This window comes from Mirounga leonina, unplaced genomic scaffold (genome assembly GCF_011800145.1).
Source record: "Mirounga leonina isolate KUSES-001 unplaced genomic scaffold, KU_Mleo_1.0 Mir_170, whole genome shotgun sequence".
Lineage (NCBI taxonomy): Eukaryota > Metazoa > Chordata > Mammalia > Carnivora > Phocidae > Mirounga > Mirounga leonina.
This window is the reverse complement of record NW_023270433.1, coordinates 37,302,146-37,446,324: the sequence shown is the minus strand read 5'-3', so window position 1 is coordinate 37,446,324 and position 144,179 is coordinate 37,302,146. Positions and strand designations below refer to the sequence as shown.

The window sequence follows — 144,179 nt, the reverse complement described above, 5'->3', positions numbered from 1 at the left end:
GTCCTGGGATCAAGTCCCGCATCGGGGCTTCCTGCTCCTTGGGAGCCTGCTTCTCCCTCTGCCTCTCTCTCTCTCTCTCTGTCTCTCATGAATAAATAAATAAAATCTTAAAAAAAAAGCCTAACTGCCTTATTTGGGGGTAAAAAAAATATTTTTAATTGAATAGACTTCCTCCCCAATAACTGATAGAATATTGACCAAATAAAATAGTCTCTATAGCAGATTTAAATCATACCAAAAACTGTGAATTTGTGTTTTCAGTATTCATCCTTTTGTTTCTTAGGTATTTTCTTGAGAAGCTGGGTAAAGATGCATCAAGGGGTGTTAATCAGATGCCATTAAACCATTATAATGGAAAGTTAGAAGGAAGTGTAGTAGGGGCTCTACTAAGTAATCTACCATCATGTGGCCTAGAAATCCAGATATTTTCTAAGTTAAATTTGTGCTACTTTTAATCAGTATTGGGAAAAGTCTGGCTTAATAGTAAAGGAATGTGCTTAGAATCCAACAAACTTGGGTTCTAATCCTGGCTCCATTTTATACTATTTAAAAGCTCTAGGCAAGTTTATTTTACAGCTCTGTGTCTCAGTTTCTTTGTAGATAATGCAGAGAAAATAAAACTGACATTATAGCATTCGAGATTAGGGGTAGTGCATTTAAAGGGCCTTGTACAATAGTTGGCACAAGATGGATCCCTAATAAATATTAGTTATTAATGCCATCAATAATACTGAATAGTCTGTGTTTCCTTATTATTCTAGTCTAAGAGCTCACCTAGAAGAAAGTAAGAGGATATCAACTATGCCGAGTGGAGAGAAAAGATTATAAATGATTCTCCTAGTGTATAGCGTTTCTGCCAAGGAAATCAAGTTCTTGCCTCTGGCTTGAGTAGCATCCAAGGAGCCCACTGGCTGCAGTACAATAATGGGTGCATGTCCCTGCCTGGTACTGAACACACACTCGGAAGCCAGCCTACTAGATCCCACTCTGAGAACCAAGAGCAACTGCATAAATGTCCCTGGGGCCCCAGGGACCATGGGACTCCCTGGCCACCACTGACCCAGGCTCCCCATCATGATCCAGCAAGCCACATCTGAGTGTAAGAAACAGAACAGTGACATCAGTTTGTGCAACCAACAAAGGGAACAAGCCAATCAGCAGACACTCATTGAACAAGTATCCTTAATAATAATAGCTACCATTGATTTGCCAGACACTCCTCCTGGTACTTTACAGGCCCATTCTTATTTAAGTATCAAATAACCCTGTGAGATAGGTATTGATATCATCATTTTACAGAGGAGGAAACAAGCCTCAGAGAAATTCATTGTAACTTGCCCAACATCCCATAGCTGGTAAGAGTCAGAGATAGGATTCCAATCCAGATCTGCATGGCTACAAAACTCAGTGTCATCCTACCATACCATGCTGACTCTCTAAGAGCCCAGAGTTCTTCATGGGCTTCAGAACCTGACTCACAGACTCTAATCTGGAAGGAACCTTAAAGATTACACCAGTTATTAAGCTGTTGCCTCTCAGCTCCAAGCCCACCCTTCCACATTTGGCTTTGTGATGCTAGGGCGAGACCCTGCACACCCCATTTCCCCATTGCCAGCTGCTTCCTGTGAGGCTTTTCCAGTGGAGGTTGGGGGAACAGTGTGCTAGAGTAAGACCTAAAAAAGGGAGAGGTGGCCTGCTACTTCCTGCCTGCTTCCCATTAGGTCAGCAGGGCCCCAGCAGTGTTTCTTCTTTACCCTGACCTCAGCAGCTTGTTCCTATAGCACAGAGATTCTGTTTGCAATTTTCTCAGCACCAGCCACATTGTACCATCCTCCCCTCCCTTTCCCAGAGATACCAGCACCTACTGGTTCCGAGAAGCATGTATAACAGTCTTAGCTTCTTCCCTCTGTTCCCCCAGTCCTAAGTGTGATAGCTGCCTTCTGCAGTTACTACCTCTGTGTTCCCTGTCTGCCTTTCCAGTTCTCTACTATCTGGTTAAGAACTGTTTATAGTAATTTCTCTGTTAAAATAACTGGCATGGTTTCTATCTCCTGACTGGACCCTGACTGACATAAAGAATCATCTACTCTAATGCTTTTTGAATAAGGAAACTAGGCCCAAAGAATTGAGGTGACTTGCCTAAGTTTGCCCAGCTAGTTAGTACTAGAATTCATAATAATGTTGCTGCCATTTATACACTTAGAAAATACTACACCCCAATGAAGTACTTAGACCATCAGCCTTATAAAACAAATGTGAAAACTGAAGTTCAGAAGTTTTGTGATTTCGCTCATGTCATTCACCTAATGAGCAACAGAGGCACAATTTGAACTGAATTAGCCTCAGTGCCCAATCAGGGCTCTTCACCACTATTCTGTGCTTGGCATCTTTTCTCCCCTTACTAAGAGATGCAGACATGTAAATGTCTCTGCATCTTCAAGGACTGGCGGAGCTTCTAGCTGTGACCACTCACTCTACTCCTAGAACTGCTCACTTGACGTCAGTAATCTTTTCTTAGCCCTCCTGGCACAGAATAAAAATCTAAATATCATTCCATCTACTAACACTTCTTAACCAAGTCCCCAAACCAAAAGGGAAGAAAACAGCGTTTATATCATATCACTTGTCTCCCAAGCTATCCAGGAATCTTCAGGATGACTGAAGCCCCTCTCATAGCCAATCACAATGACTCCAAGTCCTGGCTGACTCACAGACAAAACCAGAGGAGGATTAGTTGGCAATAAGGAAGGAGGTAAGATCGCAGTTATGAAACCTATAAATACCTTTCATAACCCTGCTGCAGACCGGGCTGCAAAATGAGGGAGCTCTGATATGCTATTTACCAGTTATCAAAAAAGTTGTACTTCAGAAATATCAGTAAGTCTCTCTCTATTATCTCCTGACAGGTGGAGCCCAATTAGGAGCTTCCAAGGAGCTGGGTTTGGAGTCTAGCCACTCCCTGGACTGGGAGTTCTGCTGATCACAGCTAGACTACAGTCAGTTAATCACAAAAGTAGATGGCGTGGTTTCCGTGCCAGGGGTGCTGCCAGCTTGCCCAGCTTGCTGTCTACTAATGATTCAACCTAGATGACCAGCAACTCTTGTTAGGCTCAATACCCTTGTTTGTAGGAAGCATCCTCAGAAAAATTCATCTTCATTCAAGCCCAGAATGGAGGTTAAGGCAGGAGGCCTCAGAGCATGCAGGAAGCGTTGCTACCATACCAGGGTTGAAACTACCCACAAATACAGGAGTAGAAAACATAATGAGGACAAGCCATGGGCCTTTCCATGTGTCCTGAGCTTTGGCAGTCAGTTCCATGAAGCCCTTGAAAGTTGTGCTGCTTTATATTCAATATCCATTTATGGAGCACTAACTAGAAACCAGGTACTGACAGGATTGTTTTGTTTAATTCAACAAACATCTGCTGAGCACCTACAACGTACAAGGGCCTTACCAAAGAGGAAAGACTCATGCCTAAAGGCAGCCTTCTGGGCTGTGTGTTACCTCTACTCTGTTCAGTATCCTTGTTTTCACAGATTTCTCAATGCCTACAGCAGGAGCAGTCTGGTTTACTAGGAAGAGCAATAGACCAGGAGCCAGAAGGTTTAAGTCTAGGCTCTGATGCGTACCCCCTATAAAATTTAGGCAAATCACTTAACTACCCCTCAGTTTTCTCATGTGCCAAAAGGAATCTGACAGGTTAAGATGCAGTGAAATGAATCTATTATTGAAATTTGAGGGCAGAATGGAAAAAAATGTATTTTAGTCCTATTTAGTTTAACCATTATAGCAGACAAATGAAATTCCCTGATTAAAAAAGACATGAGGTCTACACAGCAAAGGAAACCATCAACAAAATGAAGAGGCAAAACTACTGAATGGGAAAAAATATTTGCAAGTCATATATCTGATAAGAGATAAATATCCAAAACATATAAGACACTCATACAACTGAATAGCAAAAGCACAAACAATCCACTTAAAATTGGGCAGAAGATCTAAATAGACATTTTTCCAAAGACGTACAGATGGCCAATAGGTAGATGAAAAGATGATCACTAATCATCAGGGAAATACAAATCAAAACCACAATGAGATACGACCTCATACCAGTCAGAACAGCTAGTATCAAAAGGCCAAGAAATAAGTGTTGGCAAGGATGTGGAGAAAAAGGAACCCTTGAGAACTGTTGGTGGAAACGTAAATTGGTGCAAATGTAAACTGGTGTGGCCGCTATGGAAATAGTATGGATGTTCCTCAAAAAATTAAAAAGAGAACTACCCTATGATCTGGCAATTCCATTTCTCAGTATTTATCCAAAGAAAATGAAAAACACTAACTCAAAAAAATATTGGCACCTCCGTGTTCATTGCAGTATTATTTACAATAGCCCAGATATGGAAACAATCTAAGTGTCCATTAGTGGATGAATGGATAAAGAAAATTTGGTATACACACATACACACACACACACACACACACGAATATTATTTGGCCATAAAAAAGAAGGAAATTTTACCATTTGCAACAATGTGAATGAACCTCAAGGACATTATGCTAAGTGAAATAAATCAGACAGGGAAAGATATAGTATTGTATTGTATTGTACTATATATTGTATAGTATAGTATTTAAGTGTATAAAATATAGTATTGTATGATCTTACTTATATGTGGTATCTAAAAAAACAAAAAACAAAAAAACACAAGCTCATAGATATAGAGAACAGATTAGTGGTTGCCAGAGACAGTAAGTAGGGGATAGGAGAAAGGAATGAAGGGGTCAAAAGACACAAACTTCCAATTATAAAATAAGTAAGTCACAGGGATGTAATATACAGCATGGTGACTATAGTTAATAATAGTGTATTGCATATTTGAAAGTTGCTAAGAGAGTAGGTTTTAAAAGAAAAAAAAATTTTGTAACTAGCCAGGTGATGAATGCTAAACTTGCAGTGATCATTTTGTAATATACAGAAATATCAAATCATTGTGTTGTACACCTGAAATTAATATGTTATATGTCAATTACATGATAGATAGATAAAAAAGAAAAGTAAAACAAACACCAGAAATGAAAAAGAGGACATAACTCCAGAGAAAGTAGATATTAAAAATCATCAGAAATATATAACTTTATGCCAATATATTTTAAAATGACACTTCTATAAAAATATTACTTACCAAAACTGATTTAAGGGAAAAAAAATTTAAACCTAAATAAACCAATAACCATTAACAAAAAAATAGGGGAAAACTGAAAGATAAAATCACCCCCAGGAAAATGTGGCCACACATAGATTTATTTTCAAGGCTGCTGTAGCTTATTTTTTTTTTTTTTTTTTTTTGGTGTCCACTTCATTGAGTGGCCAGCCCCAACATGCAGAATAGCCCTCACCCTCACCCCTCCAGAATCATGAATCTCAGCACTGGAAGGGCCCTCTGCCCATCTCATCCAGTCTCTTGCTCCCACAGGACTCAGTCACCAACATCCTGGTTGAAGCCTTCCAGTCTTTGCTTGAATTAATACATGCAAGGGTGACCACTCATTGTTTATCAATGTGCCACTCCATTTCTGCTCAGCTCTATAAATAGAAAACATGGTACCCAAAACCTTTCCCTATATTTACCTCTCAGTGGTCCTAGTTCAGCCCCTCTGAGGCTACCTGACTTACCTAACCCCTGTTCTCCAGGGTGCTCTTTTTTTTTTAAGATTTATTTATCTATTTAGAGAGAGAGCATTTGAGCATGAATGGGAGAAGGGGCAGAGGGAGAGAATCTTCAAGCAGACTCCCCACTGCACAGGGAGCCGGTCTCAGGGGTTGATCTCATGACACATGAGATCATGACCTGAGCTGAAACCAAGAGTCAGAGGCTTAACCAACGGAGGCACCCAGGCGCCCCTCTAGGGCACTCTTGGACACCCTCATTCTCCTCCTTCACAAGAACTCCTATAAACTGCTTTGAGGTTTAACAAAGCACTTTCCTTACATATCATTAGCAAAATGACATTCCAAAGGGGTGGGGGGAGGAGGGAACCAACACCTTCACATTGCTTGGGCCCTATTAATAGAAATGAGTTCTTTATCCTGTTTATTCAGAAGTTGACATTAGGCATAAAAAATAGGCATGACCTTTTCAGCCAGACTCTAGGCAGAAGACACTAAAAATACATCTATGTCCTCAGGCACATGGTCAGAGCCACTATGAATAACCCTCCATGCTCCCTGGAAATTCAGGCAGGCACCAAGAAGGGGCCTGCAGGGCAATGTGTATGTGGGAACACAGGGGGAGGCCTTTGTCCTCTAAGAGATGAGGCACAGCCCAGAGCAATGGAGACCTTGTCCTTTTCTGAACTATGAGATGGTCCAGAGGAGGAGAAGGAGTGCATTAGGAAAATGGGGGGATTTGGCCATATTATAATCAAACTTCCCTCAGTCTTTGAGAATTATGAGCAAGAACTTGGACTCAAATTAGCTTATGATTAAACTCAGTGTGATAGTACTATTGATTAAAATGAAATATCTGGCTATACTAAGTCCAAGTCACTGTGTGGTAGAAGGAGTTAATCCCATATAAGTATTATCACTTATTAATAACAATAGTAATTACATTTATTGAGCCAGTCACTGTTCTTTAGCTATATTATCTCATTTAATCTATACAACAACCCTATAAAGAGATACCATTACTATCCTCATTTTACAGTTGAGTAGACTAAAGCTAATAGCAAGTAAGTAATTTGACTAAGGTCACACAACTAGTAAATAATTTACTCTGGGTCCATGAGACTTGGATTCCAAGCTCTTAACCAAGAGACAAGAACAGGGGAGCCTGGGTAGTTAAGTTGGTTAAGTGACCAACTCTTGATCTCAGCTCAGGTCTCTATCTCAGGGTCATGAGTTCAAGCCCCGGGTTGGGCTCCACACTGGGCATGGAGCCTACTTTAAAACAAAAAAAAAAAAAAAAGAGAGAGAGAGAGAGAGAGACAAAAACAGAGAAAGAATGAAGCCACCTTCCATAGCCAGTCAGTTATAGAGCCATTCACACCAGACCAGGGTCTCTAGATACCAATCGCTCCTACCTGTAGACTTCTCCTGGAGAAGCAAGCAGGGCAGGCCTCTGACTGATGTGGACTCCCTCGGTTCTCTGGGCTGGGGACTCTGCCACCTGCAATCTAGGCTTTACCTCAGCTGTCTGGTCACATCATCCCTGAATCCCCAGGCTCCCCTGCCCCTGCTGCCACTGGTGTCTGCTTACCTGTGCCTGCTTGACTGAGCACAGGCACTTGTTCCCCAAGCCTGTGCTGAGCCCCTGGACCCTTAAATCCAGCAGGTCTACCAGGGAAAACATGACCCATCTATTCTTGTCAGTCACCTCCTTCCGCCTGCTTGGAAGGTCTTCCACAGCTGACTGCTTCTCCTCACCTGCACTACACTTGCAGGACTCTGGACGCAGTTCTACAGGTTGCACTCCCATGCCTATTTAAAATCTTCAGAGGCAATAAAGCACAGTGGTTATGGCCCACCACACTTCAATTCAGTCTCAGGTCTGCCATATAGGAGATGGGTGACCTTACGCAAGTTTCTTTCTTTTTTTTTTAAGATTTTATTTATTTATTTGACAGAGAGAAAGAGAGCACAAGTAGGGGGAGCAGCAGAGGGAGAGGGAGAAGCAGACTCCCCGCTGAGCAGGGAGCCCGACATGGGACTTGATTCCACGACCCTGAGATCATGACCTGAGCTGAAGGCAGATACTTAACCGACTGAGCCACCCAGGCGCCCTGTTACACAAGTTTCTTAAACTTAGCCTCAATTTTCCTTCTTTTTTTTTCTTTTTTCTTTTTTTTTTTTTAATTGAAGTATAACTGACGTATTAGTGTCAGGTATACAATGTAATGGTTCAATATTTGCATTAGCCTCAATTTTCTTATCCATAAGAGTGGATTTTGAGGATTCAGTGAGGTAGGATACAAAGTGCCTTGAATGTACTTAGTGCTCAGTAAATGTAAGTTCCTGTCTCCAAATTTAAACTTTACTGCCTAACCCAATCCTAACTCAAATATTCCTTGGGTGCCTCCTACCCAGATGCTACCCAAGATGTAGCTCTGAGTCCCTGGTTTGTTTTCAGATCAGAGGGCTTCTCTGAAAACTGATAACTCATCAAATCACACTGAAGCATAAGTATGACTTGCTTTCACAAAGCACTAGAAAGGGAAAGTATCTTCAAGAACAACCCCCTCCCTTTCCCCAGATCACACACCTGGTTAGTAATAGAGCCAGGACTAGAAGCTGGGTTCAAATAATTTCTGTCACTGCCTAAAATGAATTAAAAAGAGATACAGTTTCTTGGCATAGAGATTCCATTTATATGGTTATTTATAATAACTTTGATCCTAGGGATCCCGAAAATTGGGCCATCGAAAAATCCTTTTCTTTCACTTTTGTTGTATTACATTTTCCCGCACAATTAGATTTTGGATAGGTCTGAGGCTCAAATTAATTTGAATTCCCTGCTTTCCTAAGAGCCAACAGTGGAATTTGGTGCCCCAAGAATGGGCTGGGTAGCAGACAGAGCTAGTTAGGAATTCTATTTTGTAGAACATCATCTCTAGGTAACTGGAAAGTTACCAAAGGCTACTTAGACTCACTGTCCCTCAGAGTTAACATTATTTGGCCATTCCTAATTATGATGATTCCCAAACATCATCAGTCACATGCTACCATCACAATTTTTTTAATATCTGGGGCCACTATTATCTACTTCATGTGTTTCTGTAAAAAAGCTTATTTATTTTCTTCAGCTATGTCTAAACAATATCTATGCAATCACAAGCTGATATTCTGGTTAATATTTTTCTAATATGCATTAAAATACGCAACTGTTGGTTTGTTTGTTTTTTTTAATTTCCCATCAGTAATACATAAACCACTACTGGCACATACTGCCTCATGAGATGCACAAATACCTTCCTCAACAGAATAAACATTTGATTAACCAAGGTCCCCTTCACTAGATGGATGATGGCTATTAAGGAGGGCACTTGGGTTGAGCACTGGGGGTTATATGTAAGTGGTGAATCACTAAATTCTACTCCTGAAAACAATATTACACTATATGTTAACTAACTAGAATTTAAATAAAAATTAGGGGAAAAAAACACACCAAAACACCAACATCCCCTTCAATAACTCCAGTGAGGGGACTCACCACTTTCCAAATGTCACCTAAAGATTTAGTTCCCAGCTAAACAGACAGCTCTGGAAGGACACCAGGCAGTACCGAAGTGACCAGTGGTATATTTTGAAATTTTTACTTTTTTTTTTTTTTTTTTCAGAAAGAACCTCTTGAAAGAGAATAAGGCTTTCAGGTCAGAGGTGGTTAGAATTTTAACTCTACCTGAAGTTCCTGAGCAAGTGACAACTTCTGAGCCTCAGTTTCTTCATTCTGCAAGGGGACAATGATACCCATGACACCCCTCTGCTAGGGTTGACCATGGGTTAAAATGCATACATGAAGCATCTAGCACAGCACCTGGCACAAAGTAATCACCTACTAAATATGAGTGCCCTTCCATTTCCACAAGAATATAGATTAAATAACCTGGAAACACTAATGACTTTCCTTGGTAAAAACTGACCCAGTTTATCTCCTAGAGGCACTCCAATCACCCTGTTTTTGCATACGAATTTGGGACAGTATTTTTCTTCCTATTTGGCTGGGAGCCTGTTTATCTTTCTAAACCATAACTAGGGGACATGATCATTCTGAATGTAAAGACAGAATTTCTGACTGAAATGGCAGAGCCCTCACTGTTGGTTTTCTAGGTACAACAGGTTTTCCATAATCCCAAGGGGAAATCTAGTTTGCCTTTGGGGATGTGGGGGGTAGGCCCACTAGGGGTGGGGGGGAGGGGCTCTAACCTGGAGGCACCAACCCTGAATCTGTCTGCTTAAGTCCATAGAATTTCAGCAGAAAAGCATCAACCATCACTGTCAAAGAGCTGGGGCCTTTGAACTAAAGTTACACAGCCCAGAAAAGGTAGGAAAAGTAGAGCTGGAGCGCAGACAGTCCTAATGAGGTGGGTTGGTGGTCAAAACCTCACTTGCATTCATTTCACTCATTATTATTTGACATTAAGGAAATTTTCTGCTGAGCAGAGTAACCTTGACATGTGATTTCCTGTGCTCTCTGGGTATACGCAGAGCATTATAAGAAATAATGATTCCCGGGACGCCTGGGTGGCTCAGTTGGTTAAGCGACTGCCTTCGGCTCAGGTCATGATCTTGGAGTCCCGGGATCGAGTCCCGCATCCGGCTCCCTGCTGGGCAGGGAGTCTGCTTCTCCCTCTGACCCTCCTCCCTCTCATGCTCTCTGTCTCTCATTCTCTCTCTCTCAAATAAATAAATAAAATCTTAAAAAAAAAAAAAAAAAGAAAGAAATAATGATTCCCAAAGAGCCCATCTAATCTGACAATTTTCATCAGCCTCCAAAAGGAAATTTTATCTTTTGTCCATTTCTCCTGGGTTAGTGTTTTTGTTTTTTGTTTTTTTTTTTTAGTGTGTTCCTATAAAAAGAGAGAGAGAACAAGATCTATAACCTTCAACAATGTCCTTGCAAAAGTTAGACGTGTGACATAAATACGATCTTTCACTCATCTTAACCACGACTCAGCATTTCTCAGCAGGTGATTTAAATATTCACTGGCCCAACTCTCCTCTTCGTCTAAATCATGGTAATCTCCAGGCAACCCCTGTGAGTTTAGCCTAAGAACCACAGGCACTAGACTATCAGGACCAAATGGCATGAATCTAGGTAGCCAGTTCCTAATTACTCTAGTCTCAACCAATTTTGAGTCTACATTTGTGAACGTGGGTTATGAGGGACATGGGAATAAAATTCTGATCCTGGCTGTTTACAAACTTTGTGCGATATGAGTGAAATCTACTATCCAACTTTTACCTGAAAACATCTTTTAAAACCACTTTTCAAAAAAAAGATACTGAAAAAACTAAAAAAGAAAAAAAGATTGAAATATGATTGAAATGTTTTATAGTAAAAATTAATCAAAACAGTAAAATTCAGGGATGCCTGGGTGGCTTGGTCAGCTGAGCACCTGACTCTTGATCTCAGCTCAGGTCTTGATCCAGTAGTGAGTTGAACCCCTGCGTTGGGCTCCATATTAAAAAAAAAAAAAACAAACAGTAAAATTCAGCACAAAATCATACTTAATTATTCATCATTAGCAACAGCAAGACTACCAATAAGATGATGGTACTCATTAGCATAGCCAATCACAATGGGTTTAATAAAGATTTAAATTAAAAAGCCATATAAATTTCAGGGCACCTGCATGGCTTAGTCGGTTAAGCGTCTGCCTTTGGCTCAGGTCATGATCCTGGGGTCCTGGAATCCAGCCCCAAGTAGGGCTCCCTGCTCAGTGGGGAGCCTACTTCTCTCTCTCTCTCCCTCTGCCCCTCCCCCTGCTTGTGTGTGCACACTCTCTCTCTCTAATAAATAAATAAATTTTTTTTCTAAAACAGCCATATAAATAAGAACAAAGAGGGGCACCTGGGTGGCTCAGTTGGTTAGGCGACTGCCTTCGGCTCAGGTCATGATCCTGGAGTCCCTGGATCGAGTCCCGCATCGGGCTCCCTGCTCGGCAGGGAGCCTGCTTCTCCCTCTGACCCTCCCCCCTCTCATGCGCTCTCTGTCTCTCTCATTCTCTCTGTCTCAAATAAATAAATAAAATCTTTAAAAATAAATAAATAAATAAATAAATAAGAACAAAGATTTGAGAGCTCAACACAATTTCTTAAATGTCACATGACTTTCTTTCAGATTTATCTTTAATATTGATAGACTGTACATTTCAGCTTCAAAATAAGGAAAAAGATTCTGTTTTCTAGCCCTTCAAAAGCTATTGTTATTCTTCCTCCCTACTCTGCCCCTATTTCTCTATAATCATTCTTTAGCAATCTTCTGAATTCCTTTCCATTCCATTAAAGGCTCCAAGGAACTATTTCTCTCTCACATCCCCCCACACACACTCTGCCTCCATATCAACAAGCTTTATCTATCCATCCCAGGGAGGAAAACATTTGCATCAACAATCCAAAACAATAGAACATGCCAAACCATTGACTTTTAGTATTAGAATATACTATATAGGTTTTGGGGTAACTGAGCCTTCCTAATAATAGTTTCAAAAATAATGTTTAAATGCACTTTATCAATTTTTTCACACCACGTGACAGGAGGAGGAGCCCACATATTAGAGCATGAGATGGTAAGAATTTGAGATTTTAAATTTGCTACAATGGATACACGTAAAGTTGATTTGACAGAGGACCAAAAAAAAAAGCATGAGTAGCCCCAGGGTCTTCCCCAAACCACTCCTCAGTTCCATATAAGGAGGAAGTTACCTTAACTTCCAGATCCATTCCTAGAACTTCATTGCACAAAACCAAGCTAACAGAGGAAGAAAGAAAATTAAAATGTCCAAAAGTCTATGTTGATCTACATAACGAAGAGCTGAGCAAAGAAGGGAGAAGGAAGAGATAAACGACTTTATGTAGGTTCAGCTGGTAAAGCCCCGGGGCAGTAGCTTGTACTGGGGGAGAAGAGAGACTTGGAGCAGCTACATGTTGGGAAGATACTTTGAGAAGGAAAAAGTAGGATTTTTAAGAAGCCCTGCATTTTCAGGAAAGACAGCAAGAATGCTTTAGTTTATTTATAATTATTATTTGCTGGTCTGTTATTCATTGAATGAGATTCCATGCTGCACTGGACCCTGAGATGATTATCCCCTTATCTACATAATATCAAGTGTCAACAAAGATTCAAATTACCAGATTAGTTGGCAACCATGGATATGGATGTGTGTGTATATGTGTGTATTGTTCTTTTAACAAAGCTTGCTCCTCTCCTATTAGATATACTCTGCCTTTTGTAAAATAAGAATAAAAAATACAGAACTCTACATAGTGTGACAAGATAGACTCACTAAAGTTTACTTCTTGAGTCAAGTCGTTGCTTTGGCCAGACCAGGACGTGTGGCCCGCAGCGCCCGCTCTTTGAGCCCCGTCGCTCCCGCCCGCCCGCAGGATGGCCCACAAGCAGGTCTACTACTCGGACAAGTACTTCAATGAGCACGACGAGTACTGGCATGTCATGTTACCCTGAGAACTTTCCAAACAACTCCCGAAAACCCATCTGATGTCTGAAGAGGAGTGGAGGAGACTTGGTGTCCAACAGAGTCTAGGCTGGGTTCATTACATGATTCATGACCCAGAACCACATATTCTTCTCTTTAGACGACCTCTTCCAAAAGAGCAACAAAAATGAGGTCTATCTGGGGATCGTCAATTAAATCTTTTTCAAATTTAATGTATATGTGTATATAAGGTAGTATTCAGTGAATACTTGAAAAATGTACAAATTGTTGATCCATACCTGTGCATGAGCTGTATTCTTCACAGCAACAGAGCTCAGTTAAATGCAACTGCAAATAGGTTACTATAAGGTGTTTAAGATGAAATTTCTTCTAGTGGGTTTTTCTCTTAATATAAGTGCCTGTTTGACTTTACCTGTTACTTTTGTTAAATAAAGTTAGTATGTTGCATTAAAAAAAAAAAAGTTTACTTCTTGAAGCAGATATAGGATTGAGACCTTTTATCTACAATGCCCTCAATGCAGAACGTACTGCATGCCCTGTTCCCTTCACTGAGGCTGAGAGGCAAAGAAGTCCCAGCTGCCAATTCTGCCATCTCCAGCTGCACAGTCCCAGATTACTTTAACTATTATTAATTACCAGCACATCAAACTCATTATCCCATACCAGTGCATCTTAATAGCATGGCTAAGAACCGTAGATATAAACCTATTTGCATTAGGCAACCAAAGAATCCATTTGAAAACCAGAAATTTCTATAGAGACTGACTCCATTGGCCAAAGAAACAATCCCCAAAAAGCAGGGCCAGACAGTGCTAATCAAGCTCAGTGCTGACCTTTCCAAACTCCAAGGCTAGTCTTGCACACCTCTCCAGCCTAAGGGGAATTTAAGGCCCAATACTGTCTTCTCTAAAGTATGGTAGAAAGAGCACTAGACTCACAGAGAACTGGATTCAATCCAAGCTCTGTCATCCTCTTAAGAGGCAACACAGGGTAGGAGGTTGTACAAAGAGATGAACTAGACAGACTGGGTTCAAACCCCAGCTGCCTCACTTACTCTTTTTGTGACCTTGGGCAAAGCACTTCACCCTTTTGTGCCTCATTTTCCTCACCTATAAAAAAAGGATAATAATATTCACTTATCAGGGTTTGCTGTGAGAATTAAGTAAGACACATGTAGAAGCTCAATAAAGGTTAGTTGCTGCTGTGTGGCCTTGGGCAAGTCACTTAACATATCTGGATTTCGGTTTCCTCATTTGTAAAGTAATGGGGATGGATTACATAATTTCAAAGACTCTTGACAATACAGAACTCTAAGAAGATGTCAGATCCCAACAAGGAATAATAGACATAAGGAACAAATAACAAAAGAAAATTTGGCATGAGATGTTGGTTGATTCTTTTCCTTTTTTTTTTAAAGATTTTATTTATTTATTCAGCAGAGAGAGAGACAGCGAGAGAGGGAACACAAGCAGGGGGAGTGGGAGAGGGAGAAGCAGGCTTCCCGCTGAGCAGGGAGCCCGATGTGGGACTCGATCCCAGGACCCTGGGATGACCTGAGCTGAAGGCAGACGCTTAACCGACTGAGCCACCCAGGCATCCCGAGATATTGGTTGATTCTTATCAGAATGGTCAAGGAAGAGGCAGTGAGAGACCAAGCTGACTGGAAGGGTAATCATCACCCAGGTGTTTAAAGGAAGTGGACGTTTCCCATAGTCAGCTGGGCACTTGGAGCAGCTCTCTCTCTCCTCACTGAGGCCATCGTCCCCACAGACTGAACCAATGGAAAGAAAGCAAGCTAAACAAAAAACATTTTAAGACTGAAAGAAGTTAATTCTCTAAAAAACAATTTTTAAATGGAACAAAAAACAAACCAGTCTAAGGTGAGGTTCTAATGCTGGTTCCATCACTAGCTTGGTTTCTAATTTTACTTTGGCTAACCAGGAAACTCACAGTCAATTTACTGTTAATTTCTACTAACTCTATAAAAGTTATATATTGCCACCATAACTCCACTCTCCCTTTCACTTGGTCATTACACTTTATTTTCCATGATCACAGCGTTGGTTGTATTTTAGATTTGCCTATTTCGTTGTACCTATTCTTAAAATCCACTTGAAATCCTTTATGAAACAAGGCAGGGTAGTAAATAAGTAGAAATCATTTTGCAAGTCACTCAATTACTTTATACATCATCTTTCCATGTATAAAATAAGTATTTGGGACTCAATGTCCAATATTCCCTTTAGCTCTAATCCTGTTAATTCTAATCTTTTCATTTCTAAAGCTCAAAGTCCATATTAGGTTGCCTTTATAGAGCTTTGACTTACTGTATATAAGTAGCACTGGGTTCTCCAATGTGTTTTAAGTTTCCTTATGCTTTTATGCTAAGATTATTGTCAGTAGCAATAATGATTTTTAAAGACTCATTTTGTAGATTCCCTTCCATCCTACTAGGCTTTCCATTAGTATCCTAGAATTGGATTTATAATTCTAACTAACATTTGAACAGGGCTTAACATTTATATAGAATTTATCACCTTGATTGAAAGTTTGAAATTATCTCACTTTGATCTTCAGCAAACCTTTGTGATAAGTGAAGCAGGAATACATCTCCACTTTATAGATGAGGACAATACCAGATGAAATAAATAGTACCCCTTTTTACAGATGAGGAAACAAAAATACAAAGATACTAAGTGACTTGCTCAAATTACACAATGACTTGCACAGGGACTTGAACCCTAATCCTCTGACTCTGAACCCTGACCGTCTCCAACCATCTAGCATTAAGTCTTTACCTTCGATGGCCTCAGAAGCCACCAAAGGGAAAAGCTGTGGGGATCAACTTGCAAATCCCAGGAGCTAGTAATGATGACAAACTTGCTTCCGGGAGGGCTGAGCCTGTGACTGTCGGCTTCAATCCCAGGCTTTCTGGGACTCCTGGGGAGCTGGAATTACTGAGGAAACATTTTGATGGTTACCTGCTGAAGCCATAGCCAATTCTAGAATTTGCTACTCTGCTTGGGAAAAGAAAGTCTGAACCTTATTTGGATTCCTGGGGGGGGGCTCCTTGGGTCTTGTTGCCTGAGACAGGAAATAAAGCAAATTCCTAAGAGGGGTGGAGCAGGGGACTTGGGGCCCTGCATCAAGAAGTCATGAGTAGAAAGAGCTGCTCCCAAAGGTACTCAGAGGCTTGGTATCCTAGGTGAGGATGAATCTGTCTCATGAAATCCCCCTGTCCATCTAGCACTTCAAGAGTCTGTCCAGTACTGTCTCCTAGTCAGTCTTCCACGTTCACTGCTCCATCTCTGTGCCTCTCTGTGCAGACCCTTCAGACTGATACTGGATCCAGCTTGATTCTTGCCCCTGGCTTCCCCTGAAACCATCTGCAGATGTCCCTTGTCTGTTCCCAAAGCCAGTCCCAGCTCCAGAACCCAGCCAGGGCTGTAGAGCCACACCTCTGTTGGCTGGGCAAAGACTGAATGCTCCAGTGCAGAGCCCTCTAGAGCTTCTACACAGAGACTCAGCAAGGACCCTTGAGGAAGGGGACAAGTTTGGCCATGGAGTGATCAACGCTTCTAGTAATTCAATAGTAAAACTGACCCTTGAATAACACAGGTTTGAACCACACAGGTCCACTTACATGCAGATTTTTTTTATACATACAGTATTATAAATGTATTTTCTCTTATAATTTTTTTAATAACATTTTTTCTCTAGTTTAATTTATTGTAAGAATATAGTATATAATACATACAACATACAAAATACGTGTTAATTAACTGTTTATGTTATCAGTAAGGCTTTCAATCAACAGTAGACTATTAGTATTTTGGGGGGCAAGTTAAAAATTACACCCAGGTTTTCAACTGTGTAGAGGGTTGGTACCCCTAACCACTACACTGTTCAAGGTCAACTATACCTAGAACTATGCTAGGTACTGGCGGTATAGCAGAGAACAAGGCCTACCTGGGCCCCATCCTCACAGAGCTCAGAGCTACCCTCTGACCTGCTGATATTCTGCTTCCTTACCCACTTCTGGCAGCAGTTTTAGCTTCCAGAGCAGCTTGCATCGTACCAATTCTGATATAGGCAAAAAAAAAGAGGGTTATACACTCATGGACCTACACCACTGGAATAGCAATACCACACCATACCATACCACTGGAATGAGTATAACCAAGGTTCATTCTAACCCTTCTACCTGATTCCCATTCTAGTTCATGCATTGCTTCCCTGGGATATCCATGATCTATGGGTTTCTCCTGTATATATTCATCAATGACTTCAAGTTGCTTCTCTTATACAAAGGAAGAAAATATGATAGACAATAAATACCCTAGGGCTATTCAGTGTAGTACATGTTGAACCTGATCTTTCCACTGGAATAAGTGGAAGTAATTTAGCTCATTGGAGTATTTATGACAGCAAGAAAAAACGTAACTCAAGAAATCGTATTTATTTTCCATTAATCTTAAAACATCTCTCACCAGATTAAAACACTCAAAACCAAGACTCATAGTCACCTTCAGGCCATATAATTGATTAGAAAGAGGTATTCTTGAATCATAATGTTGGTTCCCTGAAGGGTAAAACAAGGAGACAGACTACTCACTTATTTTTTTAATATTTTATTTATTTGAGAGGGAGAGAGTGTGTGCAAGTTGGGGGAACAGCAGAGGGAGAGGGACAAACAGACTCTGTGCTGAGCCTGGAACCTGACACGGGGCTCGACCTCACGACCCTGAGATCAAGACCTGAGCTGAAATCAAGAGTCAGGCGCTTAACCAGCTGAGCCACCCAGGCACCCCCAAACTACTTACTTATTAACAGATCCCAAGATAAGGCTTCTCTCATCTATGACCATGGGTACTGGTTTCTCTGAATTCTGCAAAGCTTCTAATGTCTAACTTAAATTCCTCCAAATACCATTTAATCCTTACTCTCTCTTTCTTTTTTATAAAGATGTTCCCCCATATATTTTTTTTTAAGTAGACTCCATGCTCAGCGTGGAGCCCAATGCGGAGCTTGAACTCATGACCCTGAAATCAAGACCTGAGCTGAGATCAAAAGTCGGACATTTAACCAACTGAGCCACCCAGGTGCCCCTAATCCTTACTCTCTTATGCTACCCTCAGTGATACTAGATTTTGGAGATCAAATGGACATCATCTAGATAATACACCTTAATAATCAAGAGTTTGATTTAGCATTTTTAAATTCTAAAATTATTTTTAATTGGTTATTTCATGGTTTTTATATTTACTACAATCAAATGTATCTCACTTTGTAGAATAAGCACATCCCAGAAGTCTCATTTTTAAAGTGCATCTTTCCCCTGACATTCATATAAAACCAGTCCCAAGACAAAAGAAAATCACCTTTAATGATGCAGAGATCTTTTTTTTAAAAAGATTTTATTTATTTATTTGAAACAGAGAATGAGAGAGAGAAAGAGAGCACATGAGAGGGGGGAGGGTCAAAGGGAGAAGCAGACTCCCCGCCGAGCAGAGAGCCCGATGCGGGACTCAATCCAGGGACTCCAGGATCATGACCCGAGCCAAAGGCAGTCGCTTAACCAACTGAGCCACCCAGGCGCCCCAGAGATCTTTTTTCTAATCACACATTTAAAGGAGAATTTTTTATGAAACAATAATAATACACACGTGAAGACTAAAGTTTCTTTTGTTTGGCAGAATCACTTCTAGAGTTAAAGGGAAAACAGCAATTATAGCTTAAGAACAGAACATCCTAGACTAAAAATTCATTCATTCAGTTTTTATCAAATCTCCTTGCCATCATTTTACAAAAGAATAACAGGAAACTCTCCTTGGGTACTCAGACCTTGTTTCCTAGCAATTGATAGAGGCTGCAGGCTCTTAGGAATAAGCAATTGAGCTAAGACTGAGGAGAGTACAGACTGCGATTCCAAATACCACGGGAAGTGGATCAATAGGCAATTATTAAAAAGTAGGCCTCCCTCTTATGTGTACATAGTGTCATATAGCCAATGTAAAATTAGGCTCTGGACATCATTTAATAATTCCTTTAATCAACCAGAATCCATATATATCCATAAAGGTCGAGAAGAGGAGGCAGAACAGGTTAAGAACAAAGTAACTGTCTAGTAAAAGGAAGCAAAAATGTAGAGTGTTGTGAGTCAGGTTGTAGAGTATACAGGAGTTCAGCACCTGATCCAAAGACACCAGTTACAATGTGTGTGTGTACACACGCAAACAACAATGTAACAACATCATGACTTTGCTAGTGGTTGGTACAGATTAAATCAGAAGAAAAGATAAGTAGAAAAAACAAAATACGTATCAAATATTCAGCATATTTGCAATTACATAAAAGTAAAGGAAATTCACCAAACTTTAACTATGGCTATTTCTGTGATTGTGGATGGTTTGTCTTTGCACTTTTCTGTATTTTCCTAATTTCTATAGTAAGCATGCATCTTTGACTTCCATATATAATGAGGAAATGTTTTGTTTAAAAAAAGAAAGAAAAAGTTTGAGATAAAGGAAAAGCAAGCAAAGGGAAATTCTCCTGGGAGGACTAATAAAAGGAAAACTTGATCAAGAAGCTAGAAATGGAGATAGAAGAGAAAACATTAAAATCCACCTGAGAGGCTGCACCTAAAGTGAGGTCGGGTTTGGCTTAAAGGCAGCTCTAGAAGTGACACAAAACAGGGGCTGTTAAAGCAATGGACTAGTTAGTAAGGTTCTATAGCTATAATTTACCCACCTGTATAGCCCCAAATTGCCTCACACTGTAATAAAATATAGAGTTTGGAGCTAAATTACCAACTGAATGTGCAACTCAAGAACCACTTTGGAAGAGGACATTGAGAAATAGAAGAGAAAGACAGCCATCTCAACAGGTGCCCTCTAGAGGGGACATCCCCCAATGCCAATGGGGAAAAGGCCATGGCAAATGCATCTCGGGAACAGACTGGTGGGCACCCCAAGTCAGTTACTGAAACATATGGCCCAGAGCAATAGCTCCCAACCCCCAGAGACACAGCAGGAGCAATGCATTCCCAAAGGCAGACCTAGGTGAGGGGTAGAAAAGACTGCAGAGTACTCAGTGTGAAACTGTCATCCAAGTCTGCTTTTCCCAGTGACTGCAACACAATCCAGGATTTGACAACCTGAGAGTAAATCTCTAGGGGATGTACATAAAGTACATGATGAGAGGGAAGTAGTTCATGCCGGTTCTCAGCCTTTCTCTTCCCTCCATGCTTAGCAGAATTCTGTCTTGACCCTCTTCACCCCACCCCCTAGACAGGATTGGTTCTGCTTGGCTAAATAAGCTCTCTTGGACCTTGTAATGCAGAGGAAAAGAGCTGGTGAGGATGACAAGAGGCAGAGGGGCGAGAATTGCTACAGTGGATGCAGGGTTTTTGGAGGAAGGCTGAGGTGAGGGAGATGGGGGAACTGCTTCAATGTAAGAGAAATGGATGGATGAGAAAAGGAGATGTCAAAGATATATTACTATGGTCTCCTTATCTCCCCTTACAGAGTTGAAGAAAGTCAAGAGCTGAGACCTTTGGAATTTATTTTTAAATGCTGGATGGTATTATTTTAACCACAACAGTGTTCTGAGACCGTCCCATGAGAGTGCAGGCTTAAAAAAGACTACACATTGGGCGCCTGGGTGGCTCAGTTGGTTAAGCGACTGCCTTCGGCTCAGGTCATGATCCTGGAGTCCCTGGATCGAGTCCCGCATCGGGCTCCCTGCTCGGCAGGGAGCCTGCTTCTCCCTCTGACCTTGCCCCCTCTCATGTGCTCTCTCTCTCTCATTCTCTCTGTCTCAAATAAATAAATAAAATCTTTAAAAAAAAAAAAAAGACTACACATTGATGAGGCACACCTCATTCCCACAGGAACCTTGGGGCTCAGGGGTGAAGCTAACTAGAATCCAATAAAACCACAGCAAACATTTACTTCCTAATGTTCTTGTGTGTGTTGGCTAAAATAAGGGTCTTTAACCCTTAGTGTTTCCCCCTGGGGTTTTTTTCCTAACAGAATTGTCCCTGAAGCTTCTAACTCCTGAAAGCTGCTCAAATTTCTCTGACAGTACAGAAGGTATAAAAGCACATCATGTTAGAAGTGACAGGGGAAAAAAATGATAATATCTTCCTTAAGTTTGAGTTGCACAGAAATGTCTACTCTGGGTATGTTTTAAAGGATGAATGACCAAATCTGAAATATTCTTTGTATCTAGAGCATGATGTTTGACAATTTCATACCTTGGTTCTCTCTAATGAAAGCAAGGCTCCCTTTAATGAAATTAATTATATTTGGCATAAGAAGAAATAATGAACCATTCTGTGCACACCACAATGGTACTACTAATCTTATATGCACAGTCATAGGCATATATATAAGATGCACAACAGGACCTGCTGGGGATCATGAGAACTTAATAGTAAACCCTGAGCCTTGGTAAACACTTAAGAGCTACGTGGTGACAAATGACCTCCATGATATGGTGCAGAAATATTCACTGCCATGGCACAATCTAGGACGAAGATAGTAAGAATGTGGTGTGTGTGCTACCACCCCATATCCAGTGACCATGGCAGACATCATTAATCAATCAATAGAATCTGTCCTGCTGAACTAGGCATGGTCCCAGAAACCTTTTCATTGCAGTTCTCCAGGCAGTCACTCCCAATGGATCAGAGCGGGCACGTGAGATGAAATCTATTTGCCATTCCTAGTCTATGGGATGGTTAGGGCCAAAATGTCTATGTGGGCATGAGCGTGCAAAGATCCCACCCCAGGGGCACACAAGGGTATTGGAATTGGTGGTGCAGAGATAAAGTGACAGCAGAACTGGCCTTCTGCAAAGGGCAACAGGTAACAGAAAAGGCCCCCTGCCTAATCCCCAAACCTCTCCTATTTCACCTCTTGGTTTTTAGGTAACGAAGGTATTTTCAGGAAAGAGTAAGTTTTTGAGCTATTGTCTTTTATAAACACCTTGGCTCAAATTAATTTTTCACATCAACAAATCAGAAACCCAGAAAGACTCTGAAGGATGAGGGTTCAAGCTGGATCAGGTTTGAAGAGGCATATGATTAGGGATTAAAGAAGGTGCAAAGGGCTAGGTACAAAACACTACTTCCTACCCACAGCTCTCGGGAGGGTCAGCCCTATAGCCAGTAAACTGAGCATCAGATCCTCAAATAAGGAACAAAATCCCATAGTAAATAACTAAGGGAAAACATTTGATTAGGGCTTTATCTTTAATAAATGAAATTAAAATTTAAGAAAATAAGTTTATCTCTACTTTTTTAATTAGATTCTAATGGGCACAACTATGTACTAAGTTTTAAGAACTCAAATACTTGAGTTTGAACAACTAAAATATTTGTTAGGAGACATAACTTTTTTAACAAAAAGAGTATAATAGCATTATGTAATATGCTTCACTTCATGATTAATTTGTGTTGTAAGATCATAGAGAGGGTAACTTCTCAAAATACTCAAGGACATATTAATTTACCATTATCAATACCTACCTTTGCTATTCAAATCATTTGCTTTGAGGATCTATGATGTCATAACCCTTATTGGTTTTCTCTTCAATTGTTAACTTACCTGACTATCCCAAACCTCATTTATATGTGATCTGAGCAACATCATTTTCTTCAACCTCGTGAAATCCTTAAATGTTTGTAAGAGTGACAATTTCACTTCACAATCTATTTACATTGAGTTTGCATTTTCACTGTCAAAGTTTACAATATTCATCAGTAAAGATGAATGGAAAAATATGTTGTGAGGTGAGATGAGTCAGGCGGGTATTAAGCAGGATACTTGCGAGGAGACAAATATAACAATATTGAATATTTTCATGTGATAATAAATTGTTGCTGCTCCATGAAATCATGTAATTGTTATGACTGAAATCCTAAACACTCAGCTATTCTGGATGCCTGTAATTATGCCACCTTCCTCCCTGGGCCACAGATGATTGGATCAGAGATAGACAGTGACCCAACTAAACCAATCATCTCTTTCCTGGGATTGAGACTCAGTTACATGTATAGAATAGTGACCTCTCAACTTTTTTTATTATACATCCCTAACAGTAAAAAGATTTAACTACACTTTCCATAGATATCTTTTTATTTATAAATTGTATTGATAATTATATTTATTTGTAAATTACATGAATATAACTTTTAAATCTTTCATTTTATATATGAATGTAAATATTAAAATATTTTAAATTAATGACAATTTTTAAAACTTTTTATTCATTAAAAGTATTAATAAAATATTTAAATTTTTTGAATGATATTCATTTATTATTCATTGTTTAAAGAGACTTTTTCAACTCTATGACCTAAAAATTCATGTTGGATGCTATGTTCACATACAAAAGTTGGTTTTAATGGCTGCATAGCTGAAAACCTAACTCATACAGACAATAGGTCCAGGTGGAAAAAAAGATATTTTCAACATTATGATTTTTTAATCCCAACCACCAATTATGGAAAGGTCTTTGTTGAAATTGGGCTCATAAATTCCCAGCATTTCTGAGGTCAATCAGTTCTTATAAACTAATCATACCCACTGACTTTCTCTTCTGGAAACTTTCATACCAGTTAGAAAACTCTGGTTTTTGAAGTACAGCACTACCAAGGTTTTGTGGTTGAGATACATTGTTTTCAACCACAAAATCATATAATGACAGAAACATTTCTAAACATCCATTCTCAAAATGTTTCTCCATAGCAAGTGTTCTTTTGAAAAGCAGTTATGTTCTCTCGTTGATAAAAGTATCACCCTTGCCTTGAAGAAGCAGAATAAACTTTTTAGAAGTAGCTATTACTGTCACAGAAAAGGTCAGTGAATTTGGAATAGTTATTGAAAAATAAAAATGTATAATACACATCTTTAAAAAGGACCATTCTTTTGTCACAAGATGACCAGAAAACATCTTGTGATACAAAAGATTTTCACAGCTATATCCTTTCTTTTTACAAAGTTTGGGATGATTCTACTATTAAAGCCCTTGTTTTTCTCAAGTTAACCACTTAAATGACCTCCTGTGGCACTTTATACCCTTCTGGCTTCAACTCTTTCCTACACGAAATTGAATATGAATAACAGTGAATGAATTTCACATGTGGTGCTAATGCTCTAGTCTCACCCAGAATTATTTTTTATTCTAATCAAAGAAACTGTTCTGTTAGTGGTTACACATAGGTATAAAACATTATTTAATTAAAGAACTCATTTCCCATGTGACTATGGCTGACAGTTGTAAGTCCTGTGCACTGTGTTCAAACACAGATACCTCATACCTTGGATGTCCAAGTAGACAGTGTGTGTGAATATTTGTCCATCATCAGGAATCCAAAGGCCACATATCCGACCTTTCCCCTTCACCAAAAGAAAGAAGCTGTTTTATTAACAATAGATACAGACAAGAAAGCATCAATTATAATGACAAGAAAGTGCCCAGAAAAAAGCAAGTGAGAAATGGGGATGGGGTTATTTAAACCCTTTCTCCTGATCAGAGCTACTTTGCAGCAAATGCAGAGCGTAATCACTCTAAAGAGCCCTGAAAATGGGTTATTTTAGCTCCCTATTCAGGATCTAATGCACCTGAATGAAATGTACCTTTAAAAAAAAAAAAATCTCTTTTCTGTGTCTTTTATTCTCAAGGAATATCACAGTAATGAGCTGGATACCCAAAGTACAGTTATTATTTCTAAATGCTCAAATGGCTTGGCCTACATATGCTCTCAAAATATTTGAGTCACTGGAGAAAATTAAAAAAACATACTAGTGGATTAGAAGGGATTTCCAAAGAAATCATATTTTCACCTCAAATCAAAACCTCTTAGCCTGCCATGACTACAAGCTTTTGTTCTTATTCTCACCATATGTGCAATATTTTGGATGTTTCTCACTGATACAAAGATCTGTAATTTAATTCCAAACAACTGAATACAAATGACATTTACCAAATTAAAAGTAAGCACAATCTCCATGGCACTCTTCATACAAATACCTTTCAGTCTTAAAATTTAACAAGCTCCTCTGATTGCAAATGGAATTTTAAACGAGAACCTAGCATGACATCTCTAGTGGGTGGGTCTTTCCTTGCCGTCACTGAGTGAGTGGAGTCTTTGGTAAAGGTTATCAATCCTATATATATTTATTAGCAGTATTGCTTTCTGTTCCTTAGGATCTTTACTTCTCAAGCCTATTTGGAGGTGAGAGTATTCAAGTCAGCAGACACGTGTTGAGCTCCTGCACTGTACAAAGACTCGGTCTCAGTTCTGTGAGGGCTTCAAAGAAGAGGTCCCTACCTTCAAGAGCTTCCTCAGGGAAGACGAGGTAAGTTCATTGTTTAAAAAAATGCTGGGAAGGGGCTCCTGGGTAGCTCAGTTGGTTATGCGACTGCCTTTGGCTCAGGTCGTGATCCTGGAGTCCCGGGATCGAGTCCCACATCAGGCTCCCTGCTCAGCGGGGAGTCTGCTTCTCCCTCTGACCTTCCTCCCTCTCATGCTGTCTGTCTCTCATTCTCTCTCGCAAATAAATAAATAAATAATCTTAAAAAAAATGCTGGGAAACTCAATGATGTAAGAGTTACTAAGTATTCAAAGGGCTCAGTTCCAAAACTCTAAATTATTAAATTGTAACATTTAATTAGCTGAATAATCCAGGCTAATAGCTAAATCCTCACTTCTCCTTAGATCAAAACTAGTTTTTATAGGTTTCCAGTACAGAAGTAAAACGTATAAAGCGGCAGAAAAGACAAAAGGGATAAGTGTACATAAGTGTAACTGGGCTTTTAACCCCTGAATAAATATTATCTAACTCTGCTTGGCATTGTGAAAAGGCACAAAGTGGAGGAGGAGAAGGCTTCAAAGGGGCTGGATTTTTTAATGACAGGACCTCAAAGATAGCACTGAGTTTGAGTCGTCAGGATCCAGTCTGGTTATGGATCAGTCAGATCCAGATACTGGACCTAAGATGAGTGACCTCTCAGTGACAAGTTCACACTAAATGGACTGGACCAATTCCTAAACCCCAAAAGCCAACCCCTCAATCTTCATTCAAAACATGACTTATTCTAAAACAAATTTAAGGTTACTTAGAAATATGTAAACATGCTACAAGAGAAAATAAGTCCAAAATAAAAAGATAAAGCAAAGAGCAAATAAAAGTAGGAAAGCGGGGCGCCTGGGTGGCTCAGTTGTTAAGCGTCTGCCTTCGGCTCAGGTCATGATCTCAGGGTCCTGGGACTGAGCCCCACATCAGGCTCCCTGCTCTGCGGGAAGCCTGCTTCTCCCTCTCCCACTCCCCTTGCTTGTGTTCCCTCTCTCGCTGTGTCTCTCTCTGTCGAATAAATAAATATAATCTTTAAAAAAAAAAAAAAGTAGGAAAGCAAAATGGCATTGGGAGTGAAGTCAGCCCACAAAGTAGAGCAGTATATTCTTCTTTGAGTAGCCTCCTCATTGCTGGAATAAAGAGGCAAACACAGTGAGTTACATGATGCACTGCCACCATCCTGGGTATAAAGAAAACGAAGAAGTCAAACAACAATCAGAAGATTATCCAGAACAAAGGAAATATGATGGGTAGGAAGAAACATTCCCCATAACTAGGAAAACTTGAGATCTTGTTCCCCAAGCAACACCCACAGCCCAGTGACACAGTTACTGAGTCCACATACTCAGGGTCTCCTCCCCGGTTAGTGCAACAGAGCTGCTTCTCTGTGTCTGCTTTCCTGAGCTCACACTCTCCTTCACTGGTATATGAAGTGTCACTGAGGATATGAGGTAAAATTCCATCAACTCCTCATGTTAGTCTTAGACACACTGCGATCCCATCTTTATCTTGAATTTCACCAGACTAACCCTGCAAACTTATCAAGCAAAATACACTAACAACGAACTGGATAGATGATTCCCCCAAAAGGCAGTGGCAATACTCCCAAGCCCATGGAGATCTTGACATAAGTTAAAATGAGAAGAGTGGCCTCTATACAAATTCTCTATAGCAGATCTTATCGACAACAGTAGGACATTCTCAAAGCTTCTGCAGAAAAATGAGCCTGCCCTTTCACATAATAATTCAGACAATGGGAATGTGTTCTAAGGGAGACACGCAAAACAGGGAGGAAAAAAAAAGTATGTTCAAACATATCCATTGTCAAAGACATCCATGTTGTTTATAATTATTTTTTAAAAATTTGAAACAACCTAAATGTCCAAGAATTGGGAAACTGATAAGCAAACTATTGTGTCAGCTCAATGCTATATTACATATCACTAAAATGATGTTTAAGAAAATTCTGTTGTACCATTGACAAAGGCTCATGATACAATATTAAGATTCTTTAAAGGAGTATAGAAACTTGTGTATACATTAGAATTACAACTTTTGGAGAAAAATTCCTATGCAGTGAATAAAAAGGTTGAAAGGAAATCAATCAAATACTAGCAATTGCCTTAGAATGGTGAGGCCATAGGTGATTTTTTTCTCTTATATCTTTTCCAAATTTTCTTTTATTGTGATTATATTAGTCTTATTATGAAATATATGTAAACAAACTTAAACATCCAAACTACCTTAAAACTTATGAAACATATTAAACAGGTCTTTATATTGTTAGCAATAATAGACAATTAGATAGACAGTAATAGAGATCAGGAGAAGCCTCTGTTTATGGAAGAATCTCTCCCTGAGAATCACTTGAAACAAAGAAGAGGGGTAAGGAGACCAACAGCAGGGCAAGAAGTCTTGCAACAGTGGGTGGGGGCAAAAACAGATACATATTGAGTGTTCTAGTAAACCTTATTTTTCCCTGAAAGTTAGTAAGACTGAGGTACAGTTATAGACTCTGTTATTTAAAGTCACTGCTTTTAGACTAGACAATAGTAGATACTGATCATTTCCAAATCTCTCTCCAAAGTCATTTCTCAACATAATCTCCACTAAACCCTCCATGGTATCAAAGTGGGCCAGAAGTCCCTCCTACCCACCCCCACCTCCCACCAAAGACTTATTTTGAGGGAGATAAGAGATCTTCATATATAAAATAAAAGATAATAAATCTATTATCCTGTTTGACCAAACCTGATTCAACTCGTGACCTTTAAATGTCATACCTGTCACTAAAGAGGAAAAAAAAAAAGTTCTATCTGTTGCATTTCTGCCTGCCCCCCAAAGGCATCTATTTTACATATAGTCTTGAGACTTGACACTATTCACAGAAATTTAAATAGCTCTTCCATTCATTTTCTAGGGCTGTCATAACAGATACCACAGACTGGTGGCTTAAACAACAGAAATTTATTTCTTCACAGTTCTAGAAGTTCAAGATCAATATGTCAGCCAGGTTAGTTTTATTTTGAAGCCTCCTTCCTTTGCTTGCAGATGGCCATCTTTTTCTGGTGTTTTCACATGATCTTCTTTCATGCATGTCCTAATCTCTTCTTATAAGAACACCAGTCATGGGCACCTGGGTGGCTCAGATGGTTAAGCGTCTGCCTTCGGCTCAGGTCATGATCTCAGAGTCCTGGGATCGAGTCCCGCATCGGGCTCCCTGCTCAGCGGGGAGCCTGCTTCTCCCTCTGCCTCTCTCTGTCTCTTATGAATAAATAAAATCTTTAAAAAAAAAAAAAAGAACACCAGTCATATCTGGATTAGGGCCCACCCATATGACTTCATTTTCCCCTAAGTACATCTTTTTTTTTTTTTTAAGATTTTATTTACTTATTTGACAGAGAGAGACAGCGAGAGAGGGAACACAAGCAGGGGGAGTGGGAGAGGGAGAAGCAGGCCTCCCGCTGAGCAGGGAGCCCGATGTGGGTCTCGATCCCAGGACCCTGGGATCATGACCCGAGCCGAAGGCAGACGCTTAACGACTGAGCCACCCAGGCGCCCAACACTTCTAGATACCTATTGTGTGCACAGGCCCCTTCTCTGCTAAGGGCTATTGGAAACAAAGATGAGACTACCCAGTGGATTTGTTCCCACCATCAAATAGCCTCTAGGCTGCTCAGAAATAATAGCAGAAGTAAAAAGGCTACCTTCACTACATACACACGTAGGTGTCTACTGGATTCATAGTTATCATAGATGAGACAAAATGATAAGGAAAATAGCCCAAATTTTCAACAAGTAGGAGGACTTGACAGCCTGGCCACAAGCATGTCTCCAGAAGAAATTCCCATTAGCTTTTATGCTTTTCCCCTTAAGAGAACAAGTTGCAACACCCTCTCCCAAGTCTCACAGCCTTACCTTTTTAAATACTAATCCTTTCTTTTGACTGCAAAAACTTTTCACTAATAGATAGCTATCACATCTGAAGCAAATAATTAAAATATGGACTTAAAAGATATTTTTGCCTGCAAACCACTCATTTTCAAAAGCATCATCAAAAAGACGTTTGAGGGCACCTGGGTGGCTCAGTTGGTTAAGCGACTGCCTTCGGCTCAGGTCATGATCCTGGAGTCCCGGGATCGAGTCCCGCATCGGGCTCCCTGCTTGGCAGGGAGTCTGCTTCTCCCTCTGACCCTCCTCCCTCTCATGTGCTCTCTCTCATTCTCTCTCTCTCAAATAAATATATAAAATCTTTAAAAAAAAAAAAAAAGACGTTTGAATTTGTCACTGCTAGGAGGATCGACCTTAATAATCTCAGAGCAAGTTTTCTTCCCCTCCTGCCAATCCAGCATGTCTCCCTCCCCATCCTCAAAAAAATAATTTTCAGAAATAAATTTATGTGTAAATCAAAGTATGCATATAGCTTGTCATTTCAATTAATAAAGTGACAAACGTTTGTTAAATGCTTCCTCTGTGCCTAGCCAGGTTCTAAGCGCTTGGAGACACAAAAGAACCACAAGGAATCTCTCTGGATCCATTTAAAACGTATTGTCACATTAAAAATGCCTCAAAGGTTCCAAAGAAAAAAAGAGACAGAACCTCTTCAGGAACTTTTTTTCCTTTGTAGCTCATGTTAAATACTAAAGAAGAGTTTTTGAAACTTAGATTCTTTAAGGGGAAAATAAAAGGTTGGCCTGCGGTTTGAAAGAGAGGTTGTAACAGCCACTATGAGGCATTCTTTAGGGAAAATAGTGCTCTCAGTGTTTATGAGTTATTCATTAGAGAGTCAGGGTCTGGCTGACACTGTGGGTGCTAAGGCAAAACTTTTATCCTGGCTGGAAGGTAAGAGCTATAAAGCCAGGTAAGGGCTGCCATGTGTTTCTGGAGGGCAATTCTAAATCACAAAAACATAGAGAAAGAGAGAACAGGAGACATCAGAGACAGAGAAGGCTTTGCTGTTTTGTCCACAAAAGGAAATGACATCTATCAGATGCAGAGCTGCTCAAGGTCTCATTAGTGGAGGTAGGAGGCAAGGAGACCACCACATTTTGAGAAAACAATCACAGAATCAGAACAGCTACCATAATTTTTAAACTCAAAGGCTAGAATGGTAGAGCCTCAAGTCTGTCTCAAATAAAATATTCAGTTAGATTAAGACCCAACTTTATTAAGCAGACGAGGCTGAAAGATACATGATTAATTGAAATAGATTATAGGCATCCCTGACTTTGCACTGTTCCAACATGTACAAATTTCAGTTATCATGCTTTAGTTAAATTAACACCAGTCATTCAACAAAACAGTTACCACCATTCAAATTTCAGTTACCACCATATATTAATTGTGAGTCATCACATAAAGTGCAAACTTTGCTGCTAACCGTCAGCCCACAAATCACTCCACAGCAGATGGGCAGCATGATCAGTGACCAGTGACATCACTTCTTTCAAAGTTTGTCAGTAATTGAGCACCGAGCATTTGTTATTCATCGCTTGCACAGACAGAAAAGAGTATAGTTGTGTTGCCTCCTTGCCCCCCATTGATAAATCCATGTAATATTTTACAACAAGGATTAAAGTGCAACAAAGAGACAAAAAGTGATAATGCTGGAAGTGAAATTGGATGCGACTAGATTTGAAAAATGGTAACAGAAAAGCAAAGACAGGATGAGATCTAGGCTTTCATGAAGCTATGGTATAAACTATGTTGATAAAATGTAATGAATATAAAAAACAAGGTAGAGGTGCCTGGGTGGCTCAGTTGGTTAAGTAGCCAACTCTTGATTTTGGCTCAGGTCATGATCTCAGGGTTATAAGATTGAGCCCTAAGTCAGGCTCTGTGTTGGGCATGGAGCCTGCTTAAGATTCTCTCTCTCCCTCTCCCTCTGTCCCTGCTCCCTCCCTCTAAAAAAAAGAAATAAAAATTGAAAATTTTTTGAAAAAAAGGTAAAGTTGCTCTAACACATTTTAGTTCAAATTGTGGTAGAAACAGAAAGCCAATTATGGTTGAATGGAGTACACCTACTTTGGACTGAAGGCTGCAATAAAAGATAATCCAGGGCGCCTGGGTGGCTCAGTTGGTTAAGCGACTGCCTTCGGCTCAGGTCATGATCCTGGAGTCCCGGGATCGAGTCCCGCATCGGACTCCCTGCTCGGCGGGGAGTCTGCTTCTCCCTCTGACCCTCTTCCCTCTCGTGCTCTCTGTCTCTCATTCTCTCTCTCTCAAATAAATAAATAAAATCTTAAAAAAAAAAAAAAAAGATTTAAAAAAAAAAGATAATCCAAATTAGTTCAATTCAAACCAAAGTATTAACATTAGCTGCCATATGGAAAGAAAAATGTAATTACAGCGAGACTGGAAAAAAACCTTTTATTGCTAGTAAAGATTAGTTCCATGGTTTCAGATGTTGGCATAAATTGATTAATGTTAAACTATATGATTAAGTAGCTAGCACAAACAAGGATGCTGCTGTGAAATGTGAACCCAGATTGCAAGGATTAGTTAAGGCAGGTAGTTATGATGCTCTCAAACATGAAAGGGGCTATGACAAAAGCATGAGGACATACCAGAAGAAGTGCCACTGACCAACAACAACAACAACAACAAGTTAAAAGAACTCTCAAAGGTATTTCAAAACATTGGAAACACAAAGAATAAAATATTGAAAGCTGATCCAAACTTAGAAAGGATTATGACCATTTGCCAAGGCATAATATATTGATATAAGCTATAGCATGGTATACCTTGAAATATTATACTAAGTGAAAGAAGCCGGTCACAGAAGACTACATATTATATGATTCCATTAATATGAAATGTCTAGAATAAACAGATCTACAGACACAGAAAGTAATGACTGCCTACAGATTGGGAGGGCAGGGTATGGAATTGGAGGGTGATAGCTACAGGGTACGAAGTTTAAGCCAACTGTTTAAATATATCAGAGACAGAGACCTGTCAAAATAGCCAGTATCTAAAGGGCCAAGATTTCAAAGAGAATAGTGAGTCCAGTATTCTTTGTTTCTTTTCCCCTCAAGGAAATGATGATTCTTAGCGTGGTAGGGGTTGTAGTGGGTCAGGGGGGTGGGAATGCTGAAAAGCCAGGCAGAGAACAGATGCTAGAGGCAGAGAAGCCAGTAATCTCAAGGAGATGGAGAGAAAACACAGGAGTTGGGGCCTACAGAAGCAGCCTGGCCTTCAGTAGACGAGACCCTGAGGAGGGGAGGCCTAGGAAAGAGAGCCTGATATCAAGGGATTTCCCTTCAAGACTAATAAAACTGATGATCCTTTATTTAGCAAGACTAATCAAGAAAAATGAGAAAAAGCACAGATTACCAATAACAAAAATCAAAATGAAGACTGACTCACTACAAGACCTGCAGATATCAAAGAGATACTAATGGAATATTAGAACAACTTTATACCAATAAATTGGAAAGTTTAGATGAAATGGACAGGGGCGCCTGGGTGGCTCAGTTGGTTAAGTGTCTGCCTTCAGCTCAGGTCATGATCCCAGGGTCCTGGGATCCAGCCCCGCATCAGGCTCCCTGCTCAGCGGGGAGTCTGCTTTTCCCTCTGCCACCCCTCCCACTCTCTCTCTCAAATATATAAATAAAATCTTAAAAAAAAAAAGATGAAATGGACAAACCCCTAGGAAAATAAGGCTTACCACAACTGATACAGGAAGAAACTGAATAAAATAAAACCCCAATAAGGCTGTAGCTATTAAAGACACCAAATCTATCATTTTAAAATCTTTCCACAAAAGAACCTCCAGATAGTTAGTTTCACTGATGAATTCTTCCATTTAAGGAAAAACAAACACCACTACTAAGAAAACCTATCTCAGAAAAGATAATCTATAAATAAGGGAATGTATCAAATTTTCCAGTAAACAAGGTCAATATACAACAAAAATACCAAAAATAAACTATTAGAAAATGACACTTGAAAAACGACACAATAGTAACTCTCATCTCTCCCTTCTCCAGTGGAACTGATTTTTTTTTTTTTAATAATCATCTAATGCTGAATTTAACACTTTAAAAGAAGTCATAAAAGAAAGTCTATACTTAAATGGCTGGACTCCTGTTTACCAGTAAACATGAATACATGCATGTCTTCATTTTAGACAGGCCTTCAGAACATCTCTCCTGGCATTCAGCTCCAAGAAAACCCAACATATCCCAGATGTCACCATAGTTCCAGGTATGTCTGCCTGATTTCTGGGAGAGAAGACAGGAAGTTAAATCATGATACGATCCATGAGCTCATCCTCAGCTTATTTTCAAGGGGAACCCTTGTTTTCAAGGGACACTCATTCAGTAAGGAGACTGTCCTTGGGCCCAGCTGAAGCACCTGCCAAAAAATGTAGACAAAAGGGTAAAGGCCAGAGGCCAAGAAGCCTGGCTGGGAAGCCTCCAAATCTGGTGGAAAGCCTGTTTTTAAAACTGTTAACACTTCCCTTCCACCACTGATGACTGGAAAAGTGATTATGACAAATATAACAAAGGGTTATTAATGTCCTTAATATATAAGGAACACACAATTATCAATCCAAAATACCTTTAAGACCTAAAATACAAATGGACTACAACCCTTAACAGAATTTACAGAAAAAAAATATTAACACAAATGTCCAATAACCATCTCAAGAGAGTTGGGCTGGGGTAGAAATCAAAATTAAAATTGAGTTTCCTGTCTTTGCCAAAATTACTAGCAGAGATTTTTTTTTTAACAATCTTTTTTTTTTTTTTTTTAAGTAAGATGGGCACTGTCATACCTACTGGTGGGTGTACTAATATATCTTCAAACTCTGTAGAAACTTAACAGATAGGAGAGAGATAATTCTATAACAAGGCTAATTATAACCTAAATGCTATAAACAAACAAATGCTGTGGGGATGGGGGGTTAAGATGTCTTAGCCCACCTCATGTCTAAATAAGTTAAAATAGCTTTTACTTGAAATAAGTACTTTCCTCCAGCTATAACAAATAGAAAGACTATTTTCCTTTATGCTGTTGACCAACCTGGCCTTTCTATCATGATTCAAGAATGACCTTAACAGAGAGCTAAATCTGGAAAACTACAGTTAATCCTTGAACAATATATATGGATTTTTTTCAATAAATATGGTACAGTACTATAAATGTATTTTCTCTTCCTTATGACTTTCTTAATAACAAATTTCTTTTCTCTAGCTTACTTTATTGTAAGATTTCAGTATATAATACATCAAACATACAAAACATGTATTAACAGACTATGTTATCAATAAGACTTCTAATCAGGGCGCCTGGGTAGCTCAGTCAGTTAAGTGCCTGCCTTCTGCTCGGGTCATGATCCCGGGGTCCTGGGATTGAGCCCCGCATCGGGCTCCTGCTTGGCGGGAAGACTGCTTCTCCCTCTCCCACTCCCTCTGCTTGTGTTCCCTCTCTCGCTGTGTCTCTCTCTGTCAAATAAATAAATAAAATCTTTAAAAAAAAAAAAAGGCTTCTAATCAACAGTAGGCAATTAGTAGTTACGTTTTGGGGCAGTCAAAATTTATAGGTAGATTTTCAACTCCACAGGTTGTTGGTACCACAACCCCTGCACTGTTCTAGGGCCAACTGTATCTTCAGAGTTTTAGCAAACATATTTCAACAGTCAGACTGACAACATAGTCCCAATATGTCCCTCTAACACAAACACACACACACTCTCTCTCACTCACTCACACACATTCACACACATGCACACATACTTCCTGCAACTTTGCCTTTATTTTCAGAACTTTTCATAACATACCGCCTGTGAATCCTCTAACTTTTCAGCTACTTTCTCTGCCAGTTTTCCTCTGTCTGTCCTTTAAACACACCAAAAGTGGGCACCCGGGTGGCTCAGTCAGTTAAGTGTCTGCCTTCTGCTCAGGTCATGATCCCAGGGTTCCTGGATGAAGCCCGGCCAGAGCATCCAGAAGCTTCCTGCTGAGCAAGGAGTCTGCTTCTCCCTCTGCCCCACCCCCTGGCTCATGCTCTCTCCCTCTCTCTGTCAAATAATAAAATAATAAAATAAAATTAAATAAATAAAATTAAATTAAATAAATAAAATAAAATAAACACACCAAAAGGTTTGCATGCTTGGCTTTCTTCTCTATAAGGTTTGTATCTTCTTTTTTTTAAAGATTTTTTATTTATTCACTTATTTGACAGAGAGAGGCACAGTGAGACAGAGATTCTTGTAAGTAGTCCCAGATTCTACTATTGCTTTAAGAACTATCTCTACGCTAACTTCCAAATACATTATCTCCAAACCTGCATGAACTTTCCTCACCAATACTAGATCAATATTTCTTGTATTAACTTCAAATATAACCTCTAAAATGGAATTTTCCTTCCTTACTCGGACTCACCTACTTTTTGTCCTATATTTATTCACCCATTCCTTCAGCAATAGTTACCAAGTGCCAGCCATTATTTTTTTTTTAAGATTTTATTTATTTATTTGACAGAGAGAGACACAGCGAGAGAGGGAACACAAGCAGGGGGAGTGGGAGAGGGAGAAGCAGACTTCCCGCGGAGCAGGGAGCCCGATGCGGGGCTCGATCCCCGGACCCTGGGATCATGACCTGAGCCAAAGGCAGACACTTAACGACTGAGCCACCCAGGCGCCCCAAGTGCCAGCCATTATTAACCATTCATTCTTCCAAACTAGATACTTGAGAGCCAACCTTCATTCTTCTCAGCCCTTCTCCTGGTTGGGTCAACTGTGTATCCTAACTCAGAGAGGTCTCTTAGATTTAGTTCTTCATCCCCACTAACACTTTAGCCCCATTCATCTCAATCTCTCACTGGGATGCCTGCTGCTGCAACTTCCTATACATTTTCCCTGCTAGTGAAGTCAGTCTATTTTCCACACAGTTGGCAGAATTATCTTCCTAAAAATAAATCAGGTCATGTCACTCCCTCTTCTGAAAAGTCTTCATAGCACATAGTGGTGGTAGGGTCTGTGAACCAACTGCACCTGAATCAGCTGGGGAACTCATTAAGCTGTCCCTTCCTGAGCCCCAGACCTACTGCATCCATCTCCTTAGAGAGAAGGCCTAGGAATCCCCACTTAACAAGCTCCCCAGGTGATTCTTGTGCCCACTCAAGGTGGAGACACGCTGGCCTGCAGGAGAGAACCCAAACTCCTTAGGCAGAAATACAAGGTCCTTCAGAAGCCTCTGGGCCCAACTGGTCTCAAATACTGTGCACCCTACACATCAGTCACACTGAACTTCTCACTTCTGTCTAGACACTTCAGGCCCTCCCATATCCCCATGCCTTTCTCTATACACAACTCCTCTGCCTCCTTCTTCACCTAGCAAAACCTTGGCCTACCTTCTTCAGTGAATCCTTCCCTGACCACCACCCCTTTCTCCATCAGAATTGTGTCTTCCTCCTTTGTTCTTTTTTTTTTTAAAGATTTTATTTATTAGAGCATGAGCATGGGATGGGGGAGAGGGAGAGGCAGAGGAAGAAGCAGACTCCCCACTGAGCAGGGAGCCCAACGTGGGACTTGATCCCAGGACCCTGGGATCATGACCTGAGCCAAAGGCAGATGCTTAACCGACTGAGCCACCCAGGTGCCCCCCTCCTTTGTTCTTCTGAAGCCCCTTCCTCATACCTTCATCGTGGCCAAACACTAGACTGAAACACAGTTTACCTGGTTCATGTGGTGGTCTCCCAAGTAGACTGTGTCCTAATGGTATTATCCGGCAAATTAAAAAATCTTCATAAATGTCTAATGGGTTGATGAATTACTTGATTCACTAGGTCAATTTATTTATTTATCTAGTATTCATTTTGGCAGACTCACTGGATTCAGCTCTGCTTAAAATCTAAAGTTCTATAAGAAAAAACTAAAAAAACTAAAGCGTCTGCCTTCGGCTCAGGTCATGATCCCAGGGTCCTGGGATCGAGCCCTGCATCGGGCTCCCTGCTCCACGGGAAGCCTGCTTCTCCCTCTCTCACTCCCCCTGCTTGTGTTCCCTCTCTCGCTGTGTCTCTCTCTGTCAAATAAATAAAACCTTAAAAAAAAAGAAAAGAAAAAACTAAAATTCTCTCACAATCAGGAAAAACAACCATTGTCACACAAGCCAGGCCTGCCTCTGGAATTTACAGGTTCTAACTTTATAACAGATTAGATCACCAGAAAACTCCATTTCAGCTGCACACACTCCTCACAGAATTATAATTTGATGTAATGCTCTACTGTCACTGTAATGATTAATTTTATGTGTCAATTTAACCAGAACATGGGGTGCAGACATTTGGACAAACATTATTTTGGGTGTATCTTTGAGAGTGTTTCTGGATGAGATTAACATTTGCTCTTGCGCTCTTGCTCACTCTTCCTCTCAAATAAGTAAAATAACTTTATTTTTTTTTAAGTTAGTTACTTTTTGTTTTTGTTTTTAAAAATATTTGATTTATTTATCTGTCAGAGACAGAGAGAGAGCACAAGCAGGGGGAGCAGCAGGCAGAGGGAGAAGCAGGCTCCCCGCTGAGCAAGAGGCCCGATGTGGGACTTGGTCCTAGGACCCTGGGATCATAACCTGAGCCAAAGGCAGACAGTTACTGACTGAGCCACCCAGGCATCCCAGTAAATAAAATCTTTTAAAAAAGAAGGAGAAGGAGGAGGAGATGGGGGGGAGGAGAGGAGGAGGAGAAGAAGATGACTAAGTAAACCAGATTGCCCTCCTCCGTATGGGTGGGTCATTCAATCAACTAAAGAACTAAGTAGAACAAGAAGGCTGAATAAGGGGAAACTGCTGCCTGTTTGAGCTGGGACATTGGTCTTTTCTAGCCTTTGGACTCACACCAAAACACTGGCTCCTCTTGGGTCTCAAGCCTGCCTGATTTCAGACAGGAATTTACACCATCAGCTTCCCTGGTTCTCAGGCCTTTGGACTCAGACTGCAACTACATACATATCAGCTCTCCTGGGTCTCCAGCTCACCAACTGCAGATTTGGGGACCACATGACCCAATACTGTATAATAAATCTTCTTTATTTGTTTGTTTATATACATATCCTACTAGTTCTGTTTCTCTGGAGAACCATGGCCAATACAGTCACCAGGTGGCCATTTGAGAATTGTTTCTAGGGACGTCTGGGTGGCTCAGTCAGTTAAGCATCTGCCTTTGGCTCAGGTCATGATCCCAGGGTCCTGGGATCGAGCCCCATATCAGGCTCCCTGCTCAGCGGAGAGCCTCCTTCTCCCTCTCCCTCTGCCGCTCTCCCTGCTTGTGTGCTCTTTCTTAATCTCTGTCAACTAAATAAGTAAAAAAATCTTTTAAAAAAGCAAAGAAAATTGTTACTATGTTAACCCCCATTGAAAACCTTGTCCAGGGACACCTGGGTGGCTTAGTTAGTTAAGCATCTGCCTTCAGCTCAGGTCACGATCCCAGGGTGCTGGGATTGAGCCCTGCATGGGGCTCCCTGCTCAGCAGGGAGCTTGCTTCTCACTCTGCCTGCCACTCTCCCTGCTTGTGCTCTCCCTCTCTGTCAAATAACATCTTAAAAAAAAGAGAAAGAAAACCTTGTCCGTTAATTTAAGTGCTCCATTGAAACAGTGATAGACACAACTTGAGAGCGCTGCTGATACCCAAATGTGTATCACATCCCTGAGTTCCATACTCATGGATCCAACTGTCTACTTTACATCTCAACAGAGTTATCTCATAAGTAACTCAAATCGAACATGTCCACAACAGAACTCCTAATTTTGCTCTCCAAACCAGCTTATGCCCAGTCTTCACTATCTCAAAAGATGGATCATCATCCATCCATATGCTCAAGTTGAAAACCTAGAACAATCTCAATTCCTCTCTCTTATTCCCATCATGTAGCTAATCAGCAAGTCGTGTTGATTCTGCTTCAACCTGAACACTTAATAGCACCTCTACTAGCTTTATCCTGAACCAAGCCATCCTTTTCTCTCACTCAGACCTTTGCAATAGTACCAATAGGGACTCCAATAGAAGACCCAATTATTTTCCCTGCTTCCACTCTTGCCTCCTGCAGGCTATTCTTCACATAGTAGCTAGTGGGAATCAGAATTAGACATTTAAAAAGATAACAAAACTTTACCTGCTCAAAGTTTCCAAAAGCTCCCCAATCACAGTTGGGGGAAAAAAAAGTCCAAATCTCTACAAAGCCAAACACAGCTACCTTCTCTAGCTTCATCTCCTACCAGTCCCCTGCCACTCACACAATTGCTGTATCCCTCCCCAGCTGTGTACAAGTTTCCTCCAGTATTACTGGTTGTTTCTCAAATATATCAAGTTTCTTCCTACCTCTGGGCCTTGGAACTTGCTATTTCCTCTCATGAAATGCATTTTGCATGGTTCACTCTTATCATTTGGGGTAACTGCCCTTATGTCACCTTCCCAAACAGACCTCCCCACTGTCTCCCCAACACTCTCTATCCCATTAGTCCACTATATTTGCCTTCAGAGCACTCATCACTACCCAATGTTACTTTATTTACTAACTTGTTTGTTGACCCTCTCTCTTCACTAAAAACCTCATGAAGACTGAGAATTTTTTCTTGTACACTTCATATCCACAGTGTCTGGAACACAGCATATGCACAATAAGTAAATGAATGGACAGATTCTTCTTAGTATGTAATACTTAAAAAAAAATTCAGTGTTTGCAAAATGGTATGTATCCTATGATAAGACATATATATATAATGAGAAATTTCATAATTCATGTTTCTCTTTTTTAATTTCCAGGAAGCCCAATTCTAAATTTGTACTCATGTCCAACAACTTAACTTAAATTGGGTTTCCTTTCTAATTATCTATTACATGCTCTTGATCATTCATGATTATTGTAACATCCTATAGAACTAGCTATCTTTTATTATAAACCGCTTTAATTCCTTGGTGTAGGCAGACTATAAAGATTAATGCATACATACTCATTTATTGATACATGGATGTTAATATTGTTTCTCTAACATGACTAAAATTCTTGAAAGCAAGCCTATTTATAATAGCCCTTCATATGTCCTCAAGCACATATCAAAGGGCAGAGCTTAATATATTTGCTCGATAACATTCTAAATGTACTGATTTCTTTATTGATTGATCAAGAGCAAAACCACATTTTGGTTACAAGTGAATAAGCTAAGGTGTAGAGAAAACTGTCATCTCCCTTTCAAAAAGTGGACAAGGCTAAAACTAATGTTGTAATGTAAGGGGATTAACATAAGAATAAAAAAATTAAAAAAAAAAGTGGACAAGGATTTGTTAGAAGTGAGAGAGGAGTTATCTGCATAAAAAAGAGAAACTGACTTAGTGAGCTGGATAGGGAGGGTACACAGGCACAGCTAAGCCTGACACAAAGTTTAGCAGGAGAAAATCTGGAAAGGCTGAAACCTTCTCCAATAAAATTCTCCTGGAAAAACTGGTGGAGAGAGAGAGCGAATTAAGGGCGAGAAAATAATTTGATGATGTCCGAGGACAACCTTGAAGAAAGGTGAAGGTATTGATCCAAATCTTGCTGGAGAAATAAACCCCCACCTCTTGGCAGGGTGGATGGGGTTAAGGGGAGGTGGGATAAATCTGGGATTAAAGGAACGGGTGCAGTAGATGACTGTCATTAACACTGATTGAGGACTACAGGTGGGGACACTAAAGACATCCCTTTCATCTACCTGTGGGCCCCAGACTAAGGTTAGAGAGACAAGAGAGGGGAAAAGAAAGAGAGAGCTAAATTCTGATAGAAACCTGGCAGGACTGCCCCCTCACTGTTAATTCTTGACCGTCAGCAAAAAGTCCAGCAGAGACGTTAAAAACCAGCACTAACCATGAAGGCCAGTGGCAGAAGTAGATGTCGGCATGGTGGATATAGCAGTTGTCCCCGCTGGCATCTTTCCAGCTGGCTGGGCCCTCCACGTCTTCACAAAACTCTTTGGCAGTGACCACAGTACTAGACAAGTGCAAGGTTTTGGATTTCTGTAAGTATTTCCCCACCACTCCCCATATGCTCCAATTCCACGATTTGCATTCCTCACACCAAGAGAGAGCCTTGAGATCCTCCTCATTCAACAAGATGGACAAGCTCAATCGAATAAAAATGGTAGACATCCCGCATCCACAGTCTGTTTCAGCACCCAGAGCCCTCTAATGGATACTTTGCTCAGACATTAATGTCTATATAGGGGCCCAGAAATAGCAAGGACAAAATGTGAGGTTTCCTCTGAAAATTGTGCTAAATGACTACATGTTAGTCAGAGTGACTTATATAATATGCCAAGGTCTTTGTAGGGGTTTTTTATGCTCTCGGAGTACAGGTCTCCTTTGCCGAGACATTTACCTATTCCAGAGCAGGGAACAGATGGTAAGGGCAGTTTCAACATGTGAGAGAGAGAACTTTTGCTCAAAGGACCTTTGCCCTAACACTGGACCAGACCTAGAACCAATAACATTTTTAAAACCCCTTGTGGTTATTCATTAAGAGAGGCATTATTAACCCCACTAAAAAATCAGGCTACACTGATGCAAGAACTAAGAGATCCTTCATAAATCTAACAGGTATAGGCAGACTAAATGGAATACATTCACAATAAATCTTGGAAGAAATCATCTACTAACAGCTTCCACTCCCCTCCATATGACACAGCCATATCCATACAAGATCCCCTCCATCCTCAACACACATGTTCATACCTACTTACCATATTCCAAGCACGATGTTACAGCACCATCTCATATAAGCCTCTCAAAAGCCCTGCGAGATAAATACAACTATTATCCCATTTCACAGATGAGGAAACTCATCAAGGTTAAGCCCTCACCTAGTTGATAGAGCCAGCATTTAGACCCAAGTGTTCTGACTCAAGAACTCCCACTCTCAGTCTCTAGGCTACGCGGTCTCCCACAGGATGGCACAGAGCCATTGATAGAAATGTCAAAATGAGGCACATCATCCCATGCAATGGTTCCAACTGACCAGGGTGGATTTACACATCAGAGGCAGAGATGGGTCCTCTTGAAGCTCTGAGTATAATAACTCTGAATACAAGCGGTTTTATTTGCTAAATTAAACCATATCGCCAGCTAAAATTATAGTAACGCAGCAATCACTTTCACTTTCATCTAGTTTATAGTATTTGAAGTTTCCTCCTAAAAAACAAAACACTTTAAGCTTACAAAAATACCTTCTAAAAGATTTCTGAAGAGATGAAATAATTGTAAAGACTCTGCCAATTGATCTCAATGCAGAGATGCGCTTAAACCAAAAATTTTAAGCTCTGGGTCTCAAATCCCTGCAAAATACCACACACCCCCCCCACATATTTATCACATAAACATCAAACACATACACAAACTACACAAACACCACACACCACAAGCAAACACATTCACACCACACACAGTGCACACCACACACACACACATAACCCACACACCACACACATACCACACACTCCACTCACACACCATAGCGCACTTATTCATTACAAAACAATGCACCATAAATAACACACACATACCACACACATATACATAACATATATATACCCAACACACAAACCACATACCCATTACTTGCACCCACATATACCACAGACACCCATGCCATACAAACCACACACACAACACACACTCAACATATACACACAGGGCGGCTGCGTGGCTCAGTCGTTAAGCGTCTGCCTTCGGCTCAGGTCATGATCCCGGGGTCCTGGGATCGAGCCCCGCAGCAGATACACACAGCACACACACAAACAGTAAAGTTGCAGGTGCTGCCTGTGCTTGTGATACTTATTTGTGGTGTGAGATTATTTATGATGAAATTCGTTTTAAATTTGAAGAGTACAGCTCTGTAGGGGCAACTGTTTTAAACTTGAGAATAACAATTAAATGACAGATTTAGTTAATTGTTATAGACAAAAATGCAGTTTATATTAGCAAAAAAAAGTATGGGGCTTCAAAAAACATACTTTTTTTTTTAAGATTTTATTTATTTATTTGACAGAGAGAGACACAGCCAGAGAGGGAACACAAGCAGGGGGAGCAGGAGAGGGAGAAGCAGGCTCCCAGCTGAGCAGGGAGCCCAATGTGGGGCTCGATCCCAGGACCCCGGGATCATGACCTGAACCCCGGGATCATGACCTGAACCCCGGGATCATGACCTGAACCCCGGGATCATGACCTGAGCCGAAGGCAGACGCTTAACGACTGAGCCACCCAGGCGCCCCTCAAAAAACATACTCTTAAGCCTACTAAATCACTGCAATTTTAAAATCTTGAATCTGCCATTAGAAGGGGAAAGGAAATCTATTTTGCAATCTGGTACATTCTTATTATGAGTTTCTTACTGTGACTCATGCCATAGATGCCTTGTGCAAATGTATAAGAAAATAACCAGACTGATATGTGAGGAGAATTTCAATGATGGGAGAAAAGCTGTTTGGGCGAACCAAGCCCTTCCCAGCCTTTCCAGCCTTCCCAGCCTTGCGGCTGCTCTGACTATACACATCGTGCTAAAAAAAAGAAGAGTAGGGAAGAACTTCATAGGATACCAGTAGGGGGAAAAAATAAGCTTGCCCTATGTCCACCGAAAAACACTCTTAAACCTAATAGCCTCTACTCTAGCTCTTTTCTTCTAATTCAAAATCTTATAGCTAAATGCGAGCAGCCCCAACTGCTTGAACTGCCTTCAAGCTTAAAGCTGGGGAGAGCAAATGAAGGTGAAGCAAAAGAAGGAAGTTGAGGAAATTAGTTAATGGGAGATTAGGCTGAGTGGCTTCCTCCCTGAGCGGGATTCTCAAGGGAGGGGTGGCAGAGAAGAGGGAGTGAAGAGCATAGGGCTGAGGAAAGTGCGAAGATGCACATATCTCAGAAGTTCTTGAATAATTCTTTTTTTTTTAATTTTATTATATTTAAATTGAGTTAATTAACATATAGTGTACCATTAGATTCAGAGGTAGAGTTCAGTTATTCATCCACTGCATATAGTTCTTGCTTACTTCTTGACATAGTATGTGCTAAATAAGTTTATTAAGTCCACTTTGTACATTGCCTTAGTGAGTTTGGTTTCCGTTGCAATTTGGGGTTATCCCTGACCATGTTACTATCTCACCCCATTACTTATTGCATTGTGTTTAAGTTTCAGGGGGCAAAACTGTCAAGAATTTTTATCTTTTCTTATTTACTAAGATAGAAGAAATCAGGTGTGTGTTTTTATATAAATGTTGATTAAGATCAGTCTTTAAGGAAGGTCTTAGAAGTTTACTGTGATCATTTACAACAACAAACAATGTTTGAGCCATTCATTAATCTTCTTAATAAAAACCACTATTAAAACAATATAATTTGTTTAAACAATATTTCATAAGTGTTAGAGACAGTAAATTAACAAAGGGTTTATTGTGTGCTACAGGAAAGGAAGAGATTTTTTAGTACTAGGAAAATTCTTATCTTCTCCTTGGGTGTCAGAAGCTGCAGAACAGTTAGTTCAACCAAAGCAAATGCATTTGTCTTGGAGACTTTTCTTGAACATTCAAAATTTAGCTAACAAGTATTTTACTGATAAGTTGACTTCTGTTCTTAAAGTAAAAATACATATTTCTGTTCTTATAATGTTTTCTTTCTAAAGAAGGATTTATGTGATTTTCTTCCATACCCCAGTTGACATAATTTGAAAATAACACATTTTCATGGTACAGATAATTTCCATGCTCTAATAATCCATTACAGAGCATTAAACTTAGGGAACAATTTCCTTCATTTAACAAAATATATATCTGCCTGAAGTACCTGGCTGGCTCAGTCAGTGGAGCTTGCGACTCTTTATCTTGGGGTTGTGGGTTCAAGCTCCACACTGGGTATATAAATTACTTAAATATAAAAATCTTTAAAATAGGGGCACCCGGGTGGCTCAGTTGGTTAAGCATCCGCCTTCAGCTGAGGTCATGATCTCAGGGTCCTGGGATGGAGCCCCACAGGAAGCTCAGCAGGGAGCCTGCTTCTCCCTCAGCCTGCTGCTCCCAGTGCTTGTACCCTCTCTCTCTGTCAAATAAATAAAATTTTTTAAAAAATCTTTAATACATACACACACGCCTGAATAGAAAATCAGAGAATAAGAAATTAAGGCCCTTATAAATACAGATATAAGTTTTAGGATCAAGAGAGATCAAGATCAAGACAATAAATAAATATTATTTAACAGTTAAATAATTAACAGTTCCTTGAATATTCTGGCAAATGGGGATAGTGAGAAGGCAATAAAAAGAAACAAGTATAACTATCAGCAAGGAGAAAGAATTATCACATGAAAGTCTATCTAAAAACTTCAGGATATCAACTAATCAGAACTCATCAGAATATTCATTAAGGGGCTAGTTATGAAATAAATTACCCAAATTACTAACTTTCCTATATGTTAGCAAAAAGTCAAAAATGTGATGAAAAATTTAAATCCCACTCCAACAGCAAAAGGATCTCTTTACATATGAAGAATCATCACTATGAATAAACTTAAGAAATGTGGAGGATATACATTGAGAGAAAATTACAAAACTATGCTGTAAGACATAAAGGAAGATTTCAATCAGTTTCCAGGAAAGCTCAAGAGCTGTACAACTGAAGTCCATCCAGGCCCACTGAGACCCCACTTAAGGCCAAAACCAGTGACTCTGTGATACTCAAACTTGGAGAACGGGGCTTGTTTCAGGATCCTAGTCATCTGGACAATAGGGACTATGCCAAAATGATCCATTTGTCCATGTTTTAGTGGTAATCAGACTTCACACACACACCCACACACCCCAGTGGAGGTGAACTGTTTCCACAGGCTGCCTTCCTGGGGTAGGACTATGTTACTCTATATTAGTGAGAGCAGTGCTTGCCACTATAAAGATAAACCCCATTTTCTCAATAGCAGAAGAAATGGAAACTACTTTCTTGCTTATTAAAAAATTTAATCAACCTGGGATAAGGAGAAAGGACAGGAACCAAGTTGGTGAGGACCCTGCTATCATCAATACAAATAAGAGGACTCCTATTTAATATGAGTTAATCAAATAAACACTGATTTGTTTTATAGACAAAAAAATTAAAAAATTTAAAAACCTAGATTTTTGACCTTAGAGTCAATCTCTTAGACAGAGCAACTTCCAGGAAAGTGTTGATGACTTTCTCCTTGGAAAACTTCTGCCTAGAAATCTGCTGGATACCATATTTTTTTAGATACCATATTAAACAGTTTCAAGAGCCCATCAAAGCCCTGGGAAGCTTATAATAACCAGAGTCACTCTCTAACCAGTATTACGATGAAAATGTACTTAGCTAGGAAAGAATTCTGGATACCTATACTGTGTTATAAAGGCTTTTCAGAATCTACTTCACTTTTCTAACAAAAACAGTGATCATTAAGTGTATGAAACCAATATGCATTTAGTAGGGTTTTGCCTCCTGGTGTACACACACTAAGGGGATCCCACAAGATACCTTCTGCCTAGCATTTTCACCCTACCATGCATGAATCTCTATAATCATGCACATGGATGAAGGCATGAACTCCAGAGTACTCCCGTTTAAATGAAAATATATTCACTGGAAAAGTAATGTATCAGTTAACTCTACCACAAAAATGCTGCTGATGATTACCACAAAACCAAGGAGCATGCAACAAGAATTATTTATTCTCATGTTCATAAATCTGCAGGTCTGCTGGGACAGCTAGCTCAGCCTTATACTGTGGGTGTGTGGGTTGGTTGGGACAGCTCTGCTCCACATGTCATCATTCTTCTGGGACTAGAGAAGAACCAGGATATGTTTATGGCAATGCAGAAGCACAGGAGGGCAAGCCAAAACATGTCAGCATATTTGAAGCCTTTGTTGTCATCATGTTTACTAACATCTCATTGGCCAAAGCAAATCACATGGCCCATCCCAACATCAGTGGGACAGAAAAATATACTTCATCTCTAGCAAGAGGAACCACAAAGTCACCTGACAAAGGTTTGACACCCAGGGAGGGTTGGAGAAATGGGAACAATAATGCAATCTTTCAAAGGTAACATGAACTCAGTATTAACCAATAATACAGTAACATTTCATGGTGCTTGGCCAGCTCAGCCAGTAGAGCATGAGACTCTTGACCTTTGGGTTGTGGGTTCAAGCCCCATACTGGGTGTAGAGATTACTTTAAAATCTTATAAAAAATAATTATACAGTAACATTTCTGTTTTCATACTTATCTAGTCATAAATACAGGACACTAAGGAAATAGAAGGAAGGGGGAAAGTAGGATCTAGAAATGTGTCACATTTCTGGGAGGGAGGAAGGGGTAGGGGAGGTGCGACGTGGACTTGGAAGAGAAAATAATAAAGCAGAACATACTCATGAATGAAATTCACTGATAAAAATTAAAAAATGAAGAAAAGCAAGATATGACAGTAGGAAAACATAGGTACATGGAGGGTAAAAGAAAATCCCAGAGAAAGACAAGCTTTTTTTTTTTTTTTTTTAAAGATTTTTATTTATTTATTTGACAGAGAGAGACACAGCGAGAGAAGGAACACAAGCAGGGGGAGTGGGAGAGGGAGAAGCAGGCTCCCCGCAGAGCAGGGAGCCCGATGCGGGACTCGATCCCAGGACCCTGGGATCATGACCTGAGCCGAAGGCAGACGCTTAACCATCTGAGCCACCCAGGCGCCCAAGACAAGCTTTTTTTAAAAAAAACTGCACAGAGAAATGAAACTGTTCAAGCGTAATTTTTTTCTCCTTTTGAAACTGGCATTCCTTGTACGGCCATCCCTAATCTATTACCTCTGGCTTGTGATTTATAATCTGAAAGAGGTTACGATTTATAATCTGTAAGAATCTCTCTACAACAATCCTCTCTATAAGAAAATTAAAAAACTGTGTTTGTGTGTGTACACAGAATTTTTCTTTCAAACCAGGCAGATCAGAAACTTCCTAGAATTTAAAGCTTGAACATAGGGACACAAAACTGAAAATGGTAAGAGTTCACTCATTCTTCCTGAAGATGCTATCTCATGATTACTGCTTCCCAGGTTCTCAGAGTTGCTCTATATTCCTGAACCCCCACCCCCCCAAAACCCCCTATTCACATTTCCTTCAACTCTGTGAACCATCCTTTCATCCTACCAATAAATATATTTTTTGCTTCAATGAGTAAAAATTTATTTCTGTTGCTTTCAATCAAAGAATTGTATCAGGTACAGGTCCCTTTCCCATTTTCTATCCTCCAAGGAAAGGAGAGACAGAGAAAGAAAGAGAGAGAGAGAACAATAAAGATGCCTTAAAGCAAAGAACAAGGCATGCCATCATTCAAGAATCCAGTATCTAAAATCATTTCATGAAAATGACTGTTACCATGGCAACCTTTCAGTGTGTATTCAATGACTTTATGTGCATTCATTAACATTTTAATGTAAACCAAACTGTATTGGCTTATTTGGCCTTGATTCCTTTTTAAATATAGATTGTTTTGTCTCATAAAAGTTATCAGAGCTTCTATTCAAGATGGCTGACAAACAAGTAAATTTACTTTACCCCTAAAATCACACTGAAATGACACTGTAAAGGAAAGCCCTCCATGTTTATCTCCCACCACCACCATTCCATACACACACGCATGTACACACACATACACACGCTCATAAAATCCACTAGAATCCCAGCTCCTGTCATTGGAATCTGTTCTGATTATCCAACATGGTCAAAAAGGTTAATAACCCTCCCATTAGCTGATAAATTAAATGCAATCAAGTCAAAATCCTGAGATTTTTTTATTAGACTCTGACAAGTTGAATAGGAAGTTCATCTGGAAAAGTGACAGCCAATAAAATGTTAAAGAACACTGATCAGACAGGCCATGACCATAGAGAAAGTCAAAGTGGGTAGCAGCAAAGTAGCCCAAAGAGCCTGGGGAGATAGAGCCCTAGGGAGTGGTGTGCCTACTTCTCAACCTGCTGAACCACACTCCAGCACTTCCTCATTATCTGCATCCAGGACAAATTCAGCCAGAGCTTTAGGTAGCAAGCAGTTTCCAAGGCCATATGACACCATGAGCACCACGTCACATTCATGTGCTACCTGATTCTGAGTTTCGGCAACTCGCTGACTCAGAGAACAGCTTCATCCTTCCTGAAGAAACCAGTCAGGCAGTCAAAGAAGATAAATAAAAGGAAATAAAGAGGTGAATCCACATACGCTGAGGTCAACAATTGTTTTTACATCTTCAGAGAACTTAGGGAAAATTTTAAAATATAGTGATAAAAAGAAATAGATTTTATACACACACAAGATCCAAAGGACTAAAAGGATGAAGCACAAAGAAAAGTCAACCAAAAACAGCAATCCTTCCAATGCCAGCATCCCACAAAATGCAAGATCTGGAAGGGGTGACACTGGGCAGCAAAGAAATGGGAGGGTGCTGAGTATGAAAAGGATGAAGATTCTACAGTGAAGAAAACAGACGGAAGCCTGTGTCCATTTGTCTTGTCCTCACAGGAGCGTCCAGCAAGCTTGGCTACATGAAATGGACGTAGAGAAGAGAAAGGAGGAGTGGGGAGGAAAAAAAGAAGAGTTACAAAAAGAAATTCTGTAAAGCTATGGTAATGAAAATTAAAGTGTGAGTTCAGTGATAGTTCAACAGAACTGGAATAGGGAGCCCATAACAGACTTGTGTACGTAGTAACATTTAGTTCACCATAAGTGTGGCGCTTCGAGTGAATGAGAATGAAGGCTAGTTTAAAATGAGTTGGAGTTAACAAAATAAAAATTGAAAAAATATAGATAGACCCTATGTCACACTGAATCAAAACTTAAATACCAGATATAATGAAGACCTAAAGTAAAAAAAAACAAAGTATAAAAGTACCAAAAGAAAATATGAGAACATATGGATAAGGAAGGCCTACTTAAGCAAAATATGAAATCCAGAAGCAATGAGTTTTTTTAAAAAAGGAATGCATGTTTTGGCCACATAATAATTTTAAACCTCTGTATCATGAGAGATAGCATAAACAAAATTAAAAGGTTAAAAGGTCTAAATTTGTAAAATATTTGCAATGTAAGTAAAAATAAGAGAAAGGCAACTCAATTTTTTTCATGTGCAAAAGAACACTGGCAGAGACCACAGAGACTGTTCAGTATCTCTAATTTTCATTCTGTGCTGCTTCTGTACTAATAAAAATTTTAGTTGGGCATGGATTTGCCCAAAATAAATAAAGGTTATACTTCACAGCCTCCCTTAAAGCTTGGTCACCTGTGGCTTGTGGCTGAATTCTGGCCATGATAATACAAAAAGAAGTGTCATGGAGGAGATTCCAGGAAACTTCTTCAGAGAGTGTATGTGAGTCCTTAATCCCCTTCTTCATCTTTTCCTCCATCCTCCTGCCCAGAACACAGATGCTTCCATCTTGGACTTGAGGTCAAGGTGAGGAGTTGGATTTGAACAGGAAGGAGTTCCCTTTATCCTATGGAAGAAAGTCAAGAATGGTATGTATATAGGTAAGTGGCAGTGAGGGGATGGAAAGTCAAGCAAAATAATGCTTCACAGCCTCAATTTGTTTGATGAAGCAGGAGAAAACCTAGCTAAGAGTAAGGAAAGTGAGAACTTAAGGACAGTGGTATTGACATGACACTATTGTTGAAGACAAAACAGAAGGAACCTGAAAACAGCAATGCCACAGAATGAAAGGAGAGCCCGGCAAGAGTTTAAGCCATAAATGTGTATGGTACCCATCTGCAAGGTTTATTATAAGGTCTACTGATTTTTTCCCCTAGCCTTGATTAGCTAATCTTTTTATTTTTAAGATTTTATTTATTTGAGAGAAGGCGTGCGCATGCACAAGCAATGTGAGAAGCAGAGGGAGAGGGACAAGCAAACTCCGTGCTAAGCATGGAGCCCAACACGGGGCTTGATCTCATGACTCTGAGATCATGATCTGAGCAGAAATCAAGAGTCAGAGCTTAACTGACTAAGCCACCCAGGTGCCCCTGATGAGTTAATGTGAAGATAAGAGCAAAGAAAGCAAACTGAGGCATCAATCCAGGGTTGGGATATAGTACAGTGAGTTTAGTATAGAAGAGAAGTAAAAGGGGTATTTGTGGGAGAATATTTTAGATGAGCAAACATGAGGTTCATGGAGAAGAAAGCAAGCTTAAGATGGGGCTACTAAACTGGGAGGAAGTGGAAGGACCAAGAAATTGAAAATCTAGACAATGGTGAAAAACAGATATAGTGGAAATGAAGCTATGGAAAAGCTGGAGGCTGGAGTCAGGGATCAGGATACTTGAGTTTTACTTGAATATTCTAAAATGAAGACGTTCTAGAAGAAGGCAAGTTTCAGAATATGACCATGCAAAAGACAGGAAAAGTTTAACAGAGTGGTAAAGAGCATGGATGGACTTTGATCCAGGAAGAATTTCTGTTACTAGTTTTATTATTTATCTTCATTTAGCTTTGGTTTCTTCAGCACACCTGTTCATTAGATTGTTGTGAGGATTAAAAGAAATTTTAATTTCTTTGGATTAAAGTGCTTTGTTCAGTGCCCAGCACATACTAAGCTCTCAATAACTGAGTTTAAAAAAAAAAAAAAAAAGGAGAAAAAAAACACATACATGCCCTATTATTCTGTTTACCATTAATTAAGATGCACAACACAGGGACAACTGGATGACTCAGTCGGTTAAGCATCTGACTCTTGGTTTCAGCTCAAGTCACGATCTCAGAGTCCTGAGGTCAAGCCTAGCATCCGGCTCCGCGCTCAGCATGGAGTCTGCTTGAGATTCTTTCCCCCTCCTTCTCCCTACCCCTGTGCTCCTTCCCCCACCACTTGCTTGTGCGCTCATGCACGCACACGCTTGCTCTCTTTCTCAAATAAATAAATAAAATCTTTTTTAAAAAGGAGATTCATAACACATTATTAGGGTGGAAAAATGTAATACCTGTAATATTGATGCTAATTTTGCCTATGGGCAGCAAACATTTCCAAACTGTACACAAATGCCTAATAAGAAACAAGTGAATAATCCAATTATAAGCTCTTCCTTTCCCTTGATTGTAAATGTCTAAGAAAAAAAGAAAATGTCTAAGAAAGTGAATACACACAATAGTGACTAGTATTCCAGCAATTAACAATTAACTAAGTCAGCAATTACAGCAAAAACTCAACTCCATCAACTAAGCCAACATTTTGAAAAGAGGAAAGAAATGTATTTTTTTAAAGATTTTATTTATTTGTCAGAGAAAGAGAGAGAGCGCGAGAGAGCACAAGCAGGGGGAGCGGCAGGCAGAGGGAGGAGAAGCAGGCTCCCCACAGAGCAGGGAGCCCGATGAGGGGCTCAATCCCAAGACCCCAGGATCATGACTTGAGCTGAAGGCAGATGCTTAACCGACTAAGCCACCCAGGTATCCCGGAAAGAAATATTTTTAAATAAAAAATTTTTTAAATGAAAAAGAACCTATTTCCAGATAACAAGTAAAAAATCATCGTAAGTAAACAAACCAAAGAGCCAGAGTGCTTAAGAGATAGCAGAATTATTCTTGGTAAAGCTGGAAAGGACGTCAGTTACCCAGTGCAGTCAGCATGTTCAATGTCAGAAAGCTTTCCCTACTCCATATGCCCTTATCACTCCTCCCTCACTCTTTAAATTATCACCTGAAGTATGGGAAATGTATACCTGTACATCAAAAGTATTAAATAAACCAATTCAGCAGAAGCCCTGACAGTGCAGTTGGAGAACAAGTATAACCCAGGTCATGGGCTAAAGGAATGACTGCAGACTTGTTATCTGTTACTTATGTTTGAGGGCACATGGTTTGTTCTGTGATATACCAAAATCCATTTTACTCAAATGGCTTTAAACCACACAGCTATAGGGCAATACCCCCTGTTCTCTGCCTGGCACATAGTAGGTACTCTACAAATGTTAAAATCCATTTGTTTATTTATGTAGCCAGTATTTATTAGGTCCCTAATATGTCCCAAACATTATTGTAGACATCAGAAATAGAGCAAACACATTTTTTAAATTTATTTATTTTGCTGTTGTTTGCATTATGAAAGTAATATATGATTATTGCAAAAAGTAAAACAATACAAAGACATACCAAAATTTTCTTTGTGGTCAAATATGGGATCAACTATTTGAAATGTTCCATGAATATATGGAGAATAAAGTGTTTCTTCTCTATTCAAAGGAAATAAGGTCTTTCTCCTATATTCAAGAGTGCATGTGCAGGGGCGCCTGGGTGGCTCAGTCCATTAAGAGGCTACCTTTGGCTCAGGTCATGATCACAGGGTCCTGGGATCGAGCCCTACATCGGGCCCCCTGCTCAGCGGGGAGCCTGCTTCTCCCTCTCCCTCTGCCTGCCACTCCCCCTGCTTGTGCTCTCCATCTCTCTGGCAAGTAAATAAAGAAAATCTTTAAAAAAAAAAAAAAAGAGTGCATGTGCATACATGGGTGTATGCGCACACACACACAAAGTTAACTTACCACACTGTTCAATTCCCATATGTCCTTACTTATTTTTTTTAACTACTGGAGATGTCCAATTTTGATATGCCCATACTAAAATCTTACTATAATTATTGTATTTATCTCACTAATCAATGAAAATTAATATTAAAGAATCATACAACAATGAATTGAGATGCAAGAGCTAGAGTAATCCCTTTGTTAAGCACCACATGAATCAGAAAAACATTAAATGAATTATTAATAGAATGTCTATAGTTAAATACATTGTGGATTAAATGATAAGACTTTTTTTCTTCAGAAAAATCCTTTTTCTGTTGATGTCAAATTAAATCCCTCAAGCACAGGAACTACGTATCAGATCATTTACCTCTTCTGAGTCATAATTATTCCCGGTGGCTCATTTTTAATGTTGGCTTTTGTATGGTTGAAAATGACTGTGCAATTAGGTAATTCTGTTAAAAGGACAAAAATTAGGTTTTTCTCTCTCAAGAAATGAGAAACTAAAAAGCAATTCCGAAACACTTTTAACTATAATACAAAGTCCTATTAGGCTAGCCCACAAACATGACTGTGAGCCAAGAGCCTACCAGCATTGTTCATCTTTAAAGGTCTTCACTTTTCTTTTGGACAACTCCTCTTCAGGTTTTAAATAAGGAGCAGATAATGTGCAAAATACAATTATTTCATGGGTATAGAATAGCCCCATCCAGAAAGCAATGAGCCATAGAAGGAGATGCCCTGCTGACCATCTTTGCTATTAGTCACATTGGTTTAAAGTCTCACAGGTTTTATGAGGATAGAACAGAAAGAAAACCTTCCCATAAGAAAGAACCCAGAGGGTGGATACTATAATAATGACAAGTGTCCATAATCATACAAAATGTTCACATTTCATACAGGCATAACAAATGAGTTCATCTGCACCTGGCCAAATGACAGGGAGTTTAATCTCGAAGTGGACTATAGCTCCAAACACTTGTGAAGTGAATTCACCTAAAATCTTCACTTACCAGATTATTGTCCCACTTAAAAATTTAATAGTTTATTAATTAATGTAGAAACTACTGCTGCAAGCTCTCATCTTTAGAAGAGGGACTGTTATTTTTCTTGATATTCTTCTGCATTCAAAATAACTTGTTTTGTCAAGGACGTGTTATTTGGTCGTAGGGTATATTTGGCATCTACCAAAATTAATCTTTTCTTAAGACTGTTCTTTGTTGTATAGTTCCTTATGTCATCAAACAAACAAGAATCTCTATGAATAGACTGAATCAAGTCCACCATTAGGTTTCCTTTGAAAACAACTCTTTGCCATAATCATCATAGTTATTTAGTGACCTTCTACCAAGTGCTCTACCCTCATTACTTCATGTAACCCTGCAGCGCAGATGGTATCTCAGCTACTTTTATGAAGGGGACTAAAGAAAGAATAACAAAACATGTCCCAGCCATGTGAGTTACTGCCTTCACCTCAGCCAGGCTTGGTCATTCTCAACTTGCCTGCTAACACACCTTGACTGAAATTCAAGGCTCCGGAACCAGGTTAAGGGAGATGTTATGTGTGGATACAGGAGGAGGCACCTGGGTGTGAGGGAAGAGCTCTGTCTTCTGACTCTCCAATCCCCCACCCCCACCTTAATCTGTGTCAGGACCACGCTGAGTTGTAGATTCCTCAAGCAAAGTGAAACTAAAGCCACCTACCCCATGGCCTCCCTGCCAAGGCTGGGGGCTGGCACAAACGGAGCTGTAGTACAGTTTATTTAGTGCCTCTATGCCCAGCAGACCATATTACCTAGGCCCCAGCACGAGTGGGGAAAAAAATCTCATCTTGAAGGGACCAGTTTCTATTTCTCATGGCAAACCCAGCATGGGAATTCCTTTTGTCCCGAAGACCTCCCTGTCCACACTACTCACCAACATGCCTGGGCAGCCTGATGCTCTCTATGCCCATCTCCCTTTCACCAATGAGTTCCCATCTCTTTCTCAAAAAGTAGATGCCCCTCTGGTGTTCCTGCCACCACCAGTAACTGAAAAACAAACTAGAACACTGTGCTCAGCAGGTCAGCCAGACTCCTGGAAATGCACACTGGAGTTTCAAAAAGATGAAGATTTCCTGGAGGATTTTGTGGTGTTTTGGAGAGTCCCTCTGGGCAGATCACACACTGTGACAAATTCTTTCCAAATTATGATAATTCAACCACACCTTCTACAAAGAACTGACTTTTCACACTTAACCATCGGTGGTAGCTGCCCATGTTCATTTTCCCCCAAATCTTGAAGAGAGTTTGGGATTATGATACCAAGACAAATGCATGGTTTTCTGAACACTGCTCCTATTCCGCTCCTATTCCATGGTGCCTGTGAACTGACAAGCAGGCACAGACAGGAGATAAGGGAACACTACTGATGGTTACACTGGCATTGGAAGCCGTTTGGCACATCCAGCCCAAGGAATGCATCCCACCCCTCCCACCACCCACAGGTGTCAGAGGGAAAAAAAAACAAATAGTTAGACAAGAAGTAGAAATGTCACACTGTAGTCTAAATTGCATGGCCTTCTGTTAGCAGTTTTATGCTTTGCCCTTGAAATTCTTTTCTTTAATCACAGATTCTCATTATAGGGAAGGAGACATTGGGTGGGAAGGAAGAAAGAGAAACTTCATATAAAAAAATTACCTCATCAGGTAATGCTTAAAAATCTTTTAACTAGAAGGCGCCTGGGTGGCTCAGTTGGTTAAGCGACTGCCTTCAGCTCAGGTCATGATCCCAGAGTCCTGGGATCGAGTCCCGCATCGGGCTCCCTGCTCTGCGGGGAGCCTGCTTCTCCCTCTCCCACTCCCCCTGCTTGTGTTCCCTCTCTCGCTGTGTCTCTCTCTGTCAAATAAATTTTAAAAATTTAAAAAAAATAAAAAAAAATCTTTTAACTAGATATTCACATGAAAAAAAGGGGGGGGGGCGCCTGGGTGGCTCAGTCGTTAAGCGTCTGCCTTGGGCTCAGGTCATGATCCCCGGGTCCTGGGATCGAGCCCCACATCGGGCTCCCTGCTCAGCAGAAGCCTGCTTCTCCCTCTCCCACTCCCCCTGCTTGTGTTCCCTCTCTAGCTGTCTCTCTCTGTCAAATAAATAAATAAAATCTTTAAAAAAAGGAAAAAAATAAATGAATCTAGACACAGACTTACACCTTCCAAAAAAATTAATTCAGAGCAGATCATAGACCTAAATGTAAAATACAAAACTATAAAACACCTAGAAGACAACATGAGATAAAATCTAGGTGACCTTGGGTTTGGTGATGACTTTACAACACCAAAGGCATAATCCATGAAAAAAAAAATAAGCTGTACTTCATTAAAACTAAAAATCCTTTAACTGGGGACAAAATGTTTTGTTGTACAAATGAAGTTGAAATGTGAATTCCTATCTTAAAAAGATAATGTTGAAGTTTAAAATCATACTAAATAGGAGAGCCTGGGTGGCTCAGTTGGTTAAGCATCTGACTCTTGGTCTCAGCTCAGGTCTTGATCTCAGGGTCATGAGTTCAAGCACGCTGGGTCCCATGCTGGGCATGGAGACTACTTAAAAAAATAATAATAAAAAAAATCATACTAAATATAAAAGACTAATGGGGGCACCTGGCTGGTTCAGTTGGTAGAGCATGTGACTCTTGATCTCGGCATCATGAGTTTGAGCCCCATGCTGGGTGTACGGATTACTTAAAAATAAAAAAATCTCGGGCGCCTGGGTGGCTCAGTTGGTTAAGTGACTGCCTTCGGCTCAGGTCATGATCCTGGAGTCCTGGGATCGAGTCCCGCATCGGGCTCCCGGCTCAGCGGGGAGCCTGCTTCTCCCTCTGACCCTATCCCCTCTCATGCTGTTTCTCTCTCTCTCTCTCTCTCTCTCTCTCAAATAAATAAATAAATACTTTTTTAAAAAATCATTTAAAAAATAAATAAATAAATAAATCTCCTAAAAAAATTTTTAAATAAATAAGATAAAATACTAATGGCAGATCCTTGCTCGGATCTTACTGTTTCATGGTTGTGGTGCAGGTAAGGCGAAAAGAAATGAGAACACCCTAACACAATTACTCATTTATAAGAAGACAGGAAGAAAAAATATTTGTGAAACATACAAGGAACAAAAACTTATCCTAGGGGGCGCCTGGGTGGCTCAGTCGTTAAGCGTCTGCCTTCAGCTCAGGTCATGATCCCAGCGTCCTGGGATCAAGCCCGACATCGAGCCCCGCATCGAGCCCCGCATCGGGCTCCCTGCTCTGCGGGAAGCCTGCTTCTCCCTCTCCCACTCCCCCTGCTTGTGTTCCCTCTCTCGCTGTGTCTCTCTGTCAAATAAATAAATAAAATCTTTAAAAAAAAAAAAACTTATCCTACATATAACATGCTATTTCCACTTTACCATCTTGAACATATGCCTTCTCTGAGAGACACAAGGAAACCTGATGGTTCAGGTGTTGAAATTAGATTAAATATTTCCTTGTTATCAACAGCCAAGGTCATCTCCGTAAGTCTCAGGTCCAACCCAGCATTCAGTTCACAGTCTTATATATTTTTGCCATTTAAAAAATTCAATTAATAAAAAGAAAAGAGATGTTTTAATATTAATGTATATGAACTCAGTATTTGACTCAAAAAATTTAGGAAAAAAATAAAGAGAAAAGAAATAAAGCAAAAACAAATTATAAAGAGAATCATGAAAGTAACAAATCCAAGAATTACTTTTTGAAAAATAACACTTAATAATAAATATAAGGAAACATCTAGCAAATGTAATTAAGAAAAGAAATACACAATGCAAAACATGAGAAATGGAATTAAGAACAGAAATCAAAATTTAAAAAAAAAAAAAGTGAAGTATGTAACCTTTGCTCACATTTATCAAAAACCATTAAAGAGATCTAGTTCCTATCCAGAGAGAAAACCGTTCTCCAAATTCCCTTCCTCTGGTCCGCAGTTTTCCAGACCACTCCAAAGCTCCCACTTCCCAAATACCTCAAAGTCTTCCCCAAATGTTTACCTCATGTATCTTTTTTCATATTTCTCCTCCCTCCCTCTTTACCATGTAGGGTTATCATGTAGAAGTCAGATCACCTTTCCCATTACTTGAATTCTCTACCACAAAGGATATTCCAGGAACTGATCCAGCATTCTAACCATTCTCCCCCCATGATTTGCAGGTCTCATTTGCTCTCCCCTCTTCTCCTGATACTTCATATCAGAAGTCTGGGTTCCAGGACACAAAGCTTTCACACATGAATCAATCTATAGAACTCACCCCCATCCCATCCATCAAAAATGTTTCCTGGAGTCCAAGCAACATTGAAAGAGTAGCCCTCAGGAGCACCTGGGTGGCTCAGTTGGTTAAGCGTCTGCCTTTGGCTCAGGTCATGATCCCAGGGTGCTGGGATCGAGCCCCATGTCGGGCACCCCCTCCCCACTTGTGCTCTCCCTCTCGCAATCTTTTTCTCGAATAAATAAATAAAATCTTAAAAAAAAAAAAAAAAAAAAAGAAAAAGAGTAGCCAAGAGGTTCATTCCAAGAACTCAAGGATGGTTCAATATTGGAATTTAATAGAACATGCCACATCAACATAACACTCAAGAGAAATTATGGGACCTCAGAGGCCGCTGAAAGACATTTATAAATACAATTAAGAAGTTGCTAGGACAACAATTTTGAACAAAATGTAGTTGACGTTTCCATAAAAGAGAGATTAAGGTTGGGGGCAAACAGAAAATCTACTTTTCTAGATCTAGTAACAGAGAAATCAAATCCAAAACTTGAATTACCTTCATTTGTGTCATCCTCAGGTCCAACTGAACCTGCTACAGCTTGGAATTTGGCCTTGCAGGATGTCTTTCTGCCTCTAAAGGGCTGGAGAACTGATTTGACTTACTAAAATTATTAGCCATTTTTTGTTTTATCAGCTATTAATATAGGTAACTGAATGTTAATTGCATTCCCTTGTGATCTATTACTTTAAAAAATAAAATCTGGGGTTTTTTTCACATTCCCAAATATATATTCACCGTGGCTAATTAGAAATCTGCACAATATAACAAAATTTAAATTACCTACCTTCTCACCATCCAAAGCCAACCACTAATTAACATTTTAGTATATTTTCTCCAAGCATGAATTTGGGAATATAAACACTCTTGGTGTTTAATAAGGACATAAGTTTGTCACTGGTGTTATAACAATAATTTCTGTGTCCCAAACCCCTCAATGGGACATCAGAGGCTACTAGATTAAAGAGTGTTAACAAATTCTCAGGGCAAAAGATTAAACACTTATCTGCCCAAAGCACCAACAGCATTAGATGCCCTCCCATGGTAGTAGAGTGACTTTCTGTGTGTGGTTTGAAAAAAAAAAAAAAAAAAAAGCCCTACCAGATGGTTCAAAATAATCAGGGCCTACAGAATGCACATGCATGTGCATGTGTGCTCATATGTGCGTGCGTGCACACACACACACTCATCAGTTGAGAACCTCTGCCCTAGGAAATTCATGGATAATTGATTTGTTGAAAATGTTTGGAGAAAAAAGAAAATGTCTGGAGAGAGGGTCCATAGCTCTCACCAAATTCTCTGAATCTGTGACTCCTTCAAAATGTCAGAAGTCCCGGGGCACCTGGGTGGCTCAGTTGGTTAAGCAACTGCCTTCGGCTCCGGTCATGATCCGGCTCCTTGCTCGACAGGGAGTCTGCTTCTCCCTCTCCCTCTACCTGCTATTCTGCCTGCTCGTGTTCTCTCTCTCTCTGTCAAATAAATAAATAAAAAATCTTAAAAAAAAATGTCAAAAGTCCTGGCTTGTAAAATTCTTTCCAATTCTAATATTCTGGCACTATTTGAGGCTGGGGCATTTATTCTGCCTGCTTAGAAGACAAAAGTCTTAGAAGAGCTGGAGGACAGAAGTGAAGCTGGGTTCTTCTATCACAAGGAGGTTTTGAGGAAAGCCGACCCATGGAAAATGCACACATACCCCTTTACCGTCTCTGTGTATCATTTGTCTTGCTTTGACAGGGCTTCCTCTAATATCAAACCATCAAAGACTTGATAACTATGACAATGTAAAAATAACACCACTTTTCAAGGATAGGCCCAGAAGTGTCTGCTCCCAGGGCTACTCCCAGTTATACTTGTGATGAGAGCAAGAGTTACTAATCTTGGGGTCAAATTAAGGAACGAGAGGAAATGAACTATCATATTTTCAAGGCCTACCATGCATTTGACATGCTTCAAGACCCTCATCTGATAAATTTCAGACTCAGGTCTCAACCCTGGCTCTAACTAATTATAGAGTCTAACCTCAGAGCCAAACAGCCTCCCCTTAACAATCATGTATGTTTTGTATTCTTACCTATACCCTGGTTTTCTCTCAAACTTCTATCTTGATTAGGACATCAGTTAAACACACATCAGCCTTATTTAAAAAAAAAAAACTTACATATTTTATTGTGAAGCATTGATTTTGAAACATAGAATGTGAAACTAAGCTTTGGATTAGAAAACAGATTAAGAATTTCTTGTTCAAATGCTGCCATCTGGCGGCCAAAGACAGTAACCCAAAAAATAGACCTCCCCTTGAAAAGATATGGAAAACCCCAATAGCCCTAATCACCTGGTTTGCTAGCAAACATTAAAATCTGGAATGTTATGTAGGAAAATATTATCTAGAACATTATATGAGAAGATACTAACATGTTTATGTTCCCCTAATTCTGATCCATATGAAATACTTTGTCCATAAACAATGGCAATAAGAGGTTTATTAAAGTGTTTCTAAAAGCCAAAGATGTAGCCTCACCAGACACACTTGACAGTTAAATTCAGCTGCAACAGAGAGAGTGCTGTTTTCTTCATGCTTTCAATGAAACATGAGGTTTCATTCACTCAACAAAATTTTATTGGGATCCTATTATGTTCCAGGTACACTGAATTTCACTGAGTACTCGATGGAGAACCAAAAAACAGCATCTGTTCTAGAGAACTTCATGGTCTGGTGAAAAAAATGGTCCCCGGCCTGTAAGGTTTGGCATCTGTACAGTACCTGGGCCTCAACCTCAGAGATGAGTATGGGCCAGAAGCTCCTGCCTGCAGGGTGCGCCTTTTTCTCATTCACGTTATCGGGACCTACTGTCTATCAGCTTCTCAGACAGATAATTCAGATAGGTATACCTAGTAGGGTCTCTTCCCTAACGCCTGACCAGCCAGAGGGACCACATTTTAGTATTTGACCTATTTCCTACCCTCTCTCTGTCATGAACATTTTCTCTTTTCTGGGTTCTTGAAAGCAAAAATTAGTTTCTGTTCCCTAGTCACTCCAGGTATTTAGTAACCCAGAGAATATTTGTGATACTGGAATTGCTGTCCATAGTAGGTAAGAATCCAGCTGCTCAACTGGCTTTTCAGGCATCCTTCAAAGTCCTCTCCTCTGCCCTGGCTCTGACCTCCTATCTCCAGAACCCAGCTAAGGACAGAGCAGCAAAGGTTGATGGTCTACTGGTGAACCACAACATGGAGGTGCCCTAGGACCCTGGCAACTCCAACCAGCATTTTAAGAGTATATCCTATAGTTTCTGGGGAAATTTCTGCAAAAGGTCCTTGGCCAGTAACTAATCATTAAATTTGAAAATATGATCCAGTTTTTCTTCCAATCAAGGCAAACAATACAAGTCAGTAGTGGGGGCAGTGGATTGTGTCAACTTTTCAACTTGTAGCTGCCTTAAGTCCAGGACAGTTTGCCTCCTTTTCAGTCTTAGATCCCATGGTGACAGTGTAGGGCCAAAGGAGCTCCCAGCCTATGGGAATGATGTGTGCAGTCCACATGAGCAGTAAACAACTATTGTTTTGCAAACTGCTCCTCCCTCTTCCGTGAAATTCTAGTGTGGCCCTCCACCCCTCATCTCAAGATGGTCCTGTTACTTGAGATGGCCAGAGTATGCCATCCACCGAAGAGACACAGTGATTAGAGATGATTATGTGACCGAAGCAAAGAAGTCAGGGTGCTTTCTCTGCTTTGGCAGAAATGTGGAAGGGTTGGGCGCCTGGGTGGCTCAGTTGGTTAAGCGACTGCCTTCAGCTCAGGTCATGATCCCAGGGTCCTGGGATCGAGTCCCGCATCGGGCTCCCTGCTCTGCGGGGAGCCTGCTTCTTCCTCTCCCACTCCCCCTGCTTGTGTTCCCTCTCTCGCTGTGTGTGTTAAATGGTATCATTTAAACCCCTAGATTCAGCTATGCCCTTTGCCTCCTGCATGGGTCCAGAATCAGCATGAAGTGGGATAAATGAAGACTTCTTTAAAAACTTACTTTACAGGTTAATGCATGAGTGCAAAGAATTTCTTGCACTATTTAGAAAGCTCATCTGCCAATTTAGTCTGAAGGGGGAAAAAAAAGACCTTGAGGACAGAGCAATGGGAGCTAATCAGCTGATGGCTGAGGACTCAAATCTTAACAGGGAGGGACTTTAAATATAACCTAATCCAAGGCCCTGGTTTTAAATATGAAAAACCAAGACTGGAAGGGGGAAAGGGCTTGCTTAAGAGAATATTCACTAAGGCTTTACAGATCATATGGGGTTAGAGTTTGGCAGAGGAGACTAGGATTGAGTGCTGGACCACCCCAGTGCCTGGCCCTTTCATGTTCATGCTTGTTTAATCCTCAGTCAACCTGGGAGGTACATATTTTAGTTCCATTTGACAGATGATGAAATTGAGGCCAGAGAGGTTAAATGACTACCCTAGTGCCACACAGCTAACATGGAACAGAGCTGAACTTCCAATATAAGCCTAAGGTGATTTTTTTTTCTACTCTACATTTACATGAAAAAAATATTATGAGGCAGGACAGAAGCAAGTGGGACTTAGGAGAGCAGCTGATCCTTATTCTCAAATAAGATGGCAGTGTCTACAGCCCCTGGCTGGCTCAATCGGTAGAGCATGGGACTCTTTATCTTGGGGTCATGAGTTCGAGTCCCATGTTGGGGGCAGAGTTTACTTAAATTTTTTTTAAAAAGCTGCCATTGCGGGCGCCTGGGTGGCTCAGTTGGTTAAGCGACTGCTTTCGGCTCGGGTCATGATCCTGGAGTCCCTGGATCGAGTCCCGCATTGGGCTCCCTGCTCTGCAGGGAGTCTGCTTCTCCCTCTGACCCTCCCCCCTCTCATGTGCTCTCTCTCTCTCATTCTGTCTCAAATAAATAAATAAAATCTTTGAAAAAAAAAAAAAGCTGCCATTGTCTAAGAGGATCTGGGAAGAGTCGAGAAGAGGATTGCAATAAAGGCCAAGATCTGGTTTAAATTGCTAAATGAGCCCCTTAAATCTTCAAGTCCCAGCTGCCTTCTAAAAATTGAGGAAGTTGAAATAGATGGTCTCAAAATAAATTTATAAAATGGAACAGACAAAAGGAGTTGAGTAGTGAATGGCCCAGAATCCTAGAGGTCTAAACTCCTAAACTCCTTTCCCACTATTCCACAGCCTGGCCATTCCCTTCCCTGAAGTTTGGGTAGAGAGCAGCTGCTGACAAGGGAACACTCAGGCACTTGAATGTGTCTGATTTAATGAGTCATTCAACAATGGCCTACATAATGCTAATAATGCATCAGAGCACTAATCATCAGTAGACTCTAAAACCCAAAACCCATTCCTTGATGGTAGAGTTTGTTTGCTAAAAAAAATTAAAATAAAATAAATGAAAAGACATAGAGTAGATTACTCTAGTTCAGAGAGTCTAATGGAATTTGAGAACCCTTTTCTCCAGCTCTGACTTAAGATCTGTAATAAACTATTTAAGGTCTACTCTTCATGCTCTCATATAAAGCATTCACTTGCTCAGTTTCAGGTTCCAGTTCATCTCTGTCATCATATCTACCTTCTCTTTAAGCAACAAAAGAACTCGATTATAAATTTGGCTTCTTGGCTAGAGTTGAAGTAACCACCCATATTTAACCATTGTATTTTAATAAAACTGCTGCCTGGCCTGGATATGATGGGGCTTAGGCAGAAGAGGATAGTCCCTAATTGGAGGAAATACAACTTGGAGTCACAAATATGAGTTATATGAATTTGTTCTATTTTTTCATGCCAGTATGCCCAGTACCTAGAGAAGACTCCATCCAATTGTAACACAATAATAAATCTGGGATAAACAGGCAAAGATCGTTTTTTCTAGTGATAATGTAATAATAGTCCACCTGGGAGAGAGGGTGCCATGGGGTCTATATACCTCAATATTTCAGACCCTTTTTCTGGCCCCCAAAATCATTATTCACATTTGCTCATCCAAAAATTCTATTATTCAAGGTCAGAGTAGCCTGGCTGAACAAAAAATGTTGAAATGGTCCAAATTTCCCTTCATTATATCTCACATATTACACTGTGATATAGTTTTTCCTTGGTTGCAGTTTCTTATCAAATATTCTCATTTTGATTTTAATATCAATATGCTAAACTATATAGCATTGTTGATTAGGTAAAAAATTAAATTGAATGTTTTTGCAGTATCTATTTTTAAAAAGTTCACTGGGTACCTTATCTGAAGTTTAATGTTCTGCAATTCTCAAGGACATTGGCTGAGGCCTCAGTGAAATCTCTGCCTTAGTCAGAGATTACTTATGGAGTCCAGCACAGTTTGGACTGTTAACATACTGTACCCAAGAGGTATTGCCACTCCCACTATCCTGGGATACATTCATGATGTAGCTGATCTATTTATGCAGATGACTGGTTTTAGTAGTGTAGATTCACTGCCTTTTAGATAGCTCATGGTAAGTCTGTCAGTCAGGGTTCCTAAACCCCTCAGACCTGCTGAGGATTTCTCTATTTCCCAAGATTCCTGTCTCCATGTGATGGCTAAACTGGAGCCAGAAGCCAGAAGCCCCCAGGATGTGCACATGCCAAAGGGTTGAGGGAGGAGCATGAGATCAAAGGAGAGCATCCCAGGGACATCCTAGAGATGAGGTCTCTCCCCTAGACCTCCATAGTGATCCCAGACACCTCCTAAAATCCCAGATGCATAGTGATGACCTTTTTCTCCATAGCAGAGTTTCTTAAGTTGGGGTCCACAGACCCCCAGGGAGTCTATGGAAGCACTTTAAGGGTACATAAGATGTGTATATATATTTTGGGGAGTGAACTTCATGGCCTTCATCATATTTTTAACCTAATCTATGGAAGAATCTTCAGAGCTCTGTGGAAATCTTCAAGTTATAGTTACTGGGATAGAGAGAAGCAGTTAGGTCAATTCTGACACAGCTCAGCCCTGAATCTCTGATATCCAGCCATATGCAGTATATGTGACTAACTACCAGATTCCAGGCTCCAGAAAACATCCCTGAGGCTGCAAGGACTCAGTGACCATCTCAACTATGGTCTGGTCCCTGAAAGGACCATTTGTACCTGGATATCTCAGAGATAGAACCAGAAGAGGAAAAATATATATGCTCTGAGCCTAAGGTTAGCTGAGTTCATCACAGACCCCAGGCCACGCCTCTGAGACTGCCCTCTGAACAGAAGGAGGAGATGGGAATCATTGAAGACGGACAGTCATCAGCTCTAGGCCTTGCCCCTAAAAGCATGGGGCCCGAGGGCCTCCCCCCAATCCCTGTAGAAACAAAGCACCAGTCCCTATAACCAGTCATTCTCCGTTATCTAATGCCCAAGGTCTCCCTGGATCCTGAAATAAAACTGACCCTGCAAAGGGAAGGAAGGCCTGCAACTAGCCCAGAAAGCCAACCAGAAAATGGTGTGTATATCCTCACAGGACAGAGTCTAATCCAGGAGTTTCAGAAATGCAAGGTGCTTTGAAGCCCAGATTTCATTTATATTATGGTTCTCAAACTTTAGTATGAATAAGTCATCCTGAGTGTTTTTGCTGTTGGTTTTTTGTTTTGTTTTGTTTCATTTTGACAGAGAGAGAGAGTGTGCTCGAGCAGGGGGAGGGGCAGAGGGAGAGGGAGAGAGAGACTCCCAAGCAGGTTCCACGCTCAGCGCAGAGCCCAACTTGGGGCTCGATCTCACAACCCTGAGATCATGACCCAAGAGAAAATCAAGAGTCAGCCAACTGAGCCACCCAGGCACCCAATGAATGTTTGTTTTATAGATTCCTATAATCGTGATTCAGTAGTTCTGGGGTAGAGCCCAGATATTTCCAGGTTGTAAAATGGAACTAGCAATTCTGATCTCAGGCAACCATGGAGTGTACCCTTAGAAAGTATCTAGGGTTTCTAGGGGCTTTAAGGCATCAGATGTGGAAAAGGGGCTTTAAAGGAACTTACAGTCCTCAGATAAATCATTGAAATGCCATGGAGAGCTTCTGGCCAGCACAGGCCAAAGGCCCCTGGGGGGGGGGTCTATGGCTCCTACTGGTTAGTAATACATTTATATTCTTCAACTAATAGGAAAAATGAATTTGATGCACCAGAACCAAGACCAACTTTGAAGCCCAGCAACTTTTATAGATTATTAAATTTTTATCCTTTAAAGGTTCATAACAATGGTACCTACCCCATAGAATTACATACAGTGAGAAGTAAATGAGATAATTTGAACAAAGTGTTTAGCATAATGCCCAGACACACAGGAGTTGAGTGTTAGCTGCTGTAATCATTAATTACTGCTAATTATGACTATATCCATGCTCACCAAGAAACCACTGTAGCATCCTGTTTGTGAAAGACTGAGGTCAAATGTGGTCTCTATGGACTGAGGTATTCTCCAGAGAGAAGTTATTATTAAGGGTATTTTTTTTTTTAACTCAAGAGCAAAAAGAGTCCAATCCTCAAATAGATCACGAATGTAATCAAAAACATTTTAGATTTCCCTTTACCTTCAGTTCTGACATTATCCAAAAATCAACTTGCTCCAACAGTACCATCCAAATTTGGTGAAAAATGAAGCTATGGGGTTCTGTGCAACTTTTCAGTCAACAGCGACCTCTGCATGCATGAGAACTAAATCTGTGACTATTACCTGAACTGCCAACAGTTTTCAACTACCTAAGAGAGCTGCCCCCAACAAATAAACTTTATTTTCAGACGAAAGATCCAAGCAGACCAGCAAGAAGACTTGACAACCAAACCGTGATGAACATTTGGCCAAGTATTTCCTCACCAGCCAGGAACCCCTAATATTAGAAAACTCCATCTCTCCACCCCCTCGTCTAGCCTGTTTGCTTAAAATGAATAAGAACTGGTGAGACACATTTCCTGAGAAGGAAGCATGGGTGGTTTTGGATAGAAAGGAATGAAAGGGAGAGAAGCAACTAAGTTTCTCCATGAAGAAAGGAAAGAGAAAGAATATTACAGAAGAGATTAAGATCAGAAAACAAGACCAATTAGGGCCTTCAGGATAAATATGAGACCTCTCTAGCTGCTCTGATGAAGAGTAGTACCACAGGTCTCGGGGGAGAAAGGATTAAATGTATGGACAGAAATATATAGCCCACCCTCTTCCATATCTTGCATTAGGTCAGTTTGAACATGGCTTTGCCCCCCATCAGTCAGACCTGACATGGATCCTGGAGCCTGGGGATCAGGCCTATCCCAGCCACCATCACCGGAGGACACATCCATGACAAACCCAAATTCCTAATTCCTAAACTACTTCAAGTCACCCCATATTGTAGCCACTCAGGAACAGAAGAAGCTTTGTTTAAAAAAAAAAAAAAAAAAAAACTGCATGTTTTCATTCAAGAAATAAAAGTTCACAGGCAATCCAGGACAGGTGCCAGGAATTTGCTCTACACAATCAGCCACACCTGCTGCAAAGGTTCAGGCTCCGTGGAATCACTGTGGCCAGTGCCTCCTGAGATGCTCTTTCAGCTGGGGAATGGAAGGCAGCGACTCCTGGCACTCGTGACAACGCAGGGGCAGCCTCAAGAGCTCAGGCATCCCATCTCGGACACTCACTGTGCCAGCGTCCTGTACCATCTCTATCACAGCTGCAAGCAAAGAAAAAAGTTCAGAGCCCAGCTACTCTGAAAAGCCAATATAAGATACCCCCCAGAAAAGCAAATCTGACTCCAAATAAAAATATGCCAGGTATCCTAAAGCTAGTAAACTTGAGGTTAAACCCACTGTGGGGAAAATGGGCTTGATCAGATTCTAAATCTGAGCAACCTGTTTTTGAAATAATTACATTCCTTTAGGACACACTGTAAGCAAACCATGTTACATGTCACCACAGTGCTTTACTGCTGGTTAGCCCTTGGTCAGTGGTAGTTGCCATCATTAATGTCCCAGCATACTGAAGTTCCACAGTATACACATGGGGAAATGCTCCCTTCCACATACATGCAGCCCTCCCCTGTTAATTAACCACTTGTGACATGAGGCTGCCCCCAAGCTCCTATCCAGCTGATGGCAGAAAAGACAACTGTTCAGAGCTTTCACATCCACGAACTCCAATAATTCTCAGGACAATCTTTAAGTCCCCTGTCGTTACAATAAAACATCTTTCTGACTCTGACATAACAGCTTTCTAGGTCCCCCGCAAGAAGGTTGCTCAAAACAAAGTGGCAATCCAAATATCCAGTTTCTTTTATTTTTTTTATTATTTTTTTTAATCCAGTTTCTTTTAATGGGTCTCTCCGTATAGGGACACAAAGTGGTACATGGGCTTTTGAGGCCAGGTAATTATCTAAAGAAACAAGAAAATCAAATATAAGAATAGGAAAAAAAAAAAAAGAATAGCTGAGAAAATGAAACAAATGTGAAAACTAAAGAACTCTGTTTACCTTGTGATTCTAGGAAGTATTCTGTATTGAAAGAATTCCAATGTTTTTTGTTTTTAAGGCAAGGAGAATCAAAATCCTGGCTGATCACATGAAGGTGTACATGGCTAGTTGAGAGAGAAGGAAATTGACCATTAAATCCATTAAAAACTATGGCTTAATCAAAATAACAAACAGTAAAAGTATGGGTATATAAAATATTGCTAGTGTTTCCATTTAATCTAATTCATTCAATCATTCACTTAAGAACATTTAATGCTTGGGACGCCTGGGTGGCTCAGTAGGTTAAGCGTCTGCCTTCGGCTCAGGTCATGATCCCAGGGTCCTGGGATCAAGTCCCACATCGGGCTCCCTGCTCCATGGGGAGCCTGCTTCTCCCTCTGCCTCTGCCTCTCTCTCTCTCTCTCTCATGAATAAATAAATTTAAAAAAAAAAATCTTTAAAAAAATAATTAAAAAAAAAAAAAAAGAACATTTAATGCTTACTAAGTACCTACTAGAGCCAACCATTATTCTAGCACTGGGAATTTAGCAGTGAACAAAATGAGAAAGGCCTCTGCCCTTATAGAAATTATATTCTAGTAAGGAAAGACAAATTTTAAAAAGAAAACAAATAACAGGGAGAATTCAAATCATTAACATTGCTAAGGAGGGCGCCTGGGTGGCTCAGTCAGTTGAGCGGCTGCCTTCAGCTCAGGTCATGATCCCAGGGTCCTGGGATTGAGCCCCACATTGGGCTCCCTGCTCAGTGGAGAGCCTGCTTCTCCCTCTCCCTCTGCCTGCCACTCTGCCTACTTGTACTCTCTCTCTCTGTCAAATAAATAAATAAAATCTTTAAAAAAAAAAAAAACAAAAACATTGCTAAGGAAAAACACAAACCAGGGAAATGGGACACAGAGTGCTCAGGGGCTAGAAGTTACCTCTTTAGCTAGAGTGTTCAAGGAAGGCCACTCCCAGGCAGTGATTTGAGCTGAGAAAGCAGTCAGGCAAGCAAAGATCTGGAGAAAGAATGTTTTGGGGAGTGGCAATGCCAAGTGCAAAGACTATGAGATAAGAAAGAACTTGGCGCAATTGAGGAACAGAAAGGTGATAGATAGGGCTGGAATGGTTCGAGCTGAGGAAGAGAGACTAGGTGGGAGTCAAAATAAAGAGTCTTACAGGCTGACAAGAGGTCTGCAGTGTATTCTGCTTACATTGTCTCTGATTTGCACTTTTAAAAGATCACTCTGGCTGCCCTGCAGAGAAAGAACTATAAAGAGGGTAACAATGGATACAGAGAGGAGTTAGGAAACTACTGCAGAAATAATCACACCTTAGATTAGAGCTGTAGTGTTTGGAATATATTTTGCAATAGAACCAATAGGACTTCCTAATGGATTAGATGTGGTTTGGGGGAGGTGCCACTTACAGAGATGGGGAAGCTTAAAGGAAAAGCAGGTTTGGGGCAGAAAACCAGGAGTTCTCTTTTGGACTTGTTAGACACTTTTTGTATAAATACGACTCTTAGAATCATTAGTATTTTCTATCCTCCCAATAAATAATCAAAACCAACCAATACATGCAGGAATCCAAAATGGAATACAGGCAGTATCAAACAAACCTAACAGTATTACAAACGAATAAGGGAACCACACTGAAGGGGCTCAGGAAGAAAATAACTAGTGAAATGAACTTCGGAAAAGAGTAGTTTGGATACTGTAAAGATGGAAAGAACTATACAGAAATACTGTGAGTAAATGTCTTTCTCACAGGGTTATGGGTTAGCTAGCAATTCTGTAATTGTTTTATGTATATACTAAGACCAAACAGGAAAGTGAATTTATTATAGCTAATGAGAGCCAGATTTTTCACCCTTGGAGAAAGAAATAACAATAAAGGAAAGGGGGAGACAAGAATGAACCGTGTAGAATTGAACTGGAGCCAGAGATACCAGTATAAGCTTGTGTTTTTCTGTACACATACAGAAATAGATAAAGAAAGAAATACGGAGGTGTGTGTATCTGTATGGATTAGGATTCACACATGTATTTCCTGGCCCTATCTGCCGAAAGGACCTAGGAGTAAAGACACCCTGGAATCAACCACTTCTCTCAATATAGAAACCTAGTATCCAAGTGTTGGTTTATAAATATCTTTCTTTCTCCGATAAAATGAACTAAATAAAATAAAAAGTTCATTCCAGGGCGAGAACAGGAAAAATACAGGATAAGCCTGGAATATCTTATTCCAGAAAATAAAGAAGTGCTCAAAAAATGTTGGAGCCCTGTCAAATGATTCGGGACCCAACCTAAAGGAGCTTCCAAGGACTAAAGCTAGAACAATTTGAGCAACAAAATGAATAATGATAGACTAAATTAAAACCTATAGAATAAAATATCCATGAGTCCACACTGACAAATAACTGAATAAATACATAGTGGGGGAGAAGGGACAACTCTTCCATATAGAAGAATTCTAATTAATAAAAAAAATCACCATTAGGTAAACACCACAGTAATAACTCTTGCAGGCAAGACCTTCCAATAAATGCTAAAATCACTGGGCAAAAGTTTGGGGAGAAACAGGATACTAGCATAGTATCTAACTATTCAAGACATTCATCAATTACAAAGGGAAATAGTAACTCAGGAGAGAAACCTGGCAGACATCACCCTAAAAAAATGATCAAGGTTAATATGAGCAATAAGCTATCTCGACATCACGTACTCCTTGATATGAATATACTGAGAAGGACACAACATCACCTCTGTGGTATTAGGCGGGGTGGGGGAAGCATAACCTCAATCTAATCATGAAAAAATATCAGAAAAATCCAAAATGAGAGACATCCTATAAAACCAACCAGTAATCGGGACGCCTGGGTGGCTCGGTCAGTTAGGTGTCTGCCTTCGGCTCGGCTCATGATCCCAGGGTCCTGGGATCGAGTCCCACATCGGGCTCCTTGCTCAGCGGGGAGTCTGCTTCTCCCTCTCCCTCTGCCTGCTGCGCCCCCGCTCATGCTCTCTGTCTCTGACCAATAAGTAAATAAAATCTTTAAAAAAAAAAAAACAACCACCAGTAATCATCAAAAGTGTCAAGGTCATAAAAACTAGGAAAGGAGAAGGAAGTGTCACAAATTAGGGGAAACTAAGGAGAGACAACAAATAAATCCAATGCAGGATCCTGGATTAGATCCTGGAACAGAAAAACATAAAAATAAAAAAAATAAAAAATAAAGAAAGGTGAAATTCAAATAAGGTCTAGAATTTAATTAGTGGTGATATTATGGAAGATCTTTGTTTTGCTTCACACTTTTTTTTATATTTTCTAAACAGAAAATATATTACTTTTATAAGAAAAAAAAATCTGTTACCCTTTCCTTTCCATACTGTTTATTCAAAATTATAAATAGTGATCATAAAAGGATATGTGAGTGGCAAATTACTGCTCATTTTGCTTCCCACCCACACTTGCCACAGCTCTTTTTAACATTCTTAGAACAATAGCATGTATTACATAAAAAAGGTATGGACACCATGATTACTATGTGAAAAGCACTCTGTAGTCAAAGGGCTCTGTTAGTCATGGGCTGTGCAGCACTGGAGAAATAGGATTATGATTATGGGTGACTTTTGCCCTAAATTTTTGAATAAGATTTTAACAAAATATATATACAGTTGATCCTTGAGCTGACCCCCCCACACTATCAAAAACCCAAAAGTGTAATTTTTTACTCCCCCCAAAACTACTAATATCCTACTGTTGATCAGAAGCCTCACCAATAACATAAACAGTCCATTAACACATATTTTGTATGCTATATATATTATATACTGAAATCTTACAATAAAGTAAGGCAGAGAAAAGAAAAAGTTAAGAAAGTCACAATGAAAATACATTTACAGTATTTTACTATATCAAAAAACATCTGCATATAGGTGGACCAGCACAATTCAAACCTATGTTGTTCAAGGATCAACTGCATTTTTTTTTTTGTTATTTTCTAAAGTGTTCTATTTCTTTTTTTTAATTTTATTGTTATGTTAATCACCATACATTACATCATTAGTTTTTGATGTAGTGTTCCATGATTCATTGTTTGCATGTAACACCCAGTGCTCCATGTAGAACGTGCCCTCTTTAATACCAAATCACCAGGCTAACCCATCCCCTCACCCCCTCCCCTCTAGAACCCTCAGTTTGTTTTTCAGAGTCCATCGTCTCTCATGGTTTGTCTCCCCCTCCGATTTCCCCCCCTTCATTCTTCCCCTCCTATGTTCTTTTTTTTTTCTTAACATATATTGCATTGTTTCAGAGGTACAGATCTGTGATTCAACAGTCTTGCACAATTCACAGCGCTTACCAGAGCACATACCCTCCCCAGTGTCTATCACCCAGTCATCCCATTCCTCCCACCCCACCCCCCACTCCAGCAACCCTCAGTTTGCTTCCTGAGATTAAGAATTCCTCATATCAGTGAGGTCATATGATACGTCTTTCTCTGATAGACTTATTTCACTCGGCATAACACCCTCCAGTTCCATCCACGTTGCTGCAAATGGCAAGATCTCATTCCTTTTGATGGCTGCATAATATTCCATTGTATATATATACCACATCTTCTTTATCCATTCATCTGTCGATGGACATCTTGGCTCTTTCCACAGTTTGGCTATTGTGGACATTGCTGCTATAAACATCGGGGTGCACGTACCCCTTCGGATCCCTACATTTGTATATTTGGGGTAAATACCCAGTAGTCAACTGCATTTTTTTTAAATGAGGCCCAACATACATCAACCCTATGACCTAGCAACTTCACTTCCAGGAATTTACCAAAGGGCAAAAAAATGAAGTATGTGCATGATATACACAACAACATACATGAATCTCAAAATCATAATGCTAAAAAAGGTCCGACAGAAGAAAAGTACACATTGTATGATTCCACTTATATGAAGCTCTAGAACAGGCAAAACTAACCTATGCAGAAAGAAATCAGAACAACGCTTGAGGGCTGAGGGGAAGATTAATTGAAAAGAAGCGCAGGGGAACTTTCTGGGATATGACAGAAATGTTCTGTATTTTAATCAGAGTGATAGTTACAAGGGATAAATGTTTGTCAAAACTGACCAAACTATAAATCTTGTGCATTTTGTTGTATGTAAGTTATGCCTCTATTTTTTTTTAAGATTTTATTTGACAGAGAAAGACACAGCGAGAGAGAGAACACAAGCAGAGGGAGTGGGAGAGGGGGAAGCAGGCTTCCCTCTGAGCAGGGAGCCCAATGCAGGGCTCGATCCCAGAACCCTGGGATCATGACCTGAGCCAAAGGCAGACGCTAATGACCGAGCCACCCAGGCGCCCCAGTGATACCTCAATTAAAAAAAAAAAAAATACTGATGGGGGAAAAAATGTGGCATAAAAATTTCATTTGGTTAAAGTGGCCCATCATATAAGTCATAATTCGCTGAATAAAATGTGAAGAATGTTGGGCAGTTAAAAAAAAATAACCAAAAGAAATTCTGACACATGCTACAGAAGAGACGGACCTTGAAGACATGATCCTAAGTGAAATAAGCAGTCACAAAAAGACAGATACTGTATGATTCCACTTATATGAAGCACCTAGAGTAGTCAAATTTATAGAAACAGAAAGTAGAATGATAATTGCCAGGGACTGTAGAGCGGAACGGGATGTAGTTTGGGAAGACGAAAAAGGATCTAGAAGCAAACGATGGTGATGGCTGCATAATAATGTACATGTACTTAAACGCCAATGAACTGTAATACTTAAAATCATTAAAATGTTAAATCTTGTTAGGTATATTTTATCACCAAAAAAACAAACAAATACAAGATAAAAACTCCAAAATCCAATTAGTCTGCTTATCTTGTTGCTTAGCTCTAAAGAACTATGGTGATCTGCCTTGCTTGCATTCTTTAAAAAGACTGTTATTCCTTTCTGAATACTTCTGGGTATGAGCCAAAGGCAAACAGGCTCTATATTTTTCTCTCATTTTACTTTAAATCTTAGATCTACTGAGTTGTCACAATAAAAGTCAGTGATGTTTGTCTCCTTCAAAGCAGTGGTCCTTAATTGTTTAGGAGTTTATAGATGCTTCTGAAAAATCTTAATAAAAGTCACAGGCACAAAAAATAAAAAGAAAAATCAAAGCAAGTCAGGCATAAGGGTGGAAGTTTCAGCCCACCTTCCTTGGAAACATCCCACCCTAGTCCCCTGGGCCTTGGAACTATCAGCACACCTAGGCTGAATCCATCTGTCCACCTAGACAGAACCAGAATGCACTGGCACTACACACGACACTTACCTCATGCTGGGAATGGCATGGTAACCCAAACGGAAGCGGAGTTTGCTGGACCCAGCAAAATCTGTGATCATCTTTTCCCCCACAGTGTGCATGTGTTTAAGGAGCTCAAGGTGTTCCCTGGTCACAGCCTTCAGACTGGAAATGGAAGCCCATGGTAAGACCAGCCAGTGATGACGAGCCTTGGGATATTTATCCTTAATCACCACCACCTGCTCATCTTTGTAAACCTAGCAGAGGGGCATAAGAGAAGGAACAGACATCTACCACACATCTTCTGCATGCCAGGTGCTGTCATATTCACTAACTCACTTAACTCCCAACACAATCTTATGTAAAAGGTTTCAGTATCCCAATTTTGTCAGATGAGAACTGAGACTTGGAACATGTCTTGCACTGTCACAGAGTTAACAAAGTGGGAAGTCTAAGATTGTAAACCAGGTCTAGTTGACTCCAGAGTTCAGTCACCACACTACAAAGAATAAACAGAAAATGCATAGTACAAAATAGTTCCCAAGGTTCTGATGTAACACCCCCGCAAGCATTAATTCAAATGCACCCTTCTCCACTCTAACCCAGCAGACCATGTGTCACAATCATGTGTTCCAAGAAGCCCTACCAGATCTGGCCCCTTGTCACCCAGGATGTAATTTAAGAAGAACTCAAAGACTCCTCCCAGGATGACGCCTGACTATTAATCCCAGGGAGCCCAATAACTACAGTCACAATATATTACCTGACACTCCCTTGAAAGAAACCCCACTAAGGTTAACACAACTTCCCTTAATAGCACCCAGAAGTTTAGGAGGAACAAAGAAGAGGGGATATTCATTTAAGGAACTGAGCTTCTCTCCAACCAATTCCAGTTACTAACTTACTGATAATGGGAAAAGACGCTTGGTTCTCACAAAATAGCCCAATAAAACGAACCTCAGTCAGAAGGACTGATCTCCTTTGCTTTCACTTGTAGTTATGACCTCTGTGGAGTAGTCACTTAAAACATGAAGTGTATTGGGGTGCCTGGGTGGCTCAGTCGTTAAGCATCTGCCTTCGGCTCAGGTCATGATCCCAGGGTCCTGGGATCGAGCCCCGCATCGGGCTCCCTGCTCTGCGGGAAGCCTGTTTCTCCCTCTCCCACTCCCCCTGCTTGTGTTCCCTCTCTCACTGTGTCTCTGTCAAATAAATAAATAAAATCTTAAAAAAAATAAAATAAAATAAAAATGATGTGGGAGAAATCTATTTAAAAAAAAAAAAAAACAAAACATGAAGTGTATTTCAATGCCAAAATGCTATTCTGACCTGCATTTTGGGATCCTGCATAGAAATTTTCAAGCCTTGACTCCAGTGGCCCAATGATTCCTGAAACAAAAAGGGGCCATAAAATTGCAAATGTCAATAGTTGTATTTGGCATTAGTTAATATTGTATGTCAGCAAAGCCCAACCAAACTTAGCAATGAGATTAGTTTTTAAGAATTAAGCTATACCCCTTTACTCAATCGTTTGCCTTTATAACCTAAACCGGCTCCATTTTCTTCCTATACAGGATTCAGAGCTGTGTGTCTAGACGAAGGCTGGAGATGCCAGTGTCAACTGCATCTTCTTCGCCCTCTCCCACTCCATCTACAGCCTAACTACATTTCCACTTTGACATCAGGATGCGAATCACATGATCTATGAACAGTGTTCCAATGCTAACCTTCTACAGATAAACATATGACTGACCCATTTTAGCAGTTCCATGCTAAGCACATCGCCATTATCTCCCTACCGTCAAGTGGCCTACCTCAGGAATTCAAGAGAAAAGTACATGAAGGGACATTCACCCAAGTGACTGGTGACACAAACAAGTGACTCTTTCATCATGGTTAATAAGCCTTGTCATGGTTAATAACCCATTATGCATATCTGGGCTTTACAGTGTACAAAACAATCAAGCAGTCATTATATCTCATTTAATCTCCACATCATCTATCAAGCACACCGCCCTCACCTTTTTGGTAGATGCATCTTTCCCTTTCTTTGAGGGCACAGAGGATTGGCCAGGGTCACTCCCAGGTTCCAGTCCTCTACAGGACTCAGCTTCCTGGGCAGCATCCCTTTCTATAGAATCACTGTTGCCTGACCTCTTTCTCTTCCTGTGTGTTTCTAGGCCAGGGCTCTCTGCCTCTTCCTCAAACTCTACAATATATGGATAAAGTTCATTCACCATGTGGAGAACTTGGCCAGGCTGCAGCTTCACCTCTTGGTCCTTCCCAATTATGACTGAGTCAATGCTGGTGGGATTGACCCCTACCTATAAATAATCAGAAAATAATTACAAAGATAGCAATAATACCATTAGCAGCATAGCCACTGCTATGTTAACCACTTACTGCATGCCAGGCACCATGCTTAATGCTCACTCCCCACACATGACAGAGAAGCTTTTGTTGGTTGGCACAAACACTCTAAAATCAACAGCATAAGAAAATCATCAAGTATAAAATGGAAATCCAAATTACAATCATACATACCTGCTTCACCTTGACATATCCTTTGTTACACTCTGCTTTCAACTGTACTGAAAGAGATTTTAAAAAGTTAAACCTAAATGCCACAAAGAACCAAGCACGTGCTCCTATTCCTTACAGGACAATGAAGCCTCACTCCAGGAGGCAACTTGACTGTGGTTTCCTCAAAGGCCTATGAGCAAAATTGCCTGTTATGCAGGTGGCTGGGCTCCAAATCCTTCCATAAAACGTCCACCAGCACACATACTCCCTTAGCTCCTACTAATATCCCTACGAAGCAGCTTCACAGTATCCCCACAAATCTCGCTATTCCAGAGCCCTTGGCCCACTCAGGATCACAGACTCTGCAGTCAGGGAAGGGACCCCATTCTCTCACAGACTCTTGGTTCATGATTGTATCAGGCTTCCACTATTTAATAAAACTATGAGATGCTTTCAATAGAAAAAGGCAAAAGATACACTTCTGGAAAAGAGAAATTCAGCTGGCCTTAGTAGGCAGGGTGATTATTCTAGGAAGAGGATTGCAGGAACAGAACAGTCTGAGCATATGTGGGAAGAAATAACATTAAATACTTGTGTTCAGAGAAGTGAACAAAGTTTCTAGGGGGAGACAGGGTGCACAGACACCACAGCTGCTCTCCAGGAAAGAACAGGCAGAAGACAGGCTGACATACAAGTCCCTACAGTTGCTGTTGTGAAATGGGGACAGAGTGAAAAGCAGTATCTGCTTCTGTATCTCAGACCTAGCCAGCTCAAGTATGGTTTTTTTTCCCCATTTAGATTAACTCATGTGGAAAAAATCATAATCAGTACTGCAGACTCCAAGCACGGAGAAACTCTATGGGGAACACATATGTGGGGGTCTGGTAGCAGTGAGCATGTCCAGAGTTTATATGTAAAAAAATGAGGTACATGGTAAGGCTTTTTCCTAAGGACGTTCTTTTCATTAAATCCCAGGAAAGGCATTTCAAGAGCTAGATGCCATAGTCTTATAAAGATAACCCCCTCTGTGTGAGGCATTATGTAAAGGATGGAACTATCCCATCACTTCTCAGACATGGTTTCAGGCTGGAGGTCCCAGAATTAACTGTCTCACTGCTCAATGAGGAATCTCCCTGGGCAAAGCAGGGTACAAGATTCAGGTCCATCACCCCATAGTAACAGGATGGAACCTGCCTATTCTCAACACTGAATATTAACCACTTCCAGAGGGTAGAATCTGGGGTAAATGGGTCCCTGGTGTTAGCTAAAAGAGCTCAGTTCCTGAGTTTTGTTTATGGCAGACAAAAAGATTCTACCAATAGCATCCAGGAAATGTGCATCTTGGGTTATCATTATCCTGAGGAACAAAACACAGTAATCTGCACATTGCTATGACCAAGTACCTTGCTGTCGAGAACATTTCTTGTCAACAATCTTGGTCTCTGGGCCACGCCCAACCATGACTGCTTCCAAATGCGGAAGTTTGATTCGCTGGTGCCGGTTATCCTGTCTCACCAACCAGCACACCCTCATCATTACTCTGAGAGAAAAAAACAGAAGAGAATCACTGGAAAAATTAGCACAAGTCCTCCAGGGCCACACCCCAGCACCACCACATATGCCATCTACCAGTGACTTCACCTAGGTCTCAATTTTCTCACCTCTAAAACATGATGATGACAGGACTCATGAGGCTGTTGTGAGAATTAAATATGATAATGTATATATTTACCTCCATGCCTAAATCAGGCTAAGCAATCAAATATTATGTTTATTGATATACTCTACGTGCTGACCATTAGCCTACACACTGAGGATAACAGAATAATTAAACATTGTCCCTATCCTCGAGGGGCCTGGAGTATAGGTGGGGCAGACAGACTCATATGTCAATTATTACAATATGATGTGATAAGCACCATAAAAAGGGATTAACCAAATATGGCATTAGCCCAGGGAAAGGAATAACTGACTCTTGTAAGTAATATCAAAAACAGCTTAATGAGGAAGGGATATTTATGCTGAGTTTTAAAGCATGAGAAGGAGTTTGCATGGCAGAGAATTAAGGACATAAGAATAGAGGATGTTCTTCAGTCCACAGGCATCTCTATGTATATTAGGTTTCCCTCCTTAATCATCATTAACATATCAATATTAGAACAATACATTTTATTGCCATCTAACAGAAGACTGTCATAATAAATATGCAAACCTACAATGTCTAAAGTGTGAATGTGGCCCCTCTGTGCAATACACAAACTGCACAACAGTGAAGGAACTGGTTTTCTTTTGAAAACAACCTTTAGGGGCGCCTGGGTGGCTCAATCGATTAAGCATCAACTCTTGATTTCAGCTCAGGTCATGATCTCAGGGCTGTAAGATGGAGCCCTGCATTGGGCTCTGGCCTCAGTGGGACGTCTGCTTAAGATTCTCTCTCTCTGCCCCTCCCCACCCACCCATCCCAATCACCGCTCCCTCTGCATGCGCACACACACTTTCTCTCTCTAAAATTAATAAATAAATCCTAAAAAAGGAAGGAAGGGAGGGAGGGAGGGAGGAAGGAAGGAAGGAAGGAACGAACAAACGAACAAACAACCTTCATGGCCACATAGGGTATCAGTAGAAGGGAGACAAGAAATTTGGGAGGAAAAAAAAAAAAAGAAAGAAATTTGGGAGAGAGATGAGGCCTGAACAAAGGCAGGGCAAAGGGAATGGAGAGGAAGAAGATCCAGAAAAATTGTGAAGGTAGACTTAATTACTGACTGTATTTGGGGAATGACAAAGGAGTAAAGGGAGACATCAATCAAGACTTCTAATTTGGAAATAGCCATTAACCACACTGAGAAATAAACAAGGAGACATAATTTGAAGTTAAATGGCAGATGAAGAAGGGATGATTTCTGATTGAAACACAATTAGATTAAGATCCACAGGTCAAGGTAGGATATATGGGTAGAAAGCTCAGGGAGAGGAATGGGCAGAATGTATATATTTGAGAGCCATCAACATGTCAGAGAAGGTGAGGCAAAGAGAGAGCATGAGATCACCCAGAGAGGGAGAGCAGGAAATTATGCACAGAGACAGGACTAGGATCTTTGGGATGCCTCCAGAAACTGACCATTCAAGCCTCTAATACCCTCTGAGAAATGTGCCCTGCAGGCAAGGCAGCACTTACCAAGCCCTCTGCACAAGCTCTGTGTCCAAAGGGAACAAAAAGGAACAAGATTTTTAAAAATCAAAGTTTTATTACCAACTGCAAAGAAAGGATAATGCAAAGGAGTGAGCAAATGAGTGCTGAAGAGGTGCAAAGTCAAAGAAATTTGATCAGTCAGGAAAGGCTTTGGAAACCACCCAACTGAAAAGGCCGAGAAGACTGATAAGAAAATAAGTGGGAGGGGACATTCCTTTTTTTTTTTTTTTTTTTAAAGATTTTATTTATTTATTTGACAGAGAGATAGGCAGAGAGGCAGGCAGAGGGAGAGGGAGAAGCAGGCTCCCCGCTGAGCAGGGAGCATGATTCGAGGCTCAAACCAACTGAGCCACCCAGGTGCCCCGGGACATTCCATTTTTAAAAGCACAAGTGACAGGGACACCTGGCTCAGTCCAAAGAGTGCGCAACTCTTGATCTCTGGGTCACTGAGTTCAAGCCCCACACTGGGTGTGGAGATTCTTAAATAAATAAAACTTAAAAAAAAAAAAAGGTACAAGTGACAACACAGATTTCAGCAATAAGCCACAGGTAAGGGGTAGAAAGCAGACCTTATTAGCTGACCCAGAGGAGCTGCCCCAGAGAATCACCAAAAAATTGCAGAGGTACTGAACACTAGGCTGAAAAGTTTAGACTTCACAATCAACAAGAGACAACTGCCAAGTTATTGAGCTGCAGAGCAAAGTGAAACAACAGCTGTGTGTAGGCAGGCTGGAGCGGAGAAGTCTAGAGTCAGAGATTAGTCACGAGGCTGTCAACATAATGACCAGAGTGAGGTCCAAAAGTTCAGGCAGGTCTTTGTGAAGGAATGGATGCAAGAGCATGAAGAGTCAGCTGCATACCTAAAATCCTGAAACTGAAGCCTCAAATGATGATGATGCTACAGGCAAGTCCCACTTTTAAATGCTATGTGTTCAGAGGGGCATCTGTTTGCACTTGCTGGAAACTGATGAATGAGCAGGTAATGGACTGAGAAGTGAAGTATGTCTTCATCAGGCCTTGGGAAATAAGTCATGGTGACTGACTACTCACAGTAATAAAAGAAATCTGGAGAGAGCACAATTTGAGAGCAGGGACAGGAAGGAATCTGATGGGCCGCTGAGAGCATGGCTGGCTGTTGCAGGATAATAGGAACTACCCCTCCTGCCCTATACACACACTCATTCCCACCAAAATTCTCAAGTTATGATGTTCCTATTTACTACTTCTTGAGAAGCTAAAGCAGTGACTGCACAATGCTCACGCAACTAACGTTAAGCAACATTTTGGCCCATTTTAGCCTCCAGTTCCAATTTCTAGGAATGAAGCATTTTAGAATATGGGGAGTACATAAGGATAGGTGCTCCTGAATCTTTAAATTGGTCCATCCAATAAAACTCCATAAACTGCAAGTTCTAGGACAGAAGTCAAGCCCATTTTTTGCTTACCAATATATCTCCAACACTTAATACTTGGCATACAGGAACGCAATATATATTGCAAGTAAATCACCAGATGATAATCCTATCCAGATTCTCATCCCTTTCTTCTCTTTCCCCTGCTCCAGTTCCTCTTAAGTGGTCCTTTGCTCCTCTCTTTGGGCAATCCCATCGTCACATCTAGGCAGATAAATCCTAATTCTCTATTTTCTAACTCCCTACTTTTCATTCCAGGAAAAAATTCTGGTTATATCTTAAGGAACCAAAGTGATCTGATAGGCCACACAAGCCCAGCAATCTGATAATGTGGAACAGTGCTGTCCAGTAGAATTTTTTGCAATGATGGAAGTATCGTTAATCTGCATTGTCTAATAATGTAGCCACCATGTGACAATCAAGCATCCAAAATGTAGCTAGTGCAACCAAGGAACTAAAGTTCTTAGATTTTTTTAAACATACATTTAAATAGCTACATGTGGCTGATGGCTACCATGATATCCAACTCAGCCCCAGAAATTTGCCCAACCTGGTAAGTACCAAATTCCTCAGGCTTGAGGTTAAGACCCTCATACTCTATCCCCACAAAGGTTACTTATGTCACCTCCTACTTCCTTTCATAGAACTAGCCCACCCTTCCCTTCCCCCAGACTCACATACGTTTATTCTTACACACAAATACATCCCTCAGGTATGATGTACTGAGTCACATCTCCCAAGTAAGTCATTCTTAATATGATCTCCTGGCATTGGATTATACCGTTTCCTCCTTCCTAGAATCCCAAATCCTTCTCAATTCCCAAGTCCCACCTCCTCCAGGGAGGCCTTCACTGAACTATCTTGTCTTCTCTACATCTTGCCATAGGGTGTGGTCAATTTATCTTCACAGTTCTCTGAAAATTAAATGTGGATGTAATTCTACTCTCCAAATGAGATTATAATCTCCTTATATACAGCCTGCATCACTACCCATCCATACAGAAAACTCAGGTCTCTAGAAGATTATGGCCCTAGGCTAGGCCTGGCGTTATACTTCTCAATATCCTCTGGTGTTCGGCATACCTTTATCTAGTGCATACTATCTGCTAGGCACTTGTTAAATGTCTTACTTTTATTATCTCATTTAATTTTCCCAGCAACTCTCATTCTAAGGAAAAGAAAATTTAAGGCTTAAGAAAAAACAGGTAACCTATTTTTAGTTTGGCATAACCAATGTGTGCCAGAGATAGGATTTGAATCAATTCTAAAGAATGGGTTTTTGTTTTTGTTTTAAAGATTTTATTTATTTATTTGAGAGAGAGAGAATGAGAAAGAGCATGAGAGGGAGGAGGGTCAGAGGGAGAAGCAGACTCCCTGCCGAGCAGGGAGCCCAATGCGGGACTCGATCCTGGGACTCCAGGATCGTGACCCGAGCCGAAGGCAGTCGCTTAACCAACTGAGCCACCCAGGCGCCCTAAAGAACGGGTTCTTAATCACTACACCATATACCTTTTGTCTTCACTCATTTGATCATTCAATTAAAATTACTATGTGCCGGGGCGCCTGGGTGGTGCAGTCAGTTAAGCATTCGACTCGTGGTTTTGGCTCAGGCTGTGATCTCAGGGTCATGAGATCAAGCCCCACGTCGAGCTCCATGCTCAGCATGCAATCTGCTTGAGATTCTCTCTCTCTCTCTCTCTAACCCTCCCACTCGTGTGCTCTAAAATAAAGAAATAAATCTTTTTTTAAAAATTACTGCATGTCTACAGTGTGCCTTGTGCTATTCTAGTACTGAGAATAAAGAAATAATACATATCACTCATATAATGGAGGTATAATATATCATGCCTGCCTTCAAAAGGCTCAGTCTTGTGGGGGAGAGAAACACAAAAACATTTATAATAAATGTAGTAAGTATAGTGATTGGTCTGTGCAGAGTATCATGGGAGCACAAGGCTGGAGTACCCAACCCAGACATGGAGAAAGGAGATGTCAAGGAAGATTTCCTATAGGAGTCAGACCTAAAATGAGTCCTATATATAAGCCAGATTAACTAGGTGAAGGGTCATCCTAATTAGGTGAGGAGAAGGAAGTGGATAAAGGAAACAGGGAGAAAATTCAAGTCAAAGGGAATAGCAAGGGCAATGCACAAAGAAATAATAGACTGCACATGACGAAGCAGTTCAGTGTTGCTACAACTTAAAATATGAGGCAGAAAAGAGGCTAGAGACACAGGCACGTCCAGAATAAGCAGAGCCCTGGGTGACTGGCTGAGAAGCTCAAACTTTAGAAGTTCCACTGGATTTTACAATTTAATAAACAATAAAAATTTGCTAAGTGAATGAGAAAAAAGATCAGATGAATGAACAGACAGATACTTAAAGATTATTAAGCAGGACTTTAACACAGATTTGTGTCAAAGATCATTTGGGGGAGGAGGGTACGTGTTACTTCTATCACCTCATGTGAGAAGATACATGGGGAACAGGACTGGAGGCAGGGAAATCGTTCAGAAGGCCATCACATTTCAGATGAAAGATGACAGTGCCTAAAGTAGTTCAAAGGTAGGGATGAAGAACAACACAGATTTGAGAAATATTTAGGGGGTAAAATCATCAGGACTTAGTGATCTATGTGATGAGAGCAAGTTCAGGGGAAGACAGAGTTCAGTTTCAGGCTTGTGAATTTGAACTGTGGGACTTGCAGGCAGAGCTGTCTAGTAGGGTGGTCAGAGGTGAGGGTGAAAGTCAGAAAAAAGGGTCTGACAACTTTGATTTGGGAGCATGTAGAAGGGAGTTAAAACCAAGCTAGTTGATGTGCTCTCAGGCAGTGTATCCAGAACAAAAAGAACAGTGAGCCAAAGTCACAAGCCTTGCAAATACCCAACATTTTAGGGGAGGAAGAAAAAAGACTACCCACAGGAGAAATGGCTGGTGAGAGAGACACATGGAGAAACAGCTAGAATGTAAGCTCCTTACAAGGAGGCACTTTGTCTTCCTAGTCTCTGTATCATAATAAATGTTTGTTAAATAAATCAGCTGAATGTATTATTCTGCAAAGCAAAGCAGTAGAGGAGTGAGAGTTTCAAAAGCAGCAAAGGTGACTAAAAAATGTCTATCTGGTTTGATAATTACTGTAACTTTAAGGTTAAAATTTCAGGGGAATGATAGGTCTCAAAGGGAGACCGAAGAAAGGAGTGAAAGGTGAGGAAATGAAGATAGAATTTAGAATACTCTTTAAAATAGTTTGAATAAGAAGGGGAATAGAGTTACTGGATGACATCTAAAGGAAGGATGGATCACTAAGACTTCCTTTCTTTCTAGCTTGGTAGGTTAGGGGGCAGGTGACCAGGAATCTGAGAAATCTGACATGTTTATACAAAACTAGGACATAGGGGCAGAGAAGACAAATGAAAACAAGGTCTCATAGATGAAAATATAAAAGGTAAGAAGCAAAGACACAGGGATTCGCTTTTACCAGAGCAGAGTGGAAGAAAGGTAAAAAGGGTGTAAGTCTAAGACTTTTTTAAGAAGGGAAAGCAGGGGCAAAATTTTGAGGGAAAGGACATCTGATGACCTCAATCCACTCCATAAAATAGTAGGTAGGAGTGAGGTGTTTGGGAGCTTAATGAACAGATGAAAAAAATCAATGTAATACAGTGGATAACATCCGGCCTCTTAAGTTCAACTGCTTGAGTTCAAATCATGGCTCGGTAACCTACCCACTGTGTGATTTGACGCCAATCATTTAACCTAGGCCTTTAATTCTTTAGCTGTAAAACAACATTAAGAATTGCTCTACAACACAGGGTTGTCACAAGGACTGAATGAGGAAGTATGCAAAGCTCAGGGTCTGGCAAAAAGTAAGCATTCAACACTATTATCACTGGTTAACAGTGAAGACAGGATAAAAGCCAAGAGCTAAGGACATGTAAAAAGATCATCCCCCATCACTGACTGTGCAACTTAGGTGGAAGGGCACAAGTCTGTATTGTCTCCCTACATGTACAGTCTGGTCTCAAGTATTTTAACAATTCCTAATATGTTAGATTCCCTAAAGGCTCTAAACACTAATTCCAAATGGAAATTATATCCCTGCTTTTTTGAACCACTATCACTGCCTACATGATAAAAAGCTTGCTTCTTCTGGCCCTCCTGTTAGGCCTGTTGAGGACGACGTGAAGGCCCCTCCAGTTCCTTTCAGGAAGCGCTTCTAGAGGAAACAATGCCCTTCCTGACAAGCTGAGCCGCCTCCTGGGCTGGACAATACCCTCTCTCTCTCATCTTTTTTTCTGCTTGTGTTGTGACCAAGCTGTGGGGTGAGAGGGGAGGTGCACGAACGTGAGGTGGGGCGGCGACCGAAAAACGGCCCAAGGGAGCTTGGCAAAATGAGACGCCTAGAGCCCGAGGACGGAGCAAAGCCTGACGGGAAAAAAGCCATAAAAGCATTATTCAAGGAACATGATTCAGGGGCAGTAATGACCCCGGTCCAGGACCCACAACCACGGTTTTCCACCCGGCCAGCAGAGGAGGTAGGCCAACAACTGCCTTACCTCGAGACCGCGGAGACAGACAAGCGCAAGTCACTCTTCAGAGCCGCACCACTTCCGGCGCTGTGTGATGACGTCACGAGGCCATCCAGGGAGCAACCGGTGATGTCACCAGTGCCCGTCCAAAGATTGGCTGAAAGGGTCTCTCCCATTACCCGGATCGGGAAGCGTCGGCTCCTATTGGTCCCTCTCGGGCCGAGGTCCTAGTGCGGTTTCTGGCAATGATCCCGCGGAGGACTAGCAGAGCTTCTCTCCATCCGAGTCTTCCCCGTCACCACCTCTCAGTCTGAGTCCGGAGAGACTTCAGGCAGCTGTCCTCTCTGTGGCCGTTTCTAGGCAACTGTGCAGTGCCTTGACACTCCGTTAGTAGAAGCTCAGTTCCTTTAAGGCCATCTTTTCCGCTGTAGAAAGTACCTGCTGTGGCAGCGTTTTCCTGCCCTTTTTCAAAACTGCAATCGACTCTCTTTTGTCTGGGGAGAAAGGGCTGGAGGGGCATGCGGTGGGAAAACCTGATTAAGATTGTTTTAATGCTGTCTTTACTAAATGAACTGGCTGACAGGTAGTTAGGGAGGAGAGAAGCAGCAGGCTGCTGGGATGAGATGGGTTTACCGATTTTTATAGCGATTCCAGGATGTTCCCTAAGAGTCATGTATTGCAATTATTCGAAGGCATTTTGGCAGATGGAACAATTCCTATCTTGTGGGTGAAGGCATAGTTTATAATTTTTCTCAAACTAAATACAAACAGCCTTAAAGGAGTCACATTTCTTGCTCAGGATGGAATATATTTCCTTCCACAGAAAAGTGGAGTTAACGGTATGACAGAGATACCAGAGCTATTAAAATAGGGTAGAAGAATCTTCCAGGAAACACAGAAAAGAGACTTCCTCTTTTTAGCAGTGAAGATGCAGGTTTATATTAGGGTCATACCAGGAAGTAGGGGAGCACAGGAAGCATCTTAGCCACACAGCCTTCATGGTGGTGGAATGTGATTCACGGCTACTGGAGGTAGGTGGAAGTTTGGGGGTAGGGCCTGGCATAAGGGTCTTCCTGGAGGATGTCACCACCTCTCATTCCTGATGTCACTGACATTTTAAAGGTGTTTCAGAGCAAGAACTTCGTCTCTGTGTGCAGCTTTCTATCTACAGAGTCACAGCGATGTCTTTATCACAATGATCTCTTCCTCTTCTGATGTGTCACCTTATTCTTGTTTCAACAGCAATGGCACTGCCAGACTTAGGATAGGAATCTGGGAGAGATAATGTAGTGGCTAAGAATATGGATTCTGGAAACTGACTCCCTGGGTTTGAATCCTGGCCCTGCGACCAGCAAGTTATTTATCCTTTCTGTGCCTCAGTTTCCTTATCTGTAAAAGGGGATGATAATAGTACCTAGCCCATAGGGTTATTGTGTAGATACCCGTACTCTACATCAACTCTATTGCTGTTGAAACAAGAATAAGGTGACACATCAGAAGAGGAAGAGCTCATTGTGATAAAGACATCGCTGTGACTCTGTAGATAGAAAGCTGCACACAGAGACGAAGTTCTTGCTCTGAAACACCTTTAAAATGTCAGTGACATCAGGAATGAGAGGTGGTGACATCCTCCAGGAAGACCCTTATGCCAGGCCCTACCCCCAAACTTCCAACTCTGCTAGCTAGAAGGACTAAACACCAACCTGTGAGCTCAGCTCAACCCCATTCGCCCTACAGGGCTGGAAAGAGCTCTAAGACAGTGGCTGCTAGGTCAGCACTGGGTCTCTTTTAATGCCCGTGCTACTGAACCTATGACTGGGTCTTCCTGATGCTCAGCACAGAAACCGATGGCAAAGGCGCACCCTGGCCTCATCACAAGCCCTACCTCTCCTTAAAGGAAAGCCTGGATGTGGAAGTCTGGATTTAAGCCAGCAGCACTCTCAAGGTCACCTGCAAACTGACCTCCCAGTTTGATGAGTACAGTACTTTCTTAACCCAACACCACCACTACCACCACCAGCAAGCGTGTATACACACACACAAATGCCTCTGGCCTCACTCCCATATTTGGAGAAAACATACAAAATTTAATGTTAAAATACTGAAATGGGTGGTGCAGTCATTTAGGTGTCTGACTCTTGGTTTCAGCTCAGGTCATGATCTCAGGGTCCTGGGATCGAGCCCCAGGTCAGGCTCCTAGCTCAGCGTGGAGTCTGCTTGAGATTCTCTCTCTCCCTCTCCCTCTGCCCCTCCTGCTCGTGCTGTCTCTCTCTCTCTAAAATAAATAAATAAAATCTTCTAAAAAAATTACTGAAATGGCAGTTTAACCCAAGAGTAGAATTATTTCATAACTGCATTGCTAGATAGCTACAAAAGGCGTGCAGAGTTGGGGAGCAGGATTTTAAGTCTTGGAAATGAGAGGGGCCTTTCTAGAGAGAGTCTTCTCCATTTGACAGTCACTCAGCAAATACTTTTCGCCCCCTGCTATATGCCAATAACTAACTGTGCTGGTGCAGGAGATAAAACACCGTGAAGCCATGATCTCTGAGACAGCCCCCCGCTCAGTGGACCCACTGAATCTCTGTCGGGTGTGCTGCCATCCGGCTGTAAGAGGCATCCTTGTGAACTGGCCGCCCTGCCAGTGATGCTGTCAAGGACACTGCTCCTGATATAACACACTGTTCTCTTAAGAGCAGCCCCGGGAAACAGTCCAATCTGATCTCAGCTCAGTGAACAGTTTTACTTTTGCAGAGTAATGGGTTTGTTTTTTTATCAATGGACACCATGAACTGTAGGACCAATGAGGCTGTCAGCTTAGAGATAAATTCATGGCCCAGCTGTAGCAAATGTGAAGGTCATTCCTACATGCACTTTTAGCTTTGTCCCTGTTTCTGTTTTGTCTCCACCCATGTTTTTATTTCTTCATTCTCTGCACTTTTAATTTATGGCATCGTGGAGGGGGGTGGTTTTTTGTTTTGTTTTGTTTTGGGGGCTCCTCTTGTATCCTTAGAAATGGCTATGAACACTTCTGGAAGAAGACATCACTGTCAATGTTTATAATACACTATACACATATACACATATGCTATGTTAGAGGTGGGCTCACAGCATGATGTGGGAACACAAGAGAGCTTATAATTCTGTAAAGAGCATGAGAGAAGACCTTGCATAAGGATCGTGCTTGCTTGAGCTGAATCTTTTGTTTGTTCTTTGTTTTGTTAAGGATGTTGTAGGGTTTATTGATAATGGGACAAGCATTAAACAAAATTAAGTTGCTGCCAAGTACAAGATACTAAGAAAAAAAAAATTCTCACAGAGATTTTTATGTCATTTCATGGGTTCATGGAACATCACAGATATTGTTTACAACCAACTGAGGCTGCTTCCACGAGTTTCCTCTCATCAAGTTGTTTTTTTTTTTTTTTTTCTGAAAAAAAGAGGATGGGGACAAACAATTCATATCTACATCAGAATTTATGTGCAGAGAAGGAAATTCAGATGGAATATCAAAATAAAATTGGAAAATACTTGATTGCAAAGGGAGGTGATAAATTAAAATATTTACCTACAAGATAATATCTACACAAAATGTTATCAACTGGATTATTCAAATAAAGGAGGACAAACAAGATTTAGGAATTAAAATGATCGAGATCAAAAGTCTCAGTTTGGGGGCGCCTGGGTGGCTCAGTTGGTTAAGCGACTGCCTTCGGCTCAGGTCATGATCCCAGGGTCCTGGGATCGAGTCCCACATCGGGCTCCCTGCTCAGCGGGAGGCCTGCTTCTCCCTCTCCCACTCCCCCTGCTTGTGTTCCTGCTCTCGCTGTCTCTGTCTCTGTCAAATAAATAAATAAAATCTTTAAAAAAAAAAAAAAAGTCTCAGTTTGGAGGGGATATTAAGAATCATTTAGTTCAGTTGCATACCTGTGCAGCAGTATTGCTCCTTAATTCTTCATTCCATGTTGCAGGTAGACCCCCAGCCTTGGACTTTCCCTGGCTGCCTGTGTGAGAACAGGGTGAGAAAAAGAATAATTGCTGACACATTGTTTTAAGTGTGCTCAATCAGCAGATTATTTTTAAATACACTCAGTTTGAGCTCCTTTTCTTTTCTTAAAAAAGAGCTCTATCGATATAAAAACTCATATTGACCCACTGCATACAGAGGACCTCAAAAAAGAAATGTCAGGATTACATGGATGAAGCATTCCACAATTTACAAAAAGACAGCAATAAACATGTTTACATCCTTTCATTCTTCAGCAGTGCGAAAAATTACAACTGTCTTTCTTCACGTTAGAAAAAGAGAGAAATAGAAAAGGTAAACCAGATAGACTCCATGACCTCTTTCAGTTACCTACAAGGCCTGGCACTTTAAAGGGGATACTATTCTGTCTTTGCATTGGGGAAAATTATTGACTTTTAATTTAGAGGGACTAAAGAGAATGCATTACTCTTTTTGTCCCTCTTCCTATTAGAATTTTTTAAAAGCCTTAGAAGTAAAATTATCAGGAAATTGCTCACTGCTAAGACAAAAGGCTACTCTGAACTCAGCAGCTAGTCACGCTGACATTTCCTGGAGGAGGGCAGCCCAGGCCCGCAGAAAAGCCACCGCAGCACTAAGCTGGATGCTCCACGAGGGCAGGAACACCTCTGCTTCTTCACAATGTTAGATATTCAGCTCCTGGCTTAAAGTCTGGCACAGTGCATATTCATTTATTCACTCAGTAAATATTTATTGAATAACTACTCTGTGCCAGGCAATGTTCTAGATGCCTGGGATATACCATAAAACAAAACAAAGATTCCTGCCCAAGTGAAATTTTAGTTCAATTGGGATGGGGTACAGAGAGAAGAGACAATAGGTAAATAACAGGTTATGTCAAGAGTGCAGTGGACACAAGAAAAAGTAGAGCAGGTAAAGGGGGGATTGGGAAGTGCTGAGAAGGAACAGTAGATTGCAATTTTGAATAGAGTAGACACTGTGGGTCTCGTTGAGAAGGTGACATTTAAACAAAGCCTTGAGGGAGGTAAAGTGCTCAATAAATATTTGTTGATTATAAGCAGGGAGCCTGCTTCTCCCTCTCCCTCCGCCTGCCGTTCCCCCTGCTTGTGCTCTCTCTCTCTCTGACAAATAAATAAAATCTTTAATAAATAAAGGAATTAAAGCAAAATTAAGAGAGCAGAAAAGTATAAGGCATGTTCAGGGGATGATGAGAAAACAACTTTGAGAAGGTAGACTATTAGAGATGAATCTGGGAAGGAGGTAGGAGGCTCACTAAGAAGGGCCCTGGGTGCAAAGCCAAACGATATTGATTTACAAAATTTAGTTTACGAAGAACTCTCTTTTATGGTCTTATTTATCATATCTCCAGCAAAGTTAATTTCATCTCCATTTTACCAGTAAGGAAACTATGCTCAGAGAAGTTTAGTAATTTTCCTGAGATCACATAGCAGAGCCAGATGCAGAGCCAGAACTTAAACCTGACTTCCAACTTCAGGCTGTCCCTACAGCCATGTCACCTCCCCCAAGAAAAAGTACAAAGGTAGTAGAAAGAAAGGAGAGTTCTAAAATACACAGTAAAATACATAAATGATCACATGCCAGTTACCAAAAAACAGAGATAGGATATAAAAATAAAATCTAATGTAAGCTTTTATATTTTTAATTTTTTAATGTAAGTTTTCAAAATTATACACTCTGTAGAGAAACCAATAGATTGTAGGTGCACAACAAAAAATTAAAAGACAGTAAACTAGGGCGCCTGGGTGGCTCAGTCAGTTAAGCATCTGTCTTCAGCTCGGGTCATGATCTCAAGGTCCTGGGATCGATTCCCGCATTGGGCTCTCTGCTCAGCGGCGAGTCTGCTTCTCCCTCTCCCGCTGTGATCTCTCTTTCACTCTCTCTCAAATAAATAAATAAAAATCTTAAAAAAAAAAAAAAAAGACAGTAAACTAAGAACCTGTTTTGAATCGTGCCACTGTGGTTTTAGCAACAGAAAATATGTGACTACAAATCTATTTCTACCTTAGCCTTTCTTTTTACTACAAACTTTCCAGATTGATTTTCTCTTACAAACACAATAATACTTTGTAATTTGCTTTTCATTAATAAAAAGTATTATTTCTCAATTATGTAAAAAATACATGAATACTTTCTTTAAAAAGTTAAAGTCCCTAACCTCAGAGATAAGTAAGCAGTACTACCAGATTGGAGTGTATCCTCCATTTCTTTTTCTATGGATACTTGTCTATCCAAGTGCTTCCTGACTACATGTGAGGGTTAATATGTTTAAAACTGAACTCACCATTTTCCCCTCAGAGCTAACCAGGTCCCCTGATTTCCTGTATCAGTAAATGGCAGCACTAATCAGAAACTGTACATTCCATATTTTATCTGCCCCCCTCACCTATCATATCTGATCATCAATCTATTCCTATAAGTTTACCTCTATAAGGTCTGGTGTTACCAGCCTCTCTTCTCCATTCTCACGTCCACTGCTTTAATACTGGTTCTCCTTACCCACTGATTCTACTACTGCCCAGCCAGGTTCATGGCTGTGTGACCCGTGCGGTCACACAGGGTCTCACACTTAGAAAGGCCACATGCTTGGTTTAATGCTCTGCTAGCACTGTCTTTAAATTATTAATAATTTTTTTAATAAGGGGTCCTATGTTTTTATTTTGCACTGAGCCTCACAAATTATGTAGCCAGCCTTATACTACTATAATAGCATCCTAACTGGTCCCCATTTTCCCAGTAAGGCCCTGCTGCAGCCCACCCTCCACAACTCTGTAGGGAATTAAAAAGAAGATATTCCATTGGAATTAGGTCAAGCAATACATGGCACAGAGGTCTGCCAAATTTGAGGCTGAGAGTTCTGAAGTATGACTTTAAATTGAAAAGGTGAATTAATGAAGAATTAAATTTTGATATAACCCAAGAACTAACCCCATTATCTGTGGATACTTTTTGCATTACAAGTACTTAGGGAAAATGGCCAAAGTAAACACAACCCTCTGTGAAGCCAGAGTGGTGTAGGGAAAGACAACAGGCTTTGCATTCAGAAAGACTCAGTTCAAATTCCAAACTTGACCACTTTGGTGGTGGACTTTGGGCAAGTTACTCAAATTCTCAAATTTTTATTTTCCTTTTTTTTTTTTTAAGATTTTATTTATTTGACAGAGAGAGACATAGCGAGAGAGGGAACACAAGCAGGGGGAGTGGGAGAGGGAGAAGCAAGCTTCCCACGGAGCAGGGAGCCCAAAGCGGGGCTCAATCCCGGGACCCTGGGATCATGACCTGAGTCTAAGGCAGACGCTTAATGACTGAGCCACCTAGGCACCCCTCCAATTTTTATTTTCCTATTGATAAAATAGAGAAAATTATCTGGCAGGACTTTTGTGAGACTCAAAAAATAATAGAGACCCAGTTCAGTTCAACAAACAGTTACTGAATGTCTACTCTGTGCCAATGACATCAAGATGAATGACTTCCTTCTCAAGGATACATTATGGAAAATAGGAGGTGACTGAGGTGAGGAGTAACTTTATAATGAAAAACCTAACAAATGCTACCTCACCAAGTGTGATCAGGTAAACATCGATAGTGATAAGTCAGGTTCATAGTATGTACCTTGGATATGATATAATGAAACTAAGTACTTTAACCCTGTGGTCTTACTCCCCCAAACCCATTGTAGGACCAAACTAAAATGGAGTCACTTATGCCAGGGACAAAATGGAGATGGTCAATGCAGGCATATAAGGGAAACTTAACTTAATCTTACAGGAATTTATAGTTCTTCTCAGAAATCAGCAAGTACATCAGCCAATCCCCAAATGCTAAGTCTGTTCATGCCATCTTTGGACTTACTCATTCCCTACTCAGCTTACCCTAATCCAAACAAGAAAGAAGACCACTAGGCAACCAATCATCTGAAAAAACCACGCAAGTTCCACATTTACCCCATGAAAAATCCCTTGGACTGTGGCAACTTGAAACTCATTACTCCAGTTGCCCTGAGCTCCCCAGCTTGCAGGCAGAAAGCCTTGCAACAAACTCATCTTTCTGTTTTGTTTTATTCAGTGTGCAGTTTGGATTTTGACACTATAAACCCAGTCTCACCACGAGAAAAACATTAGACAAACCCAAATTGAAAGACGGAGTCTACAAAATACCTGGCCAGTGCTCCTTAAAACTGTTAAAGTTATCAAAAATAAGAGGGGCACCTGAGTGGCTCAGTCATTAAGCATCTGCCTTCGGCTCAGGTCATGATCCCAGGGTCCTGGGATCGAGCCCAGCCCCACATCGGGCTCCCTGCTCTGCGGGAAGCCTGCTTCTCCCTCTTACACTCCCCCTGCTTGTGTTCCCTCTCTCTCTCTGTCAAAAAATAAATAAAATCTTTAAAGAAAATAAGAAAAATAAATTTTAAAAATCTGAGAAACTGTAACAGTTAAGGGGAGTCCAAGGAGACATGAGAACTAAAAGTACTGTGGTATCCTGGATGGAGTTCTGAACAGAAAAGGGACATTAATTACAAACTAAGGAAATTCAAATGGGCCTTAGTTACTAATAATGTATCAGTATTGGTTCATTAGTTGTAACTACTGTTATCATTTGAACACGTTGAAAATAGGGAAAACTGGATGCCAGCTATAAAGGAATTCACTGTACTATCCTTGCAACTTTTCTAATCTTAAACCATTCTAAAATAAAAAGGGTATTTAAAAAAATAAAAACTGGGGGTGCCTGGGTGGCTCAGTCGCTTAAGCATCTGACTTCGGCTGATGTACTTGCTCAGCCTACTCCCTCTGCTTCTCCCTCTCCCCTGACCCTCCCCCCTGCTCATGCTCTCACTCACTTTCTCTCTCTCAAATGAATAAATTAAAAAAAATAAAATAAATAAAAAATAGGGTGCCTGGGTGGCTCTGTCGGTTAAGCATCTGCCTTCAGTTCAGGTCATGATACTCAGGGACCTGGGATCAAGCCCCTCATTGGGCTCTCTGCTCAGCAGGGAGTCTGCTTCTCCCTTTCCCTCTGTCTCTCAAATAAGTAAATACAATCTTTAAAAATAAATAAATAAATAATAACAACTGGAAGGGTGAGGGGTTGCAAGGGAGAATAGCTCATAAAGAAGATAAACTATGTATAGTTATAAAGAAAAGAACAAAAACAAATTGGTGATACTCAAAAAAAGTATTTCCAAAATATGCAATGGAAAAAAGAGTCTCTTCAATAAATGGTGCTGGGAAAATTGGACAGCCACATGCAGAAGAATGAAACATGACCACTCTCTAACACCATACACAAAGATAAACTCAAAATGGATGAAAGACCTCAATGTGAGACAGGAATCCATCAAAATCCTAGAGGAGAACATAGGCAGTAACCTCTTTGACATCAGCCACAGCAACTTCTTTCAAGACACATCTCCAAAAGCTAATGAAACAAAAGCAAAAATGAACTTTTGGGGGGCGCCTGGGTGGCTCAGTCGTTAAGCGTCTGCCTTCGGCTCGGGTCATGATCCCAGGGTCCTGGGATCGAGCCCCGCATCGGGCTCCCCGCTCGGCGGAGGCCTGCTTCTCCGACTCCCACTCCCCCTGCTTGTGTTCCCTCTCTCACTGTCTCTCTGTCAAATAAATAAATAAAATCTTTTTTTAAAAAATGAACTTTTGGGACTTCATCAAGATAAAAAGCTTCTGCACAGCAAAGGAAACAGTCAACAAAGAGGCAACCCACAGAATGGGAGAAGATATTTGCAAATGACACTACAGATAAAGGGCTGGTATCCAGGATCTATAAAGAACTTCTCAAACTCAACACCCAAAAAACAAATAATCAAGTCAAAAAATGGGCAGAAGACATGAAAAGACACTTCTCTGAAGACATACAAATGGCTAACAGACACATGAAAAAATGTTCATCATCATTAGCCACCAGGGAAATTCAAATCAAAACCACATTGAGATACCACCTTACACCAGTTAGAATGGCAAAAATGGACAGGGAAAGAAACAACAAATGTTGGAGAGGTTGTGGAGAAAGGAGAACCCTCTTACACTGTTGGTGGGAATGCAAGTTGGTATAGCCACTTTGGAAAACAGTGTGGAGGTTCCTCAAAAAAATTAAAAATAGAGCTACCCTATAACCCAGCAATTGCACTCCTGGGTATTTACCCCAAAGACACAGATGTAGTGAAAAGAAGGGCCATATGCACCCCAATGTTCATCGCAGCAATGTCCACAATAGCCAAACTGTGGAAAGAGCCGAGATGCCCTTCAACAGATGAATGGATAAAGAAGATGTGGTCCAATGGACTATTACTCAGCCATCAGTAAGGATGAATACCCAACTTTTACATCAACATGGATGGGACTGGAGGAGATTATGCTAAGCGAAATAAGTCAAGCAGAGAAAGTCAATTATCATATGGTTTCACTTATTTGTAGAACATAAGGAATAGCATGGAGGACATTAGAAGGAAGGGAAAAATGAAGGGGGGGGAAATCGGAGGGAGAGATGAACCATGAGACTATGGACTCTGAGAAACAAACAGGGTTTTAGAGGGGAGGGGGATGGAGGGATGGGTTAGGCCGGTGATGGGTATTAAGGAGGGCACGTACTGAACAGAGCACTGGGTGTTATATGAAAACAATGGATCGTGGATCACCACATCAAAAACTAATGATGTATTCTATGGTGACTAACATAACATAATAAAATAAAATAAAATAAAAATATTTCCAGACCCACTAGGTCCCACAGTCAATTAAAAACTAAAGGTTTCAAGAAATATAATTTATACAAGCATAAGAAACAGCATTTTAGCTGCAATTTACTTTCCATTTTGTGCTTTCCAACAAAAATTTTCTCTTTTTAATCTAAAGAAAAGAGTATAGCAGTAATTCTACACATCGAAAACTGGACTCATCTTCGCCCTCCCCAATTCTGCCTCACCACAGCCTTCTCGTCCTCCTCTTTCTGGGCCTCCTATCTCAGGAAGGGCCTCCCCAATCATCGTGTTGCTCAGGCCAGAACACTGGAAGTCAGCTATGATTCCTTCTCCCTCACCTCTGCAGCTGGTCACCATGAGCTGCAGATTCCACCTCTATGTTTCTATTTCTATTTCTCTCCCTCTCCATTTCTATTATTTAGGCCTCACCACTTGTGATCTTATCTCTCACAATAAAAGCGTCCCAAGAATCCATCTTTCACATCAGCACCAAATGACTGTTGTAAAATGTAAATATTATCAAATCCCATCTGTAAAAAAGCGTTGCTGTGAGGATTAATACATGACAACATTTGTAGAAAGTTCAGCACAGTGCCTGACAGGCACTCAGAAAGAAAAAAGTCAGCTCGTAGTGGTTATATTACCATCCTCCCTAGAATCCTCCAGTGTTTTTTCAAGATAAAAATCACACTACTAGCAGAGTGCTCAAGCCCTAATGACTTGGCTTCTGCCATGCCTCTAGCCATTTCCAGCTACCTCCTTGGACACCTGTAATCTGGTCACATGGTTGGGGAAAGTTATGAAGCATACCACTGAAATAAAATAAATGGTAGGACAAGAGACCATTCATGATAACAACCAAAAAGACAGTGTTTAGTAACAACTTCAAGAAGAAATGATCAGGACCTACCTTTTATTTATTTATTTATTTATTTATTTATTTATTTATTTATTATTTATTTATTTTTAAGATTTTATTTATTTATTGACAGAGACAGCGAGAGCAGGAACACAAGCAGGGGGAGTGGGAGAGGGAGAAGCAGGCCTTCCGCCAAGCAGGGAGCCTGATGCGTGGCTCAATCCCAGGACCCCAGGACTATGACCTGAGCCAAAGGCAGATGCCCAACGACTGAGCCACCCAGGGGCCCCAGGACCTACCTTTTAAAAAACAGCAACTATAAAACACAATAAAGGGAATATGCAGCTATATGCATAATATACCTTGTTCACAGGTAGGAAGATACAACCTTATAAACATGTTAAGTCTCACCAAACTGACTAATGTATAAAAGCACTGTAATTGTAATCACAATCAAAGTCACATTTGGATTTGGGGGAATTGGCTAGAAATATTCTTAAATTCATCTTGGAAGGATAAACATACTAGAAAGTGCCAGGAAAAACTATAAAAAGGAGGAGCAGTGAGGGGAACTAGGCCTCCCAGACATTAAAACGCATTATAAGGAGCGCCTGGGTGGCTCAGTCAGTTAAGTATCTGCCTTCAGCTCAGGTCATAGTCCAAGGATCCTGGGATCCAGCCCCACATCAGGCTCCCTGCTCAACTAGGAGTCTGCTTCTCTCTCTCCCTCTGCCCCTCCCCTGCTCATGCTTGCACTCTCACTCTCTCAAATAAATAAATAAAATCTTTAAAAAATAAAAAAATGCAGGGCGCCTGGGTGGCTCAGTCATTAGGCGTCTACCTTCAGCTCGGGTCATGGTCCTGCGGTTCTGGGATCAAGCCCCGCATCAGGTTCCCTGCTCAGAGGGAAGCCTGCTTCTCCCTCTCCCACTCTCTCTGCTTGTGTTCCCTCTCTCGCTGTGTCTCTCTCTGTCAAATAAATAAATAAATATCTTTTAAAAAAATTTAAAAATGCATTTTAATGTAAATTTACTATGTGAGAAAAATGGCATTTCACATTAGGCAGGAAAAATAGAGTATTAAATCAGAAAAACTAGCTCACCATTTGAAGAAAAATAAAACTCAGTTTCTTACAAATAATCCTCAGCACTTCAACCAAAATCAATTCTAGGTGGAAAAAAGATTTAAATGTAAAAAATGGAACCATGAAAGTACTAGAAGAAAACCTGGGAGAATACGTTCATAATGTTGGATTGGTGAAAGCTTCCTAAGCATAACAAATGAAGAAGAGGGGAGAGAGGGAAAGAATGGAGAAGAAAAGAAACACAAAAGCCAAAAAAGGAAAAGGGTAGTTACTTACTACAATTTTAAACCTGCAGTTAAGTTAACCCAGCAATTTCAATTCTAGATGTCCATCTTACAGAAATACTGGCATGAGTGTCTACAGCTATATTTGAGAATTTCTCTGCAGCATTGTTTGTAAAACACTGGAAATTGCCAAAACGTTCATCAATAGGGGAATAGTTAAATAAGTTGTAATACCTGCATAGTATATACTATGAAGCTGTTAAAAATAACAAGGTAGATTTATTTATTCTAACATGGTAAGATGACAATAAATTAAGTGAAAGGAGCAAGTTACAAACAGCATGTATGATATGATACCATTTCTTAACCCCCCCAAAAAAACCACACAAACTAAATTATTGCTCATCTTTTTGTATTTTATATAAGCAAGAATGCTTAAAAGTGCTAAGTTCTCTTACTGAAAAGTTAAAATATTCATAAAGACATATTTTTAGCATCATTAAGTTTCTATGAAGGAAAAATATTAGAACATATGTAATGATGTTCTTTAAGGCCACCAAGAATTACCTAACTTTGCTGTTGGGGTTACAAATTACTAGTTCAAAGCTTGAATTGGGAGGAGAGGATTTTATACTTTTTTAAGTTTGATTTTTAAAATAAGTACTACAGGGGGCCTGGGTGGCTCAGTTGGTTGAGCGACTGCCTTCGGCTCAGGTCATGATCCTGGAGTCCCGGGATCGAGTCCTGCATCGGGCTCCCCGCTCGGCGAGGAGCCTGCTTCTCCCTCTAACCCTCCCCCCTCTCATGTACTCGCTCTCTCAAATAAATAATCTTTAAAATAAATAAATAAATAAAATAAGTACTACATTCAAATAGGTTAAAAATCCCAAAGTTACAAAATGGTATATTCTGAAATGTCTCCCTCCCATTCTCCTCTCACCAACATCTACCTCTCCCCAAAAGCAACCATATTACAAGTTTTTCGGTATCCTTGAGAAATATTCTATACACATACAAGCAAATAAGCACATAGTCTTCCTTTTCTTTTAAACCAACTTTTATGTCCCTTATTTTATTTTTAATAAGGAATTAAGCTCACTTAGCTTGCAGGTTTTAAAAGGATTTTTGCTATCACATTTCATAGCTTTATGTTGACTTCCATCTTTCTCAAAGTTGTATGAATTTCCATTGGATTCCTGAGGCAAAAAGAAACATTAAATATAGTAATATTCAAGAAATACTAGACACAGTAATATTTATTGTGGAAACCCTCAGTTGAAGTGATTTGATATATATTCTACTTATTATTTCATATGCTTAACCAATGTTAGATTAACAAACGCACTGTTTATAGTATGATAGTGTCAGAATTTTACAACTACAACGCCTCAGAACACATGAACAAACTTGTCATTGTTTACTGTTCTCTATTAATTATGTTTTTATACTTGCTGGTCTCTTGATTTGGAATACTCACCTGGATGTGCAAGGTTCTGCTACTCAGGATCTCAATACTCTTCCTTTTCCTTTATTGGCATTTACAACACAACTCGTCCTTTTTTTGTGTGGTGAGATCCTCAAAGGCAGGAACATGATTTAAATGATTTTTATATTACCAAAACCTAGTGCTCTGCCTGCAGTATTAGACTTCCGTAAGTGTGGGTTAAAGAAAAAAAAGTTTATACCACAGGCGATAAGCTAAGATGGCAACCTCTAAGATTGTAAAGATTAGGTGCCTCTCAGTCGAAGCAAGAGCAGAGAAGTGAAGAAGTGCATCTGGGAAAACTGCTGATAGCTTGGTGTAACTAGGTGCACAGTTTAAATAAAAGAGATAATGCTGAAAAAGTACGCATCAGGATGCATTCACGGTAAAGTTCAAAATCCTGAGCTTAGCAAGATATATCCAAGGGTGTTCCCCAAGTATCTCTGAAGCCTAGCCTACTGCTACCAGCTCCCTTAGCTGTGGCAATATCCAATTACTTGCAATTTCGTAGAAGTATCACATTCTTTCACCCCTTAGCCTTCTCTTGTGCTTCTTTGTTGGGAATGTTTTTCTCCCTTTAAAAACTCAGCTCAATGGAGGTTCCTCAAAAAGTTAAAAATAGAGCTACCCTAGACCAAGCAATTGCACTACTAAGTACATACCCCAAATATACAAATTTAGGGATCCGAAGCGGCACCTGCCCCCCAATGTTTAGAGCAGCAATGTCCACAATAGCCAACCTATGGAAAGAGCCCAGATGTCCATCAACAGATGAATGGATAAAGAAGATGTGGTCATATATGATGGAATACTACTCAGCCATCAAAAAAAAAATCAAAAAAAAAAAAATGAAATCTTGCCATTTGCAACAACATGGATGGAACTAGAGAATATCATGCTAAGTGAAATAAGTCAATCAGAGAAAGACAATTATCATATGATTTCACTCATATGTGGAATTTAAGAAACAAAACAGAGAAGCATAGAGGAAGGGGGTAAAAGTAAAACAAGATATAATCAGGGAGGGAGACAAACCATAGGAGACTCTTAACCATAGGAAACAAACTGAGGATTGTTGGAGAGAAGGGGTGTGGGGAATGGGGTAACCGGGTGATGGGCATCAAGGAGGGTACGCAATATAACGAGCACTGGATTTTCTAAACAACTGATGAATCACTGAACTCTACCTCTGGAACTAATAACACACTATATGCAATTGAATTTAAATTTTTAAAAAATGACATCTTAGAAAAAAAAAATCTGTTCAACTACTTTCCCACAGATGCTTTCCCTATTCTATCAGATTTGATATAGGAGTGTCTCCCCTGCTGACCTCTATCTTGTGGTTCTCTCAAGTTTGTTGATATGTCTGGTTCCCCATTAAAATTTAAGTGATGTGAACCCAGCTTTTTCTACTTTGCATCTCCAGCTTCCTTGGAGGCAGATAAATACTCCCATGTTTAGTATTATTGAATATGAGACTCCATTTTCCATTATGGCCCCCATCCCAACATTTTAAAGTGCAAGGACTCACTTTGCAGACTGTAAATCCAAGTTCACAGACTGGTAGGGCTTAAAATTTAGATCAGTTAAGACGATTTGTTAGCCACTCTTGGTGCCTCTCACTAGCCAACAGGGTGAATGCCAAGCCAGGAGTCCAAGGCCCTCAGTTTGCACCAAGGTATTCCAAACATTTCCCTGTGCCCAATGTGTAGGACACAGTCGGGGCCAAGGCAAATAACATACGTACAGGGGCCTGGACTTGCACAGAGAGCTCTTCCCACTTGCAATTTGGTGGATTACAAGGCCACGGACTACGCGTGAAAAGGAGCAAGATCAGAGGACTGTGAGATTGTCCAGAACAAGACACTTCTTCCTCGGCGGGTTCCCAGAATCTCGGGGCTGAGGAATTAAGCGAATTACAAATGTCCGAAGCGGCAAAAGAAAAGCCAGCAGGGAGGGAGTACGGCGGGGCTTTGTTCTAAGAGGTTCCTGTTCCGAACTCAGCTCCCGCATGGGGCTCGGTTCCCAAGCCCTCCCCGCCGTCGCAGGCGGCGGAAGCGGCTGCGACCCTGCGGGTTCGGGAAATCGGAGTTGGCCCGGCATTGCACCGCTCCCGCCCGAGAGCCCACGGGCTGGAGGAAAGAACTCCAGAAAGTTCCACGAGCACCAGAAACCCAAGCTTGCACCCACCCCCACAAGGCCCTTCGGCAAAGCTCCTCCCAGTACGATTGCCCACGCGCCGTTGCCCAGGTAACCGCGGGGCGGTGGCAGCGGCGAAAGGGGCGGGACTTCCGTCGAGTGACGCGCCTGGACTCGGCTACAAAAGACGACGGCTGCGGCGCGCCGGGCGGAACTTTCCAGAACGCTCGGTGAGACGCGGAGGAGCGGCGGCTGCCCGAGCTGCGCCCAGCAACGCGCTCCTTCCTGCTCCCCCACACCGGCCTCGGCCCTCTCACCGGTGAGTTTCAGTCCTCGCGCTTCCCCTCGTCCCAAGGCCGGCGCCATTGTTGGCACGGGGAAGCCGGATGGAGCCGCGGTCGGAGGCGGTTGGCTTCGCGTGGGCGGGAGGGTTGTCGGTTCCTGTGCCCACGATTCTCTTTTTGGGAGGGCTGGTGTGGTGCCGCGGCAACCCATCTCCGGCACGCGGTGAGTGGGCCCGAGACGTTTCCTGAAGCATTCTCCACTCTCTGTTTAGCCCGAGGCCCCCAAGGATTTGCCACCTTCGGGTTTCCACCCGCCCCCCCCCCGTGCGCGCCCCCGCGTCCCCTCCGCCCCAGCTTGCTGGGGGTGGGCGACCATGCGCGCACGCGCGGAAGGGGCGAGGGGCTGCGGGGGGAGCGGGGCGGAGGCTGCGGCCGCTTCTCCGGTCTCCCTCCCTTCTCTTTGTTGAGGGCTGGCTGGGGTTCTCCTACCTCTTCGGTCAAGGTGGGAGGAGGAAAACCTTAAAGGTCTGCACCTAGTGCAGGGGGAAACCTAACGACATGTAAACTACGCTGGCTTGGGGCGAGAGGGGTTCGGTGGTCAAAGTGGAAGTGCTGTTAAGTTTTATGATTGAGAAACATCTTTGGGGGGGGGGAGGGGAGCTTGCTTTCTTGTGCTTTTAATCAGTTTCATAAACCAATCCGTTTCCCCCTCCCCCGTGCCCAAGTGCTTTTTTTTTTAGGGAGCGTATGGCTTATCAGATTTACCAAAGACAGTGATAACGTAATAACCAATAGACTGAACCTATTGGTGCTCTTTTTGATCACTGCTGTCAATACTGGAAAGAGAAACAGGAAGAATCCAGATAATAGTGGCGTTAGTATGGAGCTTTCCTGTGGGAGAGGGGGAACCAACTGCTGTAGAAGGCCTTTGAATTATTCCTGATAATTACTAGCTAATACTTAGTTCGTTAGAATTTATGGCTGAACTACCAAAGGGATTGTTACCTTCTCTGAAGTTTGGGGAAGGTGGGTTTTTTAAATCAGATTTGGGGAAGAACAGATTTCTTTGCCATACCTCTGATTTTGGCTAATTAAAATTTCCAGTTGAAAGTCAGTTAAAACTTTTTTATTTCAGGCTGTAGAAAATGGTGAAAGAAACCACTTACTATGATGTTTTGGGGGTCAAACCCAATGCCACCCAAGAGGAATTGAAAAAGGCCTACAGGAAACTGGCCTTGAAGTATCACCCTGATAAGAATCCAAATGAAGGAGAGAAGGCAAGTGATGTACTCATACTCTTAAATGTAGCTGTGTGGTTCTTTGCCAGGTGTATAGTACTTACTAGAACCTGACGATGAGTATGTGTAATACAGTGACTGCTTTGCAGCACTTTCAAGTGAAATTTCTTTTTTCTCAAACAGTTCAAACAGATTTCTCAAGCTTACGAAGTGCTCTCTGATGCAAAGAAAAGGGAATTATATGACAAAGGAGGAGAACAGGCAATTAAAGAAGGTGGAGCTGGTGGTGGTTTTGGCTCCCCCATGGACATCTTTGATATGTTTTTTGGAGGAGGAGGAAGGATGCAGAGAGAAAGGAGAGGTAAGAGTAACCTAGTCCACATGGAGCAAATTAAAGTAGCCCTTGGTGAAAGCAAATTCTTGAGAAATTATCTATTTGAAATGCTTGTTTACACGTTGGTATAATGTTGCAAACCGGGTTAAACTGCCACTTTGATTTATGATGTTTTTTTAAGTGGGATTGATGTAGCCAGAAATAGCTAGGCCAATCAAGTTCTAACAAGTAAATGCTTGTAAAGGTCTCCGATACGTAGGACTTCAGGAAGGTTATCAAGCATTAATTAAAGGAATAGAGTATAGGACAAAGCCCTTTTTAGAGCTCTTTTTTGATCCCTCCCCCCCCCCCCCCAGCCTTGGAGTTACATGGCCTTGTTCAGTTACAAGTGAGTTAGAGTTAAGAAATTAACATTTTTTCAAGGTCATATATAGCAAGGCATCAGTAGAGTCAGTAATGGAACACAGGTTTATTAACTCCAAATAGGTTATGGTCTGTTTAATCTTGTTTCTGCTTTCTTATTAAAATATGTGCCCTTAACACTTAAAGAAATGTGGTTATGGAATTTATTTTAGAACGATTTGCAATCATAGTTAATTGTTTAGGATGATTTCTCCTACAGAAAAACAAGCGGTTTTTATTTAGAAAAAAAAATTAAGGAATTGACTGGCAAACTTCGACTTAGATTAATGAAAGATTTTTTTGTTGTGATACTGGAGGATAATGTAACCACACTAAAGGAGTTTTTGTTTTCCTTCCCTGTTTTCTCAGATCTATAAAGCTAAAGTAAGAGGGGCAGTTTCTAGCATGCCAGAACCAACTGCATGGGACTGTATCTGATACAGAACCAAAGGTGGAGCTAGGAACAAAAGGGTATAGTTAATGGTGCTTCACACTTGTTTGGGAACTAAAAGTATTCATTAGACATGTGCATATAGGAGTGAGGGAGCTTTTTTCACTTAGGCATAAGGCAGTACTGTTTGGTGGGTAAAGGTCACTGTGGAAGAATCACTAACTAGGAACTTACTAACCACTGGCAGGTGATTTCATTTCTGTAGCCTTTGTGTCCTTTTGCAATCTCCACCTTCCACTTCACATTTTAAGATGAGATGTGGCACTCCTTTGTAGCCTCTGGCCACATTTTACTTTAGATTAATTCAAAACAAAAATTCCTCTATATGTGGTAGCCTTACTAAGGTGCTAAAGGGCCACATGTGATTTGTAGTTACTGTATTAGATACCACGGATATAAAATATTTGTCACTACAGGAAGGTGTATTGGACAGCACTGTATGAGAAATACAGTTTTTAATTACTGCTGTCCCCAAAAGTAAGTGTGCTACTCTTACATCACAAAGAAGTGGGAACTGATAGATTTATCCAGTCTCCATAGAAGACTATCTGCTTCCCTGGCCAGTCTTGCTTAGTTGGAACTTATGGTGTTGAAGAATTTTTGGATGAAGTAATTGGCCGTATCATTATCATACTAAGTGAAAGATTCAAAGAATGTATTAGAAAAGAGATGCAGTTTGGATTAATTTGTGAAACCTGATATTTAACATTGGTTTTCCCAAGTGATTTTGCAGTTGAGGTTTTTGATTGCCATAGTTTGTAAGATGGCCACAAATATGTTCTTAGGCAAATTACTTAACTGTTACCCAGTTTTCCTCATCTGAAATTACATCTCAGTTTGAGGATCACAGGTGATAATGTGACCAACTTCTTTGTATGTAGTAGGTGTTCAACAGATGTATCTTACTGTTTTTATTTTTATTTTTCTTTTTTTTAAGATTTTATTTATTTATTCAACAGAGAGAAAGCGAAAGAGGGAACACAAGCAGGGGGAGTGGGAGAGGGAGAAGCAGGCTTCCCGCTGAGCAGGGAGCCCGATGCAGGACTCGATCCCAGGACCCTGGGATCATGACCTGAGCCGAAGGCAGACGCTTAACGACTGAGCCGCCCAGGCGCCTGTATCTTACTGTTTTTAAAGTGCAATGAACACAAATATAAGAAGTAACATTTCAAATTTTTAATGAGCAGTGTTTTGTTTTAGGTAAAAATGTTGTGCATCAGCTCTCAGTAACCTTAGAAGATTTATATAATGGTGCAACACGAAAACTAGCTCTGCAAAAGAATGTGATTTGCGATAAATGTGAAGGTATGGTCTTTTAACATCTCTAACTATAACTGAAAATGAAACAAACTTTTTTGGATATATAAAACTGACAGTACACTACCTAAATCTTACAGATTCAAAGTATGAAGAAAACCTGAACCTACCACCTTGAAAAATACTAGCAAAATACCACCTTTTTTTTGTTGTGTATGGTTTTTTTTGTTTGTTTTAGTTTTTTAAAGATTTTTTATTTACTTATTTGACAGAGCAAGAGCGGGAACACAAGCAGGGGGGAGTGGGAGAGGGAGAAGCAGGCTTCCGGTGGAGCAGGGAGCCCGATGTGGGGCTCGAACCCAGGACCCTGGGATCATGACCCGAGTTGAAGGCAGTCGCTTAACTGACTGAGCCACCCAGGCGCCCTTCATTGTGTTTTAAATACAATTGGGATCAATTGAATTTGGTCAACATTTCCTCAACATTGTTTAGAGGTGAACAGTTTCTGTTCTCTCTAAAACTTTATCATTCTAATGGTTTCAGAATCTGTAATATGGTTTTAATAGTGTCCTCTTTTTTTGGACACTTAGCTGTTTAGACAAATTCTTGGCTAAGAACCTCTGGTCTTTTTTGTAAGTTATTTGTTGGAAATGTTCTTTTCTAAAGAGAGCGTATGCTTTAAAATGTTCCCATCTCACAGATAAAGTAGTCGTAAGAATGGTGCTTTGGGAGCACATGTTTCAAGTAAATTCTGAATTTGCGCTTTCTGGGAAGACAGGCATCAAAATGTCAGTAGATAACTGAAGCTGATGGTGGCTATGTTTTACCAATTATAAGAAGGCTGAATTGTAGACTTTTAGGGCAGAATACCATCAGATCTTGGAAATTAAATGTAGTATGTAAGAATTCATTTAAAATATTTGTATCTAATACTAAATTCAAACATTTCTTTTTAAACCATTTAGGCCGAGGTGGTAAGAAAGGAGCAGTCGAATGTTGTCCCAATTGCCGAGGTACTGGAATGCAAATAAGAATTCATCAGATAGGACCTGGAATGGTTCAGCAAATTCAGTCTGTGTGCATGGAGTGCCAGGGCCATGGGGAACGGATCAGTCCCAAAGATAGATGTAAAAGCTGCAATGGGAGGAAGATAGTTCGAGAGAAGAAGATTCTAGAAGTTCATATTGACAAAGGTGAGTTCTGAGCCACTTTCTTAATTTGAATTCTTGAGTGCTGTGGCAAGTTTATTAATACTACATTTTGTAATTGTTAAAAACTATCCTTAATAGGTTTTATGTATGATGTTATCACCCAGGGATAACTCTTAGCTGCGTAGTAAATGCTTTTTCATGCCAAGCTTTTGTATGTTTGTAGGGAATACTTCAAGGATCTCCTCACTTAATATAACACTGACATCAGCAGATGATTGAATAATGTTCCACACTTGATTTTCTTCTATTAAATCAGTTCTTCCACCTTTTTTATTGCAATTAACTTAACACATTGTTAATTTTCTTGGGAACTGCTAGATTAAGGGATATACCTACTTTTTTTTAAGCTTTTATTTTTAAATGATCTCTACACCCAACATTGGGCTTGCAGTTAGAACTCTGAGGTGGAGAGTCACATGCTCACTGACTGAGCCAGTCAGGCACCCTGGAATATGTTTGCTTTTAGGTGAAGAATTCGGGGGCGGGGGGGGGAGTGTCTCAAAGATTTCCTTAATTTTTCTAAACTAATGAGCATGTTTGATTAATCGATACATAAGAACTTAGATTATGGTAATGTTCTTCAGACTTTACTAACTTAAAATGAAACTAGTATTACGCACTGCATATTGGTGGAACTATTGACAGTATGAACATTGTATATTATTATATACATTTACATTAACTTAAGCTCCTGCAATAGTATTCTTCCATGTGAATCATGGTACTGACTCTCCATTTTTTTCCTGCTTAATTGGTCCATGTTTAGTATGTCGGTAGGACATCCCCCTCCCCTTTTTTTTTTTTAAAGATTCCACTTATTTATTTGAGACAGAATGAGAGAGAGAGAGAGCACATGAGAGGGGGGAGGGTCAGAGGGAGAAGCAGACTCCCCGCTGAGCAGGGAGCCCGACGTGGGACTCGATCCCGGGACTCCAGGATCATGACCTGAGCCGAAGGCAGTCACCCAACCAACTGAGCCACCCAGGCACTCCAGGACATCCCCTTTTGCTACCAACAATATGTGTTTTGGAGGGCATTAGTGGCAAGTGAAACCATTTTTGCTGTATTTACCCACAGTCTTTACAGTAGTGGAACAACCAGTAAAACCTAGTTGTTTAATTGCTTCACCACTGTAACAAGACAGTTACTTGGCTTCACAAATGGTTAAAGGCTGTTTAGTTTTGTCAGTGTATAATACTGATACTGTGGTTTAAGTTCTTAGTATTTTAGAGGTACATACTGAAGTATTAGTCGGGATTTTGCTTCAAAATATGGGGGGGCATGGATGGAGGTATAACACATGAAATAGTCATGAGTTGATAGCGGCTGGATCTAGTTTGAATATATAGGGATTCATTGTAGTATTGGCTACATATGTAAAGTTTAATAGTGGTTTTTTTTTTTTTTAAGATTATATTTATTTGCGAGAGAGAGAATGAGAGACCGAGAGCATGAGAGGGAGGAGGGTCAGAGGGAGAAGCAGACTCCCTGCTGAGCAGGGAGCCCAATGCGGGACTCGATCCCGGGACTCCAGGATCATGACCTGAGCCGAAGGCAGTCGCTTAACCAACTGAGCCACCCAGGCGCCCAGTTTAATAGTTTCCATAATGAGTAAAACAAAGTTCTTGTGTGGGTCACCTCGGTGATCATTGGTTCAGGAGATAAGGATCTAAGTAATGAAATTGAAATAATTAACATTTACGGTTAATAATGTTTGCCAGTCAGCTGATTCAGTGGCAGTGTGGGCCTTTTATTTAATAGTCAAAACAGCCCTGATGTGGTAGGTCTCTAGGAAAGTTGGTATTTTTTTTTTGGAAGGTTATGCAACTTGCTTTCCCAGGGTAACCCAACGAGTAGTAAATAAGAGCTCTAAAATGTGGAACCTCGTCTGTTTGCCTCTGTAGAGTTTGTTCTCTACTATGATCACTTTCTTCAGTAAGAAATCGGACTGATTTAATCATGTGGGCATTCTTAGCCATTTTGGTAAATTTAGCATCCACAAAGACATGACTTTTTTTTCCACACAAACGTGCATCAATGTTTCTAAACAGACTGATTCTGGCATTAGTTGGATGTTAAACAAGAGTATAAAATCTTCTGTTTTTAGGCATGAAGGATGGCCAGAAGATAACATTCCATGGTGAAGGAGACCAAGAACCAGGACTGGAACCAGGAGATATTATCATTGTTTTAGATCAGAAGGACCACGCTGTTTTTACTCGGTAAGAACTTTTATGAACTACTTAAACTGACCTCTTGCATATTTTTTTTCTAATGAGCTTTTCATTACTTTAAAGACATTTCTTGGAAATACCGTAGGAAAGTACAGCAGGAGAGAGTTGGGTTATATATGATGTTTTTTCTAAAAGGTAGTTAACCACTGTTTTAATAAGCTAAAAACGGAAAGGATCAGATTTGGGGTTTTTTCCTAAACTTAGTTGTTACCCAACCTGGAATTTGAAGGATGTGCTTTTATTACAGGTGTTTTGTATGAATATAAATGGATGGGTTAGGGGATACATCCCTAAACAGTCTTTGTATAGCAGTTAATTTGAAATAACCTAAAACTTTGCTGCTTTCAATCATGAGTTTGTGATATGTTGGGTTGTTTTTAACTGTAAACAAATGTGTAGAACTCTCTCTGTTGAAAACTAAGTATATAAATTTATATATTGCTGTGAAATACTGTTTATGAAGAGCTGAGAGCAAAGCACAAGAATGATTTAGTAATTTGTTAAATATCTATCCCTTGCTAATTTAAAGCATTGGATGAGAGTAGGGTTCCAATAAATCTGTTGGGAATGACCTCTGAAGGAACTGGTTTTGAGTTAACGAAAAAAGAACATTCCTACAGATGTCTCCATGGAAAATGCTGTCATTTGAGGTGAATCTTGTTACAAAGAGTTTGGAGTACTTGATAAGATATTTTACTAATATGGATTGGAAAAGCAAGTCTAAGCACAAGTAAGGAGTGGGATGAAGAAACAGTTTGGGGATGGTAAGTAGTTGAGGCTGTCTAGAATGTGTGGACGGATTCTAAAGTCTTGTCCAGGAAACAGTTGGCAGGGTCCATGTATATTGGCTGTTCGGAGAACGGGAAAAGAAAGGACATCTTTGTGAAAGATACCTTACGCTCTTGCTGTTAAGAAAACACAATTGCCTGCCATGGTACTGCTAATAATTGGTGATTTGAAAGATTTAAGTGTCTGTCATATTGACATTGATACAGGCGAGGAGAAGACCTTTTCATGTGTATGGACATACAGCTGGTTGAAGCACTGTGCGGCTTTCAAAAGCCAATATCTACTCTTGACAACCGAACCATCGTCATCACCTCTCACCCAGGTATGATATTTGGATGAGCTCGTCTTTCTGTTCTAGTATTGTCATGATCTAAAATACCAGAAAACTGGTATTTTACTCGGTCAGTTACATATCTTTCTTGGGAGCTGAGCTGAAATTGTGTAGGGTATTGGGTCTTTTGGGAAGTCTCTAAAAAGGTAATGGGATTGCCTCGCATAAATTCAGTGAGCTAGAGGAATCTCTGTTCTTTATTTTCCCCGCCTCCTAAAAATGTGACTAAGGAAAAACTCGGCTTCCGTGTTTTTAGGTCAAATTGTCAAGCATGGAGATATCAAGTGTGTGCTAAATGAAGGCATGCCAATTTATCGTAGACCATATGAGAAGGGTCGCCTAATCATCGAATTTAAGGTAAGCTATAAAGTACTCTAGGAATACTGGAGAATGATTAGCTTATTTAAACTAACGACAGAATTACATTTCCGAATGGTAAGGTACATCAGATTGGTATTCTCTCTTGTCCCAGGAAAAAATAAATTAAGCTAATACAAGGCTATAATTGGGATTAAAGTTCAGCAGAAGCACTCAAAATAACTACTGTGGCTTTTTGGCAAAATACTACAAAGCTTGGTTTGCTAATAGAATGGTTTATAAAGCAACCCTCAATCATTTTTTTCAATCTTAAATTGTCTGGCTCTTGACCCATAAATACAGCTTTTATTAAAAACATTTTGGGAAGATGCCAAGGGAAGTGTGCATTTTTGATAAATTCTGGTGACCATGTAGTTCAAAATACTATTTTTTTTTTCTTTAACAAAGTTTTATAGAAATGGAGAATTTTGTTTTAAAAAACTTGGGCAAAGAAAGGACTGCCTTTTTGAGGACAAACAGCTTTTTAACTTTTAAAAGGAATTAGTGTTTCAGGATGGGTTCTCATGTGCTGAATAGAACAGTGATCATCACAGTGCAGTTTTACTAGGATAATTTTTTTTATTGTCTTAAATTCTAGTTCAGGGTACTAGCTAGATACATGCTGTGCCTTTTAGAACACATGTTCTAATTTGGGATTGGCACATTGACCACATGTTTTTATGGGGAGAAAATGGATCAGTGGTAATATATCTAAGGAGCTAATGAAGTATGTCAAACTGAACTTACAGTAGAGATTTCTTTTTATAGGTAAACTTTCCTGAGAATGGCTTTCTCTCTCCTGATAAACTCTCTTTGCTGGAAAAACTCCTACCTGAGAGGAAAGAAGTAGAAGAGACTGATGAAATGGACCAGGTAGAACTGGTGGACTTTGATCCAAATCAGGAAAGACGGCGCCATTACAATGGGGAAGCCTATGAGGATGATGAACATCATCCCAGGGGTGGTGTTCAGTGTCAGACCTCTTAATGGGGCCAGTGAATAACACTGCTGGCATTTTATATGCAGTAGTGAATGAGTGAAGGACTATAATCATAGCTCACTACTTGCTATTGTTTTTGTTTTAATATTCAACTATAGTAGTGTTTTAAAAGTTAAATGAAGAATAAACTCAAATATAAAAGCTCTGACTTTGCCCTGTATGTATGATGACTTCAGTGTGCAAGATAAAGTTTAATACTTGTAAAAACTACTTAAAAAAATCTCCCCTAGCAATTGTTAGGCCATACCTTGTAATTAATTTCAGCTCTATGTATATGAAACAGCTCAGACTGAAATGCTGGGTGTATGTATTGACTTCGGTGTATGACCCTTAATTGTTAAGCTATGAAGTTAAAACTTGTATTTAATTGGCAGTCAGACAAAGAATTTGTAGAGAAGTGTTGGTCTATAGTTAAGTGGGATTCATTGTGATGCCTCTGCATTTATTGCCTCAACTGTTACTTGAAGATGGCATGCTATGTAATTTGGCCTGTGGTATCATTGACAGAAAGGATACCTCTCTAAAGAAGGGGTTTACCATATGCTGCTGCTTGAGGGCTTGCACTTGTAGAACTGCATTCCCTTCTGCTGTGCCATCTTTTTTTTTTAAATATATATATATATATATATCCTGGTTATACTTTTTTTCCTTCTCTTTGGACCATGATAAGCTTCAGACTAGTGACTTCGGGAGCAGGGTAACTTAGAGTGAAGAGACATTTACGTGGAGACGTTAATTTGCATGTATGCGATAGGAAGGTGTTTTTTAGGTATGTTACAGGCTTACTTTAAACCATTTAACTTCTGCTCCGAAGTAACTGTAATTTAATGTTGGTAGTATAGCAAATTATGATGAATAGCTTTAATTGTATGTTTAAAAGTCATGTTCACAAGCTTAAATCTGGGTATCAGAATTAAGCAAATGAAATGTATGAATGTCTCCTTAATATACTGATTACAAAGCATTTCCAGTGTGTCACTGCAGGCTTTTTTTTCCCCTAGATTAAAAAAGCATTGGCTTTTCACTAAGTAAGATAGGTGATTTCTCATTTAACTAGTTAAATGGGTAATAGAAAACGCTATTTAAGTACAGTTAAATGTTAAACAAGAGCGGGGAGTGAATGTGGGTGAGGGGTGGTGAGTAATGAGCCAAAAGGGGTTTTAACCTTGGCAAACACTGGCGAATGTGAGAGGTTTTCCTATTTTCTAATTCTGCATCTCCTGTAATCAGGAAGCTTAAACATTTCCAACCCAGAAGTGATCCATGTTGGAAGTTCCCCTCATAGAGCACACTTGAGTTAAAAGGAGAAACCAAAACCTAGTCTGTAAGAGTAGTTCCCACACCTTCAGTGGTTTTTGTCAGTAATCCTAATTGACAACCTTTATCCTTAGATTGTCTTTTTTTAGTCTCTACCATACAGCTACCCTCATGTTCACATATGATGGCCAGGTGCTCAGGAAAGCATAACAAAGTATTCAGAAACAAAAGTATTCAAAATAATGGCTGTGACAAATCTTACATTTCTGCAGAAATTTATATTAAATGTATGTTGCAATACATTTAACATCTTTTAAAAGATAACACATAAGGCTTTCCACCTTAGTCATGAGGGGAGTATAAATCGAAACCACAGTGAGCTACCACTTCATACTTCCTAATCCAAAATGAAAACAGGTGAGAATGGAGAAATTGGAACTCTGTACCTCAGTTGGTGAGAGTGTACAATAGTGTGTCTGTTATGGAAAAGTTGGGCAGTTCCTCAAAAAGCCAAACAAGGACTACAGGACTAGTGTAGTTCCCTCCTTGGCTAAGTAAGATACTTGCTGCCAGTGTTCATTGCAGCATTCACAATAGCCAAAGGGGGAACAAAGTCATGTCCAACTCATGGACAAACCAGATGTAATGGTGTGTGTAAAGGTGACAGACACAGAAGGACAAATTATCGTGTGCATACAAATGTATGTATGTACTTAAAATTAGGCACATTCATAGAGATCAATTACCAGGGGCTGGGGGGAGGGGAATGGAGAGTTAGGGCTTAATCATTTGTGGTGATGAGAAAGTTTCAAATACACAGTGATGGTTGCACAAGGTTGTGAATGGTATTTAATGCTACTGGATTATACAGTTAAAAAGTGCATTTTATGTTATATAACAAAAATCTGGGGGAAAAAATCACTAAAAGGAAATAGGTAATCTGGAGAGGCAGAAACAGTAAGTTTGTAGTCTAAAAACTGCCTCTCAGAACTTTGACCCAGTCTGACCCAGGAACACATGTGCATCGACACAAGGCAGTGCCGGGCCCCAGCACTAACGCTTTCTCTGATGCTTCCCCCATCCATTCATACTTAGAACAAGAAAGTCCTATGAGGCTGCCCCTGGCACATGGTGGCAGATCTTCCTGTACATGACATTAGCATCCGATCTTTTCTCCATGTGGTACTGGTTCTCAATCTTGGCTACATTTAGAGTCACCTGGGAAGCTTTGAAACCTCTGAGTCCCCCACCCCCAGGGATTTTGATGTAATGGAGCTGGGTGTAACTTAAGCATCAGGATGGTTATGAACAGCCAGTGTTCAACACTGCCACCATGGGGGCATAGTGAGGTTATAATTACCTAGGATAGTAATGGCACTGCTAAGAGAATTGCTGGGGAAGGGCAAATAACGGCAGCCGTTGATCGCGGAGACCAAGGGAGCTCCCCAGCTTAGATGGACACTTTATCATAATTTCTTTTTTGAAATAATGTGGGGAAATGTGTATAGGATCTAAAAATACAGTGAATGAAACTGCTGGCAAGCTACAGCACTATAAAAATGTCCTTTTAAGAGTTACTGAAGTCCTGGACCTTTATCACTTAATTTATGGTTATCTCCTCCACAATCTGTGAGAACAAGCATCAAAACACCCTGGGTGCCTGGGTGGCTCAGATGGTTAAGCGTCTGCCTTCAGCTCAGGTCATGATCCCAGGGTCCTGGGATCGAGTCCCGCATCGGGCTCCCGGCTCAGCAGGGAGCCTGCTTCTCCCTCTGACCCTCTCCCCTCCTCATGCTGTTTCTCGCTCGCTCTCTAAAAAATAAATAAATAAAATCTTAAAAAAAAAAAAAATCAAAACACCTACTCTGTTCTGTAGGTAGAGAAACTGCCCTCCAGTCTGCTGGTTCTCGAGTTTGAGCAAAGTTGCTGAGCCCCACTGCCACAGTTGCCAATTCCATAGGTCAGGGACAGAAGCTTAGTCTTTCGGGGCACTTCGAACCACTGCTCTGGCAAAAGTGAAACAACAGCAAAAACTGGAGTCCCAATTCTTGTAATTCATGCTCTTTTACTCCTCTTACTGCCTGTGGCCAGTTTAGGTAAATAAGTTGTTAACGGAATATGGACAGATAATCCAAGCATTCTTTGCCTTTTCCCAAACCTGAAAAGAAGCTGAGAGCAGTTGGATTCAAAGAATAAAGAAATTGAGCTTTGGAATTACACCGAGTTTTCAGTGTGTGCTCCATGAGCAAGGTTATGGGAACCTCTGGAAATGTTTCTTCATATAATGGGAACCATAATAGGCTGTACCTCATAAAGCAGTTCTGAGTATTAAATGAGGTTGCTTACATAGGAAGGAAGGGCTCAATAAATGCTCTTAGTTCTAGTGTAAGTTGAAAAATAACTGAAGACACTGAATAGTACCTTGAGTTTTAAAAAGAAAAAAAGGCTGCCTTGAAATACCCTCAGATCTTCAGTGATTCCAGTCACTAATGCAACAATTGAATGGGGTTAGGACAAATGTCCTTACCCTTACAGAGTTCATTTTACTGCCATGTACTTAAGTTGTAAGTGTTGGAGGAAAATAGCAGATCTGTCGGCGGCGGCAGAGGACCTCCCTAAGAACCTGACACAACTTGCTGTTTCAGGAGAGCCCAGTTGTCTGTCTCCCCTCTCCCACTATTCGCATGGAATACATTCCAAGACCCCCCAGTGGATGCCTGAAATCAAGGATAGTCCTGAGCCCTATATACATTTTTACCTCTACCTACCTACCTACCAGTGATCATGTTTAGTTCATAAATTTGGCACATAATAGAGATTAATAGCAATAATAAAACAATTAGAATATGCTGTACAAGTTACATGAATGTGGTCTCCCCAACTACACTGTACTCACCCTTGTCATGATGAGAGAAAATGCCCACGAGAGGAGATGCAGGGAGGTGAGTGATGAAAGCACTGTGACATGGTGTTAGGCTACTGTCGACTTCAATGCTATGTCGGGAGGAGGATCATCTGCTTCCAGGCCACAGTTGACTAGTAACTGAAACCACAGATAAGGAGGGACTACTGTATGCCATTGGTTGCTGGCATCAAGCTCCCATTTGCTTAACGTCTCCTGCTTATACTGTTAAGAGGCCAATAATCTGATCTCTGCCATCTCTTCATAAAGTGAAAAGCCCAGTTGGTGCCATCAGAGACCTCCAGCCCCTGACTGTTGGCTCCAGGAGGTGCACAGCACCCACAGCTGGTAAGGGGCTCCCTCGCCCAGGATGCAGGCCAATTCCAGCGCTGCTCAGCATCACCCAGACCTGGAACAAGGGCACAGAGACCCCACTGTCTGCCTGGAGGGTCTGAGGCCCTCAAGCAGCTGGACAGTGGTACAGACTGGTGGAGTCGAACCTGGGTGGCCCTTCTCTCACCTTGGCCTCAGTCCCTGGGGCTCCCCTCCTAAGAAAAGCTAGGTGTAGAGTAAGTGCACACACTTTTAACGTTTGTACAAAAGTTGGAGACGTGCACAACAGTTACCTGGGAAAGGCAGAAGATTCATTGTTTACAACTTTTTACATGTTATACCAATTAAGAAAAAAATACCTACTTAAATGGCTCCCAATCCAGGCTTCTCTCTCCACCTGGTCTCCCAAGATGCTACCATTTGTCCAGCATATGCCTTAGAGCACACAGCAGTGCCTGGAAAGACTCCTACTAACTTGGACCGCCAAATCCCTTTACCCACAGCTCCTGCTGGTCTTTTTTATGATCAACTCCTCCAGGAAGCCTTTCCTAACTCAAGGGCTAATTAAGTGCCCTTCCTACCATTATCAAAAAACTCCCAAGATTTTCCCATCCCATTTTAAGTACTCCTTTTTTAACTTCAATTTCTTCCCTATTCTATGACAGGAACTGGTCTTAAGCCATCCTCAGTACTAGGTACAGAAACAGACGTTTGATAAAAATTCCTAGAAGGAATAAGTGAACATGTGCTTACCAGATTCTTACTCTTCATGAGCACAAAGGAAATACTGTTCAAATTCAACTGCAAAATTGACTTTATTCAATGGTTGGTGAATCCAGCAACATCCTAACAAAAAGGAGTCCTGAAGAGCTGTACAAAATGAAAGGCTTTTATAGACTTGAAGGGGGTGGGAAAAGGAAATCTCCAGCAGAGTGGATTGTTTCATGCAAGGTCACCTTCCTGTAGAAGGGGCCTATCAGGCAGATTATCATATAAATGCTGAACCTGGTAATTACAGATTCGTTAAAATTCGTTAAAAATTACAGTCCTGGGACAGGCTGAAACTGCAATTTGGGTAGGCATTAAATCTGGCTTCGCTGGTGGGCTTAGCACAAGTGACTCCATTTTAGACTTGATTGATTTGTGAGAGCATGAGTGGGGGGTGGGGGGGGAGGGTAAAGGGAGAGGGAGAAGCAGACCCCAGAGAGCATGGAGCCTTACATGGAATCGATTCTGTGACTCAGATCATGACCTGAGCTGAAGGCAGACGCTTAACCAAATGAGCCACCCAGGAGCCCTTGGCCTGTTTATTTTATTTTTTTTTTAAGATTTTATTTATTTGACAGATAACGAAAGCAGGAACACAAGCAGGGGGAGTGGGAGAGGGAGAAGCAGGCTTCCCGCCGAGCAGAGAGCCCGATGCGGGGCTCGATCCCAAGGACCCCGGGATCATGACCTGAGCCGAAGGCAGACGCTTAACGACTGAGCCACCCAGGTGCCCCTGGCCTGTTTATTTTTAACAGTACCGCTCATTGCCTATTCATGGGCTAAATACAGAATCCCAATTTCTTGAAGACTTTTCTAAGGAATTTTAGCATAAGCTGTTTCCTCTTTGCACCTTAAACTTATGTTAAAACTTAATTTCACTGGGATGGGAGACCAGAATTCATGGATTCGTGGCTATGTTCAACTCTCAAAATGGCCGCAAATGACATTCTGTCAAAAGGCATGTTTAAAGATTTATTTGGAGTCAGAGCTGGGGGGGGGGGGGGGGGGGGAGGAATCTCAAGCAGACCATGTTCAGCACAGAGCTGGATGTGGGGCTCAAACACAAGGACCCTGAGATCATGACCTGAGCTGAAATCAAGTCGGACACTCAACTGACTGAACTACAAAGGCACCCACAAAAAGCCGCAGGTTTAATGGCAAAAGGAAAAAAATTCGGGGGAATATGATTGGGGAAGAGTCATTTCTTAGTGCTGCCAAGGATTAATTCAGCCAATATTGAACATTATTGTGCCAGGCAAAGATCAGGCTATATCAAAGGTAAATTATAACATTCTAAAACTTTTTTAAAACTTTCCCCATTAGTTTGTACCTAATAAAGGCTAAAATTAAAAGGCATAAGAGGCCCAAACAAATAAGGTCTCAATTTCTTGAAATGATCCCTGCACAGCACCTTCAACATCTACATCAGTGCACTGAATACATTTTTGGTTGAAACATAAAAGACACCCATGTGCAAAGTATTTTCAAGAGTTTTGTTGGCTTTTTTTTAACTGGTAAGGATGCACATAGCAAAAAAAGACTTCTCTAGATCTCAGGTCCTTTTCTAATTTCCTTCAGAACAATAGCACATTTTCAATGCCAAAACTTCAGATGCCAAAACTGAATTCTCATAATGGATCCTGCAACTAGTACTACCCAGAAGATGGAGATGATAGTCTCTGGAGTTGGCCAGAACACATGAGAAGGCACAGCTAAGAAGAGTGAGTGGACGGTGAGGGCAATGAAATGAGTATCCTATGCAACGCCCGACCTTTTTACATTCAATCTTTCTAAATAGGAACAGACTTCCTCCTGTACTGGGATTAATAATGCTTTATCCCACCCTCCTCACTTGATTCTAAATATGTAAACTAGATGAGCACTTATTTACATTTAAAAACAAAGCCTCCGAAAAGGGTAAAGTTTATTAACACCTTAAAAAAACGGACCAGCAAAGAGCTACTGAATATGGGATAATTACTTATTCACAAGTTTTACTGCAGGAGGTACATTTTAATCACTATTTCAAATCAAAGGAGTACAGTTTTCTTCTAGAAACAGCAGTATTTCACTCTTCAGGTAGATTATTGAAAACATTAAGTGACTGCCCCAATTAGAAACAGATAAATGAATACCTTAAAAATACATATAAAAGGGTAACTGCTACTTAAACATGAATTGAATTTTCACAAAATTATTCTTGTTCCTAATTCAGACAATTGCTTAGAAAAGGTAGCCTTAAAAAAAAAAAAAAAAAAAAGCAATACATGAATATGTCTTTACTTAAGTACATGCTCTCAAGCAAGTTTTAAAAGAAAAGTGGAAATTAGGGTTTCCAGAGCTTTAGGAGTCCATCCTCACTGTAGGTAGCAATCAGGTTCTGATGAGGGTGATGTGCGATACCAATCACATCCTTCTCGTGAACCTGGGAAAAGTAAAGTACTGGGTTAGAGGATATAGGTCTATAAAAATCACCCCAAAGAGGCTTCCAGAGCTGAGTGGGAGGGAGAAAGAGTGAAGCTTCTACTTCTCACCAAAGAAATCGATCCTAAGGCAGCCTTGAAGAGGGCTAAACAAACAAAACAAAAACAAATGAGGCTATCACTCTGCTAGTTCACATTTTTTGTACTGTTTTTCATAATGTGTGAATAATGCTTTGTCCCAAATCACTTTTGCATTACAGTTGATCCTACTCACCATCACTGTTTTGTAAATTCTAGGCCAAGACAATGGCTAAGACCAAATGATTCCATCAACTCAGTGAACTTGTATTTTCCAGACCCCTCAGCTAGGCACCCCTGAGATCTGTATGGAGGCCTGACAGGGCAGGTGCATCAAAAGCTCACTCAAGAATCATGTGAGGCCAAGAGATGATTTTCTAACATGGGTATGTATATAATTTTTTATATGTTCATACCACTTCTCCTTCTGGACCACAGAAAACTACATTTTCCCTGTCCCCCTGGCATTTAGTCAGCCATGTGACTGAATTCTAACCAAAAAAGAATGAGGAACAAAGTAACATAAGCCACTTCCAGATGTGAGTCTCAAAAACATGCAGTGTAGCCCTCAGCTAGTTTTTCTCCTCCTGAGATCTTGGAGGCCACATATTCCAAATGACACAACTAAAAGATGGAGAAAGACGATCTAACTCCTATCACACTGTGGCATAACAAGAAATAAGATGTATCTGCCACTCTCTGATCCCAGCAGAGAGGATATGGCTAAATCTAGCTAGCTAGACAGGCATGTTCCCTTTCTTATTCTCTGCTTTATGTCCACCCATTCTATTCACTTGAAGCTGAGGGTTCACTGAAGGATGACCTTTCCTGAGAGAGGAGGTAATTCCATACCATTACTTACGGGCCCTATATTTTATTTAGTGATGCAATTTTTACACTTTTTAGATACCAAGCTTCACACAGCAGTCTGGAAAAGGTTTACTTCGGAGTTCAGAAAGACATAAGTATTAAATTTCTTGAGATGGCCTCAAGTCAGTAATACTCACTGTCAAAGTTCTCTCCAGTTTGCCAGTGACTGTGCTAAAACAGTAGAGCACGAAGTCCTCCCCAACACAGTAGATCCACTCACCGCGGGGAGACAGGGCGCAGCAAACAAAATCACCACCTTCCCTCTTACCAGAGCTGAAGCTCCTGACAATCTAAATCATACCATACCCCAAGGCAAAAACAAAACATCTGCATTAGCAGCAATTTTAACTAACATCTTTACATTGTTAATTCCACATTTTGGTTTCCTGACATTTATAATTAGATCAATTACACTCATCGTGTGCTAAATCCTCTTGCCTGGGAAATATTCCACGGATAAGCTATCTAAACTTAATCATACATCCCAAGTTACCAACCCTGCTCTTTAGTCTACTGTCATTTTCCCCTGAAGCAAATTCATTACCACCCAAACAATTTCTAAATCAATATACTACCAGTTCTCAATGCTCTGTGGACTTACACTCCACTGTTTCCTCTAACAGAATGGGATGCTTTCCTCATGCAAGATGGAACTCTGTCTCCAAAACCTTGCTTGCTCTACTTTATACACCACATCATCATAAATCAAGCTGAGTGAAAGCAATCTCAAGAGGTTAAAAGGTTACATACCATATGAGTGCATTTTTACAACATTCTCAAAATGACAATAATGGAAAGCAAATCAGTGGTCGTTAGGGGCTAGGGATGGGTGGGCGTAAAGTTTGACTATAAAGGTTGTAGCATGAGCAAGTTCCTCTGGGGATAATGAATACAGTTCTGTATCCTGATTGTGGTGGTAGTTACAAAAATCTATACATCTGATAAAATTTCATGGAACTTGTCGCCTCAAAATGAACGCATGTAAAGACTAGTGAAACCCAAATAAGGTTTGTATTTGAATTAATAGTATTGTATCAATGTCATTTACTGGTTTTTGATAATTGTACTATGGTTACATATGACGTACCAGCAGAAAATTAGGAAGTAGGCAACTACAGCTGGTTATGCAGGGAGCCAGGAAATAGTGCAGACCAGCCATCTCAACCATGTGCTCTTTTTTTGTAAGTTAGTTTAGTTAGTTAGTTCAGTCAGTCTGTGTCTCTATTTAATCTCTATACCCAACCTGGAGCTTGAACTCACAGCCCCAAGATCAAGAGCTGCAAGCTCTTCCAGCTGAGCCAGCCAGATGGCCTTCAACCATGGGTTCTAAACTACAAATTTATCAGTGATAAGAGTTAATGGGATGGAGAGACGGTTCCAGACACCACCCCTGGCTCTTCTCCATGCTCAGCAGAATCCCCAAGGGCCCAAGCCAACATGTCAGTAGCACCACAACAAGTTCCCAGGGCTTGAGACCTTAATCTTGACACTCCTAATGTCCCTGGTGCTACAAAAGTGCCGATTACAAATACATATCATGAACACACTGTTGCCCTTTTCCGATGACTCGAGTGCTACCTTAGATCGTGTGGTAACTAGGAGACGTACTGAGTTAGTAATCCACATACTGTAGCTCCCTTACTCAGACAGGGACTGTTATCAACACCACAGGTTTGAACTGCCCATGTCCACTTACATACAGATTTTGTTAATTTAATGTTTTTTTTTTTTTAGTAATCTCTACACCCAGTGTGGGGCTCAAACTCACAACCCTGAAATCAAGAGTCGCATGCTCTTCTAACTGATCCAGCACTCCATGGATTTTTAAAAAAATAAATACAGTATGGTACTGTAAATGTATTTTCTCTTCCTTATGATTTTCTTAATAACATCTTTTCTCTAAGCTTACTTTATGGTAAGAATACAGTATATAGGGGCGCCTGGGTGGCTCAGCCGTTAAACATCTGCCTTTGGCTCAGGTCATGATCCCAGGGTCCTGGGATCGAGCCCCGCATTGGGCTCTCTGCTCAGAGGGAAGCCTGCTTCTCCTTCTCCCACTCCCCCTGCTTGTGTTCCCTCTCTCACTGTGTCTGTCTCTGTCAAATAAATAAATAAGATCTTTAAAAAAAAAAAAATACAGTATACACAATACATACAATATACAAAATACGTGTTAATTGTTTGTTATCGGTAAGGCTTCCAGTCAACAGTAGGCTATTAGTAGTTAAGTTTTGGGGAGTGTCAAAAGTAATATGCAGATTACTGTCCAGGAGGTTGGTGCCCCTAACCCCTGTATTGTTTTGGGGTCAATTATATACGGTTTTTGGAGTGATGAACCCGTATTTGGTTACTGGAAGGCCAGAACCAAGGCATGATTTAGGAATGGCCCACAGGATCCGTACAAAGGCACTTTCTGAGCACTCACCTGCCCCTGCATGTTCATGATGACCACTGTATTTGATCTGTTACACACCACAAAGTGCTCTGGATTTTTAGGAAGCAGGATCACACTGTTGACAGTGATATCTGTCCCCGCAGTGCTGCCCAGGGATTTAAAGGTATTTGAACATTCTGTGGTCTTCATATTCCAGATCTGTAACACAAAAATTTAAGGTGTTAACATTTTTGGGGTATAAGAATTTCTAAAGTTTGGGGATTAAAAAAATGAACATTTGGTAACTAAAAACGAATAAAACTGACTCAGAAAAAAAAGCTTCTTGATTTTTAGTCCTATCAAATACCTAGCTTTGCCATATACATAGTAAGCACTTATCATGTTTGCTGATTAACTGGTATCAACAAAAGTCACAAGGCTATGATCTTTTCTTACAAAATTTTCCTAATGAGCTATGTATCTTTAAAATTTGCCACGCATCAATACTGCTACCGTCAACCAGAAGCTATCCTTATCTGGTTATCAAAATAAAACACGGGCTTTTTAGAACTGTATGCTCAGGACTCTATCCTGAGATTCTGATTTGATAGCTCTGGGGGGGGGCATAGACATGTCCATTTTTCAAAAAGCTCCACAAATGATTCCAGTACAGCTTGAACCACTGAAGAGAAGCCAGTGTTGACACACACATGAGGATCCATGAAGTAGAAGTCACTCTTGGACACGTGTATTATCTCTCCCAGCCCAACTTCTCTTCTGGTAATAGTCCCCATCCTAATGCTTTTCACCTTGCCCTTCTGGGCTGTTATGAACTGCTGGGGTTAAATCAGACATCACAGTTATTGAAATCTGAGCTGTGCTGAGAGAAAAATGGACCAGATCTTGAATGGCATTGTCTGGACCCCATTCACTTAACGAGGTACACAGACACAAAAGCCTCAAAGGCACAGACTGCGTTGGTTGCTCTGTGCTTTCAACAGAGCTTAGCATAAAACAGACATTGAATACCTATAAACAGGAGGAAAGAACTGCCCCACTAATTCCCCAGTGTTTATTTTCCTAATTTATACTGTTATCATCTGCCCCAAATCTGTTCTCTAAAGCCCAATTGCCTTCAGGAGAGAAATGAACTTTTAAGTAAAGAGTTCTAAGGCTCCCAGTGTTTTCTGTCCAAAAAGTCAGTGAGATGCTTTACCTGACTCTCTGAAGAACTAAAGGAAAAGACCACAAAACAAAGAGGGATAGACAGGCAACCTCCCACTGGCATTGTACAAGTTGTAAGGCCCATATACAAAGCACAAAGAGGGCAAATCCCATGACTAAAGTACTAAGAGCTCTGTGTATCTCCCCAACCATCCTGAGGAAGACTTTCCTACCCTCAGGTTCCTGGTTCAATTCCCAAGCCAGAACAAGCAATTTCAGAGGGTGGTCTTTTAGGCGTTTGTGTTAAAATGCTTAGGTCTTCTGCCACAAACTACACACATACATAAGGCAATTTAAAAGCAGGTCCAGGGCACCTGGGTGGCTCAGTCGGCTAGGTAGCTGCTTTCGGCTCCACTCGTGATCCCGGGGTCCTGGGATCAAGTCCTACATCGGGCTTCCTGCTCTGTGGGGAGCCAGCTTCTCCCTCTGCCTCCCCTTCTCTGTCTCTCATAAATAAAATCTTTTTTAAAAAATTAAATAAAAGCAGGTCCAGAATATAAATGGGATTGTCTCAAAGATCTCCAGCAATTTTCTATTTGGATTTCTCATCTCTTTTAGGAAATGAGGCCTGCTATTAAAATAACCAAACCTCGGGCGCCTGGGTGGCTCAGTCATTAAGCGTCTGCCTTTGGCTCAGGTCATGATCCCAGGGTCCTGGGATCGAGTCCCACATCGGGCTCCCTGCTCGGCAGGAAGCCTGCTTCTTCCTCTCCCACTCCCCCTGCTTGTGTTCCTGCTCTCGCTATCTCTCTCTCTGTCAAATAAATAAAATCTTAAAATAAATAAATAAATAAATAACCAAACCTCTTAAGGTGCTGAAGATCACTACTTGCAGTTGAGAGCTGAGGACAGTAAATGAATATTTGAGAAAGGGCTTAGTTGTACTCTACACCTCTCCTGCCTCTCTACAAATGCTGTTGGGAAGGCCCCTAAAATGTTGGGGGGTCAGGGGTCGGGTGAGACTGTGCAACAAAAAAAAGATCTATTTATCTGGCCACTAAGCCCTTTGTAAACTTGACTATCGTGGGTGAACCATACCTTTATCAAGATAGACTTTAACCACTATAAATAGGGTGTGACTTAATACAGGCCTCCACACCCTTCCTCTTTTCCTACACGATAAAGTCTACTTTGATTATGTAAGTTTGAAACTGGAGGTCCTTCAGTAGGGATTCACCAAAGAATATTACTACTGTCTCAGACTCCACTCATTTACAGCTTGAAAACAGCTAATAAAGAAGTTTACTCCACCACAATCATCACTATTATCACCACTGAAAACTCTTCAAAGGACAAAAATAGAAACCCCAAAATAGACCAGTAGCAAATACTTAACCTTTACAGTGCCATCAGAGGATGCACTAATAATATAATGTCCATCTTGTGTAAAAGTTGCTTCATTAACAAAGGAGGAATGGCCACGAAATTCCTTCAATGTTTTCCCAGATTTTAAACCATGAATTCTATCACAAACAAAAAGAAATTTACAATTAATATTCTATAGAATGCAGGGCGCCTGGGTGGCTCAGTCGGTTAACAGTCTGCCTTGAGGTCATGAAACCAGGGTCCTGGGATGGAGTCCCACATCAGGCTCCCTGCTTGGCAGGAGTCTGCTTCTCCCTTTCACTCCGCCTTTCCTGCCCACTCGTGTGTGCTCTCTCTAGCTCATTCTCTCACAAATAAATAAAATCTTAAAAAAAAATAGTTTATGTAATAAAAATATTCTATAAACTGCAGTTGGGACCAAATATTCTTTCAATGAATTATAGAAGCTCAATTTATAATATCAGGTGAAGAAAGAGGACTATGCCATTATGTATGTAGTAAAATTTTCATTATGCCAAACAAAACAAAAACAAAAGCTTGGCACAAAGACTGGAAGAAGGGGCACCTGGGTGGCTCAGTAGTTAAGCGTCTGCCTTTGGCTCAGGTCATGATCCCAGGGTCCTGGGATCAAGCCCCACATGGGGCTCCCTGCTCAGCGGGAAGCCTGCTTCTCCCTCTCCCACACCCCCTGCTTGTGTTCCCTCTCTCGCTGTGTCTCTCTCTGTCAAATAAATAAATAAAATCTTTAAAAAAAAAAAAAAAAGACTGGAAGAAAATATGCCAATAATACCATAGGCTTCTGTTCAGGGACATACTTCCAGGTCTTGGCTATATTTGTAATATGTCCTCTATGGTGCTTCTGCTGCAGGTGGGTCAAAAATCACACTTTGAGAAACATGAAACACTGCTATAATCCCTTTCTCTCTTCTGGGTAGACTCAAATGAACAAAATAATAATGAGGTCTCACATACACTGACTCTTCATATAACACCATCTTGGTGAAAGCATAAGGAATCACGAGTACCTCCCTCCAGTGCTTCATTATAGCAAACCCAAGTGAGGGAGTTTGGGGACTCTTACTTACCGAATTGTCTGGTCAAAAGAGGCACTAAGGATCTGACTGCTATCCTTAGAAAAGCTTAGACAGGTGACACCTTTACTGTGTGCCCTTTCAAATCTCCTTAAACACTGTCCACTCTGAATCTTCCATACCTTTACATAAAAAAAAAAATAGTAAAAACTTGTAAACAGAGTCCCACTCTAGCCTGCAGAGCCAAGCAAGATGCAATGCTCAATACTGTACTAAAACAGCATTAAAAATGCATGCTAATAGTTGAATATGGCTGCTTCACATAGTGCAATAACTGAATCCTCTGAAACTTAAACCTCTTTCCTTGTAAATTATTAAAACAAAAATTCAGACTCAAAGTTCACTTAGCAGAGACTTTTCTGTATTTTATCTAGCCCAGGGTGTTTCACCAGCAATTAAATACAAACCACAGCTAATCAACAGCAGACCACCCCATTCCCTAAAAAAAACCCCAAAGTACAACACATCATATAAGGTGAGCCAGGGTGGTACAGCAGAAAGGGCATGAGGAGCAGATCTAAGTTGAAGTCCCAATCTATCAGTTACCAACTGTGTGACCTTAAACTGATTATTGAACCTCCTGAGGCAGAGTTATTAGGATTAAATAAGAAAAAGTAAATTAGCATAAAGTTGATGCTCAACAAAGTCGCTACTATTAAGCTATCACATGTGGAACACTACCTCATTGCAGAAGTATCAAAATGTCTACATATAAAGGTTTGTGCCACTAATAAATACCTTGATTTTTCCATCTTGGGCCCCAGTTGCTAACATTTCTGTATCTCTGCTGAAACACATGCAGAGGACAGCATCGTCCATCATCATAAAGTTATCCTGGGCCTGGTATTTAAGATCCTAAAGGAAACAAAGATAAGCAGTTACCAAAATAACACAAAACCCCCAGTTATGCCAGATCTCTACAAACCCACTAAAAGCAGAATAACGGATTGTGCCTACTCTGAATTTCCAAAGCAAATACTAGTGCCATGTACACGTTCCTAATGAACCACTGCTAGTGCTGGGAATAAGTAATTTTGTACACTTCAAATTAATACTCTAAAAAATTCCAATATAACACCCTTTTGCTTACTGATCTTTTTTCTATGCAAAATTCCCCTACAATTCTACATTGTACATTTTTAATGTATCTGAATTTATTTTAGGGTATGATGTGAAAAACCAATGTCTTTTCCAAATTGCCAGCTACTTTTCCTAAAGCCATATATTGACTAATCGACTTGTGATGTTTCTTTTATCATCCATTACTATTCAGAACAAAGTATCTTCATCTTTTCCTAATTACAAAGTAAGACTGCATCATGGTTTTTTTGGGTTTTTTTGTTTTTTTAAAGATTTTATTTATTTGACAGAGAGAGACACAGCGAGAGAGGGAACACAAGCAGAGGGAGTGGGAGAGGGAGAAGCAGGCTCCCCGCAGAGCAGGGAGCCCGATGTGGGACTCGATCCCAGGACCCTGGGATCATGACCTGAGCCAAAGGCAGTCGCTCAACCGACTGAGCCACCCAGGCGCCCTGCATCATGGTTTTAAAAAAAAAAAAAGCAAACTATAAGGAAATATATGAAGCAGAAAATGAAAACCACTCATGAATTCACTACCCATGGAGTGGAAGTTAGTATTCTATGATAAAGATTATATTTTAAATCAGTGGATAGTCAATAAATACCTATTTAGGAAAAAAATTACGTTGGATCTACACCAACTTCATCCCCCTAAACAAATTCCAATGGATCAAAAATTAAACATAAAATGAAACATGAAAGCAACTAGAAGTTGTAGAAGAAAAAAATGGATAAATATAATGATACAAAAAAATTAAGTCTATAAAAAATGATGAGCAAAGTCAAAAGATAACGGTCAAAACTGAAAAATATTTGCAATACATATTACAAAGATTGATTTCCTCAAACTTCCTAAAAATCAGTTAGAATCCAAAAGAAAAATAGACAAACAATACGAAGACTTCACAGAACAGGAAATATTAGTGGCTTTTCACATATAAAAAGATATTCAACTTCATTCATAATAAGAGAAACAATTAGTACTACAATTACATTAGATTAGAAACAATAAGTAATTGCTTACATATACCTAGAAATTCCAGGAAGATTACATAAGAAACTGATGACCGTGGCTGGACCAAGGAAGAGAACTGACCAGCTGAGGGACAAGGATAGGAGCAAGACTCTTGCTCTTGCTCCTGAATAACTGTTCTGTTTTATAAAATGTTGTATCAGATGGGGGCACCTGGGTGGCTCAGTCGGTTAAGTGTCTGACTTCGGCTCAGGTCAAGATCTCAGTGTCCTGGGATGGAGCCCTGAGTCTGGCTCTGCGCTCAGCAGGGAGTATGCTTCTCCCTTTCCCTTCCCCTCTGCTCCTCCCCCTGCTCATGCTCGAGCTAGCCCTCTCTCTCTCAAACAAATATTATCTTTAAAAAAATGTTGTATCAGATGTATATATTATTCATTTAAAAAATAAACTTATATTGTAAAAATAACAAATAATTTAAAAACAAAAAATAGAGAATTCTCCCATTAGAAAAGTTAATCTATTTTAAATACTTTACCTTCCTGATTTTTCCAGTCGTAAAGTTCCAGACTTCAATGAATCCATCAACAGACCCAGTGACCAAATACTGACCATCTGGAGAAAATCGAGCACACTCCACATGTGATTTCTGACCAAACTGTTTCAAATGAAACAATGAAACAGATGCATTTTTATCTACTGACCTTAAAACAATTTCCATTTTAACCTTTTGAGAAATCCTGCCCTAGCACAAAGTCATAGCTAGCCTATATTATGGCGTATTGGAGGGGTATTTCTGTATCTGGACACAGAGACAATGGATATATTTTCTCTGGCCAGTTTTAGGTCTGGGCTCTCAGTTTAAACTAGGTTTTTTTTAATGTGAAGTTGATATTTCCAAAGCAATGTGAAAGGACTTGGAACAAATAATCCTATTAAAACACTCAGTAAGTTTTTACGTGAAGCAGCCACTATCAGTATGACTTTCACACTCAGTACGAGACAATATGTTGTACATCTAGGGGACAACAATTCAGTGTTTCAAAATAAATGTCTGTTTTCCTATACTGCTTTGTAAGCAAATTTTCCATCTGGTTTCTTTTCATGACCTTCATTTAATCAAGTGATAATGTGTGGCTGACTGACTCTAGAATTAGAGCTGACAGACTATTTGCCTAGGAGATGTATCCTGAGCATTTACCAGCAATGATGTTCCCAATAATAGATGAAAACTACAGAACATTAGACAAATGAAAACAGAGAAAAGCTCTATTATGAATTTCGTTTTAAATGCCAGAAAAGGAAAGTCTTTATAAAAGAAAATCTTAGCCCAGCAGCATAATTATAATGGATTTCTGTCTCAAGGCTTCAGCCAGGTAAATAGAACAGTGCTACTCAGAAATATCTTTACATGCGAATCAGAACATATAATCCAGAAAAGATAAATTCAAAGCCCTAAGCCAAAGGTCCAAGATTTGAGGAATATGAAATATTTCAAAATCCATAAATTCAGTAAGAGCACAAACCCAGAGAGAAACTAATAGAAAGGAGATGCTGAAGTAGCAAATAGGCTTGAAATTCTGGGAATTGCAGCAATTTCGTGATTGTGCTTTGTGCTAGAAAAGTCTCAGATTAAAATAATAAACAAACAAACAAACAAACAAAAAACATGAACCAGCCACGAGATGATAAAATTATTTTCCTCGAACACCACACAAGCCTGCTTTACAGTCCATGCCTGGTACTTTGCCGGACATGTAACAGGCAAAAGCAGCAATGATGAACAGGGCGAATACACAGAAAGCTCACAGTTAGTTCCAGGCATACCCAAAGAGCTAACCAATGTTAGTGGTTAGAGCTAACCAATGCTTCCAAATGAAGGCCTCCTGGGAGGAAGTGCAAGGGCAGAGGATGGGCCAGCTGCCAAATTTATGGATATACACCTGAGGGGTGCCACTGCCAGACCCCAGGAGGACCCCAGTGGTCACCAGCAGCAACCCTGAAAGTTGTCAGCTCCTGGCACACAGCCTGGCTGAGCAAGCACAGAGTCCTCAACAAATGATGAGCAAATGGCTGAGTATCTAAGGATCCTACCTTAATATGCCTGCTCAGCTGTGTAGGAAACTTTTCTTCTTCCACATCTTTGACGGCCGCTTTGCCTCGGAACAAATCTATGGTCATGCCGGGAGGAAGCAACCCCTGGTGCTGCTGCCACTTCAGTGCCTGTCAGCAAAGAAACGCACACTAACCTGCTTGGCTGCTTCTAAGATCTCGTCCTGACTGCTCAAAGCCCAGCCCGAAAGGACCAGGTTACCATCCACACCCACACACCTTTGGCCCTCCAAAGACAACATAATCTGTGCAACTCTGTGTCTTTGGAACACAGGCTGATCCTGGGGTGCAAGGGAACTCTGAGAGCCAACAGGTCCGTATTTCCATATCTATTTTCTTAGAGGTTTGACTTTTATTATAAACAAAATTTGGAAAACAAAAATCTCCCACAGTCCCAACATCCAAATAGAGCCACTGTTGGTTAGCATTTTATGTATACCTTCTACCTCCCCCTTACGTGTGTTTATTAACATATCTGTAATGATGTTCTATATAAAATTTTATATTGTTTTCACCTATCCTCAGATCATGCAATGACATAACTATCAATTCAATGGCTGTAAAATATACCCTACATGGTGAATGTTTTAACAGTTTAATTGATATATTAATGAACAGTCACACTGCTACCAATTTTTTACACGGCTAAATTATGCCACAATAAACACTTCTGAACATAAGGCTTTTTCTATTTGAGGGATAATACTCACAGAATAGATTCCTAGAAGAAAAATTATTGAATCCAAAAAAGAATATGAAGGTTAAGGCTCTTGATATACACCGCCAGACCGTTTTCCCAAAAAGTTACAACTTCAACAGTGTTTGTGACTACATTATGGGGAGTGGAAAAATCATGGATTTCGGAGACTGATGGTCCTAGGCTAGATCATTTGCCAACTCTTATTTTCATTTATGTCCTTTGCCCACTTATCTATTGTATTTTTACTACTTTTCCTATTGATTTTTGAGCTTTTAATGTGATCAGGGTCGGGACTATGAGCCCCACATTGAGTGTAAAGATTACTTAAAAAAAAAAAGGTCCAGAAAAGTTAGGTAATGTGCCAAAGCCCACATTAGTTGGTAAGTGAGAGATCTTGGATTCTAACTATGGTAAACATTTATTCCAATTTGCCTTTGACAGTGTCCTGGCACAATGAGCAACAGCACCCTTAAGCCATCCCAAATGGGATGATAAATTCTACGACCATCCTAATTCTAACTAACTCTAGAGCTTGTGCTATTAACCACTAATCTATACTGCTTCTCCCAGGATAAATGAGGGCGGCATGGAACAGGTACTGGTACAAGCAGCTCTACGGGCAGTTCCCAGTTCTAAGGATGTCTGATTTCTTTAGCCTGTACATATAGTTTATATATAGGAAACAGTACCAGGAGTTCAGGGTAATTTCAGTTCCACAGACTTTAATTACCTGCCCCAGCAATGCCATGAGACGAGATGGAGGCACCACACTGACTTCCCCAGCTAACGCCTGGGCAATTGCTGCTCTTCTCTTCTCTTTGCTACTTCCATCTGGGTATGCCTGAAAAAGGAGAAGGATAGGAGTGTGCTTACTTAAAAACAACAATAATCATCAAGCAGAAACATTTTTTTTTTAAGATTTTATTTATTTGACAGAGAGAGAGAGCCTGTACAAGCAGGAGGAGCTGCAGGCAAAGAGGGAGAGGGAGAAGCAGGTTCCCTGCTGAGCAAGGAGCCCAATGCAGAACTTGATCCCAGGACCCTGGGATCATGACCTGAGCCGAAGGCAGACACCCAACGACTGAGCCACTCAGCTGCCCCAAGCAGAAACATTTAAAAAATATATAAAAAAAATGTATCTGGTTAAAGAAGGGATTAATTATATTAATTAGTTAAGACAACTCCCAACTCTCCCCACTTGCATTTCAAAAGTATGCATTGGAGAGACCTGAGGTCAGCCAATCCACACTGTTATTTCTGAAAGGGTCCAAGTAAACCACGTCAAAGCCAGAGTTGTTTTTCCAGTTTTTTTAAAAATCTGCAGAGCTGAGGATTCTTTTAGTAATTTTTTGGTCATTTACTTCAGTCCAACGACTCCCAGCCCAGAAGTTCTTCACCACCTCTAACTTGAATCCTGTTATGGTAATCTAAACTTCCTTCCTTTATCTTCATGGTTTCTGTGAGTTTACCCTAACTTTCCACTCTCTAGGACCTATTAAATTCTTCTTCCTCCTATTTAGACTAGTAAAAGGCTGGATGAGAAATAATGAAACAGTGAAACATATAATAAGGTTTGGGAAGAAGAAAAGAGTATCTGTCACCACACTCTACCAGTAAGCATAACTGGCTGAGACAAAAGCATGAGCTTTCTAAGAACTAAAAACGTTGAGAGAAAACTGCACTTTTGGGCCAAGGGACACAAATGCACAGTAAATATGCTAGCCGTCAGGCAGCACTTCAGGGTCAAATAAGTACTTGGGCTAATGTGGAAATTATATCACAGTAAATTTTTTGCTTCTTTACTAATCAACATACAACCCTCTAAAATGGAATGTGTAGGGGAGGGAAGACCTTCAAATATTCAGAAAATTGAACAAGATTATTCTCTTTAGCATATGTAAATTCCAATCAACACACATATACAGTAAAGTATCATTCTCAAAAATTAAATCAAAATCAGTATCCAATAAAATGGTAAAAAACAGATTATTGCATTTTTTTTAAAGTTAACAAGAGCTTCTTGTCATACCTCACGAGGATCAAAATAAGACCTGGCCAAGAGGTTCTCCAAATGAATATACCGCTCTGGCTGTGTTTGTTTTAACATGATCATGGGGTCAGTCTGTCTCAGGAGTGACCTGGCAGCTCCCAATTCACGCAGCTCTATCAATTCCAGAACCACCTGGAAAATTGAAAGAAAATGTCTGTTTCAATGCATTCTCTTAGTACTCTTTCAGTACAATTTCTGATTCAGAAATGGCCTCCCAACATGATTTCCAATATTAGGAAATATTCCTTTCTCTTTTCCCTACCATTTTCAGGTGGATAAATGAAGCAATTATAAATAGCAACTTCAATTTTTCTTTCTTTTTTTTTTTTAAGATCTTATTTATTTATAAGAGAGGGAGGGAGCACAAGGCGGGGAGGGGCAGAGGGAGGGGGAGGTGCAGATTCCCCGCTGAGTGGCGGAGCCTGACACAGGACTCAATCTCACGACCCTGAGATCATGACCTGAGCTGAAGTTGGACGCTTAAGCAACTGAGCCACCCCAGTCTTTCAACTTCTGTCTTTCATTTTTATCTACCCATCTCCTCTCCGCTCTGGCTTACTGTTCAGAATACAGAAACTGAAAAAACTAAAGATGAGAATATTTCCAAGGGCTCCAGAGAAACCTTTCTCCAATAAATGAAATTTTCTTTGGGGAATTACTGAACTCATGTGGATTGTAAATAAACAAACTATCCTATTTTTATTTTGAACAACACTACATTCCTATTTCCAGAAAGCCCATTCTGTTATTATACAAGGGTATAATAACTAATTTATATGATCTTTGCCCTGGTTTCCTGGCATGGAGCTTCTAAAAACCTTGGAATTTTCCTAATGATAGGAATATCTTCATTATTAATGAGCCCCTTGCATCACATCTGAGTTTGTGCTATGAAGACAGCTCATGGAAAGGCCTGGTTGCCAGAAAGACCAACCACATTAGAGGGTTGGGGTTTTAAGCCAGCCCAACCTCCAAGGAGTGCTGGGGAGCTGAAGATTGAATGAAACCCCAATAAAAACCCCAATGGAGCTTCCTAGTTGGTAAACACATTAATAAGCCAGGTGAGACACTCCACAGGGAGAGAACATTAGAAGCTCTCCACTCAGGACCCTCCGAGACCTCACCTTTATGTGTCTCTTCATTTGGCTGATCCTGATCTGTATTCTTGATAATATAACTGTAATCATAAATACAGCACTTTCCTGAGTTCTGTGATTCATTCTAGTGAATTATCAATTCTTAAGGGGTCATGGGTACCCAGATATGCAGCCACTTGGTCAGGAGTGTGGGTGGCCTGAGACCCCAAAAAAGTGCATCTTGTGTCTGAAGTAAAGGGAATCTTGTGGAGGGCTGGGCCTTTAGCTTGCAGGGTCTGCACTAATTCTGGGTGGTTAGCGCCAGAACTGAATTGTAATACTCTACTTGGTATCAGAACAGTTTATTTAATGATCACTTAAAAAATAATTTTAATTTAGGAAAATCTTGGCTTTTCAAAAAAAAAAAAGAGGAAAAAAAACATACAAAGAACTCAAGCCTTGACAGTATAAGTTTTAAGGGCTGTTACAGTCCCACAGTACTTCAAGGAATGCTCGCTGATGCTTCCCAGTGAGGGGACCCTCAATAAACCAACTGAAGGGGATCAGCATCACCTCCACTCTTACCTGTTCATAGAGGTCAATGAGGGTTTTGTCTGGCAATTTCAAAGACTGTATAGCCTGTAAAACAGTATCCCAATGGCCACTATTAATGTCAGCTACAAAACTCTCAATGCTGTCCACCGTATTCAGAGACACAGTAGTCTCTTCCTGTAAAGTTGCTAGCGCCCGATGTAAACTGTTCTCCTTTAGGTACTGCATGATAAGACGGATCACACTGAAAAAAGAAAGCAACTCATTTAGTTCAGGAATCCTCACACACCAAAAGAGTCCACAAAATAAAGCCCCCCTAGCTTATTTCTTCTATTCGGCCATCCTCCTTTCACTCTTTGCTTTCCAGTTATCATGTAAGTAAACTTTCCAAAAATCACAGAATCTCGAGGTACAAGGGACTTTGAGGATCATCTAGTCCAACCTTCAAGTCAAAATTCAAGAACTGGGGTTAGGAAGGAGAAATAATTTGCCTAGTGTCTCACAGTCAGCTAGAAAAGGAGTTGGTACTACGGTGACTCTCTTACTTCCAAGGTATGAGATCTTTTTACTATGCCAAGTTTCTTATTAACTTGGCATAATGTATGATTATATTGTTGAATACTTTTTGAAAAGACTTATTTATTGGGGCGCCTGGGTGGCTCAGTCGTTAAGCGTCTGCCTTTGGCTCAGGTCATGATCCCAGGGTCCTGGGATCGAGCCCCGCATCGGGCTCCCTGCTCTGCGGGGAGCCTGCTTCTCCCTCTCCCACTCCCCCTGCTTGTGTTCCCTCTCTCGCTGTGTCTCTCTCTGTCAAATAAATAAATAAAATCTTAAAAAAAAAAAAAAAGACTTATTTATTAGAGAGTGTGTGTGTGTGAGCACATGGCGGGGAGGGGCAGAGGGAGAGAATGGACCCAGGGCTTGATCTCACAATCCTGAGCTCATGACTTGAGCTTACTCAACTGAGCCACCAAGGCACCCCTAACTGTTGTCCACTTTTGTGAAATACTTAAACCTAGTCCAGTCATTGACACAATATACTCGAAATGCTTATAGGATGATTTGGTCCATTCTTTTAAACAATAAAAAAAAATATAAAGTGAGATTTTCTTAATGGGGATTTGTTAAACAATAAGTAGAACCATACTGTATGTAAAAGTAAAACAAAGTAACACCTACCACTGCCTTTATTACCAAATTTTCAGGACAAGTGAAATAAAAACATTGTGGATTCACTTTCCCAAGGGAAAAGAGGAGCCAGATAATTTCCAAATATTGAGAGAAGAAGCAACCACTTTCAACATGTGACAAAACTTTTAAGTTATTTATAGTTATTTATAGTTAAAACTTTTTTTTTTTTAAAGATTTTATTTATTTATTTGACAGAGAGAGACACAGCGAGAGAGGGAACACAAGCAGGGGGAGTGGGAGAGGGAGAAGCAGGCTTCCCGCGGAGCAGGGAGCCCGATGCGGGGCTGGATCCCAGGACCCTGGGATCATGACCTGAGCCAAAGGCAGACGCTTAACGACTGAGCCACCCAGGCGCCCCTATAGTTAAAACTTCTTGATCTTGGGCTTAGTAAGGAATCTGGTGAAGAATCTGTTCATACAGACTGTAAAACTTCACTGTACAATGCTGTAATACACTGTTTTCCTTCTTTCTTTAGAAGTACATATGTGGCTCACACTGTATTTTTTTCTTCTTCTTCTTTTTAAAGAGGGGAGGCAGAAGGAGGGACAAATAGAGAAAATCTTAAGTAGGCTCCAGACCCAGCATGGAGCCTGTTGTGGGGCTTGATCTCACAACCCTGAGATCATGATCTGAGCCAAAATCAACTGTTGAATGCTTAACCCACAGAGCCACCCAGGCGCCCCTCATACTGTATTTCTACGGACAGCAGGAGAAGAGAGGGTCAGACTGTCCTGGCTGGAAGGAATTACAGATTGGAATTTAGTCAATTCTATCAGAGAGAAATAATAAACATAAAAAAATGAACAATGTTTACTGTTTATTATGCACTTACTATATACCAGGTACCGTTTTAAGTATTTTAGGCATATTGATTCATTTACTCCTCAAAACAATCCTATGAGGTATTACTATTATGTCCATTTTACAGATAAGGATTTGACCAAGTAACAGAGATAAATGGAAAAATGAAGGCTCAAACTGACAATGTGGCTCTTGAGCATACATCCCTGACAGGAAAGCAAACACCCTCTTCTTAAAAACTCCTGCAGAAGGAAACTGATTACTGCTACTTGCATTAAGTAGTCTTTTCTCTCATGGCCCCTTTGAGAGATACTCAGGTTTAGATCCCTGCTATTTTAGTACCTACTATCTTTCTTAGGATACTTCCATTTGCACTCCCAAAAAAGGCACCCTCCCTGTAAAAATCTCATATTTGACACACCTCAAATCAAAATTTACTTTCTTCCAACACAATGTACAGTTGACTCTTGAACAACATGGGTTAAGGGCACTGACCCGCTGCACAGTCAAGAATCTGTGTTTAACTTGATTCCCCAAAATCTCAAAAGTTAATAGCCTGCTGTTGACAGAAGCCTTACTGATAACATAAAGAGTCAATTAACATATATTCTGTATGTTATAGGTATTATAAACTGTGTCCTAACAATAAAGCAAGCTAAAAAAGGAAAATCATTAGGAAGAGTACACTTACAGTATTGTACGATAAAAATATGCTCAGATAAGTAGATGTGCACAGTTCAAACCCATGTTATTTAGGGGTCAACTGTAATACACAAAGACCTAAAAGCTCTGGAGATAGGCTGGGATTTGAATCAGAGTTCTGTCACTTACTGTGACCCTGGGCAAGTCAGTTAACATCTCTGCGTGTTTCCTCATCTGTTAAGAAAAATACCTACCCTGTAGGGTTGACTATACTGTTAATAGCATGACTGGCACAGAAAATACTCACTAACTAGTAGCTATTACTGATAATAAAAACATGCAAGGGTGCCTGACTGGTTCAGTCGGTAGAGTGTGAGGCTCTTGATCTCAGGGTTGTGGGTTTAAGCCCCACACTGCGTGTAGAGATTACTTAAAAATAAAATCTTAAAAACAAACGAACGAACAAGCATGCAGCAGCCCAAGGATGGGAGAATGGTTGGTGTCTGCTCTTATTGAGACCCCAAAGCACGGAATCCTTTCCAACTCCTGCCCTGACTTAGTTGTCTTAGTTGCCAGCACTATCACTCTTCTTTGCTTTTTCTCCACAACACTTACTACCATCTGTTAAGTCTCATATTTTACTTACTGTTTTTGTCTGTTGTGTGGGCCCTCCCCAATCACAATGTACATTCTATAAAGGGAAGGATTTTTGTGTTTTGTTAACTACTGCATCCCCAGGGTCTAGAACAGTACATAGTAGACAGTATTTGTTGAATGAATAAACCTCCCTTCTTCCTGTGGCAGGTCTTCAGGACAAGTCCTCTCCCTTACTTGCACTCAAGACACAAACGTTATGTCTGCTGGTTTAATTATTATGTATAGGCAAGGGCAAGGTAGAGGGTGGAGTCCTAAAAAAGTTCACTAAAGACCTTCTTCAGTCATTAGTCCGCCTCCCCCCCAAGTAGATCATTCTTCTGGCCCAATCTGCAGATTCTGTCTCTCCTTTGTAGCTACAGAGAACTCTCTGACCAATCAAAATTCAGCGCCAGATACCGCTTCATAAAACAGCTAATCGTTCGTTCATTCCAACGGCAGTAATTGAGGCTCTACGGTCTGCTAAGCACTGGGACTATACGGAAAAGGAGCTCCTAGGCGCCTACACAGGCCAGTAGGGTGGGCAGAGAAACAGCTACAATACTGGGTAAGTAAGTGCTGGGCAGAGAAACGCAAAGGGGCCATATAAGCAGAGGAAACGAATCACACCGTTACAGGGGAAGCGGGAAGAGAAGGAAGCTTAAAATCCGAGCTCCCTTGTGCAGGTAATTAGACTGGAGTCCAGAATGGATGGGCAATCTGATCAGTCACAGAACGCGCCAGGAGTTGGCGATGGCTAGAACTCAGATCTTCAAGGCCTATCCTTCCTCCTAGCCCCGTGCAGTCTCCCATGGGGCTGTGGGCTTCTCGTCCGCGACTTTCTAGTGGGCCCGCCTCCGACGTAGCCAGATCCAAGAAGCTTCTCTGTAGGCAAGGAGAAGCCCTCCACTCCCTAGGCTCTCAGACGCCTCCCCCTGAGCATCTTCCACTCCACACCCTTCACCTCCCCGCCCCCACCACTTCGCAAACTTCCGCCACCGCAGGACTCACTCCGAGGACTCGATTTCGATCGACATAGTGATATCTTCACGAGGGAACAAACCAGTCCGCTCTTAGGCCCCGTCGCGCAACACACCAAACACACCTCCGGCGGCCGCCTTACACCACTTCCGCTCGACGTCAGACGCCCGCTCCGGAGACGGCGTGTACGACAGAGGGGCGTGGAGTGCGTGAGGGGCGGGGCTTCGAGAGGCTGTCCGAGGTCTGCGTCTGAGCTCCTGCTCCGCCACTCGGGAAAACAATTCTCCCATCTCCTCCCTAAGGGGAAACTGCTTAGAAGCGCTGGTTTGGAAATTTTGCTTTCCATCTGATGCAATTAATTGACTAGGTGTAAAGATAGGATTGAATTCACAGTACCTGACTGGGAGATTAATACATTCGAAACCAGTGGAATACTAGCCAACATTTGCAGGAAAAGTTAAGTGGGAAGAAATAAACAGAAAGATGGATTTAAAAGAATAATAGGACTTTGAAGCCAAAACAGTTTAATCAGTCTAATTATGAAAAAAGTTGGGGACATAGTTGGGATTTGCATACCCACTTCTTGGAAAGAGCTAAAGTATTTATAGCATTTCCAACTAAGTAGTTTAAAAGAGTTTCACTGCAGTGGTAGATTACTAGAAAAACAGTGAAACCAAAGCAAATTGTTCAAAGGGAGACTTGAGACTCCTTTTTCTAGATTTCAAACCATACATTATTAAATTAATAGAGACAAATGAAATGTGGTGTCAATGAATTTCATAAAGGCTAGTTTTTAAAATACTGTATTGCCATTCTATATAAATTTTAAAAAGTATTTGCAGCAAAATGGTAAGAAATCTATGTTGTGAAAATTACATATTGAAATGATTTATTTGGAGATTTCCTGTTGGCTTTCAGTCTTATCTGATACTGTCCCCAAAGTTCTGCACACAGTTTCTCTCTAGCCTCTTAAATACTGCTGCTTTTTTTTCAAATCTTTCTCTGTTTCCCATCAACTCTTCAAAGACATGGTCTCCAATATCACAAAGGTCTTAGAATCTAAATATTTGCTCCAACATGCGGTGAGATAGGTGTGTGATTTCTGAGATTCTTCCACTATCCCATCCCATGACACAACATAGATTATTACATCTTCCTTGAAGAGCCAGCTCATTTTCAACAATAGCATATTCATTATCTCCACCTAGTACTTGTCATGTTATTTTTGCTTCAATCAAGGATACTTCCCTATGTCACTTATACAAATAAGTCTTCTCTATAATTATTTAACCACACGTTTTATTCTAGTGTCTGCTACACCTCTGCCTTCATTTTAAATGGAATAGCTTCTCTTGTAACTCCTATTAAATCTTTAGGCCCGGGGCGCCTGGGTGGCTCAGTCGTTAAGCGTCTGCCTTCCGCTCAGGTCATGATGCCGGGGTCCTGGGATTGAGCCCCACATCAAGCCCCACACCAGGCTCCCTGCTCAGCAGGAAGCCTGCTTCTCCCTCTCTCACTCCCCCCTGCTTGTGTTTCCTCTCTCGCTGTGTCTCTCTCTGTCAAATAAATAAAATAAAATCTTAAAAAAAAAAAAAAAAACTTTAGGCCCAAGGATTTAAATATTGAAATAAATATTGCTATATTTTATAACAGTTTTTTCATATGTATTAGGCATTATGTTTATTTTTTCATCTGTATGAGTAGATTATATTATCTAAGAATTTCAAGATACCAAAGGAAATATTACCAAATATTTGGAGGACCTTGAGTCTAATAGTACTTGAGAGCATATAGGGTAGATCTCCATCACAGATAATTTCAACATAATGACTCCAAGCTCTTACTCTATTTTTTTATCCTTGGAAAAATATTTTAGAAAATAATACTTATTTTGAAAAAGAAACATTTATGTAAAGTGAGGCAATTCCTTTGGTTTCACTTTAGTTTCTTTTTATTCAGTCAATTACAGGTACAATTAAATTGGTTTTTTCTCTAAAAAAATAACATGTATTATATTCTAGGAAAGCACAGGTCCACAATTCCTTACCTAAAATTCTGAAATCTAAAGAGCTGTGAAAATTAAAGGTATTTTATAAGTTACTTGGCAGCACAATCTGTCCTGAATTTAAGTAAGGCTGTTTGCAGTTTTTTAAACATCTTTTAGTGTGAATATTCATATGCAGAAATGTTAACATATTTAATTATGGAGTACTGCCTAGATCCTGCTGGGAGATATTATAAGATATACAGCATATAAACCATGCTATCTTTTCAAAATAAAAAAATTCTAAAATCCAAAACATGTCTAGCCTATTTTCAGAAAAAGTGTTGTGAACCTCTTCTACCTAAGTATCTATCTAATCTTCTATTGTATATATATGTAAAGGCTCTTTGAAGTGATATTCACCTAACCTCATCTGGATGATAAGATTTGGACTAATATTTTATTCTCTTCATTTTTCTGCATCATTAAAATTATTTTTCATAAACATAAAATATTTTTTTGAATTTCAAGAAGAAAAGTTATAGTATTTAAAGGTGCAGGTATCAGTTATCTGAAAATTTAACTTACATGGAAAAATTCAATCTCTGATAATTCTAATTTCAGAGAAATAAA

The 144,179-nt window shown here is 40.5% G+C and overlaps 3 protein-coding genes, 1 long non-coding RNA gene and 1 pseudogene across 11 annotated transcripts; 2 read left to right on the top strand and 3 right to left on the bottom strand.

The window, feature by feature from the left end:
• Window positions 1–12,831: 12,831 nt before the first annotated feature.
• Window positions 12,832–13,624, top strand: LOC118018228 (annotated as a pseudogene).
• Window positions 13,625–24,373: 10,749 nt separating this feature from the next.
• Window positions 24,374–88,108, bottom strand: APTX (aprataxin). Of its 8 annotated transcripts, none has more exons than XM_035016494.1 (9): window positions 87,745–88,107; window positions 79,994–80,130; window positions 78,612–78,658; window positions 78,089–78,391; window positions 77,397–77,456; window positions 76,101–76,327; window positions 69,794–69,897; window positions 68,816–68,998; window positions 24,374–24,582 (listed from the first exon to the last, which is right to left on the bottom strand). In XM_035016494.1, the coding sequence occupies exons 1-8, from the start codon at window positions 87,891–87,893 to the stop codon at window positions 68,844–68,846; spliced, it is 1,182 nt and encodes a 393-aa protein (XP_034872385.1). In that variant the 5' UTR covers window positions 87,894–88,107; the 3' UTR covers window positions 24,374–24,582; window positions 68,816–68,843. The 8 variants fall into 8 exon arrangements, with proteins under 8 accessions (XP_034872385.1, XP_034872387.1, XP_034872386.1 ...); XM_035016496.1 differs by lacking the exon at window positions 24,374–24,582 and adding an exon at window positions 33,138–33,767; XM_035016495.1 differs by lacking the exon at window positions 24,374–24,582 and adding an exon at window positions 48,730–51,038.
• Window positions 88,109–91,515: 3,407 nt separating this feature from the next.
• On the bottom strand, window positions 91,516–102,859 carry LOC118018032. The gene is made up of 4 exons (XR_004681297.1): window positions 102,095–102,859; window positions 101,717–101,813; window positions 91,642–91,718; window positions 91,516–91,552 (listed from the first exon to the last, which is right to left on the bottom strand). It is a non-coding gene; the product is annotated as an uncharacterized LOC118018032 (long non-coding RNA).
• A 1,565-nt stretch (window positions 102,860–104,424) lies between these two features.
• DNAJA1 (DnaJ heat shock protein family (Hsp40) member A1) lies at window positions 104,425–115,092 on the top strand. Its single transcript, XM_035016501.1, has 9 exons — window positions 104,425–104,561; window positions 105,662–105,803; window positions 105,948–106,125; window positions 108,152–108,256; window positions 109,174–109,401; window positions 111,527–111,641; window positions 112,649–112,764; window positions 113,030–113,130; window positions 113,899–115,092. Exons 2-9 carry the CDS (start codon window positions 105,672–105,674, stop codon window positions 114,115–114,117), a joined length of 1,194 nt encoding a protein of 397 aa, XP_034872392.1. The 5' UTR covers window positions 104,425–104,561; window positions 105,662–105,671; the 3' UTR covers window positions 114,118–115,092.
• A 6,204-nt stretch (window positions 115,093–121,296) lies between these two features.
• On the bottom strand, window positions 121,297–141,737 carry SMU1 (SMU1 DNA replication regulator and spliceosomal factor). Its single transcript, XM_035016491.1, has 12 exons — window positions 141,593–141,737; window positions 137,347–137,557; window positions 135,665–135,817; window positions 134,366–134,476; window positions 132,918–133,046; window positions 131,362–131,481; window positions 129,515–129,631; window positions 128,771–128,898; window positions 127,696–127,822; window positions 125,187–125,354; window positions 122,899–123,051; window positions 121,297–121,815 (listed from the first exon to the last, which is right to left on the bottom strand). Exons 1-12 carry the CDS (start codon window positions 141,616–141,618, stop codon window positions 121,717–121,719), a joined length of 1,542 nt encoding a protein of 513 aa, XP_034872382.1. The 5' UTR covers window positions 141,619–141,737; the 3' UTR covers window positions 121,297–121,716.
• Between the last annotated feature and the right edge of the window lie 2,442 nt (window positions 141,738–144,179).

Bases quoted from the DNA above. Each gene is read 5' to 3' on its own strand.
- APTX (XM_035016492.1), bottom strand. From the start codon at position 87,893: ATGGGAGAGACCCTTTCAGCCAATCTTTGGACGGGCACTGGTGACATC. The intron at 76,328-77,396 runs GTCAGAATAGCA...CCCCTCTGCTAG, and splicing joins TGCAGGATCCCAAAATGCAG to GTTTACAAAGATGAGCAGGT. The intron at 69,898-76,100 runs GTAAGTGTCGTG...TCTCTCAACTAG, and splicing joins CATGCCATTCCCAGCATGAG to CCATGTACACCTTCATGTGA.
- DNAJA1 (XM_035016501.1), top strand. From the start codon at position 105,672: ATGGTGAAAGAAACCACTTACTATGATGTTTTGGGGGTCAAACCCAAT. The intron at 108,257-109,173 runs GTATGGTCTTTT...TAAACCATTTAG, and splicing joins GATTTGCGATAAATGTGAAG to GCCGAGGTGGTAAGAAAGGA. The intron at 111,642-112,648 runs GTAAGAACTTTT...ACATTGATACAG, and splicing joins GACCACGCTGTTTTTACTCG to GCGAGGAGAAGACCTTTTCA.
- SMU1 (XM_035016491.1), bottom strand. From the start codon at position 141,618: ATGTCGATCGAAATCGAGTCCTCGGA. The intron at 134,477-135,664 runs GTATGACAAGAA...CTCCTTTTTCAG, and splicing joins CTTATTTTGATCCTCGTGAG to GCATACCCAGATGGAAGTAG. The intron at 133,047-134,365 runs GTAATTAAAGTC...CTTTGCTGACAG, and splicing joins TCATGGCATTGCTGGGGCAG to GCACTGAAGTGGCAGCAGCA.